At 39.8% G+C, this 144,179-nt stretch overlaps 6 protein-coding genes across 11 annotated transcripts in view; 3 read left to right on the top strand and 3 right to left on the bottom strand.

Moving 5' to 3' along the window:
- LOC143292396 (transmembrane protein 184B-like) overlaps nucleotides 1-25,016 on the top strand; it is a 27,638-nt gene extending 2,622 nt beyond the window's left edge. Inside the window, exons 2-9 of the mRNA XM_076602627.1 lie at nucleotides 1,385-1,636; nucleotides 13,234-13,399; nucleotides 13,999-14,089; nucleotides 14,700-14,775; nucleotides 15,567-15,658; nucleotides 16,279-16,448; nucleotides 19,526-19,872; nucleotides 20,384-25,016. Of these exons, the coding sequence (XP_076458742.1) occupies nucleotides 1,385-1,636; nucleotides 13,234-13,399; nucleotides 13,999-14,089; nucleotides 14,700-14,775; nucleotides 15,567-15,658; nucleotides 16,279-16,448; nucleotides 19,526-19,872; nucleotides 20,384-20,659 (1,470 nt within the window). The 3' untranslated portion in view covers nucleotides 20,660-25,016. The remainder of the gene's footprint in view (nucleotides 1-1,384; nucleotides 1,637-13,233; nucleotides 13,400-13,998; nucleotides 14,090-14,699; nucleotides 14,776-15,566; nucleotides 15,659-16,278; nucleotides 16,449-19,525; nucleotides 19,873-20,383) is intronic.
- A 22,164-nt stretch (nucleotides 25,017-47,180) lies between these two features.
- Nucleotides 47,181-73,604, bottom strand: LOC143292395 (UNC93-like protein MFSD11). Its single transcript, XM_076602626.1, is given in 15 exon segments — nucleotides 47,181-49,177; nucleotides 50,361-50,432; nucleotides 50,932-50,995; nucleotides 52,628-52,796; nucleotides 56,064-56,123; nucleotides 56,126-56,188; nucleotides 58,446-58,511; nucleotides 59,165-59,202; nucleotides 62,016-62,087; nucleotides 63,797-63,985; nucleotides 65,039-65,135; nucleotides 66,103-66,182; nucleotides 67,247-67,354; nucleotides 67,791-67,846; nucleotides 73,472-73,604. Coding segments are annotated over 15 exon segments (1,404 nt in total). The 5' UTR covers nucleotides 73,574-73,604; the 3' UTR covers nucleotides 47,181-49,009.
- Nucleotides 73,605-75,827: 2,223 nt separating this feature from the next.
- Nucleotides 75,828-82,969, top strand: LOC143292394 (serine/arginine-rich splicing factor 2-like). Of its 2 annotated transcripts, XR_013056645.1 has the most exons (3): nucleotides 75,828-76,255; nucleotides 80,415-80,735; nucleotides 82,063-82,969. XR_013056645.1 is itself a non-coding variant. In XM_076602624.1 (2 exons), exons 1-2 carry the CDS (start codon nucleotides 75,915-75,917, stop codon nucleotides 80,644-80,646), a joined length of 573 nt encoding a protein of 190 aa, XP_076458739.1. In that variant the 5' UTR covers nucleotides 75,828-75,914; the 3' UTR covers nucleotides 80,647-82,969. The 2 variants fall into 2 exon arrangements, 1 of the variants encoding a protein (XP_076458739.1); XM_076602624.1 differs by having other exon boundaries at nucleotides 80,415-82,969.
- A 932-nt stretch (nucleotides 82,970-83,901) lies between these two features.
- Nucleotides 83,902-103,044, bottom strand: LOC143293150 (uncharacterized). The gene is made up of 11 exons (XM_076604066.1): nucleotides 102,759-103,044; nucleotides 100,366-100,464; nucleotides 99,045-99,109; nucleotides 98,394-98,494; nucleotides 95,152-96,050; nucleotides 94,580-94,730; nucleotides 90,210-90,318; nucleotides 89,262-89,363; nucleotides 88,764-88,850; nucleotides 84,862-85,036; nucleotides 83,902-84,163 (listed from the first exon to the last, which is right to left on the bottom strand). Exons 1-11 carry the CDS (start codon nucleotides 102,770-102,772, stop codon nucleotides 84,079-84,081), a joined length of 1,887 nt encoding a protein of 628 aa, XP_076460181.1. The 5' UTR covers nucleotides 102,773-103,044; the 3' UTR covers nucleotides 83,902-84,078.
- Nucleotides 103,045-109,964: 6,920 nt separating this feature from the next.
- On the top strand, nucleotides 109,965-140,164 carry LOC143292392 (uncharacterized). 5 transcript variants are annotated; one of them, XM_076602623.1, is made up of 17 exons: nucleotides 109,965-110,111; nucleotides 113,116-113,212; nucleotides 113,704-113,834; nucleotides 114,760-114,826; nucleotides 116,180-117,272; nucleotides 118,679-118,719; nucleotides 122,293-122,384; nucleotides 123,272-123,421; nucleotides 123,911-123,962; nucleotides 126,883-126,999; nucleotides 127,479-127,591; nucleotides 128,090-128,253; nucleotides 128,522-128,632; nucleotides 129,021-129,143; nucleotides 137,242-137,418; nucleotides 137,876-138,057; nucleotides 139,106-140,164. In XM_076602623.1, the coding sequence occupies exons 1-17, from the start codon at nucleotides 109,992-109,994 to the stop codon at nucleotides 139,441-139,443; spliced, it is 3,168 nt and encodes a 1,055-aa protein (XP_076458738.1). In that variant the 5' UTR covers nucleotides 109,965-109,991; the 3' UTR covers nucleotides 139,444-140,164. The 5 variants fall into 5 exon arrangements, with proteins under 5 accessions (XP_076458738.1, XP_076458737.1, XP_076458735.1 ...); XM_076602622.1 differs by having other exon boundaries at nucleotides 123,911-123,998; XM_076602620.1 differs by having other exon boundaries at nucleotides 123,911-124,076; nucleotides 137,879-138,057.
- Nucleotides 140,165-142,616: 2,452 nt separating this feature from the next.
- The window catches only part of LOC143292391 (tektin-4-like), a 9,642-nt gene continuing 8,079 nt past the window's right edge, over nucleotides 142,617-144,179 (bottom strand). Inside the window, exon 7 of the mRNA XM_076602618.1 lies at nucleotides 142,617-143,526. Within this exon, the coding sequence (XP_076458733.1) occupies nucleotides 143,310-143,526 (217 nt within the window). The 3' untranslated portion in view covers nucleotides 142,617-143,309. The remainder of the gene's footprint in view (nucleotides 143,527-144,179) is intronic.

Below are 144,179 nucleotides of genomic sequence, written 5' to 3'. Positions count from 1 at the left end.
ACAGTGATTTTGGTGGCTGGATCTTGTCATGCTGTTTGTCATGAGTTTTGTCTTCTCAGCGCTGTTCCATACTTGATTGATGCTTCGCCCAAGCAATTCACCATTTTCGCTAGTTCTTCCTCTCTGCCTGCCAGCCCATGAATTTTATGAACAAGATTTGTAATGGTACGTCCTCTAATGTTGATAGTGCCAGAATGTCCTTCCAGGCCATCAGTCATCAGTCATCAGCCATTATACATTCCAGGGAAGATGTTGAAGAGTGCTGTATATGTACGAGATAGAAGACAGCTTTAAATTGATAGATCCCAACTGACATGATGAACCAGTCACCAACAGTTCCTGGAATAAGGACTGCAGTGTTGTTCTTTGCATAAAGTTGATTAATGGTGTTTTGTCCCTTGTGGACATTATTAGAGTGTAAATTGTTAAACAAAAAAGTAAACAAATCTTTCTTCTTTGATTTAGTTATGATCCTACCTTGTTTCTGTGTTCACATTTTAAGTGATTTGATTAGAATGTGTATGCATAAGTGTGTGTTTTGTAATAAAAACTTCACTTGGACTCGACATAAACCAATCTGTTTTCCATTGATCTGACTTTTAGATTAATGTAGAGATCTTTTAATAGTTGATTTCCCTTGTTTATTGTTAGAGTGTGTTTGTATATTATACTGCGTTTATCCAGATCTTGACTACTCAGTATTCTTGTGCTTAGGACCATTAGGAGTGTGTGGCAGGTGTGACAGCATTAATCATTCATAATCATTAATGTTTTTGTGTGGTTGCCTGATTTTGTTCTCCTGTGATACAGTTACTGATACAAGTTCATTTTGTTGTGTTTTCTTTGATGTCTTGATTTTGTCTCTCTCTGACTCTGAGTCTTTCATTCTTTTTTCAACATCTTATTCTAAGTATGAGGTTTTGTAAAAGGGAATATGCTGTTTATTCAGTTATTAACATTGTTAAGGGTGTATATGTGTTGCTGTTACTGTTAAGAAGTGTTTCCTGTTGTCAGGTTATAAACTAGTGCTTTTATCTGGTGCATTATTGCTCAGGGAAAGATACATTGTGATATCAGAACTAAAGTTAAAATTTAGTGTAAATTAATGTCCTGTAATTGTTTCTTTATGAAGTTGAGTTTGTTCACATTTTTGAACATGAATAGATACAGCAGGATCTGGAGAAGGTAGCTGCATTTGTCACCAGACGCAGACTGTGTAATACTAATAGTGAATGCAAAGAAGACTGATCTTTTGAAAAGTCCAGACATTTTGAGACTTTTTTTCTCATTTGTAACTTTAACTAGTTTAAGGGTCTGCTGCTTAGTGCTTTAAAAATTCCTCAGCCAGCATGCATTAAAAATTGTTGGCCTTTTTGTGTTTCAGATGAGTTCGCCGAACACAGAAGAGCCTAGTGTAACCCCTACTTTGCTGAATACCACACTGCTAACAAGCATGATGGTCCCCACCCCCACCCCGAGTCCTGCCAATACTTCCCAAACACCATCAGTGCTGTCCAACACCACAAACTTTGCCAACATCAATGTGACGCAGCCTCTCATCTTCCTTCAGACCCCTGCCGCCCAGGGCATTGCTGGCACCTTCGCCTTCGCTGCCATTCTCATTACAGTTCACCAGGTAATTGGCCACAGATTTCAGGAACATGCTTGGTTTCATTACAGGAGATCATGACAGATCTTCAAATTAGTTCGGAAAGCAAGGGGCCACATGACTGATAGTGAGGGGCCAAAAATCACAGATTTTAGGTTAGTCAAACTGCAGCATCCAGCAACAGTAAAGATATCTGCGACTAGCGGGCTAATGCAGAGATTTTTTATCATGCCATCAGAAGGACTAATGGCACTGGAGGGCTGTCAGTTTGAATCCCTGCCAAAATGTTTTTCTTGTTTTAAAAGAAAATTATAATTAGTAGATAAATTAGGTCTAGACTTTGCCTCAAGAATGGCTTTTTATCAATAAGATTAATAAAAAGCTATATGATCACTGGTTTGTGACACAAGGGTTTGATTCCATGATTTGCAGGAAGAGACAAGAAGGCAGACTTCTTTTTTTTTCTTTTTTTTTTTTAATCCAGATGTTTTTTGATGCCATAGAGGAAAAAAAAAGAGAAAAAAAGCAATGCAAAAACATAACCCTTATTTACACTATCATAACTATGAATATACATAATGTATTATTAACACAGCGCTTTTTTTTAAGTTATTCACATTATGAATATGATATATGCACATGCACAAGTGAATGCCTGCACTGATACGCAACATGTACACCATCATGCACAGTGAATGATGAAATGTGTCATAAAGGAAGAAGAATTTGAGCCCAAAGATCTCTTGTAGTCACTATTTAGTCAGCTGATAATGAAAGCTGTCAATATTGTTCATTACCATAATTTACTAGACAGTACGTGTAAAGGTCAGTGAATCAGGGGTTCATGAATTCCATTCATTTCAGTGCAACACTTAACCATACTTGAACCCCATGACAATATGTTAATTACCTGCCAGGTTTAAGAAGGTATACAAAATAGTGTGCACACGGCTTAGTGATTAACAAAGCCGTTATATGCATAAGGATAAGACTTTATTCAGATTCTTCTTGGCCTTTGACAGTCATCAGCAAAAGCATGAAAGAATCATTAGATTCATTTCAAGTTAAGTGCTAGACATTGGTGAAATGACATTTTTACCTTACATTTGAGGATGTGTGTGGTAGCTTAGACTTTTTGTTCTTAAATATTTGCTCTTTTTTCTGTGTGCATACATCTGTGTGTGTGTGGTGTGTGTGTGTGTGTGTGAATAACTTGTGAACTTGACTTTGTAAAGGAAGATCAACCAGTTGGTTATTCATATCAGTCAGTCGGTATATGCAATCGGTCACTCAGACTTTGTTGTTCTTCTCATGGATAATCACTGGAACACAGCTCATTAATTTGATAAAAATGTTATGCATATTTTAAATCATTCTTCCTTTACAACACATTACTCTTATATTTTCACACATGCAAGCATGCACATGGGCATACTCAAGCACATGTGTGTATGCACATACATGGATAGATGTGGACAGATGTTAAACAAAAGAATGCACATGTATACATATGATGGGCATGCACACATTGATACCTATGCGCATGCATTGATACAGGTGAATGCACACGCATGAATGTTTACACACACACTTGTGCTCACAACATGCTGATGCACCCATACTCTCTCACTGATGCTGATGATCACACATACACACACACACACACACACACACACACACACACACACACACACACACACACACATTGACATGTGTCACATATCTGTTCATAATATGAAGAAATCTGCAATGTTTCTGAATGTATGTGTTACATAGAATGTTTAAGAAAAAGGTTCCAGCCTTTAACTTCAGGGATTAAAATGCAAGATTTAGTTTTCTTAATGTAAACTTGCGGCAAGTGCTGCAGTCGTAGAGGTTGGCATAACAGACTGACTGCACATGTTCCAGACCTGGAATCCCTGGTATTTCCTGGCACAGCAAAATAGGGTGGGAGGAAACCGTGGATAGACATGTTGTACTTCCATTTTTAAGCTTTCCATTTTTAAGCCTTTCTTATCCTTTTTTACTTTTTAGTACTATAAGAATTTGTTTCAGATACACTATCATAGTTTTTATTGTTGTTGTAATTAAATGTAAATAATCATAAAAAAACAACAACACACACACACAGGGGAGGGTTTGGCCCCTGGATCAATAGACTATATAAATTTTAGATATGTGTCTGTCTGATATAGTTATGAGTCTTAATGCATCACCAAATGAAATCAGCTTTTACAATGTACTAAAGAGTAAAGAAATACATTTTTCTTTCAAGTGCAGGTAGTTTGATTCTGCCTTTTGTTACCATTATTGTTAGAAAATGGAAATTGATTTGTTGTTGTTTTATTTGTTGAACTCTGTCCACATGGTTGTTGTAGCATTTGAGAGTAGCAGGTACAGGAAAAAGAAAACAGTGAATAAATTTATCTTTGACTTTTAAATCACTGTGCTGCAACTAAAGTTAGCTTCACTTAATTTACATGCTCATTGACTATTAAGTGCTTTCATGTATGTATGAAATAAATCAAGACTGTCAAGAGGAAGAACAGATTCACTGGACATATAAAACAGTTGCTGGTGACATTTTTACAAAAAAATATTCGAACATCATCATAAAATAATATGTCACTTTACATGTACCACTGTTTGTTTCCCCAGTGTGACAACTACCACTGTACCAGTAAAAATAAAAATAAAAATAATTTTAAAAAGCATTAAGCAGATGTATCTTTCAGTCATATTCTGGGGTGTTTTGATTCAGTTGAATAAGTTTTAAACATAGGGAAAAGAACATTGAAATACTTTTCCTGCATAGTCTGTACTATCCACTTTTGAGTCATTCTATATTTCCGGGGGAAAAGAAAATTCAAATACTTTCCCTCCAAGTCTGCACTTTCCACTTTTTATTCTGTATTTCACTTTATGTCCTTTACAAACTTTCAAAATAAAAACATTCCAGCATGTCTGAAACCATATGCTGGTATAGTACAGGTGGAGCATGAAATGGCAGAAAGCAGTTTCAATATGTTGGAGCTGTAGGGAAAAGGTTTATTGAGACAAGGTGTTAATGTGAGTGATCACATTTTTAGCAAGTCTCAAGAGGCCAACTTATACTCATTAACTTAAAGCATTAAGTTTCAAAACGATCTGTAATGCCTGATACACTGATAGGTATTTCACACTTTCAAGAGCAGTCCAAAAGGGCTTTACTAAGCCCTAAGGGCACGCATGCACGCGCGCGAGCGCACACACACACACACACATTGATTTTACTACTCTCAGTAATCTTATAACAAAAATGTCTTTAAAGTTTAATTCATTTGTCAGAGGGCAGCTAAATATTTTTCAATGATGTAATCAGTTTTTGAGTGCAGGTGTTAATACCTACAGACTATGTGTTTATGTGTTCACGTGTGCATTTGTGTAGATCTAAATAAAAATAAAAAAGGGTCTACAAGGGTTGCCAAAAGGATGCTGCTGGCTAAGTGTTACTAGTACTGTAGTAGCTGGTGTGTTGTCAAGGAAACAGAAACCCAATATACCTGTCATGAACTAAGAGTAGTGAGTAGAGCTCTCTGTATAAGCTGATTAATCTCTTGTTTTGTGGTAGCGGTAGAGGTTGGTTGTTTGAAAAGATCTCTCACTGGGCCTCCACAGTTCTGTTATTGGAGGAGGAATGGATCTTTTTAGTGTTTCTGTCTACCTGCTAAGATTACTAAGAAGATACAAGAAGAAGGGAGGGTGGCAAGAGAGGCCCACATGTGCATACAGGCAAAACAAAGATGCGCTCAAGCATGCGCGCGTGCGTGCACACACAAACACACACACAGAGGTCACATCTTGTGTTAAGTATGAAAATTTATTAAAGTATTCAATAGTAACAGCATCACATTTATGATATAAAGTCGTATTTCGTGTCTGTTCAACATCTCTTGCTGCCTTAACTGGTACAGAATAGAAATTGGAGAAAACGCTTAAATACAATCATGAACAAAAGACGGTCTGGTTTAACCATAAGGATAGATCCATTATCAGTGTCTGCTTTTCTCAGATTCAAGGAAAATATTTCCAGATGTGAAGCAGATCATGCCTTTTTACCTCTTCTTTTGTAGGTGTGTGATTCACTGATTGCTTGATGTGAAATATTTTATCATAAGCTTACAGACAAGTGCCCAAATCTGTGTATGAAAATGCCATAATGTAATGCATGGTTGTAAATGTAGAAAGATGGATTGGTTAGTGCTTCATCACTTTTTTTTTTATACATTTGTTTACTAAATCTGTGGAAATGAGAGTTATCTGTGGAAATAAGAGTGGATTTCATATACAGTTGTTTTCAGGGAGAAAAGTACCTGGATGGTTATTTGATATGTACTCATTAAGTTGTTGCTTAATTCAAATGTTTATGCAGTTATGCTAATTTGTAAACTTGAATTTATATAACATATAAACAGTTTGAATTCTTTTCTTTTTTTTTCTTTCTTTTTTTTGATAACCAGACACACAACCTTGTGACAGAGAATAAAGTTTGTCAGCAGCTGCTGGAAGTAGATGAATAGAGACTGCAAGACGTGGAAGGATAAAAAGACAAGGATGAACACAGCAGTGAGAATTTTCTAGATTGGTGCACTGTAACCTGCACTGTTTTGACATACTGATCAAGGCATTTCCCCTGTTTTTGTATAAAATATATGAATCAGGCTGTTGAACTAACCAGAGACATTATTTGGAAGGGCTCTGTTCAGGATTCCATTTCACCCATTGACATTGATGAGCTTAGAGATACTTTTTTCGGTTAGAGCTACTCAGAATGATGGACAGCTGAGATGAGGATGTAGGGAAAAGGGGACTTGTTTCGGTATGTTCATGATTTGCTTGTTTCTTTTCAAGTACAAGGTTGTGTGTGTGAGTGTGTGTGTGTGTGTGTGGGGGGGGGGGCGCACATGAGTGCATGCTTATGTGTGTGTATGTTCAAATCTGATACTGTAAGCACTTGATATTTGCAAAAAGAGAGAACTGATTGTGTAACGTATGTCTGAAAATAAAATCTCAGTCCTTGTGTGATTGAAGAAAATTCTTAGCTCTCTCGGTGTCATTCTCTCTTTTTCACCTCCTTTCCTGTCAAGTGTCACAAATATTGAAGGTTCAACTCTTAAGGTTTTGAAAGTAACTCTGATTTTGCTGCTGTCTTTTTCTGTCTTTGTAGACCTCTCCATCAGTTTCTGAGACTTTCTCTCTCTCTCTCTCTCTCTCTCTCTCTCTCTCTCTCTCTCTCTCTCTCTCTCTCTCTTGTCAATCTGTGTTTGTGTGTGTGTGTGTGTGTGTGTGTGCGTGTGTCTGTTCTTTATCATATTCTTTTGCAGGACTTTTTTTTTTCTTCTTTTTGATTCTCTCTTTCTCTCCTTTTCATTTAATGTATATGTGTGCCGTTGTAACTGATGTAGATTAGCAAGGACAGGTTGGAAGAATGGCACAAAATCTTAATCCTTGAATAAAAAGGTTTGAGTTCTGAGTTCTCTCTCTGTCTGTCTGTCTGTCTGTCTCTCTCTCTCTCTCTCTCACCTCCCTTCCCCTGGCCTTTCTCTCTCCACCCTCCACCTTCTTTCCCCATTCTCTCTCCCTCCCTCCTTTCTTTCTTTCTTTCTCAACCTCTTTCTACATGTGCATGTATTAGTGTAAATATACAGTATCTGCATGTGTGTGTCTGTGTGTCAGTATGCGTGTGTGCATGCACGTGTGGGCATCTGTGGACATTCATGCACATGTACTATGTAGTACATATGCTGACTCATGTGACAGGTTTTAGTATTGCTGGTCCAAGTGGTCATTGTAATAAAGTTAGCGATATCAGTACCAGAACAAGTAGGCCCATGAAAAATAGATGTTTCCCTGCCACCAGGCACACCTTCCTGGTCTCACAGCACTGATTCCCCCCACCCCACCCCCAACCTCTCCCACTTCCCACACCACAGGCCCTAAAATCTAGCTCCTGGCTTCACAGTAATTAACAAGACAGCTAGCCATGGTCCCCTTTCCCCCCCTCTCCTCCCTCTCCCCCACACCCCCAAAGGACAAGGCACCTTTCTCCCGCTTTCTGGTGATGGTGGGGTGTGCCAGTCTCTCAAATCAATACTTGTCTGTCCCTGGAGGTCTGGCAGCAACAGCTTCAGGAGCCATGTTGGTGGTCTTGACAGTGCTGTGTTATATGGGCAGGGTGATAGGGTGTAGTATGGACAGGGCAGGGTGGTGGGGGCGGGATGGGGTGGGGTGAGGGGACTGTGGACAGGGACACATGCCTTTGACAGGTCATCACTGCTGTTCTTACTCCACACTTGGCAGACGGATACTTGCTGCTAGAGCTGTGATGAAGTCCAGGACCCAGACCTGCTTTTACTCTTCTGTTTTCTGTCTCCCTCCTCTCTCTGTCTGTCTTTCTCGTCTTTTTCTGTCATCCCTCTCTCACTCTGTTTCTGTCTTTCTTTTCTGCCATCAGCCCCCCCCCCTCCCTTGCCCCCCCCCCCCCCCCTCCCCCCCCCCCCCCCCCCATCTCTCCTCTCTCTCTCTCTGTCTGTCTCTTTCTCTGTGTTCATTCTATCTTGCCCTCTCCCTCAATCTCTGTTGGTCCTGTCTGCATGTCTGCCCTTTAGTTACAACTTTCTTGGTGTCACATTGATTTTCAACCAATATGTGTGAACCATGATTGAGTATGCATGACTAGTCTGATTGGTGTGTGTGTGTGTGTGTGTGTGTGTGTGTGTGTGTGTGTTTGAATTTAACATACATTTTATCAGTTGTTGCAAGTGGCAGATGAACAATATGTAAACCATTTTGACAGGAACTGATTCGATCTTCTTGGCTTCTTGCACAAAACGTTGTAATTGAAGTTCAGTGATCAAAGATCAGTATCTTCACATGGCTAATTAGTGAAAGCTTGTGTGCATGATAATACACCTGTCAAATTCAAGTGTTTGTCCTGCATGCCATCCCTAGAACAGTGGGTTTTTTTTCTTTTTTGTTATTACTTTTCTTTTATGAAAGTATATCATATCTTGTGGTTGATAGCATGTGCCTGTGTCTACCATTCCCATCTCTGCTCTCTAGTAAATTGCAGGTCAGCTGAAAGGGATACAGAGAAAGATAATAGAGAAAGATAATGGACAAAGATAACGGGCCTGGGCAGAGCACAATAATGAGGGGTCCGTAATCTACACAGTTAAAACACTTGGTGATGCAATACAGACACAGGATTGATCGGTGTGTGGCAGTGAATTGCTTCAGGATTCTTCCCAGAGCTGCCTCAGCTGGTGTTGTTGTTTTATCTCCTTGCAGGCACTGTTTGTATTGCCTGCCCTGCCGTGAACTGGCCATTAGGACCATAGCTGCTTGCTTAGACTAGAATGCTAAATGTTCTGCTGTTGAGAGTGATTGTCATCTTTGTAAAGCCTCTCGTTTGTTTGTACAGTTTGTGTGTTGGGTATATGAATTCAGAGTGGTGTGTGTGTGTGTGTGCCTGTGTGTGTGTGTGTGTGTGTGTGTGTGTGTGTGTTCAGGATAATTATTAATACAATGAAGAAGCTTGTCAATGTGAGTGTATGTGTGTTTTTGTGGGTTAATGTATCAGTAGGTGGAGGGAATCAGAGGTAAAACATGCGCATGAGAGAGAGAGAGAGAGTGTGTGTGTGTGTGTGGCAGGGTGTGCAACATTGATGCATGTGTGTATGTTTGGGTGTGCATGAGATCATGTATGTTTTTGATTAGAGAGCATTGCACTCAAAGGTTACAAAGTGTCACAGTTGTGTTGAAACTGTAAAGTTTAAAATGCAGAAATAAACCATTCTGTTTTATGTGTGGCTGTCAGGAGCTGTCCATTTCATGTGGCAGGTTTACCCACATAAATCATTGCATGCATTACATGCATTTTGATATTATCGTAGACTTGCAGTTTCCCACGGTAAAGAACTTGATGTTAAAAAATTGTTTACTTTTGATTGGTAGAGTAGGGGCTGCAAGCACTGACTCAAAAGATATGTTATAGTGATTTTTTTGTAAACAAACTTTGTTGCTTAGATAAACTGTGTAATAACTGAATTTGAAATAATTAAAAACAAGAAGCAAACCCTTAATATCTCACACGTGACTTCCGCTTAACTGTAAAGAACAACAAAATGAAAAACATCAGAACTCGACATCAGAAACAAGTTTGTCGAAGCGGAAATTGCTTGCTGGGAAGAGAACAGTTTTATGTTGAGCAGCCCTCATCAATCAGCTTTTCATTATTTTACAATCATAGAACTATCAAGTTTGAAACTTCCCTTGTCTTCATAACAACTTTCTTACTTTGCCAGATCATTAAAAAAAAGTAATCACCAATGACATCTTTGATGTGTAATGTACATGATAATCACTCTGGACAAGCCCATTTATTTCTTTTAATTTTAATTTTTTAAACAAATCCTGTTTAGTGGATTTTACATAAATTCCGTCCTCTCTGTGACTGGTCAGAGTGACCTGAGGTATGTACACTGCTGAAGTCATTGACTGAAATATCCAAGCCTATTCGAACCTCACTTAGCTCTATATTTTTAGCATGAACACCAGAAAATAATGTGTCATTGGTGGAACCCTTTAAAACTCACTCTGAATTATCTCTCAAACTGGCTTGGTCATTTTGCATCGAACAAATTTGACATGTGAAAAAAAAACTCTTCAGTGGTGCATGAATAGTTCAAGCAAAGTGTAACAGTCTCCTTCAGACCAAAGTTCTATGCAAAAAGCAAGATCTGCTGATTTTGAAAGTCATTCATGGACATTATGCTGTAAGTAATGAGGCCTGTGCATAAATTATTTTCTGAATAAGGTTTAGCAGACTCCTTCACTTCCTTTCAGTGATATTGTGAACAATTACTTGTGATTACTACTGAATATTTATAAGATAGTCTATGCTCTTGTATTTTCTATATTAAATTTTTTTTTTTTTTAAGAAGATAAATTGACTGCTGTTATGTAGTATTAATTAGTGTGTCAGTATTTCACATAAAAACACTAAGTTTTGCGAATAAGAAATAATAATGTAACAGAAACCTTATGGTGGAAATATTCTGGCTTCTTTATGTTTTGTGCCCTTCCCTGAGGCGCATTGTTACTATAATTAGAATTAAGCCAAATTTGATGTCTACAGACTGAGTATTTCTAGAGAAAATGATTGTTAAAGTTTACCACAGACACATAGAAGAGGAGGAAAAAGGAAGGAGGGTTCTGAAGGGGGGTGGGGGTGGGGAGGAGAATTGTGGCATGACTGGGGGATGTTGAGACCTGCTGAGGTTGCAGTTCCCAGACAGGGCATTAGGAGAGGTGGGGGGTTTTTTCCCCATGGGGAGTGGTTGTTCTCCAGACAGCAGCAGTAAAGCATTTTCATGAGGAATGCTATGCTGAATTACTTGAGTGTGTGTGTGTGTGTGTGTGTGTGTGTGTAGAAACAGAGTATTAAGGCTTTTTTTCTTTAACTGTGATACCTTTTATTTGTCATCTGCTTTCAATTGTTCTGTGTACACATCATACTGATTTTAGTCGAATGAAGCACTCAGTGAACTCCATAACATTCAGGGTGCTAATTGTGTGCTACATTAATTGACTGGTTGCATGAAACTGGAAAGAACACCATTTTAAAGGTTAGGGCTAAAAAAATAAGAAAATAGAGTCTTCACAGACCTGGTTCTGCAAAAAGGACAGTTTAGTTTGTAATTGATCATTCAACATATCATCAAAATATTCCCCATTAAAACTGAAAAAGTGAACATCAGTCCCCGTCCCTTGATTAAATTATTGTTCATCTGTTTATCATCATCTCCAATTTTGTCCATGATAATTAATGCAGCGAGCAGACATCAATGTCTGTCCCATTAAAAAAAAAAGAAGTGTATCCCGTAATCAGATTATTTGTCCATCATTTGTCTTCTCCTATTTCTGCCTAATGCAATTCAGAATAGCAGAAGATGCTGAACAGAGACACTGAATTCTTCACCGTGATCCCTCAGAGTGTGTGTGTGTGTGTGTGTGCATGGGTGTGCGCACATGTGTGTGTGTGTGTTTGAGAGATTCAGAGAGAGGTACATGTGAGACAGAGGGAGAGGGTGCAGAGGGGAGAGGGAGAGAGATAATACTTAGTCATTATTTTATAATGGCAGTTTTAGGATTTTTAAGACTGATTGACTGTTCAGCTACAGTTTCTGATAGTAGCAAAGACTGAAAGAGTTGCTTTTTGATGAAAAATTAGTAATCTTTTTTCATTGTCAAATTTAGTGTGTGTTGTGTGTGTGTGTGTGTTCTTTTGGCAGTCAAGTATGAACAGACCTAAATTAAGCCAGTTCAGGTTGTGCCGCATACTGTTAAAGAATTAGAATAATAGTTACAGCAACATACTTGCAATAAAATGCCTGTCTTCAGTGTTGGTATTACTTTGTTTTATCCATCATAACCTGGGAATCAGTTCTTCACCACTGTATTGTCAACTGTCTGCCTGTCTTATCTTTCTTGTCTTTTTGCTCATCTTTAATATTTGAGTGTTACTGACATCCTGAATGTGACTGAATATTTCCTTTTGCCGGTTAGCATAATCTGTGGAGTACCATGAACCAGTCAGTAGAAAAGGCATCCATCTGAAATTGTTCAGCATTGCCTTGTGGAATAAAGAATTTTTCTTCTCATTCTTCTTGATCTATCTGTTGTTTTTGGGTTGTTGTTTTTTTAAGTTTGATTTCTGGGCAGTGTAGAATGCTGTCTGATGAGATTGGGAGACAACATAGACTGGTGCCTGATAAAGCAGTAGTGAAAGAGGACAAAGTATCAGGCTTGATTTCTGGACAGCTCTGATGCTGGCCTCGCCTCTTAAAGCAGTGAAAGGGGACAGAGGTATCAAATGAACATGAGAGACTGGCATGGCTGTAGTAACGAAGGATTCCTTTGCAATGCATTGCCAATAGCCAGCCTAATGAAGAGGAGGAGAAGTGGCCGTCTGGGAACGGCTGGAGCTGTTTTTCCTGGGGGAGGAGGGGATAGAAAGGGAAGGGCTAATGGTGTGTGGATGGTTGGCCTTCATCAGGGCTGCTGATACCTGGGGCCGTATGGTGATAATGACCTGTCAGTAGCACTCACTGATAAGGGTGGGAGGATGGTGATGCTTCCTTCCTCCTGTTTCTCTCTTTCTCCCTCCCTCTCTCCCTCTCTGCCTGTCTGTTTCTCTGTCAGTCTGTCTATCTGTCTCTGTGACTGTGGGAGGTGTATGTATGTGTCTTTAGTTGGGGGGATGTGTGTGGAGTCATGGTTTTGAAATAAATTTTTTGCTGCTGTACACACACATGCACTCATGCATGCACTCACGTATGCACTCACGCATGCACACGCACACACTCACACACATACACTCACGTGCACATACATGTGTGCACACACATGTGCATGCTCACACGCACACACAGATATACAGAGCTGTCTTATCCGTTCACATTGTTACTTTGTACATTGTGTGTGTGTAATAAAAGCTAGCTTTAAACCTTACAGAACAAAACTTGCTGGTTTATGTGCATTTGTAACTTATGATACCATTGTATGCATATGTGTGTCTCCAGATTTATCTTCATCTACGATATTACACCTGTCCAAATGAGCAGCGATGGATTGTTCGTGTTCTGTTCATCGTCCCCATCTATTCCTTTGACTCCTTCCTGTCTCTTATGTTCTTCAACAATGACAACTACTATGTCTACTTTGACAGCATCAGAGACTGTTACGAGGGTGAGTTTTGATTTTGATGATTCTGACACAATAATCTTATACTAAATGGTGCATTCATGGCATCCAAGAAAACAAATCCAAACAGCTTGTATTATATAGTAATGCCTTATATGTCAGCAAATGATGTGAATGTTTTCAGGAAAATAATATATATCTTTTTAATCATGCTTTTTGATGTTGCAGTAAAAAAAAAAAAAAAATTCTAAAATAGAATGTCATGAAATTCAGAGGATTTGAAAGACGCAAGCTGTTTCCTCACAACAAGGCAGACAACTTGCACACAGTACGACAAACCACAGTCTGGGAAACAAATTTTTCAAGCAAAGCAAACTGCTCTTAGAGATGCCTTTCCAGTTGATAAGTTTAACAAACCTATGGAAAATGGATGTGAGATAATGTATTAGTATGGTGAATAATTCCAGGAAAAGGCATTGCCACTGAAACTAAGTGAAAGTGAAAAGCTACCCTCAAATATATTTTATTTGATAAATGGATATAAACTATATGAGAACATTTCAGGAAAATGATACATTGTGTGTGTATGTGGATGTGTGTTTGCTATGAGACAGCTGATGCAGTGTGTGGCCTGTGTGTTGCAGCCTTTGTCATTTACAGTTTCCTCAGTCTGTGCTATGAGTACCTGGGGGGAGAAGGCTCCATCATGTCTGAGATCCGTGGGAAACCTATCAAGTGAGGATATGGTTTTTTAACCGTTGAGTGTTTTGCTCGGTCTCATCTGATATCTTTGAAATACATGTCAACGATTCACATCAGCATTAGATCACTGTCTTCTTGCAGCTGGAAAATGCAGCTGTACTTGCATGTGGCTTTCATACACATAATATGGGCTCATACATAAATGTTCAAACTAAAAGAAAATGATAAAACTGAAACACAGCAGAGCACAACATTTACAGCATTGCACAGCATAGCATAAAACGGACAGGTTGAATGATGATAATAATGATTATGTACATGTTCAAAACATTATCTAAGGTGATATTTTTCACATAGTGTACTTATATGTACTTCTATTACATGCTGGGACCAGTTTCTAATGCAGTTATCATTATGAATGGTCATACTAAAGGGTTTTTTTGTTGTTGTTGTTGTTTGTTTGTCTATTTGCTTTTTATTCTTTTGTTGTTTTATCTCTCTCTTTTTTTTCCTTGCTGTTGTTAATGTTTGCTTTGTATCATTTGGTAAATGTGCTTTTTGCTCTTAATTCAATGTAATAAATGAATTTTTTTTTTAAATGAAAGGACAGGATACATGAAGTGTGTGGCTATGTCCTCCTCAGGTCCAGCTGGCTGTGGTGCACGTGTTGTTTGTCAGGGCGCCAGTACACCATTGGATTCCTCCGCTTCTGCAAGCAGGTAGGTTATCTGGGACCTCATAGGCTTCTGCTCTAATGTCAGGTGAAAAGCACGCACGAACATGGCTGTGTTAAAGCCAGTCTAAGTCAACTGTTGTTTTATCAGTGTGTGCTTTTGCACACTGGTGTCAGAGGAAGCATGTTTGTGACTGCGTGAGTGGTTTTCATCATAAAAGAATTAAGTTAATGTTTTACACAAACCTAGTAGGCTATCAAAGCCTGAACAATGCACTGGGATTATGCGAAGATGAGTCGTGTATTGGTAATGTAATTTGTGTTGTTGCAGGCCATATTGCAGTCATGTATTGGTAATGTAATGGGTGTTGTTGCAGGCTGTATTGCAGTCATGTATTGGTAATGTAATGGGTGTTGTTGCAGGCTGTATTGCAGTCATGTATTGGTAATGTAATGGGTGTTGTTGCAGGCCATATTGCAGTCATGTATTGGTAATGTAATGGGTGTTGTTGCAGGCTGTATTGCAGTCATGTATTGGTAATGTAATGGGTGTTGTTGCAGGCCATATTACAGTCATGTATTGGTAATGTAATGGGTGTTGTTGCAGGCCATATTGCAGTCATGTATTGGTAATGTAATGGGTGTTGTTGCAGGCCATATTACAGTCATGTATTGGTAATGTAATTTGTGTTGTTGCAGGCCATATTGCAGTCATGTATTGGTAATGTAATGGGTGTTGTTGCAGGCCGTATTGCAGTCATGTATTGGTAATGTAATTTGTGTTGTTGCAGGCCATATTGCAGTCATGTATTGGTAATGTAATGGGTGTTGTTGCAGGCCACACTGCAGTTCTGTATTGTGAAACCAGTGATGGCCATTCTGACCTTGCTGCTGCAGGCGTTTGGTTACTACAAAGATGGCAACTTCTCGTGAGTGCACCTCTGGCAATATCTTAAACTTCAAAGAGTGTATGTTTTCCACAGTTAGAATCCTAATCTGTACATGACCTCTGCATTAGATTAGTAGCAAAACCCCTCAGGTAGATTTGTGCTGGCGTTGAAAATATTCAGAAGATCAGACATTGTAATCTTTTGCTACATCATTCATCTTCATGGTATTGTGGAAAACACAAAATATTGTAAGTCTCTTTGCAAACAAAAGTTGAAAGAAACACAACTTGTTCTTACAGCCTTCTACTGACAAATGTTTGGCTCAGGTTTGCTCAGAATCTGTTGTTTGTGTTTTTAACAGATCAGTGATGGTTTGATGAAAGAATTTATGGATTGAAGCATGTCTTTTATCTTATATAATGGTACTTTCAGATAAACACTTCCATGGCATGTAGAAATGGTAGCCCAGATTTGTCCAGATATCCAGGCATAACGCTGCATCGTTGACAGTCTATTGTTGAGAGAGCAGTGATTTTGAAAGGTTGGCAGAGAGAAGAGAAAAAAATAAAGGAAACATTCATTTTTGTCCATGATTGGAGACCGGGTAAAGTGTCTTGTTGCAAACAGCACTGTGTTGAAGGGTCGATCCGTGTTTGCAGGCCGGCTAGTGGCTACCTGTACATCACCATCATCTACAACATCTCCGTCAGCCTGGCCCTGTATGCCCTCCTGCTCTTCTACTTTGCTACCAAGGAGCTGCTCAGCGCCTATGACCCGGTCCTCAAGTTCTGCATCATCAAGTCCGTCATCTTTCTCTCCTTCTGGCAAGGTAGCTATTATCACTGGGCAGGCAGAGTAGCTGGAAGGTTTGGGAGCCAGAGAGACTGTCAGACATTTGGGGCATTTATCAGGGAGAGAATGGGAAGATAAATACATGTATGTTTTCATCACAAGGGATTTGTTTGTGTGTGTGTATGTTTGTGCGTGATGTTGTTCACATCACGTTGCAGTGTTTTAAAGAGAGAGAGAGAGAGTATGCATGTGGATGAGTGTAAGTATGTGTGATAGGAAGAAAGTTGGAAAATGATTTTAGTAAATGTTACAATCATGAGAGATTAAAAAAATTATTAAAAAAAAAAAAAAAATTGAAGCACACCTATTATAAACTATTCTGAGCTACAGTGTTGTGGGTAACAAACTATCATTAACTAAAAAAGACAGATTACCACATCTAACACCAGTTTCATGAGTGCACGCACGCGTGCGCGCGCACACACACACACACACACACACACACACACACATACACAAAAATACTCCCACATATCTGTCTTCAGCTGCTATTTTACTTCCATATGTGTTCACTGGCTTCAGCTTCATTTATTCCTCCACTGGTTGTTGGTTGGGAAAACATTATCAACTGTCTGGTGTTGGCAGAAAAACAGTACTGGGATTGAATCTTGGGGAGTCAGAATATGAGGTAAAAAAAAAAATTTTTTTCTTTAAGTTCACAAGGTGACCAAAAGGTGATATAACTTTTAACCCAGGAAATGGGGCGACTAAAGGTGATGTAACTTTTAACCCAAGAAACAACTTGACCAAAAGGTGCTGTAACTTTAAATCCAGGAAACAAGGTGAACAAAACTTGGTGTATCTTTTAACCCTTGAAACAAAGTCAACAAAAAACATGGTGTATCTTTTTACCCAGGATACAGGGTAAACAAAAGGTGGTGTAACTTTTAACCCAGGAAATAGGATGATGAACAAAATATGGGTGTAACTCTTAACCCAGGAAAACGGGAGAAACAAAAGGAGGTGTAACTTTTGACCCAGGAAACAGGGTGGTGAACAAAGCATGATGTAACTTTTAACCCAGGTAACAGGGTGGTGAACAAAGCATGATGTAACTTTTAACCCAGGAAACAGGGTGGTGAACAAAGCATGATGTAACTTTTAACCCAGGTAATAGGGTGGTGAACAAAGCATGATGTAACTTTTAACCAGGTAACAGGGTGGTGAACAAAACATGATGTAACTTTTAACCCAGGAAACAGGGTGGTGAACAAAGCATAGCATGATGTAACATTTAACCCAGGTAACGGGGTGGCGAACAAAGCATAGCATGATGTAACAGTTAACCCAGGTAACGGGGTGGTGAACAAAGCATAGCATGATGTAACTTTTAACCCAGGTAACAGGGTGGTGAACAAAACATGATGTATCTTTTAACCCAGGAAACAGGGTGGTGAACAAAGCATGATGTAACTTTTAACCCAGGTAACAGGGTGGTGAACAAAGCATAGCATGATGTAACTTATAACCCAGGTAACAGGGTGGTGAACAAAGCATAGCATGATGTAACTTTTAACCCAGGTAGCAGGGTGGTGAACAAAGCATGATGTAACTTTTAACCCAGGTAACAGGGTGGTGAACAAAGCATGATGTAACTTTTAACCCAGGAAACAGGGTGGTGAACAAAGCATGATGTAACTTTTAACCCAGGTAACAGGGTGGTGAACAAAGCATGATGTAACTTTTAACCCAGGAAACAGGGTGGTGAACAAAGCATGATGTAACTTTTAACCCAGGTAACAGGGTGGTGAACAAAGCATGATGTAACTTTTAACCCAGGTAGCAGGGTGGTGAACAAAGCATGATGTAACTTTTAACCCAGGTAGCAGGGTGGTGAACAAAACATGATGTAACTTTTAACCCAGGTAATAGGGTGGTGAACAAAGCATGATGTAACTTTTAACCAGGTAACAGGGTGGTGAACAAAACATGATGTAACTTTTAACCCAGGAAACAGGGTGGTGAACAAAGCATAGCATGATGTAACATTTAACCCAGGTAACGGGGTGGCGAACAAAGCATAGCATGATGTAACAGTTAACCCAGGTAACGGGGTGGTGAACAAAGCATAGCATGATGTAACTTTTAACCCAGGTAACAGGGTGGTGAACAAAACATGATGTATCTTTTAACCCAGGAAACAGGGTGGTGAACAAAGCATGATGTAACTTTTAACCCAGGTAACGAGGTGGTGAACAAAGCATAGCATGATGTAACATTTAACCCAGGTAACGGCGTGGTGAACAAAGCATAGCATGATGTAACTTTTAACCCAGGTAACAGGGTGGTGAACAAAACATGATGTAACTTTTAACCCAGGAAACAGGGTGGTGAACAAAGCATAGCATGATGTAACATTTAACCCAGGTAACGGGGTGGCGAACAAAGCATAGCATGATGTAACAGTTAACCCAGGTAACGGGGTGGTGAACAAAGCATAGCATGATGTAACTTTTAACCCAGGTAACAGGGTGGTGAACAAAACATGATGTATCTTTTAACCCAGGAAACAGGGTGGTGAACAAAGCATGATGTAACTTTTAACCCAGGTAACGAGGTGGTGAACAAAGCATAGCATGATGTAACATTTAACCCAGGTAACGGGGTGGTGAACAAAGCATAGCATGATGTAACTTTTAACCCAGGTAACAGGGTGGTGAACAAAACATGATGTAACTTTTAACCCAGGTAGCAGGGTGGTGAACAAAGCATGATGTAACTTTTAACCCAGGTAGCAGAGTGGTGAACAAAGCATGATGTAACTTTTAACCCAGGTAGCAGAGTGGTGAACAAAGCATGATGTAACTTTTAACCCAGGTAGCAGAGTGGTGAACAAAGCATGATGTAACTTTTAACCCAGGTAACAGGGTGGTGAACAAAGCATGATGTAACTTTTAACCCAGGAAACAGAATGACCAAAAACATGGTGTAAATTTTATCCCAGGAAACGGGGTGAACAATGCGCTTAGAGCCACAGGGTAGGTATGAATACTTGTCATTATTATTAGTAGTAGTAGTATTAACAAAAGGTGATGTATCCTTTTTTCTCCACAGGCGTGGTGCTGGCGATCCTGGAAAAGTCAGGGGTGATCAGCCCCATCTTCATGCAGGATGGGGAGACCAAGGTAGGGGTGGGCACGGTCTCAGCCGGCTGGCAGAACTTCTTCATCTGCCTGGAGATGTTCCTGGCAGCCGTGGCCCTGCGCTTCGCCTTCCCACACAGCGTCTACAGCTCGGGGCCTGCCACCGCTGGGCATGGGCGCACCGTGTCGCTGCAGAGCATCTCGTCCTCGCTGAAGGAGACCATGAACCCCCGTGACATCATGCAGGACGCCATCCACAACTTCCACCCCCAGTACCAGCAGTACACTCAGCACACACAGCACTCCGGGTCCAAACAGGTTGGTTGGTTGGTTGGAGGGTTCTGAAGAGGTGGGGGGTATTGGTGGGGGTGTGGGGGTGAGTGAAGGGGGTAGGGGGTTAGGTTTGAAGAGTGTGTGTGATTTTTTGTGTGTGGTTGCAGTGTGTGTGTGAGTGTGTGTGTGTGTGTGTGGTTGCAGTGTGTGTTTGGTTGCACAGTGTACGTGTGTGTGTGAGAGAGAGAGTGTGTGCTTGCAGTGTGTGTGGGTGTCATTGGTTGCAGTTTGTGTGTGAGTGTGTGTGCTTACAGTGTGTGTGAGTGTCATTGGTGTACAGTTTGTGTGTGAGTGAGTGTGGCTGCAGTGTGTGTGTGTGTGTGTGTGTGTTACACACCATCCACCAGTGTATACTGGGACTGCAGTCATTCCAGTATGCCCAGTTGTCCTTATTTTACATAAATCCACAAGAAAGTAAAGCCAAAGAAAAGTAAAGAAGAACCAGTATATCAGATCAAAGCAAACGACAGCTTTGTTTTGTTTTCCAACCAAACAGGTGCCCTTCCACCGTGACGACGACATTGCAGACAGCAGCTGGAACCAAGACGGCTACTACCAGCAGGAACGGCCAAACACTCAGCAGCAGAATGGAACTGCCATGGTCAGTGCTGCCACCCCCACAGCCACAACCCCCACACCCCCAGCCCCCGGTCAGCAGTCCCAGCAGCAGCCGCAGCAGCAGCCACCCACCCAGGCCATGGGAATCCCTGGCCGCAAGCAGCGCTTCAATGAGAAAACCACACTGCTCAGCTCTGATGATGAGTTTCAGTAAAACTGCTTGTCAGGGGGGAAAACAACACATCTGCAGGACAAGTCAGATCTGCAGAGTAAGTCAGCAGGGTGAAGTGGATCAAGTCAGTTGACTGTTGAGTTCAGTGTTTGGAAACCATTTTTGAAGTGTGGGTATGGCAAGCTGACTTCACTGTGCAAAGTGTGGGGATCTGCGCGGGCAGAAGACTTGTTGATCGTCAGTGTGCTGGGCCTTGAAGAAGTGGAAAGGAACTTTTGGTGACTCCGTTGAATGTAAGCCCTCTTTTTCTGGTGGGGCTCCGCTTTTTTTACGCAAAATGTTCACTGAAAAATGCCTGACAACACATGATTTGAGTGGTGAAGAGGAATGGTAAGGATGGGTGGGTGGGTACACCCAGACTGGGCTTGGATTTAACTAGTGCTTAGATGTCTGTTGCATTAAAAGTCTTCTGCTGCAGTGCCTGTGCAAACTGAACACAACAGGCCTGCACAAAGAATTGGTGGAGCTTGAAGCATTTTTGGGGATGGAAGGGGGGAAACTATAGGATCTGTGTGTTGTGGAAGCCATTGGATGGATGCCTTTGCAGAGCATGGATCATATGCACAGAATGTGTTATGGTCCATGCAAGCCTGTCACTGGTGGTCGTGTGAGCAGAAGAGGGTGCACAGCTACAAGAGGCTGGAGCATTGCCTTTCACTGTGTGGTAACTTTTGTTTTTTTCTTAACATTTTTGTTTGGACGTTGGTTTGGTCTGTCATCCTGTGAACCTAAACAGAGTCTCTGTATGACAGCCAGGTATCGGGCACCCACACCTGACAGGTGATCTGTGTCCGAAAACACGGGACTGCTACGTCATCATCCTGTGGCTTGTGTCAGTCACTTACCTGACTTACAGTGTCCTGTCAGCCATGACAAAAGAGTATACATAACTGATATATGTATATATCATCAAGCTGGTTTTCTTATTTCAGTTGATAATGAGTTATGTGGCCCTCTATCCTTTTATTCACTATATGCCCACAACCTGTCAAATCAACCACCTCTGAGACAGAGGAAATTGGCGAAGCAGATTATTGAACCAGTAACTTTTATTTTTGGAACATGCTTGTTATGGATTTCGTGGAGCAGTTGTCTTTTATTTGCATTTAATTTTGTGTGCTAAATAGGATGATCATTGTCAATAGAACAATTAAGTTGTGTTTCTTTGGATGGTGGTGGTGGTGGTTTTTGCTTACAGGTGTAGAATTCCTTGTTCATCCAGAATGTGTGCGTGGTGTCTGTGGTCTTCTGGGTGGCAGGTTAGATGTTTGATGTTGTCTTCAGGGGGCAGTCTCTCTTCCTTTGATGTTTACTTGGAAGTCGAAGTGGAGGAGTAGGTGGACAAAAATTACTTATCTTTTACTGTAAATTTGGTAACGGATACATAGAAGGCATTTCTCCTATTTTCAAAAAGTTGTTCTGTAAATGTTGGGGCAGAGAATATGACTGCAAAACTTTCCAGTCAATGGAAAATTTGAGAAGCCAACATTAGATAAAATGACATGTTGCTGTTGCTGTTGTTGTTGATGTAGGTTGTTTTTCCAGGTTTCTTGCCAGAAGTCATTGCTGGATAGTTGTCTCTGATAGCAGAATCTCATGGCAGATATATACCTGTAATTTTTACCCCCAGGCCATGTCTCTATTTCAGTGGATTGCTTCTTCTCTCTGGTGGTACTTTTTTGAGTGCTTTGCTTCTGAAACTTGTATTTTCCGTTGCTCATTTGTGTGTGTGATTCTGGTGTTAATTAATGTGACGTTGTAGCCTTTCACAGCCATGCATGACAGAAGTGGTGCCAGGCACTGACGTGACTGATTCGTTCTTGACCATTTGTCTGGTTCCTGTCGAGAGCATTGTGTCACCTATATTATTTCTTCAGCAGTGTCAAACAGCTGTTTCGCACCAGGTCAGTCATTCCCTTTATCTTTTTTCCACAACCAGCGGAGTAAAAAAAAAAAATCTCACAGTAAAGATTCCCCATGGACTGCTTACAGATCCAGACTTCCCTAGCCGAACATTGCTCCAAGGAAGCGAAGCAAGGATTGCTTTATTGAAATTCCCTGTGTGGATGTCATGATGTCCTCTGTTTGGACTCCCAAAGAAACACTTTATGATGAAGTGATCGGAATATATATATATATATATATTCCAATTTCTACTTCTACAAAGACAGAATTATCTACAGCGTAATAAATCCAGTGCCATCAGTAAAGGAAACAAGAAAGTGAAACTGAAAGAAGTCAGTGGTGTCTTATCAGTGCATGTCATAAGTGATGCTCCCTCTTTCTGACTGCTTTGCTTGCTGGCCAGATGTATGTCAGTGCAGGTGGTCACTCACAATTAGGAAGACTAGACAGTGTCTGAAAGCTTCTTGCTACACACACAAGGGTTTGCTTTTTGATTTTGTTTCTTTGTTTTTGAGTCTCAGTGGACATTTGAGACTATTGTACAGCTTTCACTTAAATCCAAAGTACTTAAAAAAAACAACTAAAAAAAAACCAAATACTTCATATGAAGTCTTACAGTGTGTCATATCTTTTGCCACAAAAATAAACAGCTTTAGCCGAACAATTACATCTGAAGTTTTTGCATTGTACCCTGAGCACCAAACAGCACATGTGAAATCTTTCAGACATTAACCACGACCTAACTTGTCATTCCTTACATTGAATCTGAAAGTGTTTTTTGTTCTGTTCTTGTGCTGCGGTAGTCTCTGGAACCATAGAGAAATGTCCTCTTGTACTGGTGTCTTATTGCAACCTTCAGAGATCATGACACTCTCAGGGGAGAACATGATCATGTTACACCAGGAGTTTGTGGTATGTTGGCTGTCATATCCTTAAATGTTGCGCTTCATTTTTTTAATTTATTTCAATTCTTTTGCTAAATAGTATGCCAAGTGTGTGAATTCATAAAGCTGGCCAGTTTGGAGTTTGTTCACTAATAACTGCCCTCCCCTTGTTGTGTTTTAATTTTAATTTTAATTTCAGAAGCTTTTGATATGATGATTACTGCAATGTTGATGTACTAATAGTTTGAATGTTTCTGTATATTTTACCCTTTTTTTTTTTCAAATTTTCTTGGGATATTAATTGTATCTTGTCCGCTGTTTTGTCAAAAGCTGTTGATGAGTAACGTGACTGTTCTTGACTCCAGCTGTATTGTGAAAGCAGAACAGGGTCATATATCATGACTTCATAGTTCATGCCAAGCTGTCATACAGTGAGACGTTTTGTGAAGGTGTTCACAAATGAGCAAATAACCTTCTCATGCATTTGCTGCTGCTACTTCAGTAATTGTCATATCATTATCATGGAGTTCACCCTTCTTGTGGGTTCATATCAGAATGGCATCAGTGTACACATTCAGAAAAATAGTTCATAATGTGATATTATCACGGATTACAGTATTTAATAAGTGTTTTGTGTATTTGGCTGCCTAAAGATTTATCACTGGTAGCTTTATGAAATATATTTAAATAACATTTCAGTTTATTAGATAATGTTACAAGTGCACTTTTGGAAAGAGAATGACTTTACTGTATAGAAGCAAAATTCAGAGATGTTTGTATTGGAGGATATAAAACAAGTGACCTTGTGCACTTGATTTATGGGAATGGGCACTGTTAAATTAAATGTATCATTGCATATACAATACACACTCTATCTCTCTCACACACACACACACACACACACACATTTGTAAAACGAGCATGCATGCTCACTTACACACACACACACACACACATATTTGTAATATGTAAATAGGAAAGGCTCTTTAATGTTTTTTTTCTCAAAGGAGACATATTTTTAAAAGCTGATGTACATATCACTACATTGTCAAGTCATATCATCACTGTAGATGCTACTGCCAGAAAATGCATCATACAAAACTGAACAATATCCCTTATTTTCACTCAGAAAGCATTATTAAATGTTGTCAGCCTAACATGACTGTTGCATTTTGATGTGTCCTCTTGCATTGCATGAATTCACTTTTTGCACGCTACCTTATTTCTGACAGTAAAGTATTTGTCTGGATTCTGTGAGAACCATTTTTTCGCAGATGTTTGAAAAGTGATTGTCGATTCCTACCCAGCATCTGTGGAGCAACACCAACATGGCATAACGGAAGATGAGTCTTGCCTCTGGTTGAAAGACTTCTGTCGTTTCAGTTGCCAGCAGAAGGTCTTGGCTAGGCGACTGAGAGCTTGCACAGCAAAAAACAACAACAACAACAACAACAAAAAAACCACCAGGATTTGTGTTGGTATTGTTCAATACACTAAACAGTCCTGTCATGTTGTATTATAACCATAAGAGATACCACACATGCATGTGCTGCCGGTGAACATATATTTGTTCTTTCTTTTTAAGGTTAGGGTGGGTTGGGGGGAGGGAGGAGGGATGTGGGGGGTAAGGAGGTGTCCATCCCATGTTCCATATAATCTTTTGAGGTATTATTTTGTGCTGCTGACTTGGTTCCTCATACCCAGCCACATTCAGATTGTTAAATACCTGGAGTTTTCTTCAAGTGGACCCTGGGCGATTTATGCACAGGCCAGTTTTTTTTTTTTTTTTTTTTTTTTTTTTGTTTGTTTGTTTTTTTTACTCACTACTGTCAGATTTTTGTTTCCTATTCATTTTTTTCTAAATGAAGTTTGTTTGTTTAATAATTAGAATACTTTTGTTGTTGTTTGGTTGTTTGAAATGACACAAGTATTGTTGGTGACTGCAGCAAGAGAACATCCCTGAAGCATGCATGGCATTTTGCTCTCACTTCTCTTTTTGTTGTGTCCTGTCATCTTTGTTTTATTTTTTATGATGTGCATCGTGGCTTTGTGCTGTGCTCTGAGTCAACAAAGTCTTGTTGTGTGGTTAACACCAATGTGTGTCCTGCAAAATTGTTAATGACCTCTGACCTCGTCCTAGCTCTTTCCTTCATACAGAATGTGTCTGTCTGTCTCTGTGTGTGTCCGTGTGTGTGTGTGTGCATGCATACACTGATGTACAGTTTGAGAGACAGACTATGTTTGCAGCTGCTTAAAAACCGATTCTGTAACTTGCATGACTGTAAGCAAAATTGGTCATGAATTTTTTTTTAATTGAATGCTTGTGTGTAGATTGATATTGAGCAAGAATACTGTGTATACTAAGGCAATTGGAGTGTGTGTATGTGTGTCTCTGCATGTATGTGTGTTTGTGTGTGTGTTTGTGTGTGTGTGTGTGTGTATGTGTGTGTGTATATGTGTCCCTGCATGTATATATGTGTGTGTGTGTGTGTGTGTTTGTGTCTTGATGGTTGATATTAACACTAATAACAGGCTTAATGGATCTTTCCAAAAGGAGCAAAAATAATGGTTTATGTGTTGTGAAACAGAACAGAGACGGCCTGTGTGGAGGAGACAAGGTGAGAAGAATGTGAAGAGAACAAATGGCAGTGTAGAAAAAACCAGAAAAGGGAGGAATGAGTGATTGTAGACTGGGAAGGAGCTAGTCACTGTCTTCCTGTCGCATCATCATCACTGTGTATCATAACCCGTGTAAAGGATACCAATCAAAACCAGATTATTTTCTTATCCTGTACATAAACTTGGTATTCACACTGATGATACTTGAGTGCGCATGTACTTTTGTACATAAATTGTTAATGTCTGTTATAGAGAGGTTGAACTGTGACATGTAAAATTATATATATATACTGGGATCAAGATGTTGTTATGAGTTTCTGTTTCTTTATCAGGTGTCTTATGTCTGTAAACCTTTAATGGAATTGTTTCTGACTTACAGTGAATTATATATCTATGAATATTACTATATGTCTTTTTTTTTATGGTCATCGTTTCAATAATTTTATTTAGAATTTATTTCGAATATCCTTCATTTCTTTCTTTTCCATTACTTCTGACCCAACATTGTGTTTGCGCTGTCATCATCAGTGCAGGTGTTTTCTGAATCCAACACAGTCCAAATGTTTGTATCTTTCCTTGTCCACAGAATAGAATAGAATGTCTTTATTACCAAGTATACTGGGGTCACAAGGAATATTGGGGGAAGATATTGACCCAGATACACTTGATGGCAGGACTACCAGGGAAGCGGTGACAGTAAGATCAAGTCAAGAAGTGTTGACTTTCGTGAGTCGGGACCAACATGATGACAGTCAGATCAGTTGAGTCATTGTTGTCTGTCATGAGTCAGGACCAGCATTAGTTACCAAGCTGAGTTCCTGGGCTGGGTTGCTTAATTGGTCTTAGCATCGCTGAGTTTGTTTTCCTCAGCCATAGGAAAATAATGAAAGCCGAGCAAGCTTTGCACTGCTGAGATTGCTTGTGCAGCTCAGTCCTGGATTATTGGACGCTGCACTTTCACTCCAAGAGATCATCAGTCTGTGGTTCTTTCTCCTGCCAGTATAAGATCTGCAGCCTTATACGCAAGCGTTTGTATAACATGTTAAGAGCATGCATGTGCTTGTGTGGTTTAATCAGTTGTATAAGTTATATAGTGTATATATATCCAACATTTTGGACAAATATTAAGGCAAGGCAGAAAGTGCCAGATTTAATTTTTACTATCATGAAAAGAGACAGAGAAAAGGCAAGGAAAAAGAGCCAAATTTCTGACCTTTGTTAAAGTGCACTTGATGTCTCATCTGATGTGTTTATCTTTGTTTGTTTGTTTGTGTTTTCTTTTTCTTTTCTTTTTTAATTGTACATATTTGTTATCACCAACAGTTAAATCGATCTTAACTTTTGAAAAAAAAAACTGTTGTGTTTTTGTTCTGTTCTGAAAAGTAAACAATAATGCGAACTATCTTGTTTTTGTTTGTTCTTCATCTGCCTGTTGACAGGTGAGAGTGAAGGGGGTTTCATTAATGTGATAGCATTAGTTATTGACCACAGACTGTGTGATAGAAATACCTTGCCTGTTTGTAACACTGTGAACCAGCATGTAGTTTACATGTCTGTTGTGAACATGATGATTGTACAGTATACTGTGTTGACACACTGTGACAGGGTTCACCAGAATGTCAGTGCCAGCTTCTGTGGGTACCAGTTTGAACTTTTTGGACTCGTGACCTTGCTTCTGGATAGGAATTCTTTGTATTTTTGACTGTCATCCTTGTTATGTGTGTTCTGTGAGCTTATTGGTTTATGTATGATGTTAGATCTGATGTAAGACTTTGTAGAGGAGTGGCATTATTCACAGAATCTCTTGAATGAGTATTAAAACTTCTGGCCACATGTATAAACAGTTGCACAATGAAAAGTGTAAAGGATGTTGGAGGATCCATGTTGAACAGCAAAGTGGACGATAAGTACTGCTTGTCAGCTAAAACAGGTGTTTCTTTTTATCCATATGATGATGCTGACCATCCAAAAGCCCATCTGGTGGAGAGAGTAGGGATGTAACTTGGGTAAGATACTCTCCACTGTAATCAAATTTTAGCCCAGATAGTCAGGACAGCATTTGACTCCACTGCTGTCCTGATGGCCATAGTTGGACATGACTATCATGCACATGTATGATGTAAGACTGAAGCATTTGGAAGAGAGATGGATAAATAAGTGTTATTGCAAAAGATTGAAATGATGGAAGGTGGAGATGTAATGATTAAAAGTAGAGTCTGAAGATTCATAGGTTACTACAAGACCTGCTTTTGGCTGTGTGCACATACTGACAGTGCATTGCTGGATCAGAACTGTGCTGTAGGTGGGAAGTTCATGCAAAGTCTGCAGAGAATGGTACTGCTCTTCAGCCTAAACAACAACAGAGAGCTAGAAATTACACAAAAACTGAAGCATGAAAAGGGTTTTTCTCCACACCCTGTTTATCCCTCTCCCATTCCCTAATCATTAAATGTAGTTTTGAAGAATTTTTTTTTTAGGCTCTGACAGTAGGAGACCCATGTTTGTTTTTTGACTGAAGTTACTCCATACACAGCCTGGTTCAGGGTTTACCACAGATTGTGCTGCAGTGAATGACCCCTGAGGAGGGTGGAACATACTTAAGGCTGCCCACATCCTTCGTTGTTTGGGAGAGGATGGGGAGGGGAATATACTGCAGTGTGTTGGGTGGTGGCTTGATTGTTCTGCTTCCCCTACCCCTTCAAAACATCCCTGTGGAAGAAAGTGGAATATCAGGATAGTGAGACACTATAAGATGGCTATGGTGACAGTGCTTTTACTTAAATATGTGGTGGAGTATTGGTATTATCAAATGTGAGCAGTATTTGTGTGAGATGTTTGGTAAAATTGTGTGACCCTAACCCCTAAGCATGATTAAGATATTAGTCTGAGACCAGTTTTTTATAATACATGTGTATCATCATTATCATGACAATATTTTGTAAACAAGAAACAAGAGTAAACTTTTGTTTAACTCAGTTCTTCTGATCTCAGATGTATATGGGACCAAACCATCTTTACTGCATTCTGAGTTTATCTTTTGCATGAAGCATCAGACTTAGAGAGGCATTCCATGCCGTTTGTTCATTTTAGAGGTATCCCTGAACAACATTGGAAATATGATTATCATAAATTTGGTAACGGCTTTCATTTATGAGATTGTGGTCACAAATTTCTACTCCAGTTGTCCACCCTTTTATATATCTTATATGTTTGACAATTACTTGTACCTGTTCAGTCACAATTATGGATAACAAACAGAAAAAAGTTGGAAGATTTCCTGGTGATTCTGTCAAGTACAAAAAGGATGAACATCCCTTTTTCATCCATATTTTGTCAGAAGGCATTAGGGGTGGGGGAGTGCTGGGGGGTAGGGGGGGGGGAGTGACAAACAACTTGAGCTGTGATTGTGCTGCAAGAAGCATTGTGCTTTGACAAAATGATTGTGCTTTGCTGTGTGTGTTTCTTTTTTTATTTCTTTACATGATCCTGTTTGTAAGGCAGTGCAACAGTTCCTGTCAGTCTCCCCCATCCCCTGTTTTGCTCACATTCTTCAGTGAACCAGAGAACGCTCTTTTCTCCCAGGTGTTGTCACAGCTACAGTATCAGTATTGTGTTGACACGTAAATGGTTCCCACCTTGACACACTTACCTTTGTTATGGTTTTGATATAAGATTGGGTTGGGTTTTTTTTTTTTGTTATTAAGTTATGTAATTTGAATACTTTGCTTTGTTTATATTTTGTTGTCTTCTTTTTTCTTCTGTTTGTGGTGGCTTTTTAGTTGTTTTTGTTTTTGTTGAAATGAAGCAGTTTCTTTCATTCACTGTATATAGATTCTGATTGTCTTCAGGACGTTTGTACATTTGCTTTGCAGATTGAGAACAGTCGCCACGCCATTATGATTCAGAGATTCGCCTCTCTGCAAAAAAATACGTGGCCCATATTCATGACTTGTGTCTTGTTTCTGTAGATTTTTTTTTAATGCTTTTCTTTCATCTGTTATGATGCATGTGGTTGTGTCACAGCCCTTGTGGGCAGATGCGTTCTGACCGACTTTCACCGTTCAGTTGGGGCAGCTTGATTCACCTTGCTAAGTCAAAAGGTCACAGTTCACACTAATTTATTGGGCGCTGAAGGCTAATCTCATTTATCATGATTTTTGATTCTTTGCACATTTATTGACATTTCAGTTGTTGTATATAGAGTTACTGATTTAACACAGGGCGAAAAACTTGTTTGCTTATTTGATAGTTCAGTGATGAAACCAGTCATCACTTTTTTTTCTTTTTTTTTCGTTTCCCTTTTATGATTCATTTTTGGAATGTGTGCCATTAGAATGTGGATCATGTCACTTAATGCATGCTGTATATGTATGTTTAGATAATTTGCTTGTTCCATATATGTGTTAGCTTGATGTTGTCATTGTCGCAACAGCTGCACGTACCTTTTTGAAATTTGATCAGTCTGTTTGGGGGAAGAAGGGGTAAGGGGAGAAGGGGTGGTGAAAGGAGAAAACACTGTGTGCTGGTTACTTGTCCAGTCCCTGGTGGTGGTGGTGTGTGTCCATCGAGATCGATGATGACCATCGTTGTCATCCAGCTGGGGGAGGGTGGTGGTGGTGGGGGGTGGGGATGCTCATGAATCTATCTGTGAGTATGCAGATGGCTGAATAGTCCAATCTGCGCACGAAATGTTCGCTGACAGTTGGGGCAGACAAAGACAGGCATATCATTGCCAGGGAGCTTGTTTGTCCGTGACTTTCTGGCCTGCCTCTTCTGAACAGCTGCAGCAGTCCTGTTGGCCTCGCACAACTTGGCACCTTTGTGCACAGCAGCGCACCTTTTTTCTTTGTGCACAGCAGCGCACCATTTGTCACGGTCCACTGCAGATTCCTCCCAGGAGTCAGGGTTGATATCAAACGCTTTCAGAGAGACTTTCAGAGTCCCTGGTAAAGACACGAAGAGGAACATTGTTATTGCTGTTTGCTGAGCACAAGCATACATCTCAGGAGAGAGAAAATGTTACAAAGTTTGAGGAATATTTTAATCATTTTATCCAGATCCGTTTTCTGTGCAGTGTTCCATAACTGTGAATGTCAGCCCTTGCGGGAAGGTATTCACTTATATTTATTTCTTCTGTTATTGTTGTTGTTTAATCTAAAAAACAGAAGGTATTCACTTATATTTATTTCTTCTGTTATTGTTGTTGTTTAATCTAAAAAACAATGTCTGAAAGCAGATTTGAAGTTGTCTAGTTTTTTATCTGTTGTTTTATTTCTTATCATTACTATTAAAAAGTTGCTGTTGCTGGATTAAAAAAAGTTGCTACTTTTTGCTCTGGCTATTTTGTTTTTCAGGGCACTGAGAAAAATGGGATCAAGCATATTTTTTACTGTCCACTTGAATTTGAAAGTCATAATCATGTAGATTTAAAGATCAACCAGACACACAAGGTTTATGACAGGTTACACGTCTGAACTCACACCTGTATGGATGACCAAGTTACTTATCAGTTTGGAATAGGGTCCTTTGCTTCCAGATCAGTTTGGAATAGGGTCCTTTGCTTCCAGATCAGTTTGGAATAGGGTCCTTTGCTTCCAGATATTTCCCCCGAGGGATGCTCTGGTCACTGTGAGTAGATGGCATGATTCAGTGTATCAGTTTGATGTTGTCTGTGACAAACTATATTGGTATAATACATTTAAATTTAAAAAAAAATAACAGTAAATGTTTATGGTACATGCATGAATGCATGCCGAAAATAACAGTAAATGTTTATGGTACATGCATGAATGCATGCCGCACAGTGCGGGTCATTTCATCGGTCACTCTTGAAGATATTGATGGAACATGTGTTGTGTTTAGTGCCAGGCTGCTACCTTCTCTCATCCCCTTCAGTCAAACAGCAATCAACTCTGTTCCGGAGCACGTGATACTGGTGCTGCTGCTTCCACTAAAACACAATCTTGTTTCTCTTTGAACTGCACGGAAAGATAGTTCAGTGACTCAAAAACAATTTGTTTGGAACACTTTTTTTTTCTTTTTCTTTTTTTTTTAAACAAACAAAAAAAAACCCTACCACAATTCATTGAATTTTGCTTTCTTACATTTTTCTTTCTTCAGTCATAATTTCCAGAATGAGCTGCATCAGACACATTGTTTTGAGGTGATTGTATGTGAGTTGTGTGATACGTCTATTGTCTGTGGTCCTGGGAATGAAGGAAACAGAAATCAGGACATGATGAGAGACAGTTGCACTTGTTTGTATGGGTCTCATGAGAACTGTCTTTGCTTGGTTTTTTTGGTTTTGTTTTTTTTGGGGGGGTTTGTTTTCTTTTTTTTCTGAAGACAAATCAGTGATTTATGATGAACATGTGGTATCTGTCAGGGTGAAAATCATTTCACACAGCCTCATTCTACTGTGAAGGTTTTCCAGTGTTACTCTTTCACACCACCTCTGCACCCCAGTCAAGCATAGTATAATCCCAAATTCTACTCCAAGGATATTATCAGCTCCCCCATCATCATTCCCCCCACCTCCCCCCCCCCCCCCCACCCTGCACCCCTTCCTCTCCCTCCAACACCCCTCTCCCTCAACTAACCACAGTGCGGACTGAATATCTCCTATAAAAAAAAATATTTAAAAAAAAAAGCACTACCCACTGAATCTGCAGCCATGATTGTGTGCTTGTAGAATTAGCTGACTGGGAGGAAGGTGGCAGAATGGTCAAGATGCTTATCTGCCAGTACAGTGTTCATCAGGGTCCAGGTGCGATTCCTGCATTCGCCCTTTCTCCCAAGCTACACTGGAAAATCAAACTCAGTGTCTTATTCAGATAAGATGATAAACGGACGTCCAGTGTGCAGCACGCTCTTCGCGCACTGCGAAAGAACCCATGGCAACAAAAGTGTTGTCCTCTGGCAAAATTCTGTAGATAGTCTGATAGATACACAAAAATATATATGCATGCACTTAAGGCCAGAGCGCATTGGATTATGCTGCTGGTTAGAAATCTGCCAAGCAGATGTAGTGTAGTGTATATGGATTTGTCCAGAGTGACCTTTCTTGAGAAAACGAAACTGAAACTGAAAATTAACTGCGCCCACTAGGATATGTTTGTCTACCCGGGCAAAAATTTTCTCATAAAAAGCCTGATTAAAGAGATTTTTTTTCAATTGCAGAAATATGGTGAAACATGATTTCCTTGTAAAAGAATACTTGGTCGCAAACCCTTATCAAAGAACTGTATTTTAAATAAATGGATGAGTACCCCTTTTTTTCTGGATTTATACAATGATTTTTTTTAGAAACACTGTACATTGGGTCTGTAAATGGCTTTGATTTGAAGCTTCTATTTTTATAATCCAACTTACATTATATATCCAAATGCATGTTGCATTGTGTGTACATTTTTTCTTAGCGCAGAGACTCCCCACTCCCCCAATTTGACAACTATGGTTTAAGACGAACACTGGCATCTGGTCTGCAGCAGTTCAGGAAGGGCTAGACACCACTGGAGGGTTTATACCAACCAACAGTATCCCTGTCTCATGTCATCTTCCTGTTGTGTTTGCTGCCATCTGCATGTTGGTGAATGTTCCATGGTTATTGTGCTAGTAAATATGATGAAAACAAACAAAAAACATTTTTTGGGTGTGTGTGTTTGAAGAGAAAGTAATGATGATTACAACAACTGCTTATTCAAAACTTCTTGTAACTTTGTCAAAAGAAAAAAGAAAAAAAGGATACTGCATGTATATAAATTCTGGCTTTTGGTTTCAGCATGGTTGGAGGAGGGGATGTTTATACTTTGCAGATTAATGTAACACAGATTACACTTGTATTTTTCTGTTGATCGGAGGAAGATGGCAGAATGTGGAGTGTTAGCCTGGAGGTAACGAGTCCGCCTAGGAAGCGAGAGAATCTGAGTGCGCTGGTTTGAATCACGGCTCAGCCGCCGATATTTTCTCCCCCTCCACTAGACCTTGAGTGGTGGTTTGGACGCTAGTCATTTGGATGAGATGATAAACCGAGGTCCCGTGTGCAGCATGCATTAAGCGCACGTAAAAGAATCCAAGGCAACATAAGGGTTGTTCCTGGCAAAATTCTGTAGAAAAATCCACTTCGATAGGAAAAACAATTTTTTTTTTTAAATGCACGCAGGGAAAAAAAATCCAAAAAAAAGGGTGGCGCTGTAGTGTAGCGACGCGCTCTCCCTGGGGAGAGCAGCCTGAATTTCACACAGAGAAATCTGTTGTGATAAAAAGAAATACAAATACAAATAAAAGTTTAGGTGCTTACCTGCCAATACAGTGTCCATGAGGGTCTAGGGTTCAAATCCCGGTCTCACCCTTTCTCCCACATTTGATTGGAAAATCAAACTGGGCATCCAGTCATTGGGATGAGGTGATAAAGTGAGGCCCTGTGTGCAGCATGCACTAGGTGCACTGAATTGGAAACCATGGCAATGAAAGTGTTCTTTTGTAGAAGTAATCCACTCTGACAGTTACACAAATATATATGCATGCACTCAAGGCTTGACTAACACACTGGGTTGTGTTGCTGCCAAGCAGACATGGTGTGTAGCGTGTATGGATTTGTCCAAATGCAGTGATGCATCCTTGAGAAACTGAAACTGAAACTCTTTTGCTGATATGGGCAGTGATCTTCTTGGATAAGCTATTGATGTCGTGTGTTGGTAGAATGGGGGGTGAGAGTGACAAATTGTTGAAGAATTATGTGTATTTTTTGTTAGCTTTTCATTTGTGTATGAAATTTTACACACATCTGCTTGCAGATAACAGAAAATTACTAGCATGGCTTTTCTTTCACCAAAAGTTTTATTGCAGTATCACGCAATATTTGAGGAAGATACCACAATTTGTCATGATCCATTCCAGATTATCACAGACACTACATCAGATCTTATCATCAAATCTGTGCCTTCAGAAATCCAACATCTGATGAATCACAGATGATGGTAGACAGTGTCTTGCACACACACACACACACACACACACACACACACTCTTTATCCTATGTCAAGATCTCACTGATTTTGAAAGAAAACTTTCATATTTCAACACACTGACTGCTTACATCAGAATATTAAAACAATTAAAATTAAGGGGTAAATGTTCTGATGGCAAAAATTAAAAAAATCATTGTCAACGCTATCTTGATAATGTGATCACTTTCCTGTGAAAGACACCATTATTCTGTGATACTTCTGTCTGAATTTTGACAGTGAGATGTACATGTGGAGATGGAAAAACAATCCCACATATCCAAGAACCAGAAGGCCACACAAAATTGCAAACAGCAAGTGATTTCAGCAGTCTGGAACATGCAGGTCATGGAACCCTTGACAAGTCACGGGGGTAAAAAAACAACAACTGTTCTTCTGGACCTGAGAGGTTATGGAATGGTCGTGGAATTGATGGAAAAAGAACCAACTGCAAAAAACTGCTGTCAGCTCTGACTTTGTTAGACGAAATACCACTCAGTGACAAATAATAGTGGAAATATTTTTCTTCAGCACTGCTTCAGTACAAGAATACATTCATGTGGTCCCATGAAGATTAAAAAAAAAAAAAATTTTTAAATAAAATTTTTAAAATCTACAAGTCCTGGAAAATAACCAACAAATGAGATGATTGAACAATGTCATGGAATGTTGAACTGGTTGGCAATCCAGATAAAAATGTACAAGGTTTGGATAAAATCAGAGTCACAGAATTTTTCGTCTGATTCAGTATGGACATTGTGAAAAAAAAAAAAAGTTTTATAATTTGTACTGTCATTCACTATTGACATTGACACAATACATGCACACACCATCACAAATGGAAAAATGACATAATTGTCTTCTGACAACTTCACTGCACCATCAGCATGGACAGTGTGCAGGGAAATGTGAACTAACAACACACTGACATGACAAGGGAGAGACATGAGTGTGGAGTCTTCACTTCATCATGTAATGGTAAACAAGAGAGGCAAGGCCTTCAAGACTCACTTGTGATAAATTAAGTCCCATAGCATTAATTACAGAGTAATTTCCCTTTTTAAGAGTCTGCACCAAAACGTTTGCAAAATAAATAAAAATTCCATGCTCAGCAAAAGAAGTTCCTGTTTGAACAAAAAATGATAATAATGACTCCTCTTGTTGTTGTGTCAGAATAAGAGGTCAAAGTGCCAAGTTTAGAGAATACAAAAAATATAACAGTAAATGCAGTTTGCATATAATTAGGCTTCTTTTTTTTTCTTTTTTTTTGTGCCCATCCCAGAGGTGCAATATTGTTTTAAACAAGATGACTGGAAAGAACTTAATTTTTCCTATTTTTATGCCAAATTTGGTGTCAACTGACAAAGTATTTGCAGAGAAAATGTCAATGTTAAAGTTTACCACGGACACACACACACACAGACACACGGACACACACACACACACACACACAGACAACCGAACACCGGGTTAAAACATAGACTCGCTTTGTTTACACAAGTGAGTCAAAAAACTATATTGTCAGTATGTGCGCTGACCCTTTCCTTCTCAGGGTCTATCCAGCTTCTCTTCTGGGGCCATAATAAAGAAAAGTGTCATGGCCTGGCTTCGCTGACGAAGATCTAGGAAGGGCGTTGTCCACGTCTGATGCAGGCACGTTCATGGCTGACAAGGCCAATGCGGGAAAAGCAGAGTCGGCCGCAGCGGTTGCAAGGGAAAGTCATAATAAAGAAAAGTAGTAAACAGTAAAATGATCATAATAATGAATTATGCCAATATCTTTTTTTCATTAAAAAGAGAAAAGAAAAAAAGGCACATGTCATGGCAGGGGAAAATACCAATAGCGTCTCACCATAAGTTTTTATAGGTTCAACAGACTGTACTGAATGTACATGTATCCACTTTGAGCATGGAAAAAATATAATTTACAAGAAGTGTCTGCATAACAGAATTACATTCCATGTTTATATTGCCTATACATGTACAATCACTGACAATGAATATAAGAAGGCGGAAAAAAAAATCAGATAATGTACGTACAAACCAGTTATGATGCAGGAGCTACTGTCAGCACAAAGTAATATCCAGATGTCACACAAGCATATTATTCATGTACACATACAACTTTCTGTGCTACACACAGTAACCAGCTGACACACCAGCTGGCATTTAGGTGTACACACTAATACAGTGATGCAAGTAGCAATGTGTGAGAAAGAAACAAGTTAAAAATACTGACATACTAGAAGAATACTTGATAATGTTTATGTTCTGTTTAACGGTCAGTACTCAGTTATCATACCTTGTTTTCTGTCATTGTTTCATTCACACACACACAAACACACATACACACACACACTCACTCACACACACAGACTACATACCAAGAAATACACCAACAAAATTACTCTTTTTGTGACTGGACATTGCATAGCCACTTGGTCACAAGATCTCCAGGAAAAACAACAACAAAACCTCCTGGAGTAAAGGTGGAGACGGACTGGAGATCATGCAAAGGCATCCATCTTTAAATGCAGAAGACACTGCAGGTACACTTTCCTACATATCAACCAACTTTTATGACTTTGTACTAATGCGGCTATTATGCTAGAAGTATAAAGAAGGTAATCTTTTCATATGCCTATGTAGTTCCAGAACTACTTGACTGTCAAGTCTACCACATGTGAGCTGACCCTTAATGGATAAAACCCTTCTTTTATTAGTCAGTGCCTTTCAACCACAAAGGAATCTGGGCATCCCCTTCATCAGACTTCAGAGGTAAATCTTGTCTCTGGATTCTATTTCTTGTTCATTTACAAAGCCCTGAGAAATCTTGTACATCATTGGCAAGGTCTTGACATACATGCATAGTTGACTTTTGTATCAAATGAATCATCTGTTGTCACAATTAACAGTACACAAATGCCCATTTGTCTCATCCTAGGCGTAAAATCTATGTCACAATGGGAGAAAGAAAAGCTCCCATAATGTGTTCCCTGTTGACACTGCCTCAGAAGATGGGGAATCAACATGCTGTTTCTGTTGAACTGATGGATTCCTGCTTGATCTGGTGAACCCAGCTTTACCCTCTCTGACAACACTGTGATTCAATTCCTCCACATCCACCTAAAACAGAAAGAAGAGAAAAAAAGATTCTCCACAGATCTGTCAATGATATGCTGTGTTTTACTACAAGATGACTGTCCATTGATCTATTAATGAAACATGTTGCAGCAGAGGTGTACAAAAAATCCTGGGTAAAACAAAAAGAACAAAACACACACACAAAAAATCTACAAACTGGGACAAAAGGTTTGCTGATAATCTTATGAGAAACAAACAATGACTATATTTCTTACAAAATTTATCCAAACTGACAAAACTATAAACAAAAAAATACCCTGCTGTGTGATTCAATAGATGGCAAAATAAATCAAGGAACAATAGCAAAAGCAGAACAAATAAGAACATTTTTATCATGCACAAACTATCTATGAATTACTGTATTCTGCTGCATATTTTAAAAAAGACCATCAGTTACTAATCATATGTGAAAAACAACAACCACCAACTACACCTGAAGAATATGTAGATTTTCCATTCAATAAGCACCAGGCCGTAACAGCATCACTTCATTCAGAAAGTTTTGGTTTCAAGTCATCTTTTACTTACTTTTCTTTTTTTACAGACCACCATTATTATCCGCTGCTGAACTGTGACCACGAAGCAAAGCATGAGCTTCACCATGACCTTCTCTGTCCAAAAGTTCAAAGCCAGGATCCTGCAGCTCTGAAGCAGGTCTTGGAAAGACATAAAAATGCATCATTATCCATCTGGTTTGGAGCAGGAAAGAAATAAAAATCCGTCATTATCTATCTGGGTTGGAGCAGGAAAGAAATAAAAATGCGTCATTATCCATCTGGATTGGAGCAGATCTTGTATTGTGCTATAAAATTCCAGGACTTTTCCATCATGGGACAAACTTTCAATTCTCCACGATTGCATCAAGGCAGTTTGATGGAGGTGGGTGTGTGTGAGAGCATCTTGTTCAGTCCATGTCAAATTTAAATCAAGCCATTGGTCAAAGAGTATCAGTATTAGTATCAGTACCTCAAGGAGGCGTCACTGCGTTCAGACAAATCCATATACGCTACACCACATCTGCCTCTGCCAAGCAGATTCCAGTCTGTCATCGTCAATAATTTCCTGTCTGAACCTGTTAAAATCAACACTGAGTCCCACAGGGATCTGTTTTAGGCTCAGTTCTCTTCACACTATACACTGCTCCTCTCGCTGAAATTATCAACCACCACAATGTTAGTCATCATTCCTATGCTGATGACACTCAACTTCAGAAGAATGATACCCCTGAGAAATTGTCCTCACTCTTGCAAGAAACATCTGAATGCTTCCTGGACATTCAAAACTGGATGACTCTAAGTAAGTTTCAATTGAACGCAGACAAAACCAAAGCAATGATCATAGGAACTAAACAAAAACTCTCTTCCATCACAGCTGACAAAATCAAACTTGGCAGTACATCCATCCCTCTTTCCAGCTCAATCAGGAACCTTGGCATTGTCCTTGACAACACACTGTCCATGCAAAAATTTATCAGTCAGACATGTCAATCCTGCTACTGTCAATTGCGACACATCAGTTCCATTCGGAAATATGTCCACCGACGCAACATCTGGACTTGTCGTTTCTCTCATTCTCTCTCACCTTGACTACTGTAACTCCCTATTATCTGGTTTGCCTGCTTCATCCATTCAGTCCCTTCAGCGCATACAAAACTCTGCTGCCCGACTCGTCCTCAGAAAGAAAAGATCTGAGCACATCACTCCTATCTTGCAACATCTCCATTGGCTCCCTGTCTCACACAGAATAAAGTATAAGATCAGCACTCTATGTTATAAATGCATTCACAAATCTGCCCCTTCCTATCTTTGTGGCTGCCTTCACCTCCATCTCGCTCTCTACGATTGGCTTCGGATCCACTCTGTTTACCAAACCCAGATTCAAACACTCTACTGTTTGACGTCATTCTTTCTGTCTCTGGACGTTGTATTTGGAATGAACTTCCTCTTTCGCTTTGTCAGGTCTCTGCACTCAGCTCTTTCAAGTCTGGCCTAAAAACCCACCTCTTCACAAGATAGCCTCCCTCTCCTACCTCTTCCTTGTCTTCAGTTTTCTTCAGTTTTAGAGTTGTGCATGCGTGTGAATGACTGGTGTGAAAGCGCTTAGATTTGTCTCTGCACAAGATTCAGCGCTATATAAATACTATCATTATTATCATTGTTATTATGCCTGACCAGCAGCGTAACACAACGCGCTTAGTCAGGCCTTGGTCGAAGAACATTGTATCAGTGTGAGGGGGAGAATCCATTGTGTCACAAGCATCCACTGTTTGGGGGCAGGTGTATGAGAGACAGAGACTGGGTATATGTGACAGTGTTCAAGGTCGGACCAGTGCACTGGTGTAGTGTATATGATCAGTCTGCAAGTTTTGACGCCTCCTTCAAACTAAAACTCTGTGTGTGTGTGTGTGTGTGTGTGTGTGATATGCATGCATCTTCTTTTAAGTCAGTGCATGCAGGATAGAAAACAGAGACAAATATGACATATACCAGTCAATGTTTTTATGTATGACAAACATTTTGTCAGTTTCATATGTCAGCGACCATGTCTACTTTTAAACTTCCGATGTAGGCTTGCATCTGCCAGAGGAAGGCAGTTGCGTTAAATGTTTTCCCATACCTTGCTTCAGTCGATAAACAGTTTTCCAGTGATAAGAAACTCTAGGGAGAGCTGGACAGTCCAAACTGTTCTTTGTTACAAAGAGTAATAATTTCTGGTGATGATGCAGTCATTTTGTGAGATACTGTTTGTCACTGCAGTAGAAACCGAAACTTTCCCTGGTCAGTAATGGTAGTACTCAGCCATGATTTGGCCCCTACATTAAAAAGGTCACACAGACACAACAAAAATCAGATGATAAATATTTTCCCATCATCTCTCTCTCTCTCTCTCTCTCTCTCTAACCCACACAAGTCTTCACCATGTAAAGACACACACACACACACACACACACACACACACACACACACACACAACAAATACAGTTTTTCTTCGTCATTTTTCTTTTTTGGTATCATCATCAATTGTTGTTTGTGCCATATCAGTCTCAATGTTTGAAAAAAAACAAAAAAACATATACCTGCAAATCACACATGAAAGGTATCATCATCAATTGTTGTTTGTGCCATATCAGTTTCAATGTTTGAAAAAACAACAACATATGCCTGCAATTCACACATGGAAGATTTGCTGGTCAAATCAAAACAAAGGTATGTTGTTTTTCATATGTCCTCTGTGCAACATCAAAAGTGAAAGTGAAAAGATTAAGAAGTATAAAAGCACAGTTATGCAAAAGCAGCTTTAAAACATCGGCAGCAGCACATAATTTTTATTATTTTTCTGTCATTCCTTGCCTTATTTCTGTAAAAATATACACTTTCCTTTAACATTTAAAACTTTACACACACACACACACACACACACACATGCACACATGCATGCATGATGCATGTACGCATGCACTCATGCATGCAAACACACACACACACACATTCATGCAGGCATCACGAACACTCACACACACACACTCAGACACAACCTAAACATTTGAAAAAATGAATGGTCAAGCAATACACAACCACTTCAAACATTTTCCCCATCACCTGTGTTCTATAAATAGAATTTTCAAAATGTGTGTGCACAACTTAATCCATTTGTGATATTATAACTTTGGCTTTGATTTTGCAAATAAAAAACACAGACGAAGAGCAAGCAGTTAATAACAATGAAAATATAAATCCACAAACGAAGGGAATAAATATGCAAAAGAAATAGTGACAGATTAACAGGTAAATTTATGTAGAACCCTTCGCACATACAAGATATCAGCAACACATCTTTTCCAGTTTGAAAGAAAACTCACAAGCAAATGAAGTAAGTCTGCCGGCAAAAAAGTGAAAGATGAATTGGCAAATCAGTGTGGGCACTTTGACATATACTCAAGAAGTTGGCGATATCATTTTTACAGGTACCAATGAAAACCCACAAGCAAATGAAATAAACATACAAGAAAAATAGTGCAGAAACTGGCAAATTTATGTGAAAGCCTGTATATATGCTCAAGGTGATACTGGCATTTTCAATACACACACACATAAACAGATGAAACTGCAAAACAACAGAACCCTTATCTATTTACACTTGTGCTGGCAGCATCCAGTATACAGCCACAGATTAAAAGCAACCAAAGGGTAAGAGCCAGGTCTGGTCTAGTCTAGTCTGCACACACGCGTGTGCGCACGCACACACACACAAAGAAGTTAGCAATGTAATACAAACATTTTCATTAAAAGCAACCAATTAACAGATAAAAAGGAAAGATCTCAGCACCTATTCTGGCACTCAAGACTCTGGTAATGTCTTGAGAATTTGTGGCAAGCAAGGAGAAATTCTGTGTGAGTTTAGCAAGTATATAGTGTTTTGTGTAAATGAGGACACAGACTTATGAGGGCTCTCAAAGCGAAATGTAATGGCTGGCAAGCCTGGAGCATCAGGACAGGGCTGAGAGACCAGGAGAAATAAATGTATATTGTCAGCATCTGGCCCAATATGTGACTGGCCTCATGTTAAGATGTAACCCATTGCTGATGGCCTAAATTTCCCAACCTTGTATTCCTGTCTGTACAGATCCTTAGTGCTCGCCATTCTCCTGTATGGATGTGAAAGCTGGACACTGTCAGCCGAGCTTGAGAAGAGGATCCAAGCATTTGAGATGAAATGCTACCGAAAGCTGCTCCGCATCTCATGGGTCGAACACAAGATCAATGACTATGTCCGGAGCAAAGTCGAAGCCTTCGCCGGACATCAAGAACCCCTCCTGGCCACCATCAAAAGGAGGAAGCTGGCCTGGTTTGGCCACATGACCCGCCACAACACCCTGTGCAAGACCATCCTGCAGGGCACCATCGAGGGCGGAAGAAAGAGGGGAAGACCAAGGAGAAGCTGGACAGATGACGTCAAGACCTGGACGCATCTGAAGATGCCAGAGCTGGTGTCAGAGGCTGAGTGCAAACCAGGCTGGAGGAGAGTGACGTCCGCTGCATCCCTTGTGTCCCCCCCATGACCGGTGGGTCACGGGACATAAAGGTAAAAAGGTAAAAAAGGTATTCCTGTCTCTTCCACTAAAATTTTCCAGTTTTGATTTCCTTGTTATTATCATCATTATTATCATACGGCACCACATACGACTGCTTGATCGCTTTCACCAGCGCTGCCTTCGCACCATCCTCAGCATCCACTGGAGTGACTACATCACAAATGTCGAGGTCCTGGAGCAGGCAAAGACTATCAGCATCGAGGCAGTGCTGCTAAAGACCCAGCTACGTTGGGCAGGGCACGTGTCCAGGATGGAGGACCACCGCCTGCCCAAGATCGCGCTGTATGGCGAACTGTCCACTGGCCACCATGACAGAGGAGCACCCAAGAAGAGATACAAAGACTCCTTGAAGAAAGCTCTCGGTGCCTGTCACATTGACCATCGCCAGTGGTCCGCAGTAGCTGCTGATCGAGAGACCTGGCGACGCACCATCCACCAAGCTGTCTCCTCCTTCGAAAACAACCGCAGGGCCAGCCTTGAGGACAAACGCAGGAGGAGGAAGAACCACGACGCTGCAGCCGCGAACCCAGACCAGACTTTCCCTTGCAACCGCTGCGGCCGACTCTGCTTTTCCCGCATTGGCCTTGTCAGCCATGAGCGTGCCTGCATCAGACGTGGACAACGCCCTTCCTAGATCTTCGTCAGCGAAGCCAGGCCATGATTATCATTATTGTTTTGCTTTACTGCCGCCTTCCTCCTTATTATTGTTGCTCAAAGAGGAAGGTGGCAGAATGGTTAAGATGCTCATCTGTCAATACACAGAGTCCGTGAGGGTCTGGGTTCGAATCCTGCTCTCACCCTCTCTCCCCAGATTGACTGGAAAATCAAAGAACATCTAGCCATTCAGATGAGACAACAGACCGAGGTCCCGTGTGCAGCATGCACCTGGCACACTGATATAGAACCCATGGCAATGAGAGTGTTGTCATCTGGCAAATTTCTGCCAAAATCCACTCTGATAGGTACACTCAAGTGTGTTGGAATATGCTGCTGGTCAGGCATCTGCTTGGCAGATGTGGTGTTGCGTGTATGGATTTTTCTGAGCACACTGACACCTCCATGAAAAACTGAAACTGAACTATTGTTGCTTATAGTCCAGCCAACTGCACAGGACCATATCAGGACTGCCCAACTAACATGTCCAGCAGCATGAAACACAAGACTGTCACACATAAAAAATTATAAAAAATTTAAATGAATCAAGACAAACCTTCAGAACACAGTTCATGACACATAATCTCAACCATTCAGCTCCTTAGGATTAGACCATGCTGATGACATCAGCCCTTCTGCTTAATTTATCATCCCCAGATTACAAAAAAAAATGTAAAAAAAACAAACAAACAAAAAAACTTCAAAGCCAAACCAAAAATTACATAAAAAGGCCATACAGGCAAACCCAGCAGGATGATCAGCTAGTGCCCATCCCAGTGTTTACAGTCTCACTGCCACATTGACAGAGCAAAATAGCACAGATAGTGCATCACTGACTGTGGAGAAGAGAAAAAAATGTAAAGGCCATTTAAAAAAAAGAAACAGGAATGGACTGGAAAGGCTGAAAAAGGAGACAACAGTGAAGGGAGAAAAAAGGCAGAAATAAAGATAGCAACAGAAAAGAGGAAATTTCTAGCACAGATTTTCCAGCAGGCACGGATCCTATATATACTGAAAGACCCACAGCATCCCACAGAGGATTTGCTTTCCTGTAGCTTCCAGTTAAAGTTACAGACTTTAGTTTCCTTTATCTTCCAGACGGATTTACCGACTTAAATTTCCTATTTCTTCCAGATATATATACAAACTTTGGTTTCCTATGTCTTCCAAATAAATTATATAAACTTTGTTTTCTCATCTCTTTCAGTTAAATCTAAAAACTTTGGTGTCCTATGTCATCCAGTTAAACTTACAGACTCTTGTTTCCTATCTCTTCCAGTTCAGTTTAAAAACTCTGGTTTCATATGTCTTCCACTTAAATTCAAAACTTGGATTCCCTGCTTTTCCAGTTAGATTTAGACATTTTGATTTGCAATCTCTACCACTTAATTCTACAAACTGTGGTTTCCAGGTGAATTTACAAAACATTGCACAGAGATCTATCCTCACCTCACCTCAGGCCCATAACTAAAATAGTCGTTGGGGGAAACCTGAGGACCGCAGACACAACCTCCCTTCTCCATCTGTCTCTCTCAGCAGCCGCCGGCAGCAGTTTCAGTTTCAGTTTCAGTAGCTCAAGGAGGCGTCACTGCGTTCGGACAAATCCGTATACGCTACACCACATCTGCCAAGCAGATGCCTGACCAGCAGCGTAACCCAACATGCTTAGTCAGGCCTTGAGAAAGCTCACGTGTATGGAGTCTGGTCCATTCTTTGATGTTCTCATGCCAGTTCTTCCGCTGTCTTCCTCTTCTTCTCCCACCCTCGATGGTGCCTTGCATGATTGTTTTGGACAGACTGGTGTGTCGAGTGTTGTGTCCAAACCATATCAGCTTGCGTCTCTTCACAGTTGAAAGGAGAGGTTCCTGAGGTCCAGCAAGGTTATCAATTCTGCTCCGTACATGTTCATTGGTCCTGTGCTTGATCCAGGGAATTTGAAGGAGCTTCCTCAGGCATTTGTTCTCGAAGGCCTGGATCTTCCTTTCAGTTTCGGCTGTCAGTGTCCATGCCTCGCAACCATACAGTACAATGGAGACCACCAGGGCTTTGTAGAGTTTGAATTTTGTGGAGAATCGGATGTTACTTTTCCACACTCTGTTCAGTTTGGTCATAGCTGCGGTGGCTGTGCCAGTACGAATTCTTATTTCTGCTTTGCTGCTTCGCTTCCATCCTTTGTCAGGGTTGCTCCTAGATATTTGAAGTTTCCGACATCTTCCAGTTGTTCTCCGTTCATGAAAAATTCTTTCTTCTACTTAACTGAACATACAGACATGACAAAGTAAACTTGTATAATTCAGATTTCAGCAGTGCTAAGCACACCTAAGAAAACTGCTGCCTTACAAGGAACAGACAAAAACCATGACAGCAGGGATGACTTCCGGAAGGGTGTTACAATGTGAAACATCAGTGTATTGAGGCAAGAGCTCAATCAGAATAGCAAGCAATGAGTAGCCTCAGTTAAAAAAAAAAAAAAGCTGGACAAATTCCATGCTGTAACATAGAGTTGCGATATGAAACATGCGTGTATTGAGCTCAGCTGAGAGCTCGATCAGAATATCAAGCAATGTGCAGCCTTTGTCAAAAATCAGTAAAAAAAAAAAGAAAAAAAAAAGCTGTGACATGAAGTTGAAAGCGTGGACTCAAGAATTCTTATGACTAATGTGTGGACACAAACTATCCAGATTACAAACTGGACACAGCACGAACCACCAAAGGGATCAATGCTGCACTCCCACACTTGGGGCATGAAATCTGCTACCCTTTTTGGTGCAGCAGTCAGTTCTATAGTTCCTGGGCCCAGGGGCATCAAGCAGAAGCCTTGATGCCGATCTGAGGGATCAGATATAGATATGAAAAACCTCAAAAAGACAGGGCAGCACTAGTAAGCAAACAAGAAAAAAGGGGTGGGGGTGAGGAGGAATTTTTGTTGGCAAGTGAAGTATCAAGTGATTCTCATGACTGACGTCTTTCAAAGCTTCACTTTTTAATCCATCACATGCAAAAATCAAAAAGATTTAGTAATAAGCAAACACACACACACACACACGCACACACACACGCACACACACACACACACACACACACACACACACACACACACACACACAAATACACACAGATACTGAAGTGAATGAAACAAAGAGAAACAAGCCAAAGATCAGCATACATCAAAGTAAATAAAACACAAGCACCAAGCAATGTACATATGAATATGAATATATTTGATGTACAGAATCCTTCAAAATATCATAAAAAAAACTCTTCAGTCAATATCACATCTGACTGAAGTTGCAGTATCAACATGGCAAATGTACTCAATATTTCTGTACAGCGACTAGACTAGAGCTTCCTAATTTTTTTTTTTTCTCTAACTTTCATTGTCAACTAATGATTAATCTCTGCCCTTTAACCTCTGCTTGCTTTGAAGCAAATAAACCAGGCTCCCCTCTACCCCACTCATGATGAAAACTGCATCTGGCACACTCAAAGCAAGCCTATAATGTTAAGTTTTAAAAAATTCAAAGCAACGAAACTGAAAATGAAAAGCAGCCACACATCTATCCTATACAAGTTACTCTTTTTCATTTCTATTTTCATTCAAACTACAAAAACCCAAACCTTTTTTTATTTCTACTTTCATTAAAACAATGAACATGGAAACCCTTTTCTTTTTTTTAATTTCATTCAAACCTCAAACACGCAAACCCTTTTTACTTCTAAATTCATTCAAACTACATACATGCAAACCCTTTTATTTCTAAATTCATTCAAACTACATACATGCAAACCCTTTTATTTCTAAATTCATTCAAACCACATACACACAAACCCTTTTCACTTCTAAATTCATTCAAACCACATACACGCAAACACTTTTTACTTCTACTTTCATTCAAACCACAAACACGCAAACCCTTTTCCCATTCAGGAGACGGCAGTCACCATCTGACATTGTATCCCACCCCGACACAACATCAGTCAGAGCGTATCATTCCACACTATGATTACACAGTGTGGACAGCACTGATCATGGGATATTTTCTCATTATAATATAGTAATTCAGATGAGATGATAAACTGAGGTGCCATGTGCAGCATGCACTTAGTGCAGGTATGGAAACCCACAGCAATGAAAGGGTTGTCCCTGGCAAAATTCTGTAGCATCCACTTTGATCGGAAATCAAATACATTTGCAGGCAGAAAAAAAAAGAAGAAAAAAAAAGGTTGCTCTGCTTTGCAGGGACACAGTCTCCATGGGAAAAGCAACCTGAATTTCACACACAGAAATTTGTTGTGACAAAGTTTTCTGTACTGTACTGTACTATACTCTACTCTATCACAAATAATTATAAGCCGTTCCAGATGAACATTACGTCATTGGTACTGGATTTGGTACAAAAACACATCTGAATGAAAAGTAATTTGATTGGGAAAAAAAAAAGCAAATGAAATTGCTGCCCAACAAAAAGAATGTAATCAGCAGTGATTGTATATGGAACATTATCAGGAAAGGTGAAAATATCCACATTTAGGAAAAAAACAAAAAAAGGAACTATAAGCCTTGTATATTTTTGTGAGAATTTTTGCTTGTGCTTCATTCAAATATGTATCTGCACTTCTATAATACATATTTTATTTCCTCATTTGACTGAGAAAGAAAGAGTTTTGTGCATCATATCTAGCTCCTCTCTGTGCATGTGTGTGTGTGTGTGTGTGTGTGTGTGTGTGTGTGTGTGTGTGCGCGTGCATGCATGTGTAGGCGAGTGAGTGAGTGACAGAGTATTCAAACTTTGCAAGCATGTTTGACACAGTTCCGTATCTTGTCTACATCACTGGTACAAGTAAAAACAAGTGAACAGTCTCACCAGCATGTCTATTCACAACAGCTCAAAACAGTCATCATCCCCCCCCCCCCCATCCCCCCCACCCCCAATCCCCCACGCCCCTCTCCTCTGCATTAACCAAACAAGAAAGACGCCCAGCAAAGCACGCTAGCAACACCCTGTCCCCACCAGCCAGACAGAGGAACCTAGTCTCCACTTATGGCCTGGTACCCCATGCGAGAATGCCGCGTCGCTGACCACTCCACCGAGCAGAAGCACAGAACGCTGCCCGTTCCCAGGGCAACCAGAATCAGCAGCTGCCACTTCAGCAGAAGATAGCTGCTGTAGTAGAAAGCCGCCGCTGCTGCCACAGACTGCAAAAAAAGAAAAGAAAAAAAAAGGGTGGGTGTGGTGGTGATTATCTTCTCTTTCTTCTTTCTTCGTGGGCTGCAACTCCCACATTCACTCGTATGCACACGAGTGGGCTTTTACGTGTATGACCGTTTTTACCCCGCCATGTAGGCAGCCATACTCCGTTTTCGGGGATGTGCATGCTGGGTATGTTCTTGTTTCCATAACCCACCGAACGCTGACATGGATTACAGGATCTTTAACGTGCGTATTTGATCTTCTGCTTGCATGTACACACGAAGGGGGTTCAGGCACTAGCAGGTCTGCACATATGTTGACCTGGGAGATCATAAAAATCTCCACCCTTTACCCACCAGGCGCCATCACCGTAATTTGAACCCGGGACCCTCAGATTGACAGTCTAACGCTTTAACCACTTGGCTATTGCGCCCGTCAGGGTGGTGATTATGGTATACTTCACAGAATGCTGCTCTCCCTTTTGCCAAGTGAATGCAGTGTTCCATGAATGCAAGCTTCCCCGAGTCTCTGTATCTCATCACATACGCTCAAAGAGATACAAGTGGTTTAATTCAATTTATTCATTTTTTTTCAATTCCAACAAATGTAAAACAGAACTTCGGAACTTCTTTTTATACAGTCTCAATGACATACAACTCTTTTTATTCTTCAAATTCCCATTGGTGTAAAACAGAATTTGAGAACTTCTTTTCACACATGCTCAACAACATATAACTGACTTCTTTTCTTTTTCATATTCCCACAAAATGGAATTTTGGAACATTCCCCCCCATATGTTTGTGTCTTCTTGATTTAGTATCTTTTTTTTTACTGTGCTCATTCTGATTCAACATACACCAGACACCTCCTGCGAAAAAAAAGGCCTGTACAGATGACACTATGTACTTTTCTTTTTTCTTTTTTTCTTTTTTTTGGCAGAAAAAAGTGTGGAAAAAAATCACCAAAAACAAAAGAAACAAAAACAAAGTACAGAAAGACAAGGTAAAAAAACAACAACAACAACAAAACACTGCGATAACAGTAAATGCTAATTGGTTTGATATAAATTTAACAAACATCACCCTAAGGCCTTTAGTGGCAGAGACTATATCCGCTGACACTTTAAGTTGGAAACTGAATGAAGCAAAAATTTAGGAAAAACAACAACAAAAATCCCAGTAAACTGACCTGTACAAACTTGAAGAGAGCAAACGCTGCTGAACTGTCTTGAGGAAACATGAATCCAATGAGAGAAAATATCTGAAACGCCAAAAACAGAGAGTCAGATTTTTATCAAATACTTTTTTTCAATCTAAAAACAACATGCACCATGTTTTCTGATGCTGTCAAACACAAGAAAACGTAAGTTCAGCTAATTTCATGCAGCGAGAGTTCAAGTAATTCTCTTACAGCCATAAGATTCCATCTCAAAGCATCATCAAAACAAGAAAGTGAAAGTGAAAAAGTAGTCAATGAATGAAAATGGCTTGATCTGGCCTTAAAATGAAGTGTCATGTCTAATCCAAAAAACAGGAAATGACTCAGCGACTCAGTCTTTAAATTTATACAACTCCTAAGTCCTCCTAATCTTCAGGCATTATTGCAGCTGTTTGTCCTCTCAGGACTCAACTGACAACTCACTAAAATCACATTTCACAAATGCATAGACTTAAGACCGACACACAAACGCTGAACAATACATGACTCAACATCACCAAAAATAAAAACTCAACATCTGCCAAAATGAACAGTGGCATACCTGAGTGTTCCAGCTGGCATCACCAAGACCCAGCAGAAAACTGGCCGTCAACGCCAAGTACTCACTGAAACAAAACAACAACAAAAAACCATTAAAAAAACCCAGCAAATCAATGCAGATAACAACTTTCTGATTGTATAGAAACATTTCCTGACAGGTATTCTGATTCAACCCAAGTGTCTGAAGTGGAAATATACAGAGTTTACACACACACACACACACACACACACACACACACACACACACACAAACCAACCCAAAAGTACCATAATTTTCAGCCAATAAGGCGCTACTTTTTTTAACTGAAATCTGACCCCTGCGTCTTATCGGCTGTATGCACCCTATCTGTGTCTGAAAACTAAATTCTGACCACCGCATGGGGCCACCTGACACGACAAACTCAGTTAGTCAATATATATCAACTTCGTTGATCACAATGAACGCTCATGATCGCGCTGAACAGCAACACTTCAGTCTTATCAATGTTCGATTCGACATGTTTCATGTTCACCATCAAATCAGACTGAAGCCAAATCACATACTACACCAAATTTCAACTGAACCGTGAAGGTGATCACAGTTCACCCTTAGGCCATGAAAAAAGAGCAGTGTCTGAGTTGGCGATAAATTTTTGGTGTGAAAGTAAAGAAAAGGAAATTTTCTATCTAAAATTACGTTTAATTACACATACTTACCGTGACCCACTAGTGCAGACTCCGGCAGGGGTCTGACATTCCTGTCCTGTGCAAACTACTGTCCGCCTATGCGGAGAAAACGAAAGTAGCTACGGCCGATAACCTCCCGGAAGTAGGTAACCTCCCCTTTGCCCCCCTGACTAGTGCCCTCTTAAAATCAGAAATGAACTGATCGTTATTCAAAAGCAGAATACAAAACAAAGTGGCAGATGGGACTGAAAAGCATGGCTAGCAAACTGGATTCTGACTGAACAAGTTAATGAACTGGAGTTTTAAATTAGTGTACAGTTAACTAAAAGCTGTAAACTTGTAAAAAAGCATTTTTCTTTTTTAGTGTAAAAAACAACAACAACAAAACCAGCAGAACAGAGCTGAGTCAACAAGCAAAAAAAAAAAAAAAAAAAAAAAAAAAAAAAAAAAGAAGAAGAAATAGAGAGAGTGAAATAAACACAGAAAGAAAGAAACACACACACACACACACACACACACACACACAGAGAAACACAGAGAGAGAAAAAGAAACAGTGAGAAAGAAGCACAGAGAGACAGAGAAACAGAGAGAGAGCGAAACAGAGAGAGAGAAAAAAAATATAGAGAGAGAGAGAAACAGAGAGAGAGAGAGAAAAATATATATAGAGAGAGAAACATAGAGAGAGAGAGAAATATATATAGAGAGAGAAACATGGAGAGAGAGAGAAATATATATAGAGAGAGAAACATGGAGAGAGAGAAAGATAGAGAGAGAGAGAGAAATATATAGAGAGAAACATGGAGAGAGAGAGAAATATATATAGAGAGAGAAACATGGAGAGAGAAACACAGAGAGAGAGAAAAATATATATAGAGAGAGAAACATGAAGAGAGAGAAAAATATATAGAGAGAGAGAAACATTTGAGAGAGAGAGAAACATGGAGAGAGAGAAAAATATATATCGAGAGAGAAACATGGAGAGAGAGAGAGAAAGAAACAGTGAGGGGGCTGGGGGGGGGGCTGCACACACCTGGAGGTGAAGTAGGTGGGTGCGTCAGACTCTTTGATGGGGGAGTCCATGGGCAGGATGACGAAGGAGATGTAGAAGGCCACCATCTGCACGATGTAGCCCAGCACCACAACAGGGTCACGGCCATACTTGTTCGTCTTCTTCCCGCACAGCCCAAAGGCTCCACCCCCTGAGTAAAACATGATCAAACCTGCCAGCCCAGCGCCCAGCAAGACTTAGTCGGTAACAGTATTCTTTAGTATTCTTTGTCAACATTCACGTCTTCAGTATAAGAGCCTTCGCTTGCAATATTTTGATGGTGGTAATTGGGGTGAAACGCTGTTAACGTCGTCTCTTTCGCCGTTCGTATGGAGAGAGTTAACTAAAAGCTGTAAACTTGTAAAAAAAAGAATTTTTCTTTTTTAGTGTAAAAAAAAAAAAAAGCAGCAGAACAGAGCCGAGTCAACAAGCAAAAAAAAAAAAAAAAAAGAAATGGAGAGAGTGAAAGAAACACAGAAAGAAAGAAAGAAACACACACACACACACACACACACACACACAGATGTAGAAGGCCACCATCTGCACGATGTAGCCCAGCACCACAACAGGGTCACGGCCATACTTGTTCGTCTTCTTCCCGCACAGCCCAAAGGCCCCACCCCCTGAGTAAAACATGATCAAACCTGCCAGCCCAGCGCCCAGCAAGACTTAGTCAGTAACAGTTAGGACAAAGTGTCACTGGCAAATGCCGTTCCTGCCAACCCCCAGCAAAGACTTGTCAATAACAGTTTGGTCACAGTGTCAGTGACAAATGCCATTCCTGCCAACGCCCAGCAAGACTTGTCAATAACAGTTTGGTCACAGTGTCAGTGACAAATGCCATTCCTGCCAACGCCCAGCAAGACTTGTCAATAACAGTTTGGTCACAGTGTCAGTGACAAATAGCATTCCACAGTTTGGTCAAAGTGTCTGTGACAAATGCCATTCCTGCCAACACCCAGCAAGACTTGTCAATAACAGTTTGGTCACAGTGTCAGTGACAAATAGCATTCCTGCCAACACCCAGCAAGACTTGTCAATAACAGTTTGGTCACAGTGTCAGTGACAAATAGCATTCCTACCAACACCCAGCAAGACTTGTCAATAACAGTTTGGTCACAGTGTCAGTGACAAATAGCATTCCTACCAACACCCAGCAAGACTTGTCAATAACAGTTTGGTCACAGTGTCAGTGACAAATGCCATTCCTGCCAACGCCCAGCAAGACTTAGTCAATAACAGTTTGGTCACAGTGTCAGTGACAAATGCCATTCCTGCCAACGCCCAGCAAGACTTAGTCAGTAACAGTTTGGACAAAGTGTCAGTTGCAAATAGCATTCCAGCCCAATGCCCAGCAAAGATTTGTCAGTAACAGTTTGGTCAAAGTGTCAGTGGCAAATGCCATTTGTCAGTAGCCAACCAATATATTTTCTGCAAAAGAAACAAACATGTATGTATATCGAAACACCCGTTCGCTGCATGTTCTGCTCTGGGTCCAATGAACTCTTGCACCAAACAGTTCACTGTCACTGTTGTCTTGTTCCCCCACAGCTGTCCTGTCTGGTGGTGTTGTTCATGGGAAACATCTGCTCAAACAACTTTCCAAAATGGCCTGCCACTCTGAGTGGTATACTGTGCTCCACCTTGCACAAAGCAAATTATGTTTCAGCATGGACTGTATCACGTTCTTGTGGTGAAATATTTCAGCAACTGATCTCCCGATTCCAAAATGGCGATTTCACTTCCATTAAAAGTGTACTGAACTACTGAAAGGAAATTTTCTATATAAAATTACGTTTAAATAACATACTTACCGTGACCCAACTAGTGCAGACTCCAGCAGGGGTCTGACATTCCTGTCCTGTGCAAACTACTATCTGCCAATGCAGAGAAAACGAAAGCAACTACGGCCGATAACCTCCCAGAAGTAGGTAACCTCCCCTTTGTCCCGCTGGCTAGCGCCCTCTTTTTCCGGCAACCATCATGACTCCTGTTCCTGTGCTCTTCATACCGCTAAGTTTTTTCGTATTTTCTGCCTGTCTGTCGATTCTCTGGCGTTCTTGTTTTTTGTCAAATTATGTCTCCAACCAGGTCACATAATTATGTAGCTCGATTGGGCGATCGCGCTAAAATTAAGGTGCGATCGCAATCGATTAGCTGACACTCTGGGCCCTCTACTCCTGGCCCTCTCAACAATGCCAACCTGCCGCCTCCTCCACTTCCTCCGCTCCCTCCGGTCAACTCCAGACCTCCACCACCTCCTACACCTCCTCTGGTGACTTCTAGAGGTTTGTTGCCACACACTCAGGTCAGTGCTGCCTTTAATGTCATTTTTATCAATCCGCGAACGCACTCGACGCGATCCACGTCTTCTCGGCCCTGCCAGTCGGCAGTGTAAAAGTCGACCTCCTCTATCTCTTTACCCATACCCACAGTTGCACCAATGGAATGTGCCACAATCCCTTTGGGGAAACAGACTACTGAACTAGATTTTAGCTATGACTGGCTGAAATTCAGAAATGTAAACGCTCATTGGCCAAGACAATAATGGGTCAACTGCGCTTTGTTCATCTATTAGTTTCCATCTTCGTACCAATGCAGGGGAAGAGGGGGTGAGGAAAACGTTTTTTTTTCATCTGACTGCAGCATTTTCAATATGAGCGAAACAGCACAGCAAAATGCACTCAACAATAGCAAATTCTGCTCAAAACGTAGTAGTTTGTGGGTGTGCATGGCACAATGGTCAGGATAACAGCATAACCTGTGCTTATCTGAAAAGTGAAGTGCTGAAGAAGGCTCTTCCTCTTAATCTTAAATCATTTTGATATAAAAAAAAAACAACAACAAAAAACGTTCTGTACTAGTTAGTACCAGGGCTTCCACAGTGAGAGACAAAAGCACCTGAAGTGACATGACAACATGCACACCCACACATGCAGGTCTGGGGCATGCTGTGTTGTCCCTCCTCGGAATTCCCACCCCCACAGTTCAACCAGCTTCATCTGTAATTTGTGGTTCTATAATTCCCAGTGCAAAGATGGTTCAACAACAAACTGATCTGATATATTACATATATATTCATATCTAACATTCAATCCTGGGTCTGAATCCCACTGCAGTAGCTGGTAGGCTAGGAGTGAAGATTTTTTCTGATCTCTCAGGTCAACATATGGGCAGACCTGCTAGCGTTTAAACCCCCTTTATGCTTACAAGCATTGAAGTGATTCCCTATTTATCTCTTCTCTCTTGTTTCCAAACATGGCAGAGCAAGCAGTAATTATGAAGTCTGTAATTCCAGCATCTTTGTGTTAATTATGTTGCATGTTGTCCGGAATCAAACCGTCATAAAAAAAACAAACCCACAAATCTCACGTCAACCAGAAAGCATCTTAGTCATAACAGTAAATACAACACTCACCAATAATTTCCCCAGCACCTATCAGCATGCCTGAAATACCCAAAAGACCTTTCCTGCTGTCCCAAAGTGGAAGTTCTGTGCAATGCATGTGCCATACACGCTACTGAAGTATGTCAGCTCCAATCCTGAAAGAAGAAGAAAAATTGCAGTTACAACAGAGCGACATTTTTTCCTTATGGAATATTAAAAAGGGAACCAGGAAATATGATGAAGAACAATAAAAAGAAGGGAAAGCATATACATATATATATAATATACAAGGAAAAGACAGTGATACAGTGTGTGTGTGTTTGTGTGTGTGTGTGTGTGTGTGTGTGTGTGTGTGTGTGTGTGTGGTGTTTGTTTGTCTGTGTTTGTGGGTATGTGCATGTGTGTGCATGCATATATATATACACGTGTGTGTGCGTGTGTGTGTGTGTGTGTGTGTGAGTGTGTGTGTGTGCTTGTGTATGTGTATGTGTGTTTGTGTATGTGGGTGTGTGCATGTGTGTGCATGCATATATATTATGCATGTGTGTGTGTGTGTGTGTGTGTGTGTGTGTGTGTGCGTGTTCATTTGTCTGTCTGTCCATGTGTGTCTGTGTGCCCACCAGCACATGCATGCACGTGTCATGCACAAACAGTTTACTCAACTTCAAACTTCAGCATCAGCAGCATCATCTGTATCATTTTTTTCTCATTAAATCACTGAACTGAAATTTTCTTCCTAAAATTACGTTTAAATAACATACTTACCGTGACCCACTAGTGCAGACTCTGGCAGGGGTCTGATTCCTATCCTGTGCAAACTACTACCCACCTATGCGGAGAAAACGAAAGTAGCTTCGGCCGATAACCTCCCGAGGTAGGTTACCTCCCCTGTGCATCCCTGACTAGCGCCCTCATTTTCCGGCAGCCATCTTGACTCCTGATCCTGTGCTCTTCATACGGCTAAGTTTTTCTGTATTTCTGTATTCTTTTTTTCAGCTTCAATAACACCTTGTGATTCAGAGCATTCAAAGCGTGCTGTTTTGTGTTGTTGGTTTTGTTGGGGTTTTTTTGGGGGGGGTTTAACTCCTTGATTGTTGAACCTTTGTGAAAGGAGGTCAGCATGGCTGGAGTTTGAAACGTGCTCATTACTTTCTGCATACTTATCAACGGTGTCAGTGATTTTTTTTTTTTCATGTGGAGTGATAGCCCAGTGTTAACGCCTCCACCTAGGAAGTGTGAGAATCTGAACACGCTGGTTCGAATCACGGCTCAGCCGCCGATATTTTCTCACCCTCCACTAGACCTTGAGTAGTGGTCTGGACGCTAGTCATTCGGATGAGACGATAAACCGAGGTCTTGTGTGCAGCATGCACTTAGCGCATGTAAAAGAACCCACGGCAACAAAAGGGTTGTCCCTGGCAAAATTCTGTAGAAAAATCCACTTCAATAGGGAAAACAAATAAAACTGCATGCAGGAAGAAATACAAAAAAATGGGTGGCGCTGTAGTGTAGCGACTCGCTATCCCTGGGGAGAGCAGCCTGAATTTCACACAGAGAAATCTGTTGTGATAAAAAGAAATACAAATACAAAAGTAATGTGATCCCTAGACTGATGGGGAAGAAGATGACATAAAGAATGATGACTTGACATCCTGACCTGCAAGCTATGTCTCATTTCAGTGAGATGACGACCTTTCACTGATGAGCCTACTCATCATCAGCAGTAACCCATTCAACCCCAGGGAGTTTGCAGCCTTGGCGGGTTCCCCTGCCACACTGATGTGGAAAACGAAGAAAACACGCAGAAATAGACTGCTTTTTCCTCCAAACTGATACGCTGGGTTGCAGTCAAAAATACTGTAGAAGTAAGTTCCCTTCGTTTGCAGTTTAAGCATATGTAGGAACGTGCTGACCATTCTAATGAAACATATTTTGACGCCAGGGCAATGTTTGGGTGCAGGGCTGAATGAGTCAAGGGGTTAACAACCAGTAAAACAACTGACCGACCCATCTACCTACCAACCTTCAGACAGACAGGCAAAAAAAAAGAAAGAAACAAAAGAAGACTGAAATACCAATTATGAAATAAGTACTGGTTTGTTTGGGGTTTTTTTGGTTTTTGTTTTTTTTAATAAGATAAAGGCATATAACTCAAAAATTGCTGCTTTGAATTATGTGCCTTTGCCTAATATTAAAGAGTAACAATACTCATTACATGTGCTTAATAGTCCTCTCTTCTCTTCTCCTCAATCATTTTCCCTCTGAACAAAAACAAAACTTAAAAAAAAAAAAAATGTTCAAAGGACTAGCGGGCTGGTATTTTGCACAAGACAGGAATCAGATCCCTGTCAGAATCTGCTCTGGTGGGTGAAGGTGAAGTATGTGTATTGAGTAAAAGAAACGTTTCTTCACCTGTGAAAAAAAAGGGCACGCTCAGAATCAGCATCTCCTTGGAGCGGAACAGGTTGAATGCTCCTTCTGCAGACACATCAAACACTGTTATAATAATAACAATAATAATGAACTGATGAATGGCATTTGTATAGCGCATTTCTCAAAGAATTTATGCTCAACGCGCTGGCAATTACCAATCACATGCAGCCTTGCCCGAAAATGACTGACCACGCTCAACCATACATGCAAGCACACGTGAGCAGAAAACTGCTCAAATTAACAGTGGAGAAAAAAAAAATCACAAAAAAGCTTAATAAAACAGTGAACAGTTATATTTCTGTGTGAACCTGCTTTATGACATTTTGTACTGTAAGCATCACAATATAATATTTCTACTATGTCATGTATGTTATGGAATATATATGTCACATTTCTGTGTGAACCTGAAATGTGCTATATTATTTTAACCTAAACAATCACTGGATGTAAGAAGTCTGTGCAAGACGAAATAAGAATTCTACTCTGTCTAACTATCAATCACTAGCTCTTTTGCTTGCTTGCTTGCTTGCCTTCTGTGTTATGAACTGCCACTTTTTAACACACACATACACACAAACACACACACACAAGGACATGCAAACATACACACAAACACACACACACATATGAATATATGTCTTCTCTTTCTGTGTCTACACATACAAACACAGACACACACACAAAATGATATAACTTACTCAGTGCTGCGACAGGTCCCACAGCCACCTGAACGGAACTGAAACACAAGCCATCACAGTGACATCATATCTGTTACAATGCATGTCATACACAAAGGACACACAATTACTAACTGCAAAAATTATGATAAAAACAGAAACACAAATTTCTCTCTCTAGCATGTCCATTTTCTTCAAGAAATTCAATTCATTAGCTTTAACAGTCTTAGCGACATGCGAAAGCAAAATATTTTTTTTCTTTTTTGTTCACAGATTTTTTCATTTCTTTCATCTTTTCCTGCTCTGTTTACCATGAAGGTGGCCAAAAAGTAGTATTCGCCTTGACAAATACTACATTATCATCATAATCACATTAATGTTTTGTTTTAGTACTTTTACTGTCAAATGCTACAGACCTGAATTTCCAATGTGCTGGACAGACCAAAAACAAACCTGCCATGCATATGTGACTGACTGTATTTTGGTGTGCTTAAAAAAATCTACACATAGGTCAACTGCTCCAACGAGTGGGCTTTTACGTGTATGACTGTTTTTACCCAGCCATGTAGGCAGCCATACTGCGTTTTCGGGGGTGTGCATGCTGGGTATGTTCTTGTTTCCATAACCCACCGAACGCTGACATGGATTACGGGATCTTTAACGTGCGTATTTGATCTTCTGCTTGCATATACACGCGAAGGGGGTTCAGGCACTAGCAGGTCTGCACATATGTTGACCTGGGAGATCGCAAAAATCTCCACCCTTTACCCACCAGGCGCCGGCACCGTGATTCGAACCCGGGACCCTCAGATTGACAGTCCAATGCTTTAACCACTCAGCTATTGCGCCCGTCTTTCCAAATTCTGATTGAACAAGTTGATTCATGAAGGAGATGCCTTTGCCTTTGTTTTAAAGAGTAACAGTACTCATTCCTTGTGCCCGACATTCCTTTGTTCTCTTCTCCTCAATCATTGTCCCTCTCTGTTGTCACTGCAGACACCTTCCGGGTAACATGATGCAAAACAGTAACCCCCATTTTAAACAGAAATTACCCTGTCTTCTTTTCTTTTTTTTTCTTTTTTTTTTTTTTGTTGCTCTTACACTTCAAACTGATAAATGATCTGATACCATTACCCAGTAAAACTTCTGCAGACATATATCATGGAAACACAGACTTGTGGCAAGGTGCACAACAGCAACACCAACCATGCAGTCTTACAAACTGATTAAGGATGCAAAGAAATAAACAAAACCTTGTTGTGGACTTTAAAAAAAAATTATCAAAATTGTTTCCAAAACATGATGCATTATTTTCAGAAGCAAAAATGCTCATGTTTTTAGCATGCAAATTAGATACTGAACTGATATAGAAAATCAAACTTGGAAACCAAATAAAAGCAGAGTGACTCAACAGAAGGTAGGACAGACAAGCAAATAAATGAACATGTGTTCCAATGACAGTGTGAGAATGATGATAACAAATTAAACAGCACAGTGTGAGAATGATGATAACAAGTTAAGCACCACAGTGTGAGAATGATGATAACAAGTTAAACACCACAGTGTGAGAATGATGATAACAAGTTAAACAAACTTCTCATTAAGAAAGCAAAATCAAGACATCACGCTGCCGGTATTTTATCTTCCTATCTATATCATCTCTGTATTTTTATACATCTTTTTCTATCTATCTACCTACCTATCTCTGTGTGTGTGTGTGTGTGTGTGTGTGTGTGTGTGCGTTCTATCTTTTGAATTTTAGACTATTGACTCCAAGTCCTCCTGTGCAAAATTTGCTCTTCATGGTGAGCCCAAAAATCCAGGTCCACTTGTAGTAACTATGACAGACTTGAATTCACCTCATACAGGAATATTGCATCTTAAACATGAGACATTACCTACAGACACACAATACTGACAATTAAAGAAGTAACATCAATTTTTTTCTATTTTTCATACAACCAGTCAAGTGTATAATTTCTCAGTGTTTTCTAAAACTCCGAAAGAACTTCACAATAACAAAACATAAATTCACACACACACACACACACACACACAGAGAGAGAGAGAGAGAGAGACACACACAAAGAGAATAAAGACAGGTGCATATTTATAAAATACAGAGGTGTGGAAAGGAGTACATCAGGTAAAAGACTAATTGTAAAATGAAAAAGAAAATAAAGAGAAAATAAAAGAAGAAAAAAAGCAGAAAGGAAACTAAGGCGATACAACAAAATCCACAGTGCTAAGTTTGCACAACACACACACACACACACACACACACACACACACACACACTGAGAATAGGAGAGGTAGCACATCTAAAACATCTCCATTCTTTGCCCCACATACAAATCTTGAAATGCTGCAGACATATAAATGATAAATATTTAAGAAAAAATACAATGCAAAACAAATGGTCATAAAGCATAAAACTAGAAGTCTACAACAAGCAAGCATAACCCTTATCACTGACTTTCAGATTCACTTCCTTTCGTAACTGCATATACAAACAGCAGGGAGGCAGTGAGTTGAAAGAGTGGGTCAGCCAAAGACAAAAATAAACAAAGAAACAAAAAATCACAAGCTCAAGAGCCATTACTGTATCAGCCATACAGATCACCCGTACAAGCACTATATGTTTGGTTAGGAACCAGTAACTGCCTTGCTTCCAAGCACCCCTAGCGTACTCCTTGCACAAAAGAAGAAGAAGGTATGACAAAAGTTGCTAAGGTGCACTGTAAAATATTAAGAAACAAAATACTAAGAACCAATATGCTTTTTTTTTCTGAGTGAGTCATGCAACAGGTACCAGCCCAGAGTCAGAAAACGGCGGTTCCCATGTCCGTGAGGCAGACAACAACCATCTTACCTGGGTTCAGGGGGAACCCTGCCAGTCACTTCTGCACTGTCAGAGTTCCCTCCGCTGCTTTCAATCGGCTCACTGGCAGCCAGCGACAAGAAACGGGAACATTGCGTCAACCCACACCTCAGTTTCCTATCATGACTTGTATTACATGAACCCAATCCAAAAAAAAGAAAAGAAAAGAACTGTCACCCCTCTTCTCTATTTTTAAAAAATTTCTTGTTAAGAACCTTTCATCTACCTTTTGTATTTCTTGACATGCACACTGGTGCACAAACACACACACGCTGCATCTTTGTAAGACTTGGCTCTTCCCCTGACACCTCCCACCCTCCTCCTAAATTCATTCTGCCTCTTTCAGTTCCACTTTGGAAGATGAACAAAATTTTGTTTAAAAACGGTGGCAGTGCAGGGGGTTTGTAGGATCACATGAACAAAACCCTAACATTTGCTTTTCACAATGGACTACAAAGGTTTGTTGTTTTTTTTAAACAATACAGTACCACCTCCAAAAAGTCACCTCATATACTACACCTTCTTTCATGAAAAATAAACTACAAATAACAGGTACAAGAACAGTGAAACTGAAACAATCATTCAACAATGAACTGTAATGCTAAATGCACATCTACCCAATCCTACATGCACAACCCTTTCATTGTCCAAAGATGGGTAACGTCTATGTCTATGGGCTAATAATAATAATATATACTGACCATCGACACTCATGCACCCAAGTCATTTAGGGAGTCGAACTTCTTTACACAAACCAAACACAGACAATGGTCAAAGGATCATTAAAATTTGAATCTAGTCTTCAGCATGCATACAGGTACTACAGGGGCAAGGGCAATATCACATCTGTACATGTTTACACTAACCTAGGATGTCAGAAAAACCCTGTTCCAAACCCAGCTGACATTGCAACACACTCTACTACTGAAACCATTCAATACTGGCTACAACAGATTTCTTTTCAGCCTGCGTTTGTGGGCTGCAACTCCCACATTCACTCAAAACGAGATCTATGAACAGACCTTCTCTGTTTTCACCCCACCATGTTGGCAGTCATACTTCAGTTCGGGGGGTGTGCATGCTAGGTACGTTTGTGTTTCCATAGCCTACTGTACATGGACTGTGGTATCTTTGTACAATACATATTTGATATCATGGATGTGTAGTGATACTGACACAGGGTGAAGGAACTAGCAGGTTAGCATGTCATCTTATGTCAATGTGGGATTAAAAAAGACACCACATTCATGGGTCTATAAAAGCTGATCAGCATGCTCATGTTTATGATTCCATAATTCATATCAGAATTTCACAGGTTGAGGAAAAATAAAAAAACATTTCATCAACCACATTCATACATTGTAAGAAGTTGTCTAGCAACAAGCTAAAAAAACGGAATGAACATACACTCTTGAGAACCAGTTCATCTAACAAATAAGTGCACAAGTATATATATATATATATATATATATATATATATATATATATATATATATATATATATATATATATATGTATGTATGTATCTTGGAGCTGGAAATCGTGATTGGAAAAAAACACAAAAAAATGAAAAAAATTTGCTCTCACCAGAATTCAAAAACATCCTACAAGTCAACATGAAACCAAGCAAGTCATACACAGATCCAGTTCTGGCAGCTCAGAGGATCATAAACCCATTCAAGGTCAGAAAAAAATATTTTAAAAAAACCCAGAAAATTCTCCCCAGTTCAACACCCATGATCGGATTAGCTCTGCATCCCCTATACACCCACCTGTCATTCAAACTGCCCGCTTCAGGCAATTGTTTCTTTGAAGGTGAAGGTTTACGGAGAACCAGCAGCACTATAATGCCCAGAGCTGCCGCCCCACTCAGCCCAATAAACAAATGTGTCCTGGCTGTGTCGGATATTGTAGCCGCCCCACGGAAGACGAAATAACTGTACAAGTTGCCAAACAGCAGACTGAAAAAAAGAGAAAAAAACAAGTGCAAATATATTAGTCATAATTCTACTTTTCCTTCTTCTGCATTCATGGGCTGCAACTCCCATGTTCACATGTATACATGTGCAAAAGAGATATTATGTCTATGACAGTTTTTACCCTGCCATGTACTGATGTAGGCAGCCATATTCCGTTTTTGAGGGTGTACTGGCCATACAATGCATGTACCGTGTATAGAATGAGTGATAATTCATGTTCTGTAACATCTTTTATCAACATACAGAACTTCTCACATCTACATCTTTTATCAACATACAGAACTTCTGACGTTCATGAAAAAAACCCAGCTATATCTAAAAAAATCTAAATACTGTAAAATATACAGAACTATACAGAATCATTCATGGCAGAAATTTTCCTGGGGGTCTAAACTGATGTGGTTGTGGTGTGAACAATCTGAGAGAGAGATGGTGACAGAGGACTGGGCGTGGGGGGTTAAGACAAATTTCAAGTTATATACAGCGCCTTTTCCAATTCAGAGTTTTATTCATGTCAAGCACCCTTTGAAATATAAAAAATGAAATAATAAGAGTCCCATTTGCCTCAGAGGTTCTTCATTCCTTGATGTACATAGATGTTAACTTTATGATTAACATTAAACACAGTCTTGTTACACATAAATGTGCCTCACAAGACAATTTTCTCTTCTTTTTTTCACAACAGCAAAATGATCTCTCTTGTATTTGATCCCGACAAAATAATATCAATCCAAAAAGTAATATACACTGAGGCTATTACTACCATTATCTTTTCTGTGCAAGTTCTTTTATTTTCTTTAATTTTCCATTTTAAAAATCTTGTTGTTGATGCATCTGATGTTTTTGTAATCCATGTTCATGTGGGAAAGTATCACAAGTATTCTGATCATGTTCCTGTGTGATCATCATGTGACATGACATAGCAATATAGAAAACCAACGTTGATCTTATTTTGATAGTCAGGAAACATGATTCTTCTCAGTAAAAATTGAATCGTTGTCACTAGTGTAAGCTGCTAAATATGTATGCACTCACCTGCACTGGAGCAAAGCCCAGAAGATTCCGCTGTTCCTGCCAATAGTGCTGGAGTCTGAGTTGATGGTGAGAAAATTGCCTTGTGCCGTCCACAGTACTGAAATTGAAACACACGTTAACTGAATTATACACATGTACTGTATTGTACTGTATTACACTGCACTGCATTGCACTGTAATTTGTATAGTATGTCACAACATATTTCTCTATGCAAAATTCAGGCTACTTTCCCCAGGCAGAGCATCTTTTTCCATATTTTTCTTTTTAACTATTTTTTTTTTATAATCCTGCATGTGTATTTATTTGTTTGTTTGTTTTTTGTTGTTTCTATTTCAAAGTGGATTTCTCAATAGAACTTTGCCAGGGACAACCCTTTTGTTGTTGTGTGTCCTTGTCACTGAGTGCATCCAAAGTATGGGACCTCAGTTTATCGTGTCATCCATTAAAGGTCTTGTGGACGGGGAGAAAATACTGGTGAGCATGGGGTTTGATCCTGTGCACTCGGATTCTCTTGCTTCCTAGACACTAGGTGTTGATCTAACCATTTGTTTTTACTTGTTTTTGAGAACGTGATGTGTAGCTGCTTCTCACAAATATGAGATATGCATGGGCGTTGAGATATAAGTCCATAAATGCATGTAAATAAGTTCAAATATGTTCATCCAAGCATGCACCTATGTATGCGAGCAAAGGTGTGTATGCTTACTCTTTAGTAGTCTGATGTCATTTTTACTGTTACTGGTATAAACAATAATAAGTGTACCTGCCTAAGCATGGGCCAGTGAATGTGTGTGTGTGTGTGTGTGTGTGTGTGTGTGTGTGTGTGTGTGTGTGTGTGTGTGTGAGTGAGTGTTTTTGCCTGAGTATTTGTATGTGTGAGTGTGTATTTGTTTGTGTGCATTTGCAAAGTGTGCGTGTGTGTGTTGTGTGTGTGTGTGTGTGCGGTCACATGCGTGCATGCTCATGTGTCTCACTGTGCATCTATCACTGTGTGTGCTAGTGAGCTTCAAATGTAAGTGTGTGTGTGTGCATTTCAAATACAAATCAGAAGACTGAAGACTCACTTGCTGCTCCAATGCCAACCAGAACAGATCCAGTGTACAACGCCCACACCATTGGCTTCAGAAACGATAAAATGAAAACACTGAAACACAAAATTTATTTTTTTAAATATATATAATGCACACAAACACACATCAACACACATCTATAGTTTAATTCAATCCCCTAGCATGGCTGACAGCATGGAGAATAACAATCAACGACTATTGCCGCATCATATAAGAAGTGAAGACATGTCACTGGACTTGATATTAGTCAAGTTTATCAAAACAAATCTGTGAAAAAGCAACTGAAAAAACAAGAACTTTTTTAATCAGTAAGTAATTACATTATTATTTCCATACTGGAATTATCTGATTTTGATAAATGTAATGGAGACTGTTTGCAAACAGACAACAAATTACTACAATTAAACACAGATATTGGAGGTATGTGTCTTTATCTAATCAGTGAAGTAATTACATTATTATTTTCATACTGGAATTATTTATTTTCGCTAAATCTGATGGAGACTGTTTGACATTAAATGAATGTTTTTTGGGTTTTTTTTACTAATTCTATATATGAATAAATTGAATTTCTTCATAAGAAGTTGAATATGATAGATTGATACTCTTGTGTAAAAATGAATAAATTGAATTTCTTAATAAGAAGTCAAATATGATACTCTGTTGTGTAAAAATGAAATGAAACTCATCTCCAAACCCATGGTGTCATAGTTTCACGGGGAGTTTGATTTCAATGACCTAATTCAATTTCAAGTACATGAATGAAAGCTGCATCAAGGACAAACATGGAAAAATGAAAATATTGGGTAATTGCATGACACAACACATAGTGATACATACATTACATGTACAGGTGTATACACAATCACTGACACACACACTGTGTGTGCGTGTGCACATGTGTGTGTGAATGTGTGTGTGTGTGTGTGTGTGTGTGTGTGTGTGTGTGTGTGTGTGTGTGTGTGTGCTCATGCCCGTAAGTGTGTGTGTTTGTCTTTGGTGTGCATCTGTGTGTTGTGTTTTCAATCAGATGAAACAGCCAAACTACTGCATGAATCAAATAACCTTTTTTTATCAGTTACATCTCTGGCTCTGATCAGTGCTGACCATGAACTAAATCCAAAACAACACAACTTACAAGTAAAGAACTGATCCGGCTATCATGGAAATCTTGGCTCCTGCAAAACTGATGACTGAAGGCGCTGCCCAGTTGGACACGGAAAATACTGCATAGATGATACCCAGGCTGCACAGAAATGCGGTTTCTTTGGGTGCATCTATTACCAGTGCTAGGGTACTGTGCTACTGTATCAAACATGCAACAACAGCTCAGAATAAGAAACACGCTCACACTCACACATATATACACACACAAAAAGAAAACAACAACAAAACAAGAAGTGGGTAATCAAAAAAAAATACATTTGAACATTAAATACAAGTGAACATGCAGACAACACAAGCAGCAGCAACTCACACACACACACACACACACATGCACGCACGCACGCACGCACACACACACACACACACACACACAACAGCAAATGCTCGCACGCAGAACTAAACAAACTGATTAACTTTACTTAGTATAAACCTGTATTCATACACATGTTCAGGATCTTGTTAATCTAGTACAATTATGAAATATAATACTAATAGTAATGACAGAAAGTATGTACCTGGTATAACCATTTCCTTCAAATGTTCCATTGTATGCACTTTGAAGAACTGCTTTCTGCACACACACAAAAAGGCGCACACACAATTTATTCATCATCCTCATTGTCATATATATATATATATATATGTGTGTGTGTGTGTGTGTGTGCACGTGTCCCTGAACAAGGTCATCACTTCAAAAACTTACTGGCTGTAACTATTAAAGTATGTTCCTAAAAATCAATCCCATATACATAAGATAAGAATAACTTTATTATCTCCAACTGGAGAAATTTGGTCAAGTGCATTATCACAACATAGACAAGTAAACAACATGGGGACCGTAACTGTAAAAGTCAACAACAGCTTTTACGAATATTACGAAGATACAAATGTAAAAAATATCTTATACACCGTTTCATACATACATCCACACACTGCAGGTAATAACTAGTATTCTTGAATATTCTTATATTTGAATATAATTATAAACATAGCCTACTATACTGCACATTGATTATAATAGACAGATAAGATAAGAATAAAGATACGTTACGGAAAATCGCAACCAGATAATCAGCACCCACCTGCACCACCACCACCCACCCCCACCCACCCCACACACGCGGATTACTTGATTAAACAAGAGTAATAAACATATGTTCTCAAATAAAAGCATTTCACATATTCGCTTTTAAAAACACTGCAATTAATTATTACATCGTAATTATTAACAGAAATATATTTTGAATATGGACGTTAGCATTAGACATATTCCATTGTACATTCATCCTACCTATTGCACATTATTCCTCCTACATATTGCACATTCATTATAACCAATTGTCACGTTTTTAAGCTCAGTAAACACACACACACACGCACACACACACACACACACACACACACACAAACACACACACACAAACACACCACAACTAGAACAAGGTACAACCTATCATGCACGGACTTTCACACATCTCACATGAGAGTGCGCGCGCGCACACACACACACACACACGCGCGCACAGTTCTCAAGAATTTAAAAGGTGGATTGAACATGGAATAAAAGTCTTCTGAGCTCTGGATTTCAACTTAAAAGTTCTGTAGCGTCGTCCTGATGGCAATAGCTCATAATACTTTGCTAAAATATGGGTGTCGTCAGTTGCTATCTGCCTGCTTTTTTTAACCACTCGACTTTCATACAGCTCTTGCATACTAGCTTGTTTCACTCCGACAATTTTACTGCATACACTCATGACATCGTTCAAAACACGCTTACTCCTCACTCCCAAACTTCCATACCAGCACATAAATGAAACTGTGAGCACGGACTCAATACAACATCGATAATAACTTTGAAGAATATTTGAATTTATACCAACATTTCTAAGCTTCTGTAAACAAAAAATTCTAGACTGACATTTCTTATGAATGGAATCAACATTTCTGTCAAAAGTGAGCTTATTGTCTAAGATGGTCCCTAAATATCTATATTCATTGACCCTCTCCACTGTTTGACCATCAATAACAAGGTTAGCTATAGGCAAGGGGTCTTTCCGAAAATCTATTAACATTTCTTTTGTTTTCAATACGTTGAGATCCAGATAGTTTTTCTCACACCAAGAACAGAACTTTTTAATTTCACTGAAATAAATAGCATCAGTGTTGGACAGATCTTCAATTGCTGACTCATCAGAATATTTAATGACAGGAGTTTCCTCCGTGCCTCTGCAGTCATTTGTGTACAGTGTAAAAAGAACAGGGGACAGCACTGTACCTTGGGGTGCACCAGTAGAAGTAGATTTTAGAGAAGAGTGGGCAGAATGAAAGCGGACGGACTGAGTTCTATTGAGAAGAAAACTTACTATCCAAAGAGTAAGCTTCGGATCAACATCCAAACCTAGCAGTTTGAGGGCAAGGAGATGAGGTTGTATTGTGTTAAAAGCAGAAGAGAAGTCAACAAAAAGGATACGAACAAAAGATCCTGTGCTATTCAAATGAAGGAAAGCATTATGAAGGAGAGTTAGGATAGCATCGTCAGTACTTCTGTGTGCTACATAAGCAAACTGAAGAGAGTCAAGCTGCTGTTCAGTGAAAGAAAGAAGATGGCGGAGAATAATTTTTTCAAAGCATTTCATCACTATTGAAGTCAGGGCAACAGGACGGTAATCATTTAGTGCGGCTGGGTTATTTTTCTTAGGGATAGAACAGATAGTAGATTTTTTCCAGATGCTGGGGACAGAGCAGTCCTTCAGAGACCAGTTGAAAATTTTACAGAACACGTCACACAACTGGGAAGCACATGTTTTCAGTAATTTTCCGCAGATACTGTTGGGGCCAATTGCCTTCGTGACATTCAGTTTTAAAAATAAAGATTCAATAACTTTTGCATCTATCTCAAAGTCCTCACCTAAGTTCCTATCTTTGATCTTTTCCTGCAACTGTGAGATAACACTATCCAGTTCCCTTCACAGATCATTCCTTTCAAAGCAACAGTAGAAATCATTCAGTTTGTTTGAAAAATCAAGCTGCTCATCCTTTTTCATTTCACAAGCTACTGTTTTCCTTTTCGTTTCTCCAGTGATAATTCTTAACCCATCCCATGCATCTGCCATTTTTCCTGTCTGAAACTGTTGCTCTACTTTTGATTTGAATTCCCTCTGTCCCCTTCGTAATTCACCTCTAAGCTTCTTTTGTATCAGTTTCCTATCCTTCTTGTTCCCTGACTGAAATGCTACCTTTTTCTCGTTTAAAATTGTTTTGAGAGACTTTGAGATCCATGGTTTGTTGCTGGGGAAAAGTTTAATTATTTTTGTCAGAATTATCATGTCTTCACAGAAACTGATATAAGATGTAACAACATCAGCTGCTTCATGCACATTCTCACATGGGTCAGTCAACACACTCCAATCAGAACAATCAAAACATCCTCTCAGTTCATCCACACTCTCTGACGTCCAAACTTTCACACTCTTTTTCACAATCGGCTCTGTCTGTATCTTTGGTCTGTAGGCTGGGATTAAATGAACAACATCATGATCAGATACACCCACTGGTGCAAGGGGAACAGATTTGTAGGCATTAGGAATGTTCCCATAACACAGATCGATTGTCTTATCCAGTCGGGTCTGGCAGGTAACATATTGTTTAAAAGAAGGTAAGGTTTTCTTTAAATCACAGTGATTAAAATCTCCAACAATAAAACATGGGGCGTCGGCAGAGATGAGTTGAAGGTCGCGAACAACACCTGCGATCGTCTGTCCTGCACGTGCAGCAGATGCCTGGTCAAAGACTGGGGCGTACACAACAGTAAAAAAATATGGCCGAACTCAGGTGGCAGATATCGAGGCCTCAGCGACACTGATATGAGTTCAAGTTCCTGTGTACACAGTTGTTTCTTCACACACACATTCGCACTGTCACACCACTTCTCGTTGACATACAGGCACACGCCACCACCCATTTTCTTCCCCACTTTCTTGCAGTCTCTGTCCATTCTGTACGGAGTGTTAAAACCATCGATCGCAACACATTCATTCGACACTTTCTCACTAAACCAGGTTTCGGTAAAACAAAGCACACACGAGTTCCTAAAATCATTTAAAAATCAACAGTTTGCTCGTACTTCATCTAAATTACAGTTTCTGCCGTTTGGGTTAAGAGATCTAACATTGGATAAAATCATAGATGGCAGTGGGGGCTTAGTGTTATTTTTTCTCAGTCTTCTCTTCACGCCTCCTCTCTTTCCTCTCTTTCGTGCTTTCTTATCACGAGGTAAAAGTTGCTCAGTAAAAGCGGATGGGTCACGCACTGACCGTAAACTGAGAAGGAAATTACGGTCGTAATGTGAGGCGCCTGTACCTCCTCGCTGTCCGCCATTTAAACCACCCGGTGACACAAAAACACCACAAACTCTAGTCCGGAATACAGCCAGCACCACCACAAACAGCCTCACAACTGTCACACTCTTCATGTTTAACACCTTGCACACCACTTTGAAACAATATAAAAGCACAAGGACAGGGCGAGGACAGCAAAAACACGAATGAAACACAGAGCACGAACACCTGCGTGTCGCCCCCTCGTGAAGCGCTAGTTCTTATTGACAAGAATGCCTCAACCACGCCACCATTCACAGAGAAAGTCCACAGCCTTGAACAACATGACCTTAAGGGCAGATTGCCAAAAGGTAATTAAAACTCACCACTTAAAAAGAAAAAAAAAAGAAAACAGTTCCTTACAGGAGCCCATTGATTCTAATGCAACAGAGGGCTGATACAAAAATACAAGAGTGGTTAAGAATAGTCCAACTCAAAGGACTAGACAAAACCTACATTTTATTAATATAGCAGACAATCCAGATGCATACCAGACACTCTGTCAGATCAGTTACAATCAGAAGGAAGTAAATATCATCAAAGCGCTCTCTCCTCAAAAGTAGGCTGCTCCTTCATGAAAGAAAGGCTTGATGGCTCTGAGACCATGATTTACTGTTTATCTTGACTGAATCCATGTATGCTGTTGCTGTGACAGTTATTCACGTACATGACTACAAGCCTTTTGATTATCATAAAATATGTCATTTTTCTTTCTTTTTACAGGTATATATATATAAATATATATGAGACAATAAGCATGTTATTTCTAGCTTTATTTTGTTTGTTTTCTTTCTGAGTGTCATTCTATGGAGGTGGAAACTGAAATTCACTTTTCAATGAGCATGTAAATCTAACTCTTACTTGAAATCCTAAGCAATGCCAAAGGTGATTGATATAGGAGAAAGCAGCAAACATGTGTTGTTCTCCATTTCTTCAGTTGATAGCCTCCATTGCTACAGCCAAACACTGTACAATGAAGTACCAATGTATCCACAACAGCAAAAAATATATGAAGCAAAAAGTCAAGACAAGAAGCCTGCTGTTTCACATGTTCTGCCCCTCTTGATTGCCTTTGTTGCTTGCAATTTTTGAGAAACAATAAACTTTGAGAGTGCAGATTATGTGGCTTCCTCTATATGCCATGTAAGCACAGAGTTCTCCAGCGGTCTATTCTCTGGCACTGAACAGGTTAGAGTGGAAATTTTGTGGTCATAGCACTTGATCAGTTTGATCTTCAAGTTCAATGGACAGGAAATCATGAATAATACATATAATGTGCAATACATATATGTGCTGCTTATCAGGCAAATGTCCAGGGCTGACATTGACAGTCGCCAGTGACAAACTGGACTATTTGTTCACTTGTAACTGAGCAAGACAAACAATAAAACACTTTTGCTGGTCACTGGCTGGTCAACTTTCCATCTGTGACATCTATTTTCACATTCCCTGCATTTCAACAATTGAGACTGATAAGTTAACACAGCAACTATACGATTATATGGACGTAAAATGGTGTGTAAAAATGTACAAACACAAAATTAATTAAATAATGTGAAAATCATATTTGTTATACATGTATATTTTCATGATACTGGCTGAAATCTATGTCACAGTCTGAGAATCTACTTCTTCAATTCATTGTCGTTATAAAAAAAAAAAAAAGTGCAAATCGAAACCATCAAAATAAAATTTTGCAATGCTGTCAGTGTCACTGACTCGCAATGTCACAGCAGCATAGCCATTGTTCCGATCACGATCTTGTTCGACAACATTTCTGATTCTTGTCAATAAACAAAGCGTCACATATTATGCCAAACCTGAACCATGGAACATGTTTGAAAAGCCGTAAAAATCAGCATGAATGCAAGCCCCAACACAATGATGTTGACGAGCTTGCGATCACAAGTTGGGTTGGCCATCTTGAACAGTGAATGAAGTCACATGATTTGGTCTTGTGATTTGCTGCTACCTCAGATTGAGGGAAAGTCGGGAAAAAAAAAAAACACACTCGCATCGTTTCCGTCTTAAAATTTTTTTATTTTTTTCTAATAATTCTTTTTCTTTGGTCTTTATATGTGCAGAGGTGCTAATGACATTGGCCGTCACGCTTACAAGGGAGGGTGATAACAAAGCAGTTTGATGCGTACCATGAGATACGGGTCAAACAGTAAAATCTTTGTTGATTTTTAATTATTATTAATTTTCAGTCAAACCTTTTGAGATTAAAAAAAATCAGAACAAACATGCAAGCAAACAATGTTTCAGTTTCAAGTTTGTGTCAGAGAGTGCGGACTGATCCAACGCTACACCACATCTGCTGTTGAAAAAAGGCAGCAGATATGCCCAGAATGACTCATTACACTGACCCAGGCCTTTCAAACAAGTGGCTGGAGTTTGGCATCATATGTGTAGCCTAAAAATAAATAAATAAATAAGAGAGAGAGAGTGTGTGTGTGTGTGTGTGTGTAGTTCCCAGACAAAAACAAACAAACAAACAATAACAAAAAATCAAAACCGACGGGGCTACGATGCTTGGCATCGCCCCTAACCTGAACCTGAACCTGAAGTAGACTGCTGACGCTGGAATTTCTTAGTAGTAGTAGTAGGTTAGGGACAAAAGCAAACTTTGAAGCTTATAAATAGTCCCTTCTATTGATCTCTTGACTTTGGTCAAGGTTCGACCTGTCTGCTGTCGACGCTTCATTTACATTTTATTTATTCATCAAACTCTAAAAATAGTTAGGAATTTTGTAGAATTGTCCAGTTGATTCTTGAATGAGTTAGTTGATGGTGATTGTTTTAAATGCAGTGGCAGTTGATTCCATAATTTGTAACTCGGTTACTGAAGCAAACCTTTCTAGTGTTAGTATTGTACATTTTTTCATCAGTATTTCTTGTCAGTGGCGGCGGGAACGTTAACTGTACTGACGGAGGTGCAGCCGGGGAAGAACTGATCCCAAGATGCACTGATCAACATGACCATTGAAAAGCATATATGTCTCAGTGAAACCACCAGGTATCCATCTACCCGTAAGGGCAAATAATCTTAAATAAGTTAATCGATCATTATAAAACATGAGCCTACATTCATGTACCAGCTTTGTGGCTCTTCTCTGTACCCTCTCAATTACACTGAATCGATTGTCACTTCAAGGTCGATAAGGACACCATATATTATTTCCATATACTCCAAGTGAGGTCGCACCAGAGCATTATATAGTTTTACAAAAAATATCACGGTCAAGATAGTTAAACTGAAGTTCTTTTGATTATTCCAATCATTTGATTTGCTTTATTTATGTAGTTATGAATATGTAGGTCAAATGAAAGATTACTACTATCAAAAGTAACTCCAGAGGTCTTTTTCATTGTCAGCCATGATTTTACTGTTTGTAGTGTTATTCAGTTGCATAGTATATGTTTTATTTGGATTTCTTCTACCAACATGCATCACTTTGCATTTGTCCACATTAAAATACAGATTCCATTTCTCTGTCCAAGCCCGGAGTTTGTCTAGATCTTGCTGCAGGGTGTTACTGTTGCATGTCTTATTATATATTTTGTGTCATCAGCAAAGATTTTACAAGATGATTCTACGCAGACTAGAAGGTCATTAATAAAAAAAAAAATAATTTTAAAGTAAAAAGTACTGGTCCTAGAATATTTCCATGCGGTATTCCACTACGAACGTCAGCCTCAGAGGAGTACCCATCACCAACTCTGACTTTCTGAGTTCTTCCTGTTAAAAAAATCTCTTATCCATTTGTGTAAAAGACTGACTATACCATAAGCATCAAGTTTCTTTAACAGTCTTTCATGTGGTACACTGTCAAAAGCTTTACGAAAATCTAATTAAATTAGGTCAACTGGGTCACTTTTGTTAAGTAACGTAGTAATTTCCTCCGTCACTTCCAAAAGCTGTGTGACACATGACGTTTTACGTCTAATGCCAAAACTGAACTGACTCTTGTCAAACCACATTTACTTTTCAAAAAACTACTCTCTTCAGGGCAAAAAGTGTTAAATGAGTGCATTTGTGATGGGCCTCCAGTTTATGTTTTTTATTTTGTTTGTTGTTGTTTGTTTTGAGGGGTGGGAGTGTTTTTCGTTTTGTAATAGATATACACTAAAAAGACGCAAAAAGTTGGCGCTCAATCATGCGCATGCGCATTTAGCAATAGTACGGCGTCTTCTTCGTCAACGTGTGGGAAACGCAATTGAAAAGCACATCAAGAACGAGCGATTTATTAAAAAGTAGCCATGAGTTATGGACGAAGCCCACCGAATATTGAGGGAATGGTGTCCCTTAAAGTCGACAACCTGACTTACAGAACTACGCCAGAAGATCTTCGCCGTGCTTTTGAAAAGTACGGAGACGTTGGCGATGTCTACATTCCCCGCGATCGTTTCAGCAGGGAAAGTCGTGGATTTGCCTTTGTCCGTTTCTTTGACCGGCGTGATGCCGAAGATGCGATGGACTCGATGGATGGAGCATACCTGGACGGCAGAGAACTGCGGTGTCAGATGGCACGCTATGGAAGACCGGCAGAACCGTATAGACGTGGTGGACCGCCACCTTCTCGACGTGGTGGTCGTTATAGGTAAGAACTAAAGACAAACTGTAAAATGAACAAGTACAGTTGATAGCGGTATATCTTATTCTTTGAAACTAGACGAAGCACATCAAAATGAATACATGTAAAGTGTGAGGCTGGAAGTAATGATACCAACTGCCTAATAATTTTAACCAGTCAGGATAATTGTGAACATTTATAATCTTAACATGTTGCAACATGAAGTACACCATATAAAATATATTCTCAGACCAGGAAGTTCAATCATTTATGTTTATATTGTCAGGAGAAGGCTTTATTAATTTTAGATTTATGCCCACCCCCATGATGCTGATAGATATTTGGAAGTAAACCATGACAAATTTCAAGCTGGTTCAGTATTGTATCTATCAGTTATCATTGTTGGGAGGAGGGGTTTTATTGTGGGGGTGGGGGGGGGGGGGGGGGGCAGAGAGGGTTGAATTAAGAATGATACACATTTCATTTGAATGATTTGCCAAGTTAGAATATTTTACTTTATTCAGAGAGTCGTGGGTTTGATCACACTCACAGTATTAACAAAGTCGGAGGATGGGAATAATTTTGTTTTTGTTGATCTTCCAGTTCAACTTCAAGGTGGAATATGTGCAAACCTGTTAGTGTTTTAACCCCCTTCAGCAGTTCATATCTCTACACAAACCTGTTACTGTTTTAACCCCTTTCATCTGTTCATATCTATATACATGCAGAATATAAGATGTTTACATTTATTTAAATATCCTGGGGAAGGTTGTGACACATAGCGATGCGTAAGCTTGTTGAACATTTTGGGCAGTGTTGAATGTTTGACAACATTAGGTTGGTAATGATGAAGCTGCTGTTTGGTGCCTCTGTACACCATTTCCACCAAATATTAGAGCTTATGAGGGCACCATGCAATGTTTGATCATCTAAAAAAAAAAATGAAGTAGCAGGGTGTTGATAAAAGCTCGGTGTTTGCGGAGATTCTGACAAGAATGTCATTGAGCGACAACAGTAATCATTACATCCGGTAATTCCAGTGGTGTTCTTCGGTAATGCAAAACTTGGTGGAAGTTTGTTTATGATTTTGGTGGGAGATTTGGCAAATATGTAGTTTGGTGTTGAGGGTGACCAATTTGTGGGTCACGAGTTTAATTTCTGGTTGGACTTTGGTCCTATCCACCATTTGTTAAAATTTCATGCCAGACAGCAGCGAAAGCAAACTCAAGAATCACAAAAGGCCCACATTTCCCTGAAACGCCAGAACTGAAGTATGCATAGACTCGAACAAGAATTGAGCATTACACCTGTTCGTTATTTGGGACCGAGGATTGATGCCTAGCGCTGGCCTTTAAAATAGACATTGTTTGCATTCAGTTGAAAGAAAATTGATACATTGCAATCCCATGAACAAGCTTTTACGCATATTTTTGCTTGACCTGCTCTAACTTGTTAAACCTTCCCCATACATCGCCTTAAAATTTTGTGCACCGTACGTCATGGGTGTACAGACACCCATGAATTCTATGAAGGAAAGACTCCCCGCCATACGTCGTGGGTGTACAGACACCCATGCTTTCTTTGCCTGAAAGACTCCTTGCTGTACACCGTGGGAGCACAGCACAGCAACCCATGGTCTCTGTGTAGAAACTGACCCCTTCCCGTACGTCTTGGGTGTACAGCACCCATGGTTTCTGTACAGAACTAATCCATTGCCATACGTCGTGGGTGTACAGTAACCTATGGTTTCTTTGAAGAAGCAAGACCTTGTCGTATATTGTGGGTGTACCGCCGGTAACCCACATCTGTCCATAAAGCAAATTTGACATTTCCTTCAGCAAACTTGCATGTCCAGTTTCCAATAGCATGCATGCATTTATTCATGCGCTTGACTGACCAAGTGCAGGGATATGAGAGCTACACGTAGATACGAGAGCTACATGTAAATGGGCTTTTCCATTTTATTATTTAAAAAAATATATTATAAAATCAACTTTTAGTCGGGCATGACTGCCGCAGAAAACCCCCAGCCAGAGGCCATTCCTGAGATGTGCAAATCCAGAAAGAAATGGGGGAGGGGTAAGGGGCTGAAACTTGTGTATGATGTCGTCCGGACCCCAAGGTGTTGCGACGGTACTGCCAATGTATTTGACGCCAAAACCGAAGAAAGCAAAAAGGCCACATTCTTTTCGTCTGCCCCAGCGACTGAAAATAATGAAAGGTCCGAGTTCATTTCAGTCTTATCAGTTATCTGCTCTGTACGTGTTCATGGCAGCTAGCTCTCTTGTGCCATACATTATGTATTACTGAGTCGTTTTGATGAAATTTTGCACACTTTGAATTAAAAACAACAAAGCAAACGCCTTACACTAACAACGAACAAACAAAGAATGATTCACTCCTGCCCTTTGGAGGGTACTGATGTTCTAATGGCCCGGCAAGACACGCATACACCCACACACACCGCCCATGTACATATACACGCACTCACATACACACAAATGCACATGTGGTCTCTGTCCTTGGCCAGCCACACTTTGAGGAATGAAACTTCAACATTTGACTAATGCATTGTGTGTGTTTGTGATGAAATTACGTCAGCTGATGATGCAGTGATACATTTGGTGGCTGCAGCTTGTGGATGTTATTTAGATCAGGGATCTATAGAAGAAATACTAAAGATGCATCTCCATTATGAGCAGGAATGTTTTTTTGGTTTTGTATCAGATTTTAGGCTTACGGGAAACACTGTTTTTCTTTTGTGTGTTTATGTGCTTACACACACACCTCATCCTCTACACATACACACACCCAAACGCATGCGCGTCCATTCCATATGCCATCAGAAAGGATTGTAAAAGTGCTGACAGAAGTGTAAGTGATTCTTTCTAGCCCTTCCCCATCTTTCCCCCCTCCCCTCCTCCCTTATCGCATGATGCGATGACAGACATGAGCACGGTGTGTTTACTGTATGGAGTTCAACTGATGCCGGGGGCACTGGTTCCATACCAGTCCCCTTTCCCTTGACCAAGATGTCAGTGTTCGTGGCTGTTTCTTTTTTTTTCCCCATAGATCGGTTTCCTTTGTTTCAATCTGATTGGAATAAGAATAAAATTTCTATATCAGCTATAGATTTTGATCAATGGATTTTAGACATACAATATAAATTATAAATAATATCTAGTTCTGAGTCTCAAAAAAGGCTTTTCCAGCCACATGAAAATAGCTGATACCGATCAGTCCTGGTGATTTTTTTTATTTTTTTTCCCCCACAAGAAAAACAGTTCATTCAAAATTGTATTTAAATCAGTTCTTTTATCTAGAACAATAATTATCCATTTTGTAAATGAGCTCAACTTCAGACTGGCTGAATAAAACCGCAGACTTGAACCAGGAATATGATGCACAACAGACAAAAAGGCCTCATCTCAGTGGCTCCAAATCGGAACAATGGGCAAGCCACATTTTCATACCAACGCCTCTCTCTCTCTCTCTCTCTATAGCAAGCATGAGTAAGAGTGATGTCACATAAACAACATGTGGCACACAAGGCTTGTTTTTGTAAGTTCACACCCACGAAGTACAGCGCACAAAATTTATTCTTTGAGAGTATGGGTGTGCATACACCCACGACAGTCTGGGACATTTGTTTTATATGTATTTCTTTTTTTATGGATAAAACAAACTAAATTTCAGTTGATATCTAGTATGATACATTATAAACAAAGTCATGAAATTTAATGGAGGTGGCTTCAAAATTACTTGAGTTACAGAGCAAAAACCATGTGTGTCGGAGTGAGCACACCCAGTCGTATGGGAAAGGTTAACACAGCAAACTGTTGGGGTTTTTTTTGTGCTTAGTCATTGTAATGATTAAAGGTTATTAATATTATTTTCATTCATCCATGTTTGGTTTTTTTGCCAGGTCTTATTTTGACTGTGCCTGTAATAGTGTTTACACTTGTGCATCTTACTCTGGTATTTTCTTTTCCTTTTTCACTTTTTGTAATTCAGAGGATGGACCTAAGATACAAGCATGCCTTCTGCAGTATAACAGTATATTCTTTTCTCTCCTGTAATCATCATCATCATCATTGAACAGTATACACTTTAATTTGATTTTATATTTGGTCTTAGTTTTTCAGATGTTCATTTCAATATTTGATGTAAGACGTGCGGTTTCCAGGTCCAGATCACGCTCAAGGTCTCGAGGACGTCGGCATGGCAAGAGCCGAAGGTCCAGGAGTCGTTCACGGAGCCGATCCTACAGCCGCAGCCGAAGCAGGAGTGCAAGTCGCAGCAGAAGCCACAGCCGGGGCAAGAAGGAGCGCAGCCACTCTGGGTCCAAGTCCCGCTCCAGAAGCAGGGCTCGATCAGATGGGTCAGGCAAAGACAACATGGAGGAGAAGGGAGACTGAGCCGTGGTGTGGGTGGAAGATGTGAGCTTGACAGTCCTGTGTCTTCACACAGCAGCCAGCCTGACTTGACTGCAGATGGTCTTGAGCAGGTCATTATTGGTCTGTTGTTGACAGTCGTCTGCTGTGTTTGGTTGTAAATAGGATTAAATTTAGGGGTGTGCTTTTTCTCTTTTTTTTTTTTTTTCTTTTTTTTTTTTCTTCTTTTCCTTTATCACTGCTGTTCATTTGAGTATTTTTTATGAAGTTCTGTTGTTATCTGCTCAATATTCGTTGTTTTTTAAGTGGAGAAAAAATGTCTGTTACAGCCATTTTTAGATGATTCACTGCATAATTTGAAGGGTTTGGTTTATTTTGCCAGGTGCTATGTTTAAGCTCACTATGTAGAAAATGCTTATGAACCCTTGGGGTTCATTACTGGGCTCTAGCCAGCCATCTCTTGGTCACTGAAACGGCCAGTGAAAACTTTGAGTAAAGGTTTTGGAAATCCATTATTGTTCCAAATTATTATGAGAATATTGTATACAGTAGGTTTTAGTCTAAATACCTTACTGAGAAGATAACACTGATAAAAGTGAGGAGTGTTCTGACAGCAGTGTGCTTTAGTTGGATGAATGATGTTTCTCCACCAGTAGGATTTACTGAGTGGCTGACTAGACATGAAAAATACATTCTTTCTGGCTTTGGTACATATGAGTTGTACCTGTTCTTTTCACAGCAAATGATTTTGTATCAAGACCTTTACAACTAAATAAGTATGAAGTTTTTAATTTACTAATGCTGAAGATTTTTTTTTTTTTAAACTCTGTTGGTCGATTTTGTGTTTATGTGTGTGTTTGTGCTGTTTATATTTGTGCTGTTTATGTTTGTTTATAAAACACATCTGTATATAATAAATGTGAGGATTTTTTTAATTTTCTTTTTTTTTGTTGTTTCTTGTTTGCAAATCCACATGCAGGCTCTTCTTATACCTTAGCCTTTAACCATTCTTTAAATTGTACATTTTATCAGTGTAAGATAAGATACCATACAGGATAACCAAAATTGACCGAAAGTGTTATGTGACAATGGTCTAATGTTTTTATACACCAGATATAAAGCATCAGGCATGAGAAATAGCACATCAGCCCAGTCAGACCACTGCATCGCACAGAAACTTGTGTCAGTGTAATATTCCTTTTTTGGTTTTTTTTCTCAAGCACACATTTTCGGTTCATTGGTTTTTCTTTGTCTGTTTTGTTTATTCTATCAGACATTATAGAAAAAGCTAATTACTTTACAAGGTGTTTTTTTCTTCTACTTTAAATAAGATTGAAGTTGTAAAGGAAAACAAAACAGGTATGTGTAAGTTTGTGTTTAAGATAGAATTACTTCATGTGCTTATACTAATGTGTTTGTTTTTATTTGCCCATACTGTAGGAGGGGTAATAAAGAAAGCTGTACGGAGCTGTGTGCTGTGGGGTAGAGATGCGGTGGGGTGTGGAGAGAGAGCGGAGGTGTGGCAGGTGCCTGCGCGGTAACCGTCGGCAGAGCTGTGCACGCGGTTGGCAGTCATTTGCTGGACACTGCACGTGTTGGGGGAAAGTCAGCCGCCTGCAAGGGTGATGCAATTTGTAATGCTGTAGGAAACCTCACCCACTTTTATCTTTTCTGCTATGTTCATTAATTTAAAGAAGAAAAAAAATCTTTGTTCTTTTGCTATAACACTTAAAAAAATTTTTTTTTTTTTTTTCACCAACACCACTTTATTTAAAGGTTTGATTGGATAACATTATGATGGTTGTCATGTACTGTTCCATTATGTGTTTTTCTACAAATTGCAGACTCAACCAGGTTGTAACAATGTAAGTAAGAGGTAATGTGTTGTGCAAGTATCAAAGCCCCATATTGGTGATCTCAGAGAAAGCTGTATCCTGAACCATTGACATGTTAGCAGCTATCTGATTCATCTTGTTAGTGACAGTTTGACACAATGCATGCACAGCTGGCAGCTGTGAAATGAATGAAAGTTATCTTGGAAATCATTTTTCCAAAGTCTTTACTGTGCCACCTCATGTCAGAAGATTCAAAAAGTACTGATAGGTGTGCTATCAAGCTGTAATTCTGTATGAATCTGAGACATCTTAAACAGTTTTAAGTGCCTTGTAGTCAGTAAACTGTAAATCTAGTTGGGCTTAAAAGTTTTGAAAATAAATCCCAACTTGTGGTAGATGTAAAGATAAAAGCTAACATTCAGTGAGTTTTCCTGTTACATTCTATTGCTAGTGTTCAAAGTTCATGGTATTTGGAAGATGGGAAATGCTGGGGTTTTTTGTGTTTTTTTTTTTTAAAGAAAATTATGTTAATAATATATTAATGCAAGCATGTTGGCAAGGTTTATGACAGTCATTTCAGTTGACAGTTTTATATATTCAAAATTCCTGGCCAGAAAGAGGTGGTGATTATTTTCATAAAAGCAGCTTATTTCTTATGGTTTTAACAGTAATGCCATATCACCATGAAGATAAGCTTAAACAGTTATTTTGTCATCATCCCCATTGCTCTGCTATTGTCATCCATTCATATGTAGAAAGAACATAGCAAATAATTACCATTTTATGCTGAAAGGTTTTTTTATTTAATATTTAACACCAGATGGTTGATATTTCAGAAAGGGGAGCTGAAGAGATGTACTGCATCCATGTCACTGTGTCAGTCTCATTGCAGCAGTGGTCAGAATTGCCAGTCCTAGCTGCCTTCCTTGGATGCGGACACCTTCAATTAAAAGTGCTTTGCTCTAAAGTGTTTGGGCTTCTGGGTTTACTTGATGATGTGGCAGTGACAGTGTGTATTGGTGATGACAGAAATTGCCTGTGAATCATGGACAGCGATCCCCCCCCCCCCCCCCTCAGACTTTTTTAATTTTTTGTGCTGACATTGTTCATATGAATATTGGAAATACATACAAGAAAAAGTAAATATTCATCATGAATATATCAATTGTGCATTCAACATTTTATATGAGTGTAGTCATTGCTAATCATATGTCCTTTTCAGACTAATACGCTAAAGGCTTATGTGAAAAATTTGTTTCTTAAATTCCCAAATGTAGCTTGGCTGTCACAACCCCTCTAATGCTTACCTATATTCCTAAAGTATCCGGGAATGGCGGTAACCATTAAAAAAAAATATATATATATACTATACTGTACATACATATATGGGTTGGTTGTTTTGTTGTGGTTTTTTTTTTTTTTTTTAGTTAAAAAAAAATAATGTGTATTTAAAAAAATCTTTCATGCTGAATTGTATCTCAGAAAACTAAAGAACATGAATACAGCAGCCTTCAAGGTAAGAAAAAAAATCTTTTATAAATCAATTTATTCATGTTCAAATATACCCAAGGCATAGAAAAATTAGAGTACAAATACTACAATGAAAATAAAAGCTGTGCCACTACATATCACATATCAACACTGGCATCTGACTTCCATCTGATGCCAATAAGGCATACACTCCACTGAAGATGGCACCAAAGTCCCTGTAACAAAGGATAAGGCATGTCTCATTTCTGCTTAGTACAGACGTGTTGATGCTGTTATTGCTATGAACACTATGGGTCACTTGATAAATGGCTGTTTCATAAACCAATTCATCTACAACTTACAAAACTACATATAAAGTTAAGTAGCTAAAGATTCATTTTCAGTGTGTGCTGCTTGATCCATGTATGCTACACTCTTTTTTTTTTTTTTTCTTTTTTTAATTGAAAGAGGGAGGAGGAATGCCTGACTTGTGCCTAGACTCGTATGTGCTGGTCAGGCATTGTTAGCTGACCCCCCACCCACACCAAAAAGTATAGACTGCTAAATGTTCAGTAAATCTGGCATGAAGTAAGGTGTTTACTATGTCCTCAGTTAATTTGACTCTTCACAAGACCAAAGATAGCCAAACATTTCATTTTTTTAAGTCTATTTTCATTGTACTTCTTTGTCAACCACACAGAAAAGAAAAAAAAAAAAAAAGCATCAAATGGCAGAACTGATGTTTCTTGTGTTGACTGAGGATGTTTTTCAGTCGTGTTCTTCCTGAAACGCCCAATCCCATGGTCATACATATGCATTACCTAATACCACCCTTTCCAATAAAAAAAAAATTTTTAAATATCAAGTCTCAATTTCTGTAAAACGGTTAAAACATAACCCATTTAACCCATCCAAAGCATTCAAGTCAACTTACTCCTGGCAACAGTCCTGCTGTTGCTGGTAAAGCCATGGTAACACATCACTGATCAGGATGTCAAGCATCTGACGCCGACACTGAAGGGTCTGCAGTCGCAGCAACATGGTCATGTACTGATTCAACTCGGCCTTGGATGTGTAAACTAGTCTGTCTGCAGAACATGGGTTTTCTCCTGCGCACACACACATTCATTTATGGTTATCTTACATGCCTCTGATCGGTTTTCCAGAAAGCAGATGTATCATGCACAGTGAAATAAAAATAAGGGCCAACACTTGCTCTCAGCACTAATCAACAAGCTAATTTAAAAATGAAAGAACATTTCAATAACAGGGTTATGATTTCATGTCCGTCATCAACCATGACGCATACAATTTTGGAATGACCCATCAATGTTGCAGCTAGTTGGCCACATGACTTACTAATATTTCATAAAATCAGTATAATTTTTTATGCCAAAAGGGCTTTTGCAGATTTCTGTCATTCACCTGCCAAATATTCAGGCTATAAAATACATAAATATTTACTGTTGCAGTTCAGTATCGAGTTGACAGGTACTGTTGGGAAAAAATCAAAACTTGCACCAAACCGAGAAAAGAATTGAGGCACGCTGAAAACAAACATCATATTTGCATATTCTGAACTGCGGAGAAATGGAGTGCCAATTTAGCTTTTTGCATTCCTGCCAGTTTCCTCAATTCAAACTGAGAATGGTTTTGATATATGTTTAACATTTCTCCATAAGAAATCATCCACATCGTGGAGCATGCCACCAAAAGGAGCTGTTTAATGTGGAGTTGAATGAGTGTTCGTGACAACTGCAGTCTCTTCCATTCTGCACACGTCCAGAAAGTCTGGTTCCGAGAGATTTCTTCCATGATCATGGGCAACTACCCATTTACTTCACTGATGTTATGGAAGAGGGTGGCCCTTCTGAGGAGATCGAGATCTGACCAAGATGCACACAAGCACAATTTAACCTTCATTTCATCTGAGCAACCATACTTCGTTTTTATGCAATGTTTGTTTCCATAACCCAACTTACACACACTGACATTGGAAACGATATAGTGCATCTGATTTTTTTCCCTGTGAAAACAACAGAATTAAACAGGTCTGCATATTATGCTGGAATAGTACTTAAAGTTTTGCTAACATTTTGTAACAAGATTTGGATTTCCACAAAGCAGAGGAAAGTGCTTTCTTAAAACGATGGTATTAAACCAATAAAAGTAACAGTGACACTTTAGATGTGAAATCTTTTAGCTGTACTGTTTAGATTTTCTACTTTTCTTTTGTATTAACTGGACTAATGTAAACATGTACTTTCCAGAGCAGTCAGTTGGTGTTTAAGCATTGCAGTATAAAGCTTAATATTATAGCAATGACGTAAGTTGTGTTTTCCGTGTTCATAATGACAGCAATCTCTACATATTATCACTCACATGCACTTTGCACTTATCACACACATACTGATGAACCATTTCACATACCAATAAGTGTGATGGACAAGGTATAGTTTCAGTTACAAATATCAGGGGGGGGGGGGGGGGGCAGGAATAAGGGGTTGTTAGTATTAAAAATGACCAGATTTCATGACAAACTGGTCAGATGGCTAATGGTGTCAAGAACCATACTAAAACTGCAAAAATGGCATTTTAAATTAATCAACCAGATAAAGCAATGAAATATGCATAATGCCAAAGGTAAAGTTAATAAGACATTTCTCTGAAAAAATTCCTCCATGGCAATATTACAAAATGGTCAAGTCAATTCTATTGAGATGATGGCACTTTGGGATATCCACAACCAATCTGCGATTTTTCATTTATCATTTATCTGCTGATTTATTTCCCACAACACTGCATCAGACACCCCATTGTATCAACTAGTAATGAAATGGTTTGAAAGATTAATGGACCTCGTTCAGTGAACTTGCATACACACACATCCCAAGACAAAGTATAATAATAATGAATATTTGGACAGCCAATCTCTGGAGAGCCCAGATCATTTACAAATACAACTACACAGACACAAATAAATTTTTTCAACGTACTTCTGGGGGAGACCTGCCAGCAGAGAATTGCAGTAATCTAACCGTGAGAGAACAAGGGTCTTTGTTGCGTCAACAGTCGAAAATGGTCTGATAAATGGTAGGCAACCTGGCAAATTTTTGAAACGTGATCTTTCATTGAAAGCTTACTGTCAACAACAACGCCAACATACGAGCTTTGCTGGAAAAGGGGATATTTCTCTGTCTTTCAAGAAGAGTCAAGAATTACTTCAGTTTTATCCTCATTCAACAGTAACTTGTTTACGAGGGTGCAAGCCTTCACATCATTAATACAGGATCGTATGGTACAAAACAAAATGTCAGACTGAGATTGACCACCAGAGTTGGACATTTCAGTGTCATCGGCAAACATATGTTGCTGAATGTTGTAACTGGAAATCACCTTGGACAAAGGTTGGGTGTACAGAGCGTACGAAAGAGGAGATGGATAAGACTCATATAAAATATATGCACAAATTCAAAGTCTCGCACACCAAGGCCCCTATCCACAAACACATACGAACATGGGCCCCACCCTACATCTACATGTATGTCCCTCCCACAAACACGGAAAACTTGAACATGTGCGCACAGCATGCAAATCCAACAAATTAATAAAGTACCTGCATGCACTTGCACAATTACCATCCACAAACAGTTTTGTCACTGTATTTCTAAACTTACACCAGTTGCTTCTTGGTCATGATGAGTGCTGCCAGCATGTTTCTTAAGCGTACTGTTAACAGAATGGCCTAGGAAGAGCTCCATATTAATAACAATACTTAGATGCAATGACAGAATATGTTTAAACATACTGAATTTACACAAACTAGAAAGTGGTATTGAATGTTCTATAATGAATTTTTAACGGCCATCTTATTTTAAACACATCTCTGATTTTCAGACAAAACACATGCACATAACGTGCATTAATGTAAAGTAATTTTAGTACAAAAAAAAAAGTTCCAAGCTGCAGTAGTACATGTTCCCATGTAAGATACTGAAGAATGTATCCAACATACATGTTCCCATGTAAGATACTGAAGAATGTATCCAACATAATATTAAAACTGCAGAGCTTTCTCAAACAGACAATTTTACATGTGAACAATAAGATCAGGAGAACTGAATTTCAGACAAAATACATGCACATAACATGCATTAATGTAAAGTAATTTTAGTGAAAAAATGCTGCAGTACATGTTCCCATGTAAAACACTGAAGAATGTATCCAACATACTATTTAAAATACAGAGCTTTCTCCAACGAACAATTTATCATGTGAACAACAAGATAGGGAGAACTGAATTTCAGACAAAATACACGCATTACTGTAAAGTAATTTTAGTGAAAAAAATGCTCCAAGCTGCAGTACATGTTCCCATGTAAGATACTGAAGAATGTATCCAGCATAATATTAAAAATAAGGAGCTTTCTCCAATGAACAATTTATCATGTGAAACAATATGATAAGGAGAACTGAATGTCTGACAAAATACATGTATTAATGTCAAGTAATTTTAGTGAAAAAATGCTCTAAGGTGCAGTGGTACATGTTCCCATGTAAGACTGTGAAGAATGTATCCAACATATCAAAAATGCAGAGCTTTCTTCAACAATTTATCATGTGAACAATAAGATAAGGAGAACTGAATTTCTGACAAAATACATGCATTAATGTCAAGTAATTTTAGTGAAAAAATGCTCCAAGCTGCAGTAGTACATGTTCCCATGTAAGATAGTGAAGAATGTATCAAACATAATATTAAACATGAAGAGCCTTCTCCAACAAACAATTCTACATGTGAACAATAAGATAAGGAGAACAGTGTAATCAGCTTACCTTGTAATGAGGCAGGCAACCATGAGTACAGATTCCCAGCATCTTTGTGAGGAGGCTCAACAACAGCTGGAATGTCTGGAAACTGAACTGAAAATAAAAAAGGAACAGATTCTATGACCAGATATGATATGGAGCTATACCTGATCCAAACATGAATATTTGAGAGAACCAAGACTGGTGCGGGAGGGATTTGTGGTGTTTGTTGTCATTTGATGATTTTAAACTTTGTGTTTTGTTACCATGCGTCAAATACTACATTTTTCTAGAACACCACCACCATAAGGGTTCCGTAAACCATCACAGCAGATTTTGTTTCGGGAGTTGCTCACTTAGAACACCTGGCCTCCACCAAAATAAAAATTAATCTGATTTCTTTCAGAACAGAATACTAAAGTTAGCTGCCTGCACTTTTTCCCATTGAAAAGTTGAATTGTCCTAAAATGCAGGGAAATGCATTGAAAAAATGATTTATTTTTAAAACTCAACCACCCAGTTTACCTTTGCTAAGCATGTTGACTTCTTCGGAATATGCAGAAAAGTTTGACAGAACAAACTCTGCAAGCATCTTGGCCCGCAGTATATCTTCTGCCCTTGATGTTTCTGAAACACAGAAAACAGATTTACTGGAAATAAGATATACATCAACAACTGTAACATAATTCAACAAATGAGCAGATAACCTGCACATATCAGATATGCCTTCTACATCAGTGGAAGATTTCTGCTTTGGTGTGATAAAACACCAGTTTTCTGTGTCAGACTTTTGTTCTAGTCTGACATAACATTTGCGAAAGGACGTTTAACCAAAGCTCCACCACCATCAGCAAAGATTATTGACTGGTCATGAAAAACAGTGAAAGGTTGGAGTACTGGACTTCAGTCCCATCTGTAGGTTCCACAGTTCAAATCCTGGCCACAACTGGTGGGCTACGGCATAAATCTTTCCAGTTTCCAAAGTCAATATATCTCCAGACCTGCTTGTGCCAAAAGCTCTACAAGACCAATATATGTTTCTTAAACTTCTTGTATATTTTGTCAGTGTTTTATGGACAACGGAAGCATAAAACCAGCATGCACCCACCCTGAAAACTGCATGGCAGTGTGATGGAACAAAAGTGGTCTAAATGTTCAATTGTAGAATTCCAAGAAACTTGTAAGAGTTACAGCCCATGAATGTAGGAGGAGGGGAAGTATAGGTCTCAGTCATAATCTTCTGAGGATAAAACAAGGACACAAGTGTCAGACGTTCGTACACATGTAAATAAGGTGGGTTGTTTTTTGGTGGGGTTGGTTGGTTTTTTTGGTTTTTTTAAAGAAAATTTCTTAACTGGTAAATGAAATAACTGTCAACAGGTCTTCATCTCCAACAGAATACACTTCAAAGCACTGATATTAACAAATTCATTTGTGGCACAATCAAAACGATTTTGTCAAAAGTGATGATACCTGTCAGATGTTCTAAGTCCAACTGTGCTAAAAGCTCCAACAGCTGCTGGTGTGTGCGCAGACACTCCAAGGCCTTTTGCCGATACACCAATTCTTCCTCAGGATCAAACTGTTCAGCATAAACATAATAACAGGCATTTATCCTTGTCACATCATTGTCATCATATGTTTCACCAGATACACAAATTAGGTGTTAACCATTGTCCATACAATAGTAGTGAACAGAATGCCCATGCATGGCAACAAAACATAAGTAAAGTTAGCAGTAAAAGAGAAAGTGAGGCCTATAACTGCCTGAGCGGTCACAAGCCAGTACAAAGTGCCCCACACTAAATAAGTTTGTTGGTGACACCCAGAACAAGTCATGAAACACTGTTCTTGATTTTATACATTATCATGCAGAGAAAGAGGGAAACAAACTGATGTCATATACTGTACCATGTCAAACTGATGCAAACTAGGTCTATCACTTTGCCCTACTTGGCCAAATTTCATGCAGCTGACAGTGAAAGGACATCTGGCCATGTCCGGATTGCTCTAGCTAATCAACTGCCATTAACCCCTAGGCTGCCTATATGACGAGATAACTCGTCATGGCAAGCATGTATGCTTTGCTGCCACAATGACGAGATAACTCGTCATCGAAATATTCTGACTTTCCTGGTTTGCATTCACTTCGTTGACGAAAATAGTGGTAGCTTTAGCCTGGGGAATCTTTCTAGATTCTATTCATAGCTAGAAACCCCATCTACGTCATGAAGCAGTCCTTTATTTGAACGTTTTGGTTGGGTCACTGTCGAAGTGTTTGCCTGACTTCTCTACTTGCTCGCTCAACAAAATGTCGGACTGACGCCGTGCTCAAGACATGCAATCGTGATGAACTAAATCAACCAAGATTTCTTTCTTTAGCTGATGCTCAGAAAGAATTGCAGTGTAAATTCAAAGGAGAAGACAGTGATGAACATTTATAGGACGATTTGATTGAAAATAAAGGGAGCAATCAAGAGAGCGGCCAAGATGCGACTATCAGCGAGTGATGCTGGCTGTGCAGATGTTAGCAGACGACAGAACATGACCGAATTATTAGCAGGACACAGTGTGAGCGATATTCTTGGCACTCAGCCAATGCGGTCTGATGAGAACTGGATCAAGTGACCGTGTGAGAGGGGTGAAGAGGAGAGGGGTGGAGACTGAGGGGGCGTGGCCTCACATCCATATTATCACTTGGAGAAGTCACAATGCATTGTGTATCTATCTCTTAAAAATATATGTATATTGTGGTTGTTCTTGTATGATTTTGTGTTTGCAGATATCCATTTGTCCAGAAAATATGATATTTTTGTGCAAATTACCTGACTAATGTTTGTAATGAACAAGTTGAAAATGTGACAAAAAACAAAACACTGATTTCAAAACAGCAGCATGTCACTAAAAATATATAAAATGGGAAAACAGCATGTGTTTTGTATTCTTTATCCATTTACCTTTCAGAAAATATATACTTTTATGGGTCTTTCTCCAATAACAAAGAGCACAGAATTTTTAGAAAATTTATACCTGTTTTTTGTGAAAAAACCCTGGCAAATAGATTTCACTTAAATTTCATTTTCCTGGCAGCGAAAGGGTTAAAGGCTACAAGCGATGACCTATTCCTCTGGTCATGGATGTCAACGTCAACTCGTCAGGTTTTATGGTCTGCCTTGGTGGTCATGGCTGTCAACGCCAACTCGTCAGGTTTTATGGTCTGCCTTGTCTTGCGCTTTTATTGTTATTTAAGCATGTTCCTTTGGCCTGTTTCACTGCATGCGGCTTATTTTTATAACCCGTGTGCTGTATCTCACACAGATTAAACTCTGCCCCCTCAAATCAATATCTATATCTTATTCTCAGTCCATCTTGTCTTTCCCTTCTCTGTGCTGGCCTTGGTTATTTTGGGGGATTCAAAGTGTGGTCCATTATGTCTCACAAGTCATCCTACAATGGAAAAAACCATGAGGCTGAATTAGAGCTCTGTCAGGAGCCTTTCTCAGATTTGTCTGGGAGAGTGTCTCCTCAAGGCAACATCAGAATGTCTCCTCTCTCTTCTGGCACAAGGGGTTCCCACAACCCCACCCACGTCTCAAGTGGCGGTCTCCACAGACGCCTCCTTGCGGGGATGGGGGGCTTACATGGACTCACTCCATGCAGTGGTGACTTTATCCCAAGAGGAGTGCCTGTGCCACATAAATGTTCTGGAACTCAAGGCAGTTCACAGGGCTCCCCTGCATTTCTTGGGAGAGGCTGCCAGCAAGACCATCCAGTTGTTCAAGGCGCACTCAGTGGACCTTTTCCTGCAGACCGAGGCTCTCTCCCATTGGTGACACAACAAGGGCAATGCACTCTCTGTGACACATAGCAGGCAAAGCCAACATTTTGGCCAATGCTCTCAGCAGGTCCAAGAATGTTATCCACTCAGAGTGGACCCTAAACAAATAAACCCTTCAGGGGGTGTGGAAGTGATGGTTTCTGCCAACAGCAGACCTCTCTGCCACAAAGTTCAACAAAAGACTCCTGATCTATGTCTCAACGGTCACAGACCCAGAAGCTTGGGCAATGGATGCTCAGTCTCTTGACTGGAGCAACCTGACTGCTTTCATGTTTCCTCCCTTTCCATTTCTGTCCAAGGTGGTTCAGAAAGCCAGATTGGAACACTCACAGTTTATTCTCATTGTGCCCAAATGGCTGGCTCAAATGTGGTACCCAGACCTCCAGGCTCTGACACATGTTCCTCCTATGGAACCCAGAGGCAAACCACATCTGCTGAGACAGCCCCGCTCAGGAATCCCTCATTCAAACCCTCAGTTGCTTCACCGATACATGTGACTAATGTGCGGTCCGAATTGCCTTCACAGAAACTGAAGCCATCAGCTCCTCAGTCTGCCTCTGTGTCCAAGGCTCCTTCTGCAACTTGTCTTGGAGACAGCCTTCTGGTAGTCTGAGATTCCCTCCATCAACTTCTACCATGGGGATTCCCGTATGACCAGGGCTGATGGTTCCAAGGGGATTTCCTTTGTCACAGTTAACACAGCTATCATGGTTACAACGGCTCCAATGAGAACCAGTAGGTATTGCCCTCCTCCGTTTGCTTTGAATTCTGCATCAGTTTGACATGGTACAGTATATGACACCAAAAAGAGGAGTCTGAATCCCTGTTTGGTGATATATACTTACCATGTTGAACTCAAATGCCTGCCCATCTGTCCCTGTGGTCACTGCCGTGGTTCACATGGGGTATTTCTTGCTGGCCATAGAATGAGTCATTGCTTGTCACCTTTAAAGGCGTTTGATTGGCTCGAGTGGACCGGGCATGGCCAGACATCTTTTCACTGTCAGCCGCGCAAAATTTGGCCATGAAGGGCAAACCAATGAGTCTGGTTTGCATCAGTTTGACGTGGTAAGTACATAATAGATAATTATGACCAAACAGGGAGTATGATTCAAACTCCTCTTTTTGTTGTATACAAAGACAGGCAATGTAAATACAAACATTCCTAACTTGGAAGTGTTTGGCTTGCAAATGCTATAGGCTAATCCTTTCATGCCTGTGCATCCAACGCTGACAGCCATGCTTGCTGGAATGCAGTGAGAAGCATGTCGTTTATAGGGTAATTATTCTCTCCTTATTACATGCCATGAGTCTTCATCTGTCTTTCCAGTTTCAATATCCATTTCAGTTAAATCATTTGTAAAAAAATCAGCTTTGAGTTGTAAAATGACATTTATCATTTCCTCAGAAAAATGTTTTGTCTGCTGCGATCAATAAATAAGTTATATAATCACGCTTACTATATCCTCAGAAAAATCTGTTTTGTCTGCCGTGACATGGTTGCCATTTTTCACTCAACACACAAATGAAAACGGCTTTACCATCTTCTCAGACAATTTTCCCTAATTACCTACAAGGTCAGTATGCAAAAACACACACCAAAAAACATTAAAAAAACAAAAACAAAAACATTTATACAGCTGGCTAGCACTGTCAGCTGTAGTCGCTGTGAAAACTGAAGGCGGTTAGATGTGGGCGTACGGAAGCATAAAGCATTAAAGTAAAATGAGGTGTTGATGATCAAGCTAGAACCAATTACACAGAATATAATTTGATCAAAGTCTAAATACACACAGCCAGGCAAATATGTATACATTACATTCCTGTGTGGCAATCTTGTTGTATGGCTATGAGTTGTGTTTTGTCAAAATCCAAGAGATGAGAATATGGGCTGATCTACTGCCTCCATATCAGAAGACAGGCAAACACGCTGGCATGTCTCACTCTTGTACACAAGCACAAATGTGAACACACACACACACACAATCAATATACAATGACTCACCAACTGCTCGAGCTTATCAGCAAACTTCTGGCCCAAGTCATCTGACTCCGATTCAGATTTCCTCCCTGTGTTTCTCTGGGACATTTTCTTCCTTAGTTGTTGGTTCTTTGCAAAGGCACGTCTCGCCTTGGGTGGAATGTTTATCTTTGAGCTGTCAACAGAATGTTCATCATAAATGACAACCAAATCATCCAAGAATGCTGTGCAATGCGAACACCTGGTACATGCGCAGCTCTTATCCATCATGATAAAGAGGAAGAAGTGAAGTTGAGAAATACAAGGTCTTCTGCGATCAGTACATTATGTTAAACATCAGCTATATGAAACAATAATGAAGCCGATTATTGAAAATAAACAATCACATCAATAAAAAATATGCACACACACATACACACAAGAGCTGACATCTCTCAAGAATTCAGATTGTCGCTAACTATAGCATGTTTGTCTTTTTGTGCCAAATAAATTTTGATAATTTATGACAAAGTTTGTTTTTGTTCTGTTTACACACTGCATATGACTCTCCCACAGACAAATGCACACACTCACAGCCTGAGAGGGTACATACTTACCCATCTGACAACAAAGAAAATTGTTTGATTTCCTTTTCTCCTGATTTTGAACTTGAATCTTCAGAAGGAAGGGCCTTGACACCAGCATCAAGTGACCGGCTGGACACATCCCGGGCTGAATCGGACTCCAGAGTCACACTTGTCAGTTTGCTGTTCAACTTTTCTTCATGACTTGACCCTGTCTGATGTTCAGCCCCTGGTTGTGGTTCTTCACTGGACTGAAGGGAATGTGTATCACAGAAATCTTGTAAAACATTCTCTTGTAAAACATTGCATTCCTCAACACTAGGAACTAAAGATGGTGAGGGATCACTGTCTGAGCCAACAGGAGGAAGGACTCTGGTCATGTAATTTTTGTCCCCTACATAGTTCTGTCGTTTGCTGGCAGGGTGCTGTTTAACTGGACGGATGCTGTTCTTGGCAGAGCATTTTGGAACATGCAAGTTGGGATCTGTTTTGAAGGGAGCGGTTGTATGTGCAGGCTTAAAGCTCGCACGTCCACTTCTTGGTCGGGAGGGTGCCCGGGAGCTTTCTACCTTTTCAAAGCTTTTTGAGCGTTTCTGGTCCAGTGTGGGGGGTGGTTTTGATAAAGTGGGAACAGCTGAGTGATTCTTTCTGAGTGGGCGAGAACTTTGATCTCCCCTTTCTCTCACAGGCTGGGTTCTTTGTTGCTGCTTTTTGGCGACGTTATTTGCTGGCCTTTCTGTGTGAGTGCTGCTGGTGTTCTTTTTTAAGTCATCATCACTTTTTACCACAAGTATTGGCTTCGAACAGAAAGATGGTGCGCCTTCTTTTTGAGATGATTCCTGGATGGTTTGGGACTTGGAGTCACATGATTCCCACAACTCCTTTCCACTTCTGGATGACTGCAGGTCATCCTCATTTTGTTCCTGAACTTTCTGAGTTGAAAGAAAAACAAATCTGGTGTAAGCACAATGTAGAAATACATACAAATATATACATGCACATGAACAGACTGGATGATGTAACTTTCCTCACTCACATTGTCACGAAATGGAAAAAAAACATTTCTTGCAATTTATATAAATACATATTCTATCAACAAAGGACCATGTATGTGTGCATACATGTGTAAATTCACATGTGTGTGTGGTGTAAATTTATGAGTATGTGTATGACCACTCTTGTAGTATATTTCTTCGGCCCAAATCCCCTTCTTCTGCAGTTAGAATCTGTGTTGTGCCAATACTGAGCTAAACTTGCAACATTTATATGGTCTGCAGAAGATTCTGTTCCAGTGTAAATATATATAGCTTAATCATGTGAAAAAAAATCAGACGTGAAATATACACACACATTTACATGCACCCACACTCACATCTGAGCATGAAACCACCACACACATACAAACATACACACACTTATGAAGAAGAAGCCAGAATAGAAAACAGCAATGTCTAATTTTGAAAAAAAAAAAAAAAAAAATCCTCAGAAATGGCATTCAGTTCATGTGAATATCATCTACTGCTATATATATCAATGTTATTCACATTCATGATATTATTTCTATAGTACACAAAATCAATCAAGTTACAATGCAATACTTTAATGGGACATGAAGTGAAAAAGCATCATGCTTTAAAAACCTGGCAAATAGGTAAATAATTACAGAACCATGCATTAAACTGAACATATCTGCACACTAAAGCAATGATATTGATTTAAACTATCAGCTTGGTACAACACAGGGTGCCGCCATATTGGGCTTGGCTGTCTAGAAAGGGAACAGAAGGAGGTCAATTGTGATGTCACAAAGACTGTTCAAAGCCAACTTTCGGGATTGCTTTGATCAGAACAACTCTGGGAAATGATGGATGTTCTGTGATTCAAACTGCAGGTCCATCACATTCATTGTTTCCAAAAGCTGCAACAGTCAAATTATTGTCTCTGCAATATGTGCTTTCTTTGGGCATGACAGAGTTGGCAAATATGCAGTATTCCACATCCTCAAAACTTTCATCTGTGTTTTTGACGTTTCAGCAGCTTGTTTTAACCCTTCCCAAAACTTGCCTTCAAAATTATATGGAACTTCATCAAACTCCATTCCAACAGTCTTTACACAGTATTTTTTTCTTTTCTTTTGGAAAGTCCTCGTACAGAAATTTTTGACCAGTCCGTTTCAATCCGCTTCTGACGTCAGCCAAAGCGAAAATGAGTCTACATACTTGTGACATCACAACATTATGAAAAATGACGGCCTCCACAACTGCTTGAAGCATCAAATTTTCTTCTTTTTCTTCATTCTTGGGCTGTGACTCCCACGTTCACTTGTATACACAGCTTGTCCACTACTACTGTGACACCAAACTGAAACTAGTTCAAGTACTATTACTGCCTAGGCAGATTCTGAGTAGCTGATGGGAATAGTACCAGCTTCTTTTCGCTCCAAACTGAGACTGTGACCGTATTACCTATATATTTCTGTGATGATGTACCCACTATGGTTTATAGTACCAGGCCCCCAAGAAAGAACTGTTGGCTACCAGAGAGTACTGTACTGGCCATACCCGCCACATTTCTACTCATGAACATTGTACTGTTCCTACCTTATGCTTATAGCATCCAGTCTCTTACTCCATAGCTAAATTCTAAACCCATAGTACATTCTACTGATTTTGCTTCCCAAATATTGCGTGAAACATTACCCTCCCAGTCAACTGACTCTCAGCATCATGAAGAAGAAGAAGATAAAAGCCAGTCTATGTCAAGGTACGTATGTGGCACATGTGACCGCCCAGTCACCTGGGACCAGCAAGGCGTAGCTTGTGAGGGTTGTGGACAGTGGTTTCACACATCATGTCAAAGCCTAAACTCAACCTCCTTTATCTTTATTGTGCTTATTCTATCTTCTGCATGCATATACACATGAAGGAGTTTCAGGCACAAGCACGTCTGCACATCTGTTGACCTGGGAGATCGGAAAAATCTCCACCCTTTACCCACCAGGTACTGTAACCAGGATTCAAACTCAGGACCCTCAGAATGAAAGTTGAATGTTTTAACCACTCAGCTGTTGTGCCTGTCAAGCAGCACATTTAAATAAAGTTGTTGTTTTTTTTCAAATACACATTTATTTGCTATAAAAAGTACTGGATGAGCAGTCACTATAAAAGCCATCAAGCCAAACACCACTTCATGTCCCCTTTTAGCAAATTATCAAACCTAACCACTTTGGCTAATAGTAATACACTGCATTTGACTAACAGTAATACACTGCATACCTTAGAAGTGGTCTTGACCCTCGCTTTCTGAGCTCTTTTCAGTAAATCATTTACCACTTTCAGCTCTGCTTCTTCACGAGGACTGATTTGTACGTCTGCAGCTGAAAGAACCAAATGGCAAACAGTGGATTATTCACATATACAAAATCATAAGTTCAATTAAAATCTGAAGAAAAAAAAATATAAAAAAACAACCCAGAAGGTTACTCACTTACTGACTATGATTTTAAAGAAAACAAAAAAGTATTTACTAAATATATCACAAAACTTATTACATAAACAAAATGTTCTTGGTTGAAAGTCACTTTGGAGTACCAACATTTATTTGTTACAAAGTCCTAGAGTACCTGAACAATCATAACAAAATGTGAAAGTGATGAAAGTGTCAGTTTTCCATCCTACTTTTAGTGCAGTAAACATTATAAGAAAGCGGTCTGGGTGAGTGTATGTGTGTTTGTGTTTGTGTTTCACCATGTTTGTGTCCCTCTCTGTGTTTGAACTGTGTTGACAGCTAAACAGCATCACTCAAACAAACACTAATTCTAAATACATTTCAACTGATCTCTTAATGTTAGGCAGAGTCAGAAAACACATATCCTGTTGCTCTGAACATTTCTTATGTTTGATCCAGTATGAAACATATTCTGTTACCATTGCCATTTCTGTCAGGAACTTCCTTTTTTGCAGCAGATTCACTCTCCTGTGTCTTCCTTGGCCTGGGAAGAAGACAGAGAAAAACTGTCATGTGTACTGCAGTGCTACAGTATTACAAGTAACAATCAGGTTTGGATTCCATCCCACTTCCCCCATCTATTTCACATTAAGCTCACAATGAGTAATAATCATAATAATTGGGCATTTATATTGTATAGTGCTTTTCCTACCCTTCAAAGCATATATTTGAAACTAAACAGAATGGAAATTCACTGAAATGTATACAATCTATACACACACAAACACACCACAATACACATCCTCACACCGAAACAAGTGTGCATAAGCAGCATGAATCAAGGTCACAGAGAAATGGAAAGACAGAGAGTGTTATCTGCAGAACTGACTGAACAGATGTGTTCTAAGATTCTTCTTAAAGGATTCAAAAGAATGGTCTCTGATACTGTGTTAGATACTTTTCCACCATTCAGGGACATAAGAGAAGCACTGATAACCCTCGGACTTGCGTTTATAACAATGGAGTTGCAGCGCAGGTGTCAGCTATAAGAAGAGCGGAGAGAGCAATAGTTTTAATAACTTTTCACCCCAGATCACTGAAGCACAACATGCTCATAAAATTTATATTAAATAATTTTGCATCACATTGGATCACTCTTTCTGAACATAAGCAAAACGTACAGTGTATCATTTCAGAAGAATGATACACTTAAAAATAGTAAAAGACAGGAAAAAAAAACCAAAAAAAAACCCAGCCTTTGACATTCTTGTCTGAAAATCCTTGCAGTCTGTATATTTCATCCACTATTTGAATCAAGAAGTGTGTACTTGCTGCTTAAAAAAAAAAAAAAAAAAAAAAAAAAAAAAAAAAAGAACATACATACACTTTATCTCTAAGTTTTTACTTTTTCTCTTCATTTGTTTTCAAGAATAACGACGACTTTTGCACAGTAGGAATTTGGGGGACCTCAATAAAGCTAATCGTACTAAGGATACTTGTAGACTTTGCAAGAAAATTATGAATTGGGTTATCTAAATTTGGAGGTCTGTTGAATTTGATTCCCCTTTCAATCTCTCTGATTATATTTTAGTTTGATAATTGAACAGCTGATAATGTGTATGTGAGTGTGAGTGTGAGTGTGTGTGTGTGTGTGTGTGTGTGTGTGTGTGTATGAGTGCATGTATCATTGTATGTGTGTTGGTGCCTACTTGTGTTGGTGTGAGTGCATTGGCAAAAAATATAATGACAACAGCTTTGAACAGATTAATAATACTTGACATTCACTGGCAGTGACAGTACCATGGTTTCAGCAAAACCTGGCAGGCACTGACAGCTTGGTCATATTGTTGCTGCTTGATGTGGACTGCTGCCAGTAGATCACACAGCTGCTGCTGCCATCTGCACCCAAAACATTCACATTAAAAGTCTCTGTGTATATTATACTATATATGTATATGTATTTGCTTATGTGCATGTTTGTGAGTGTGTGCATGAATGAGTGTATATGCTGCTGCATTGATTTTGTAAATCATACATGTGCACGATACTATTTAAAGGAAAAAAGGTTATGACAATTTCTTGGTTTACAAATGAATACAAACTAAATAATAATAATAATGGTATTTATATAGCACTGAATCTTGTGCAGAGACAAATCAAAGCACTTTCGCACCAGTCATTCACACGCATGCATAACTCTAAAACTGTAGAAACTAAAGACAAGGAAGGGCAGGCAAGGGAAGAGGTGGGTTTTAAGGCCAGACTTGAAAGAGCTGAGTGTGGAGACTTGACGAAGCGAAAGAGGAAGTTCATTCCAATCGCAAGGTCCAGAGACAGTGAAAGAATGGCGGCCAACAGTCGAGTGTTGGAATCTGGGTATGCGTAAACAGAGTGGATCACACATGATATGGATCCATATTTTACAGATCAATGAGAAACAGATCACTTCCACACAGATAGTTTACCACATGATATGGTCAGGAGGCTAGTGTGTCTCAATCACCCTGAGACTGACAACTAAGCAGAAGCTTCAGTTCTTGGTAGAGCCACCCACATCAGACAGGCCAAAGGACAGACACAAAACAAAGAGTGATCCCTGGTCCTCCAGGCTGGGAACCGGGCTCTGGGTTACAAAATTATGTTCCAGAAATTACAATAACCAGATCAAATAACTACTTGGTCCAGAGGGATTCCCCTTCAAAGGGGCCTGGAAAGCGAACAGTTGAAAGCCTTTGGGAAGACAGTTGGCTGACATATCCTCCAGTAACAACATGGAGAAAATGCATGGAGGATGAGATTAAGGTAGCCAGATGGACATGGACCAAAATGATGAGTATAGCTCTGAAACAATTTCACTAAACAAGGGCTGTTGTGGCCCCATGCTTCTCAATGTAGAGTCCAAATGGTTAAGTAAGTTAATGGATCATTTACTTTAAGAAGACAAGCTAACAAACACATACTACACTAATATTACAAAATCACTCTCTTGTCGCTATGCTATGCACTCACTAAGTAAATTTTATCAGTTCTAAATAATAATAAAAATCTAACTTATCAAACTTGTTTGTAAACAAGACACTGAAGTCTCAGACTTTCCTTGAGCATAAAGTACATGTACAATATGATTTTCATATGACTTGGTCCTTTTCCCTTCTTTGTTGTTCAATACTTCACACAGCTATCAGCTTCACACACACATACTCACACACACACATTGTTTACACACACACACACACACGTGTGCACACACACACAAACATGTCTACACACACACACACACACACACACACACACACACATTTAAACCTCTTAATGTATTCAGATCTCTTGTTCAGTTGTCATGGATTTTATCCCCAGGGTAAATACTTCAGAAATCTGAATACAAATGTATTATCACAACCATAAATGATTGACCATTAACAATAACAGACAGTACATATATGGCACTAACTCCCCTTAAAATGGTCTCTAAGTGTCTGACATCAAACAATACATATCATAAAGCTGAGCAACAGACTAGATGTGGCGTCTACCATGTTGCTCAGTTTTATGTATTTAGGGAAGCCCAGAGAAACTCTGTTCCATCATGAAGAAAATTGCAGTGTTGGTTTGGTAATGATGCCAATAATTGTTCGATTTGCAATGGATCGTGCTCTGCCTTTCATGCTTGTCTTTTGGCCACTCCTTCTCTCTATTTTTCTTTCTGTGAAGTGATCAATGTGATGGCCTTGTCTCTGCTGTTAATTTTCTAATGATTTCTGATTTTCCCAGATGCAGACCACTTGTTGTTGCATTGCCAGCAAGCAACACCTTCATGTCTGTGGCACTGTGACCATTAAGTTTTGTTTTTTTTGTTGTTGTTTTTATCTGAAAGTTGTTCATTGCTTCCTGCCAAACTGGGCTCCCCATTCCACTTTCAATTTTTGTCAGCATCCACTCCTTCAAAGCAACAATGCACATTTCTATGTTTTGATGGAGGAAGCTTTAGTGAGTTGGGTGTCATTTGCTAACTTGTGAAAATCATCATTACTTTGGCTCAAGTTCATAATGTTTTTCGTTACTGTTGTAAGACTTGGAATGATCCTGTATGTATCAATGTATGCATATATTCATTGTCCAAGTTAGGATTTATAGGACTTAATGAATAAACGAAGAATGGTGGAAGAGGTAGAGAGATTGAATGTAACACATACCGGTCCAAGGCCATGAGATTTCATTTATCTTTCCTCTGCTTCTAATGCTTTTATCACCGTTTCACTGTTCATTCACAGGACACTTGTCAATGGTGCCTGTTGCCGTTGCCAGAGCATTTTATTTTTGGTCCTCTGAGACACCTTGTTGCAAAAACACTGTATGAATAATTCGATATTCAGTTGTTTGTTTTAACTGTAGGCGTCTAGTGAAATAACTTTGCGTATTTGCTTGGTAATTTATTCTGTTTGAGTTGCTACCACCGTTTTCGCTTTGCCGAAACTATGTGAGCCCCACTGCGCACGCGCAGTTGCACAATCGCTAGAACTGGACCGAACCACCATGGCGACCGTGTCCCGCGCGCGGCAGCCATATTATTACTTCTAAGCAGTGAGCGAGAAAGCGAAAGAGAAAATATGCCATGTTGTGTTGCCATTAATTGCTCCAGTAAACCTTCGAAGGCAGAAAGAGACAAAGGAACCACATTTCATCGCTATTCCGTTGGATTGTTTGTTTTTTACAATGACATATATCATATCAATATCAAGGCGTGAATGCCTGATAAGGCCTTTTGCTCGCTTGAAGTGGGGAAGAAAAGGAGAATCCCCACATATAATCATTTTCAAACATTAAGTGCGTTTGTATTTAATATTCTGCAAGTGACTATCAAGATAATTTTTCAGTAAAAGTATTCAATGTTCCTGCGGAAACAACATCTTGTGGCAAATTGTTCCAAACATTTGTTTTTCTGTTGTTGTTTTTTGTTGTTGTTGTTTTTTTTTAAAGGGTTCAAACCTTAAAGTTTTAACGTAAACTTTTAACAGTTTGTAGGAACGGCCTCTTGTAACAGTGTTCTCATTCAATGTAATCAAAGAATGTATCGTTCTACAGTCCTATAATCCATGAGTCATTTTATACATATCTATTAGATCAGTCACCACCCATATAGCATGCGAACGTTTTTAAAACGTTTATATTTTTGTCACATGGTTGTACTGGTTCTAGGTAAATGTTTTTAAAACGTTTTTAAAAAGTTAGATTGAGTGACTGCCCTTGACAAGATGGCGGACGTGTACTAAATTACCGCTTCAGTTTTCACCCTATTTCTCTCTATTTTCTCTAAATTTTTGGTCATCCAATTATTTAAATAGTATTTTTGTGGTGTAAAAAATTGGGTCTTAGCACAAAGGGTGAAAAAAAGCCCATTGAGTGTCTCTTACAGCTAGTTTATGCAGTGGCTGTGATGGTGGCATGACTTGAGTGAACTCGATCACGTTGTGTCAGCCAAGCTTTACACAAGTGAAAGTTGACATACACTTAACAGAGACACGACTACTCTCATCATTCTCTTTAAATAACCACTTTTTGTTATTGCACTGCTTTTCATTTTTCTTTATTTTGACTATCTTTTCTTCCTGGCAAAAACTTTCTTCAAATGTTGGAAACTAAATAAAGGTGAGTGGTCTACTTGTTCATCTTATCTGAGTTTAACTTGTTTATCCCAAGGGACTGAGTGTGTGATAATCAAAATTTCAAGATGGTTAACACCAGAAACAAGGGAGTACGTAACAGAAGTCATGATGGTAGCCCTTTAGCCAGTGCCAAGGCACCTTCGGCCAGTCAAGCACACTGGACCAAAGTTAGAGACAAGACTCTCTCAAAGAGTGGGAGCTCTGCAGCTGAGTGCCATTCATCTGGTACCACTTCCCCTGTAGTATTCCTGGACGATGATGATGTACCCACCCCTTGCCGCATCTGCACGAAAATAATTGGCAAAAACGCCAGATCTATTAAATGTGACAGGTGTAGTGGATGGGTCCATCTTTGATGCACTGAGGTATCTCCCTCAGAGTACGACTTCCTGGAAACTGCCAAACCGACGAGTTTCAAATGGTTCTGCAGCCTCTGTGAGGTTGAGTGCAAAAACGTCACTCCTGGAGACAGAATAGCAGAGCAGGGGGCAAAGCTGGAGGCACTTTTCGAAATTGTCAAAACCCTCCAACAGCAGAACCAGGCAATCCTGAAGCTGCTGCAAAATGAGGACAGAGTATAGAATCAGATCCGGGTGCAGGTCAAAGAGTACCTCGATGAGCAGCACGAAAAGGAGGAGAGGAAGAACAACGTTGTGTTGTTCAATGTAAAAGAGTGTGTGCAAGGCTCAGGGAGACACTGCTGTGCATGATGCAAAGCAGATCACAGAAATCCTCACACATGTAAGTCCAGAGTTTAACAGCAGCAAAGTGGCTACGAATGGCATCATCCGACTCGGCAGAAAGAGGGAACAAACTCAAAGTGATCCCAACCCCAGACCCAGACCCATCAAGGTCATTCTGAGTGATATCGCGTGCAAAACACACATCCTGAGAAATGCCAGGAAACTGAGAGAGCACGACTCCTACAAGTCTGTTGGCATAGCTGCTGACAAGACACAGAAAGAAAGACAAGAAGATAAAGTCAAGAGAGATGAGTTCAAACAGCGGAAAGACAACGGAGAGGATGTGGTCTGGCACAAAGGTGATGTGATGTCTCGTGCTGAAAGAGATGCTATAATCAAGAGTGGAAGGGATGGGAACTTAGCGGGGAGGAAAGAAGCGGGAAGAGCAGTGGCAAGTAGCCCTGCCCAAATTTGACTTCCCAGTGCCGAGGGAACAAAGAACAGTGTGAATACGTGTTTTGTACATAGACCAGCAAACAATTCTTCTTTTTCTCATAAGTTTTCTTCTCTGAAATACTATTATGCAAACGCTGACATACTGACAAACTAAATGAGCTGGGACTACTGTGTAATATACACAATTTTGATATTATTGCTTTAACTGAAGTGTTACCAAAAAACTCCAAGGTTAAAATTGAAAATTTTGTACTTCCTGGTTATACAGGTTTTACAAACAACAAGTGAAGAGGTGTCAGTCTGTTCGTGCGGGAAGGGTGGGAGGTGTCCAGGATTGCAGAAATTGAAAGGATCTTTTCTCCTTCGATTTTTTTTGTAAAATATCATTACCTGGTAGTAACGAGCACATCATTTTTGGAGTAGTGTACAGATCTCCCAACTCGGATTATGAGGATCATGCTATTGTAATTAAACTAATAAATTATGTATTTAACAGTTTTAAAAACAAGGTTATTGTCTCTGGAGATTTTAATTATCCAGAAATTGACTGGCAAAATGTGGTAAGTTGTAAAAATGAGGACCATCCAGCTACGAAATTTTTGGATTGTGTACAACAAAATTACATTGTACAAATGGCTTCCGAGCCCACTCATTTTAGAGGTTTACAAAAACCCAATGTGCTAGATCTATTGTTTACTAACTCATATGAAAATGTCTACACTTTGGATTACTGGCCCCTTCTTGGGAAGAGCCACCACTGCCCTCTACTTTGATGTTCAGATCAGGTGGGAACACCCATCTGGTCACTCCGTGAAATATCAACTAGATAAAGGAGATTACGGAGGCATGAAGCATTACGTAGGTGAGATTAACTGGGACCTTTTGACAAATGAGACATCTGTGGATGAAACCTGGGAACTTATTCATCATGTAATAATAAAGTCCATGAACAAATTTATTCCAAAAAAATCATTCAAACAAGGACCCTCCAATAAACAAAGACGAGACCCCATTCCCCAGTCACTTTTAGATAAATTCATCAAAAGCGCAGAGTCTTCAAAAAATATCTTATCTAAGTCTTTGATCATGGTGGCGTCGATGCCACTGCTCTGTATGTGTGCGTGTGTGTGTGTTTCTCCTGCGGTGTGTGTGTGTGTGTGTGTGTGTGTGTGTGTGTGACGTGTTTATAAGAAGATGAGGAAAACACACATTTTCTTTCACTACACAATGTAAAATTTTCGAAAATTTCATATGTGACACTTTGAATAATTATTTGGTTAATAACGATTTATTATCTAATTATCAGTTTGGCTTTACCAGTGATAGATCCTGTGTGACTCAGTTACTGAATGTTTTATATGACTGGATGCAATCACTTAAAACAATAAACCAATGGATGCAATTTATTTAGACCTACAGAAAGCCTTCAATTAAGTTCCTCATAATAGGTTCACTGTTAAATTGTGAGGGTATGGTATTTGTTGTAATTTGTTGGAATGGATAAAAGACTTCTTGTATGAAAGAACACAGTATGTGACAGTAGGGACTGAGTCATCGTGTTCTGTTAAGGTGAGTAGTGGTGTTCCGCAGGGTAGTGTCTTGGGGCCCACACTCTTTGTGTATTATATAAATGACATGCCTGATATACTAGACTGTTTTGTGAAATTCTTTGCAGGTGATACAAAGATCTATGAGGAAGTAAATTCCAATGTTGGTAGATGGAAGTTACAAGTTAGAATTGATAAGTTAATACACTGGACTGATAAATGGCAAATTAAATCTAATAGCATTAAATGTAAAGGTTAACATGTAGGAAAGAATATTCCACATTAAAAATATTATATGGATGGTAATGAGCTGCAGGAGACTTCATCAGAGAGAGATTTTGGCCGGGTCGTTTATATTGACTCTGATCTCTCTTTTGATATTCATATTAATGAAACCATAAAAAAGGCCAATAGACTGACTGGAATGTTGGTTGGGAATATACAGTGTAAAAGTAAGAACATTATGGTGCCATTATTTAAGTCATTAGTCAGGCCAGTCTTGGAATATGGGAATGCTGTTTGGAATGTGGGCTTAGTGAAACATATAGACAGTACTGAAAATATTCAATGAAGACTTACTAACAGAATTACTGGCTTTGCTGATATGGACTATGAAAATAGACAGCAAACACAAGTTTAGAGTATGGAAGACTGCATGCAGGGAGTGAACAGACTGATCTCGGCAATAGTTGAATTTTGAACTGTTGCACTTCTCAAGATATATTTTGCTGATGCAAGTTCTGTTCTTCAAAGGGTAATACTTTAATTTCTGTGTATCTTTTTAAAGTTGAAGCATGAACTGGAACACCAATAGCAAACTTATATGCTTTACTATCAACACTTTGTAATTTCTTTAACATTTAATTTGGTGCAGAAAAAAACCCTCTACTAATCGAGGTCAAGATGTTCATGTGATCCTCGTCATTGTATGAAAATCTGTCATACTTAAACGAAAACCTTCACATCATTTTCCTTTTTTTGTGTGTCCATATCCTACTCAATCTCTAGCTACATTAATTTCATCGATAAATCATATATTTTCTGTTAAATAATTGCTATTAGCTAGCATCAGACTCTTACTTTCTTTGGTTGTTACTACAGGTATCATATTTCACGGGCAGCTTTACATGATCAAGCACAATGTATTCGTTGTTTGCAATGCTGTGTTTGTTTATTTTGCACTGTTTTAGTTTTGTTGCTGTTGTAAGGTCAATAAACAAAAATTAAAATGGAGGGGAGGGTGGGGGGGATGCGACGCAAAGATTCATAAAAAAAAAAAAAAATAAAAAACACTTTAGAATTGGCGAGAACGTTTTAAAAACGTTTTTAAAACGCATCCAGTCATGTAAAACATTCAGTAACTGAGTCACACAGGATCTATCACTGGTAAAGCCAAACTGATAATTAGATAATAAATCGTTATTAACCAAATAATTATTCAAAGTGTCACATATGAAATTTTCGAAAATTTTACATTGTGTAGTGAAAGAAAATGTGTGTTTTCCTCATCTTCTTATAAACACGTCACACACACACACACACACACACACACACACACACACACACCGCAGGAGAAACACACACACACGCACACATACAGAGCAGTGGCATCGACGCCACCATGATCAAAGACTTAGATAAGGGACACAGTCACACACACACACACACACACACACACACACACACACACACACACACACACACAGAGAGAGAGAGCAGGGGCATCGATCGATGCCACCATGATCAAAGACTAAGATAAGGGAAGTAATAAACAAGCCTGTTGTGTGGTGGGCAGTGCTTTGATAACTTCCTCCATGGACTCCTTCTTCTACTACTTCCACTTAATGACCAACATCAGTATGCTGATGAAAATTGTCGTGTTGTGGGAGGTTGCTGTTGGATGCAATTTAGCTGGGCTACCGAAGGATGTTCTGTTAACTGACAGGGGATATGGGGCACAGTCCACTGGTGTGTTCGCATCTCCAGTTAGGCCAGTCCGGCTACCGTAGCAGTCCCCGGGAATACACCTGACTGGCACAGCCTTATAGCCTTCTATGACACTACTTACCAGTGGAAAAAAAAAGAAGGAAAAAAGTGGGGGTGGGTGGACTTGCTGGTTGGTGGGGGCTAGGCAGGGGAGGGGGGGGCCTAAACAGAGGTGTTGGAGGGTAATGGGGGATGCAGGGGGTTGGGGGGTGGGGGTCTACTCTGTTGTGTCACAGGCAGGAGGCGAGTCTAGACTTGAATCAGTCCAGTGACTCGGCTGTGACAACCTCCTGGGGCAGTGTATTCCATTCTGGGATGGTATGGGGGATGGGAGAAAGACATCTGTCTGTACTGCGTCCTGCAGGCAGGTATGTCGTAGCTGCAGGTGTTGTTTTTCCTGGAGCTCAGCCTGCTGTCCGCTGATGGTATTGGTAAGTTGACTGAGTTGATGGGGATGAGACCGTGGTGGATCTTGTAAAACATTTCCAGGTGATTTTTTTTTTCCGTCTGACTTGTAGAGGGTACCAGTTGAGGGAGCTAAGGATCATTGGAGCTGACACAAGACGTCTGTCGATGTTAGTTTGTGACCCATCTTACTGCTCGGCGCTGGACCTCAGTTTTCGATGGCCTGGATGTCACTGGCTGTATAGGGATCCCACACAGATGCAGCATACTCAAGGATAGGTCGAACAAGGGCTTTGTACAGTTTTCTTTCAGTTCTTGTTTCCTATCTTCAAGTCAGTTGCGCGGGAGAAAGCCTAAGGTCTTGATGGCTTTGTTGGTTGTAGAATTGATGTGGGATCCCCAGCGTAGGTCGTCTTGGATGTCCACACCAAGATATTTTGTGGTGTTCCGCAGAACACACACACACACACACACACACACACACACACCACACGTTTACTGCACTGTCACCGGGAGCACTGACATGGCGGCTGCGTGGCCGTTGGTTCGGTCCACAGGAGACTGTGAGACCGGGCCCATTATTCTGAATGTACTATTTTTAGATTAGTGGACCGCGCCATGGAACCTTCCCGTCGTCACATGTTCATACGGGCATTTCATCGTCCTGAGGCACGAGCTACTGCGAAATGGCGACTGAGAAAAAGAAGATTTCGGAACTGCGTGTCGTGGATTTGAAAGCAGAATTAGAAAAACGAAATTTGGACAAAGCCGGTGTGAAGGCTGTTCTGCTTGAAAGGCTCCAAGAGGTCAGTAAACGTGCTGTTTTAGTGTTGGTTATTTGGTGTGTGAACTTGCCATATGATAACGTGAAGCGGCCATGACAGTTCGTTTCGCCCATTGACACTTGTCTGAGAGGCTTGGTTGGCAAAGACCGAACATTTTCGAGATGAATAACAAACACATCAACTGTTAGTAATGTCCTATATGACGTCCTAAATTATTGCACCTATTGTTTACATTGTTATGGTTTGTGGGACCAAACGGAAAAAGCAAGACGATGGCACGATACTACCGTCGTTTGTGACTGAATCCGCATCAAAATTAGAAAATTAACGTACGAAACGAGAGTCTAAATCCACTGAAAATAAGCTACAACATCATCTGTTTGTAATATCATCTCATACATACACAAAAACTACCGGTAAAATAGATTATTGAATGCACATAGGGAGAAAAATCCTTATAAATGATATAAGTGAAAGACAATTACCATATGAACAAGAGGCAAGGCCTTCAAGACTCACTTGTGATACACGTAAAGAAAAAAAATCTAATCGTTAAAATGTGTTCTGTATTTGTTGTTATAAAGCTTCGCGTTTAAAAAAAAAAAGAAAAGAAAAAAAAGTCATAACCAGTGTTCGGGTGAGAAGAAACTGCCTTATCCATTACACTATCGTTGCTCTTTAACTGACGTTCTAAAATTTAACATTTGAACATACTTTTTTAAAAGGGCGATAAATCAATTGCGGTATTCGCTGTTTTAATCATATTATTCTGGTGTATCTTGGACATTCAAAAAAATCTTTAAGGGCAATAAATTCTTTTTAATGGCTATCGCTGCAATCACACTGCAACATTTAGCCGTTTTAACTAGATCTAGATAGATGTACAAGTTTACACCCGACGGGAATGTAGTAGGACACAGTTGATTCAATTTCTCTTTTCTGTTCATTCTAGTTTTACAGTTTTAAAGTTGATATGAAAATTTAGTATTTTGTTAAACTAATAACATGTAGAGCCAAGTACAAGTACTTCTGAACGTCGTAAGAAGTGAAAAGGACTTCATTTTGAGACTGGGTTTCATCGTGATCAGTTCAAGGGTATTAGCTCGCATAGTTTACAATTTTTAACTGTGAATTCCGACTGATTCTGTGGATATTTTTATGGCAGTTTGGGGCATAATCCAGTAAGTGATGAGGCGTTCACAAATCTTTCTTTGAATAAATATTTAACGGTCTCCTTCTCCAACTATCACATGTTATCGTGTATTGTCCATTGAATATAGGATTGAACGGGCAGGTCAACAACTTGAAACAAAATGGTGTCGTTCGCGTTCGTGAAGAATATGAGCACGCGCTTTGAATGTGTATAAATATGTACATGTATGCAATTGATTTTTGCCCATGACCTTCAGGGTTCTCAGCCAACAGATCTGTAAAGTCCACTCGTCATATTGATTTTAGTATTTTCCGAAAAAGACCAATTGGGCGAATGAACATAGTGAAAGCCCTGTACACTGAGAGTAAAACACACAAGCTTTTATGTATTGAGTATAATTTCAAAATGTAATGTTTAAGATGAGAAAGATCAGTTTAAAGCAAATTAAGTCCCCTAGCATTAATTGCAGAGTAATTTCTCTTTTTTACTATCTGCACCAAAACGTTTGCAAAATAAATAAAACTTCCATGCTTAGCAAAAGAAGTTCCTGTTTGAACTAAAAATAATAATAATGACTGCTCTTGTTGTGTCAGAATATCAGATCATAGTGCCAAGTTTAGAGAATACAAAAAATATAAATATAACTAAATGCAGTTTGCATATAATTAGGCTTCATTGTTTATTTTTTTGTGCCCATCCCAGAGGTGCAATATTGTTTTAAAGATGATGACTGTAAAGAACTGAATTTTTCCTATTATTAATACTAATTTGGTGTCAGCTGACAAAGTATTTGCAGAGAAAATGTCAATGTTAAAGTTTACCATGGACACACAGACGCACACACGCACGCACGCATGCACACACACGCACACACACACACAGAGACAACCGAACATCGGGTTAAGACTCACTTTGTTTACACAAGTGAGTCAATGATAGAGAAAATCGTGGCAGATGAAAAACATTGCAAGTTTATTATATTATTCAGTGGACAGTCTGTGTGTTTGTGTGTTTACTTATTTTCTCTGTTTTATTTAATTTTATTTTAATGTTTAAGCAGACCTAATTTTGGCTGTCAAGGCCTGCCTGGTGTGTTGGGTTTAACTGTTGGGTTAATATGCTGTCTAACATCTGCTTTTTTTTTCTTTTCTTTTTTCCTTTGATTTTGCTTTTCTTAAACAGCAGATGTGATATTTTGAATGGATAAGTCCGTACACTTTGACACCATCTTGAAACCGAAACTGGTGGCAGTTGAAAAGCTTACATTGTTAGGATGGTGGATTTGTTGCACTTGAATTTTGTCATTGAATCCAATTGATTTTAGTTTAATAGGACCCTTAAAGTTAAACAGAAGGTGAATAATCATAATTATTGTAAATTGGGGAAAAAATTCTTTAAAGGCAGATGGTTCTTTGGTTGAAGAGTCGATATGTTTTGATACTCTTCAGTGTGGTATGACAGGCTTAGCCATATACTCTGGCCAAATAATTTTGATTTTAAGCTTTTTTCAAAAACTACCTGTAATTTATAGTCTATAGATTAACTTGCTTATGCACATTCTCAGGCATGTATGTACAACTACAAGTTCACTGGACTTGAACTTTATTCCTGATGAACTGTAATTTTGCTTGCTTTAGAAAGTGATCAGTGGATGCATGTCTCCCTGTGTTCAAGTTCTTCAATTGTGCAGAAATATTATATTTATAATCGTAACATTTGATTTTTATATTTTGTGTATCTGTAACTTACTAGTATAAAATTAATACATCGGTTGTCTGATTTTATGAGATAGATGCATGGCATTACCATAATATCAATCATTGCTCTTTTTTTTCTTTTCCTTTACGGTTTACCCCCTTTCATTTGAATCAGGCATTGAAATCGGAGGGTCACGATCCAGAGACCCACCTGGTGGAGGCGTCAGACAGTGGGCTTGTAAAGAAAGTTCCAGGAGCAAAAAAGTCATTGCGTAAGTTTTGTAGATGAATGAGTAGTAACTTCTGCTATTTTTACTTATCATTCAGTTATTGAACATACCTTTTTACTTTTTACTGGGATGTTTGCATTATTGAGCTAGTGCTGAAATGCAATAAATTCTTGTAAATCCTGTTATTACTTACAGAACACACACAAATACATAGTAAAGTCTGCTGCATTGTCCACATCCACTTCTTTTCCTGCCTCTGTTGTGGTTGGTGATGTCACAGTTCAGTTTTCTGAATCAGCAAGGAACCTTGGAGTCATTCTTGACTCAAACCTCAGCATGCACGCTCAGGTAGAAAATCTGATACGGCTCCGTTTTAGGGGAGGGGGGCGGGGGGGGATAATGTTTTTGTTGTGTATGTTGTGGTGCTTTATTTTTTTAGGGGGCAGTGGGTAGAAAATTTGATTAAGTTTCAGTGTTTATTGAAACATTCTACATATGAGTTCCATTTTTTAAATGTTGTTAAACTGTTCCAGGAGGTGCTGATAATTCTCAAGACGAAGAAGACATGGAGGAGGAAGATGATGTTGAGATGGAAAATGGGGAGGAGGAAGAGAATAGAATTGATGAAAATGGTGATGAATCTGCATTGAACGAAAACGAAGAGGTATCACTTGCAATGTACAGGCCTTGTCAATAAGTATTGTTATATTTACATTGTTTGTATTGTTAGTCATTTACTGGTGTGTTCTTCCATTTTGAATGTGATTTGAGAATGTGTTGTGTTAATTCATTCCCATGTGGAAAGGAACCTTAATCTCTCTCACATTAGATAGGATTTGTACAGAAATTTGGTGAAGTTTTACACATGATCAAGAGTTTTAAGCGAGTCAGTGCATTTGCAGTGCACCTTACAAAGTACCTTTCTCTGATATTGCTTGTTAATGAAGTAAGATGCTTCATGTGAAGTGTGGTTGGTAGATTATTTTTAATCTGATGTATACAGATAGAACATACCAACAAGGTGTGTCTAAGAATCAAATGAACGCAAAACTTAAGCCTGTATTATTTCTTGTGTGTAAGATTTGTTTTATCAATACTGTTGGATTTGTTGACATGTTATCAGAGTAACATTGATAATTGTTATTTATTATACAAAGCTCCTTAAGCAGAAGTGAGGGGAAAAAATCACATGATGCAAAACTAGTATGTTTGAGAAAAGAGGGATAGAATTAGGTGTGAATCATTAGTTTGGTGTCATATACAGTACCATGTCAAATTGATGCAATCTAGGCCTATTGGTTTGCTCTGTTTGGCTGAAATTTCCGGCCAACTCTGTAAAGAGACACCTCACAACAAATTATATTCCAAAGCGGTATTATGATACTAATTCCCAATATTAAATCAGTGCCCAAGATAGTCCTCTTATGTCCTGACACTGGACTTAGAATAATTTAAGCAGGGATATCAGGTTTCACCACCAAAAGTTGAACATGTTGTCTAATGATAGTTGGGATCATCATCACCTAAATCAGGTCTGTCCTTTTATCTTGCTATCTCAAAGTGATGATCATGTGCTGTTTGATCTGCAGGAACAACAGCAGGAAGAGGGGGAGGAAGAAGAGCAAGGGAATGGAGATAATGAAATGCTGCTTGAAGGTAACCTGGATGTATAGTCATGGGACTGGGTTTGCTGGATTGAACTGTGAAAGGGCAGGGGGGAGCACTGGAGTTTCCAGTTCCTTTTTTTTCTCTTTCTCTCTTTCTCTCTCTCTCTAACACACAGGAGAAATCAGTAAGAAAGATATTAAAGGATAAATTAGTAATGTTCAGTAAATTAATTCAGATAAGATATATAAAAATAGTATTGATTGACATGTTTCAGTGACACGTCAAGTTGGTGACTTGTTCAAATTCATTGTCAAAGTGTGCGTCGTGAATGTTTGAGCTTCATTGTTGAAAGTTGGATCCTGAATGTTATGCCAAGAAAGGAGTTGCAGATTCCAGCACATGGTGGACACGCTTGATCTTCGATGGAACCGGTCTTGCCCCACACCATCACAAATCAAACACTGGACTGGTGCAGATCACATACTGCAGTGTATACGAAAGCTGTTAAACGGTTTGGTTTGATCATCATCATGTTGTGAGAAGAAAAATCTGACTTGCGGTGATGGACACTTGCAATAACTGACAAGACATTTCTTCTACATATTTCACATGGTCACCTGAGGATTCAAGATAGGAGAAAGAATTGTTTTTAAAAATGCTTCAGAACATTACAACAATCTTCACAACAAAGACTTTGTCTTTTGATTGTCAGCAGAAAGGAGCAGCATAGTCAGATCCACTGTGAAATGTATTCAGCACATGCAGTACTTCGATTTGACTGTGTGAACTCGAACTTTTATAAAGAAGACGGACATATACCATTCAAGAGGACTGAATACAGTTTGTCAACTTTATTCTGTGTCTTCTCCAGCGCCGTGTAAGATTAAATCATCTGAATGAAGTTGTGTGCGTTTCATTTCAGCAAGGATCAAAACTGCAGTTGAGAGAATACTTAACATCGATCAGTTTTGTTGGACTGTTTATAGTTCACTTGACGTCTTGGTCGCCCGTCGCTTTCTTTGTTTATGGATCTTCTGTATATTCACCAGTGAGAGTATTTCAGACTTACACCTTTCAGATTTCAGTTCTTCTAGTTCGATCCTGTCCTCTTACTTTGGTGGGGGAGGGGATGTAAAACCTTTCCTTTACATCACTGAGCTTTGGTCATCTTTCCATTCACTTTACCGCAACTTTCACATGCTACCACTTTTTTTCACCATTCAAGTTTTTTCCCTCTGTTCTTAGTTTCCTTATACTCTTCTGTATATATTTTTTAAAAGATTTTGCTAGGATTAATTTGTTGGAAGAGGTAAAAGGTAAGTATGGCTTGGGAAGCCTGAACCTTGGCTTTGTGTTATGGAAACATCTGAGGTCTTAAATTTTTCACCTCCTGTCCTGTAGCCCCAGGCGACAATGTGGAAGACAAGGCTGTGGATGAGGAGAACCTGTTGTCTATGGAGGAAGAGGGTTTGGAGACAGAAGACAGTGTTGTGCATCATGAAGCAGAAGAGGAAGCTGGTGAAGAGGAGGATCAGCTCAACTTGGAGGAATTCACTGAAGTGGACCAGGTTGAGGAAGAAGCAGAAAGTGAAGAGCCAGAGTCTGCTGAAGTGCAGGATGATGAAACTGGTGCTGCAGAGATTTCACTTGAAGAACATGCAGAGGTTTCAACAGCAGACAGTGCTGGTGAGCACCAGCAGTTGGAGGACTCTGGTGTTGAGGCTTCACAGAATGAACCCTCTGCTGCATCTGAGGCTCCAGCATCCAAACCAGAGTCTGCAGCTGCCCCATCACCAATCGTCCCAGTGTCCAGGCCAGATTCAGCAGTAACTGCCAAGCCCTCTGCAGCCAAAACTACATCACCAGCTGTGAAAAAACCAGCAGCCGCAGCTGCTAAACCTCCAGCACCCACTAAGTCAGTCTCAAAACCAGCTCCAAAGACGGTTATGCAGAAACCTGGAGGGGCTGCAACTGCCACAAAGCAGTCTTCAGTTGCTGCCAAGTCATCACCTGGACAGAAAGTGGTGACATCCACGCCTAAACCTGCCCAGTCCAGCAAGGCTGCTGGAGCACTGAAAGTGGGCAATGTTTCTGCTATCCCACCTGCGGGTGGCTCAACCCCCAAACCTGACAAGACCACCTCTGTTTTGGAGGCGGCAGAAGACTCTTTTGATGTTCAAGTGGACGACACCATGCTGAACGAAATTGATGCTGACCTGTTAGAGGGAGAGAAGTCTGCTGTTCCGGAGGGTCAGGCTGAGGCTGCCAATGATGAGCAGGCTGCTGAGAAGACGGATGACATCAGCACAGCACAGCCTGAGGAATCCATGGCAGACACCACGAGCGGCACCGACAACAAAGACCCGGAACAGGTGACGGAAGCACCTACAGAGGACCAGGCTGCAGAAGCTGTAAAGACCGAGGATTCAGCACCAAAAGACAACAGGAAGGCAGAAGAGAAAAAGGATGAGAAAGATGGAAAGCCAGTCAAGAGGTTTGTTTGTTTTGTCTACTGCCCTCGTATGTAGTTTGCTGGGTGTGTGAGTGAAGGTGTGTATGCTGGTTCAAAGTGCAGATCGCACTACCCTTGTGACCTGTTTAGTCTTTTTTTTTCATTCAAGCCCTCATAGAATAAACAGCTTGCTTTGCAGTTGTCCTTAAAAATATGAATGTCTGGAATTTGCAAGAGTATATATAAAGTTTCCGTGACTATGTTTTTGAAGTTTTCTAAAAATCAAAAATGTAAATTTTGCCTTTTTGATGGAACTTTTCATTTCCACCCTCCTTCCGTTTTTCTGAAACAATGAAGAATCTAGTCATTGTCAAATGCTTCATCATGCGCAGTGAATATGGGACAAAAAGACAATAAAATAGCTGTGTTTTCTCTAAAAAAAATTATTTATTATTAGTGACAATCACTTCTTACATGCTTATTGTATTGGTCCTCAGATCTGGTCAGCAAGTCTGCTGGAATGTGAACTAATTCCTCTTAAAATATGCATTTTAAAAAAGATGCTCTGTCAATAACACATCAGTGTTTCCAACAACACATCAACAACATTTGATGTTTTTGTGGATATCCAGTGTTGGTGAGCATCTGCAGTGTTCATTTTCCGATTGCAGTCTTCTCTAATTAATTTGCTCCATTGCATGTGAGTAAACGATCAGTTTCATTAATCCCCTGGACAAGAGCTACAGACCTGAAGTGGACAAAAGCGATTACTCCATTGAACAACTTGGTGGGGCATGAAACGTCAAGTCTGGATTTAAATTCAACTAAGATTGGGAAGATGAATGAAGAAATGCCAATACCGAAATTCCTGCTTGTCCTCGCTGCTGGCATGCTGTGGCAGATTGCAGCTGCTGTGTGTGCACATCATATTGTACTGGTCTCTTTATTTGTAGCTGTTAATTTTTACTTGTGTTACCCTAAGTTCTTGTAATATTTGTAGATATCATTCTTTTGCTATAGTTTGTGATGCAGTTCCAAAATGAGCACCAGTAGGACCTGATTGTGTCGGAATGAATCAATGTATTTTTGAAATTTAATAACCTTTGTGTTTGTGTGTCTGAGGCAAAGCCCCTCTCATGTTCTCTTTGTGTTTGTGTGTCTTTGGCAAAACCCCTCTCATGTTTCTCTCTCTCTCTCTCTCTCTCTCTCTCTCTCTCTCTCGCAAAATGAATGTTTGATGAAAATGAAAGAACTCACAAAATCTGTTTCATCAGATATGTTTTGTCTCTGTATCAGTGTTTTTTTGTTTTGATTGTGATTAAATTAAGAAGGTAAATTCCATGGAATGGAATTCTTGTTTGTCTGCAGATGCTTACAGAAGTGTTCCAGATTAAATATTAGTGTACAAATAAAACAAATGATGATGTTTGATTATTGGCTTCTTACAGTGGAGTGGCCGCCAAACCTGCAAAAGGCAAAGACGACAAAGGTAAGCCCATATATTTGAAAGGGACATCAAGTGGTTTGCTTTCATTGCTTACATAATTAGACAGTATACTGGTAGTTTGGTGTCATATACTGTACCATGTCAAACTGATGCAAACTAGGCCTATGGTTTGCTCTGTTTGGCCAAATTTCGTGCGGCTAACAGTGAAAAGACGCCCCTCTTAGTCTGGCCCGCTCTTAGCCAATCAAACGCCTCTAACAGCTATAAGCGCTTTATGGGTGATGCAATACCTGAATGTTTTAAAGCGAATAAATGTATATCTTGACTCCCCCCAAAAAAACAACAAAAATTTTTTTTTATGCGATGCTTCAAGTAGTCATGAAGGCTATCATTTTGAAAACTGTACAGTTGACCTCTTTCTTCCTTTCTAGAGAACCACCCTGGCAGCACCCTGTGTTGTTCCAAGCTGATTGTTTAAGGCAGTATAATTATTTTAAATTATTGCACATATATTTGATAAGCTTCTACAAAATGATAGATAAGTCGACTTTTGAGGATACAAAGAGATATATGTACTATTGGAAAGAAGAGGAAAAGACCTTTCCAGTGATGTATAAAACATGTTCCTAGGTTAACAAATGTAGAAGTTACGGTAGTTCAAAGTGTGTAGTGCGGCAGTCATTTTGAGGAAAACAGCTTTTAAGTTTTGTAACTGACTCTTGAGATTTTTCCATAGTAACAGGGGTTGGTTTAGCTGCATGCCTGTGAAAGTTAGGCAGGTTATCAAACTAGGGTCTGTACATTCTTGGGGCAATGATATTAACACTTGATGATACTAATGTAATTTTGAATGGTGGTTTTGGGGTGGAAAAGTTTTTTTCCTCTTGATCTCTCAACAAACAAAGCTGCTTTTATTCTCATTTCTTATACATCAAAATCAGAATGATGCACATCTAAATTTTGATTTTATTTAGAATTGAAATAAACTTGTGAATTTTTTTTTTTTTTTTTTTCATTTTTCATCTTTTGTACTTGAAACATACCAGTGTGTGCCAGTGTGAGTGGGTGCTCAGGGGTTTGGGGAGTGTGACCCATTTATGTTCATTCTTTATTTCAGTGATTTGCCCTCTAAGTATCTTCCATTTCCACTTTTATTATGTTTTTATGCATTCACCTACATGTTTATTTTTTAGTATTTTTCTTTGATGTGAATGTATTCTATTAAGATACTGAATAGATATTAACCCTTTCGCTGCCAGGAAAATAAGATTTAAGTGAAATCTATTTGCCAGGGTTTTTTCACAAAAAACGGGTATAAATTTTCCAAAAATTCTGTGCTCTTTGTTATTGGAGAAAGACCCATAAAAGTATATATTTTCTGAAAGGTAAATGAATAAAGAATACAAAACACATGCTGTTTTCCCATTTTATATATTTTTAGTGACATGCTGTTGTTTTGAAATCAGTGTTTTGTTTTTTGTCACATTTTCAACTTGTTCATTACAAACATTAGTCAGGTAATTTGCACAAAAACATATTTTCTGGACAAATGGATATCTGCAAACACAAAATCATACTAGAACAACCACAATATATATATATATTTTAAGAGATAGATACACAATACATTGTGACTTCTCCAAGTGATAAGATGGATGTGAGGCCACGCCCCCTCAGTCTCCACCCCCCCCTCCTCCTCACCCCTCTCACACGGTCACTTGATTCAGTTCTCATCAGACCGCGTTGGCTGCGTGCCAAGAATATCGCTCTGCTGCTAATTCGGTCATCTGTCGTCTGCTAACATGTGTACAGCCGGCATCACTCACTGACAGTCGCATCTTGGCCACTCTCTTCATTATTCATTTATTTTCTATCAGATCGTCCTATAAATGTTCATCTCTATCTTCTCCTTCGAATTTACGCTTCAATTCTTTCTGAGCATCAGCTAAAGAAAGAAATCATGGTTGATTTAGTTCGTCACGATCGCATGTCCTGAGCACGGCGTCAGTCCGACATTTTGTTGAGCGAGCGAGGAGAGAAGTCAGGCAAACACTTGGACAGTGACCCAACCAAAACGTTCAAATAAAGGACTGCTTCATGACGTAAATGGGGTTTCTAGCTATGAATAGAATCTAGAGAGATTCCCCAGGCTAAAGCTACCACTATTTTTGCCAAGGAAGTGAATGCAAACCAGGGAAAAGTCAGAATATTTCGATGACGAGTTATCTCGTCATGCAGGCAGCGAAGCATACATGCTTGCCATGACGAGTTATCTCGTCATGCAGGCAGCCTAGGGGTTAATGTAAATAACGCTGCTTTTGGGGATAATTGCTCCACAATATGGGCACGTAGGTGCGGAAATTAACTAAATTGTCAAAATTATAGTTTGAATTCGGCAAAAACAGGGGATATATTGTAATTTAGAGGTTGAACTGTGCACTGGTGCAAAAAACAGATGGACCCTCAGCACTGTTGCCTGTAGCGCAGTTGAATGCAGCACGAATTATCAATCATTTCGTGGGAGACGGTCACATATGTTCATTGTAGTGCATGGTTCTGTAATATTTACCCATTTACCGGGTTTTTAGAGTGTGATGCGGTTTCACTTCTTGTCTCCTTTCAATTTTGTTCAGTGAACTATGCTGTTTGTCTTCCCTCTTTGGTCTGTGATGCACAAAAGATCATGTTTATACTATTGTGATCTTAATTTCAAGATGGACTATGAATGTAATGGTGGGGTTTAATTTTAAGGGGTGGGCAAAAAAATATGAATAGCTTGTGACTTGGTGAAACACTAGGGGTGTTAAGACTCCTGCAGAGCGCATGGACAGTAAGACCAATGCTGATTTGTTTATAGTTGTTTGGGTTTTTTTTTGTTTATTTGTTTTTGTGGCATTTCAAGTCCACATATATGATAAGTATCTTTATTTCCTCTGTGAAATATAGAAAATTGGGTTGTCTTGATAAAATTTTAAAAGCAACTTTGATGTTTTATACGTAGCATTTGTTCTTAATAGCAGCTTTGCACAAAGTTTGCCACTGAGAAAAAATAGCCTTTAGTTCAGTCATGTGTCATGTTTTTAGTTGTTGAATGTCAGTTTTAGGGGATGATTTATTATATAAAATATTTTTAAAATGTAAATGGGAAAAGGAAAAATAAAACTAGCAGAAACAAATAAACGAAAAAACTCAGGTCCATACAAAATGCTGTGCATAGATTTTTCCCTGCGTGTTGATTCGGGTTGACAAAAATAAATTGTGATATTCTACCAAAGAAAATGCAATAATTGATGAAATCTGCTTGTCTTTGTTTTAATTAAAAACAAATACAGAAGTGGGAAAGAAAGCCTAATCAGAAGAGGATTGTCTGGGGGGGGGGGGGGGGGGGGGATGAAAGAAAATATCTGCTAATGATGGTAGTGAAAGACCAGGCTGAAAGTGGAAGAGAGTTTGATAATACTAAGATAATTTGATAGATTTCTGTGTGTACAAAAGTAGTCTGATGAAAAAAAAAAAAAAAGGCTTTATAGTATAATTTAAAATCTAAGCAACTGACAAAGATGTGTTATATTTACTAAAAAAAAACAACAACAAAAAAACCCCATCTTATTGCAGCTGCTGCTAGCCGTCGCAACTTGTGGGTTAGTGGCCTTTCATCATCAACAAGGGCTGCGGATCTCAAGTCTCTGTTCGGAAAGTATGGCAAGGTGAGTTCCTGTAGAATGACATAAGTTACATTGTATGTTGTGGCTGTTTCTACTCAAAACTTAAAAGAAAAAGAAGGGAAAAAAAGTATATATATATATATATTTTTATATGTATGTGTGTGCATGGATATATATATATATATATATATATATATATATATATATATATATATATATATATATATATATATATAAACAGTAGACTCTTCATGTCGTAAAACTTATATTCTTAAAAAGCAGCAAATTTTCTGCAAGGTCTTGAAAATTTGCTGCTTTTTAAGAATACAAGTTTTAAGACATGAAGAGTCTACTGTTGTTTATATTTTTTTAATTTTACTTGTCTTGGTATTTACCTCAGTGCTTTCTGCAAGGAGCGGTGCCCAGGACATGAAGAGAGTGTGAACTATATATACATATATATGTGTGTGTGTGTGTATATTTATGTGTGCACACACACACACACACACACACTGTGGATTTCAAGATTGACAAATCAACAGGTCCTTTTTCCTTTCTCATTTGCAAGAGTAGTAAGTTCTTGCTGCCAACTGGCTGATACTGTTCCGTTGTTACTACTGTTGTCTGTATATTCTTCAGACTTGTATTGATGCCCAGAGCTTAGAAAGAGGAACAGGCATCACTCTTTAATGAATTAAATAAACATCAATATTTTTTATCTTGGTAAATTTCAGCATCCATGTTCAGCAGCCACCGTATGTCAGTGTAAAACCACATGTATCTAAACTTAGATTATTTCTTCCTGAAGTCATAGCTGTTTCTTCCACATATCATCACTAAAAGCAGTGGTGGAAACATAAGAAGATATCAACATTATAAGAGAAGCGGATTCTTTTCATTATTCATTCAGCAATGCCATTCTATTACAGGTGATTGGTGCCAAAGTAGTGACCCATGCTCGAAGCCCAGGCTGTCGCTGCTATGGATTTGTCACCATGGCATCTGCTGATGAAACAACCAAATGTATTCAGCATCTCCATCGCACAGAACTACATGGCAAAATGATATCTGTGGAACGGGTATGTCTTGGGTTTTGTCAGCTTCCTGCATAGTGTGTGTGTGTGTGTCTGCCTGGCTGCTAGTTCGTTTGTTCCCATCTTTGTGTTTGAATAATTGTAATGGCTTATCTGCTTTTAGTAACCCACTGGCCAGCTGTTGCATGTTCACATTGGTATGAAATCAGTCCCTTGGCCTATGAAAAATGGACTGGTGTCAAGTTTTCAAGGTCACAAGATGATGCTGAAGAAAGCTTGGAAGCATGATAGAAGTGGGGATTTGCATCTGGTATTTAACTTGGTACAACTGTTGCTTTGGTTCAGATAAAGAGCCATGGTGGAGGTCAAAGGTTAAGTTCAGTATGGTGATTTCCCTACCAGACATAGTATACTCCACTGTATGGTATCCTTTTTTTTCTGTTCCCTGAGAGTTCTTTCGGATTTTGTTTTTTTTCAAAGGTTTAAACAGCTCACCTCTCTTACCTATAAAATAAAATGTTTTTCTTTGTGCAGTTCTTGTCTTTTAAGGCCAGAACAACTGGACCAGCCAAGGCAACCCCTGCAGGCAAGTCACCAGTGGCAAATCGTTCCTCCACTACTGGTAAATCACCTAGCACTGCAGGCGGTAAAAGTGCTACAGCTAAAAAAGATGAAAAGAAACCAACTCCTCGTAAAGAAGGTTGGATATCTAGCTTTAAGTAAACGTTTCTGTAACATTTGATACATGCTTTTCATATGTGTCTGTTTTGTTATTGTTTTTTGGTTTTGTTTTTGGACTGATTTCTTTTTATTTTCTATCAGTTGTATTTCTTAATCTCTTATTTGTCTAGAATACATGATGGAAGATATCTTTTTGTCTTTATTTATTAATATTAAAAAAAAAAAAATTAATATATGTTACCGATTTTAACAATAACCCCTTCTCAAAGGGATTGCAGTGCAATAATTGAAAAGAATGTGCCAAGGAACGTACTGTCACAAACAACAGACTGACGGAATTGAGCATTATTTTGTGCAGGAGAGTGAATGTTGAGATGGGTTATTTTTCTTTTCTCTTCTTTTCTTTTCTAATCTTTAATTCTAATCCACTCCCTACTCAGGATGTTAATATAGATATCTGTGCTAAGTTTGAAGATTATAAGTCAAACAGATATGAAGATATGATAATTTTATTATAAAAATACATACCGTTATTTGGCCCCTTTGCAGCACTGAACACATGCATTACATAATGATTCTCATCATTTCCACGGTTTGTTTTGACATCATTTAGTGCAATGATCACAAAAGCAGATGCCCACTGTCCACAAGCATTGTTCTCTGTCTTGTCAAAAACGCATAAAATTATGCATTCACGTTATGCTTTAGTCACTTGCTATGAAAAAAACTACTAGAGGTAGAGAGTTCTAACTATGTTCATTGCACTCAGCACACATTTTTACATCAGTATGCCTAATTTTATGATAATATTTTCACTGTATCAATTGTTACACGTGGGCCACTGACGCACCTGCAGCAGAAATTCAACTTTTGAGAAAAACGCCTTCAAAGATTGTGTTGAGAACTCACAAACTACAACCCATAGTTACACACTAAAAAAAATAATACACAGGAAAACAGCACTTGGCCAATATCACTAAGTGGTGAGAGAGAGTTTTTTCAGTTATTTGATTGTTCAAAATGCTCCTGGGGCATATACTTCTCCCTCATCTGCCCGTCGATGTTCACGTTCCTGACGTCTCACAGTTTCAATTTTTTTCCTCTTTTGTTTTGCTCTGTCAGAGGATTTTCTGGTTGCTGTTTTGACCCTGAGCATATCTGATTTCTCTGCAAGCATCTCTGCCCAGCCACAAGTTCCAGTTCAGAGACCTGAAAAAAAAAATCAAATGTGTGAGAATAGAAGGTACAAGAGAGAGAATGAGAGAGAGCTGACCCCATCCTCTTTGTCTCATCTTCAAATACAGAGACCTGAAAAGAAATCAAATGTGTGAGAATAGAAGGTACAAGAGAGAGAATGAGAGAGAGAGAGAGAGAGAAGAGACTCAGACTGACAGTTTTTTACACACACACACACACACACACACACACACACACACACAGAATAAAGAAACTCAGACTGACAGTTTTTTACACACATACACACACAAACAGCATGTCACTCAGTAAAAATCCACAGAAATATTACTGGGAAAAGTATTTCAATACTTGAGAAAAATAAAAATTGCCTCTGAAAACAAAAATCAAAGAATTTGGGGGGGAAAAAAAGAAGTAAATCAATGGGCTCACAAAAAAGAAGGTATTCGGATGGCTTCTTTTTTTTTCTTTTTTTTTTTTTGCTATGAAACGTAACAAAAACTCAAAATGAAATAAAATAGAATACTATATTATATATATTAAATATTATATATCTGTAGACTATTATATCAATTTCCACAAACCTTTGCTTCGCATTTTTCACAATGAACTGACGACACCAAGCAGTCCAACGTTGACACATCAACGATAATGTTCTGTGAGAATTGTGGCTGTCCTGAGCGAAGTTGTACTTCAGGAACTGATGAACTTTTTTTTTTACGGTGGTTCTTCGTCTGAACTGGGGTCACTGTCACCCATTCACGCATGTTTTCTGGTGAAAATGTCCAATTTTCTCTTCGAACTGAGAAGCGGAGTGCTTTCACTGATGCCCGTAGATGTCGAAGGCACTGCTAAGTCGGTCGCTGTTCGGCAGGCTTTTTTTCAGCTTGTGTTGTAATCTTACGCTTTTTCTTCCTTTTGCCGAATGCAGAGACAGTCCTAAACTTCTTTCCAACGTGTTTTGGCATTGTCCGTGACTTGTAATAGAAAATTTCGATCAAAATCTTAGGCAACTGGTGTGTCGATTGAAATCGTGAAAATAAACAGACGCCATCTTGGAAAAAGTCACATGACCGATTGGGCCAATGGGCTATTTTTTTTACTCTGACAAGCCAATCAGAAACCTCGACTCAGCCACAACCCCTCAAAAATGCCTCTCGGGTTCCTTCGGATTTGCTCTTCGTGTGTTTCCGTGAGTGGAATTTTCCACAGGAAATAGGAATGAGAGGACAGACCGGTGAATGACCTTCACACTGATACCAAATAAGTGGGGGTTTCCAAACCAGATCGCGAGCACCAGGCCGTCCAAATCGATGCAAACTTCGATTTTTTTGTCACATTCACTCAAACTTCACACACACCCATGTCAGAAAATGATTTTATTTGCAATGAAATCGGTCAAATTGAGCAAAATGGTTGACAGAAATGCAAAGAAGAGACATTATTTGACCAAATACAAGTATAATCCCAAAACACGTTTTTTAATGATTTTTGGTGAAAAACCTATGCCGTGGTCCACCTTAAGAAAGTGGACTGTTTCTGATATGTGTCTGCTGCCTTTAGGTGAGCAATTGAAGTAGAGTTGTGTCTGTAAGTGGTTTGTGACATTTCATGTGATTTGGTGTTTACAGGTGAAAAGAAAGAGGGAGAGAATGGAGCGAAGAAGGTGGTGAAGAAAGATGATCAGAAAGACGACAAATCCAAAACTGACAAGAAGACTGAGAAATCACCCAGAAAGGATGAGAGAGGTCGGTTTGAATTTTTGTTATGAGGTGTGGATTGGTCGAACTTTTGAACTTTTTTTTTTTTTAATTTTAATTTTATTTTATTTTATTTTTTTTAGTCACTTGTTTGGTTTGCAGTCTTTTTCCTTGAGAGGCCTTCTTTTTCCATCTTTGTTGTATTTGCAAAGAAACTGACTTCTGTATGTTCAAGAATTTACAAAGTGTGTATCCCATAACTTTTTTTTTTTTTTTTTTTTTAACAAGCAAAACCAGAAGAATTTCAGCTTTTATAGTTAATAGAATCTTTGACCACAGCATCTTTTGACTACTTGCAAAATCTGGATAGTAATAAAAGATTTGGAAATGATCATATCTTTTTAATTTTCACTTAAATTGCATAACAATTGGCAAAAAATATGTGGCCAGTGTGCATAATCTGCAGAAGAGTCCTAATATATTCCAAGGAGTATGCCTAAAAATTGGTAAATATTGCCTGTCTGCAGATTCCAGGAGCATCCGTTCTGGTGGGAGCAGTCGTGCCATAAGTCGCCACAGTGACTCAGGAAAAACGCGTGAACAGCGGGAAAGGGATATGCTTTCCTTTGAGAAAATCAGGGTATGATGGTCATGTTTATGTTTAAGAAGTTACTCTTTTTTTTTCTCTTTTTTTTTTCAAATGCAAACTGTCACTTAAGTGAATGGATTAAATTGATGAGACTTTATAGCAGGTACATATTTGAACATTCATGCCACATGATTAAGATTACCTGTTCTGACCGAAATGAAAATTGGAATAACGCCATTAACATTATTGGCAGATGGTTGATCTCATGATTTTGTTTAAACACACAGGAAAAAATTATTTCACAGGGCAGCTTTCGTAGTTTTTCTTTGTTTTCTAAACTTGGCGTTAAATGAACTGGATACGAACAACTCTTATCACTTTCTTCCAGCAGTGCTTACAGATGATTCCTTGTTTGAACCATGGTTAAAAGGGCAACTACACAGAAAAAAAATTAACATTATGACCCCACATTTGCGTGATGATGAAAACCCTTGCTTGTGATTTTGTTTTGCTAATGTTTTGATAAATTAACTGTTTGGCGGCCAACAGGCAGAGCGAGAGCGAGAACGACTGCGGCAGAAGGAAATGCAGCTTCGCAGTGAGGAACGCTTCCGCATGCAAGAGCTGGAACGAGAGCGAATGAGGCAGAAGGCTATCCACAGAAAACAGCGAGAAGAAGCGATGCAGCTGGAGAGAGAAAAGGAAAAACTACAGTAAGGATTTTTTATTCTGATCTTGATATAGATTATAAGGAAGAACATGGTTTTGTAAAGACCACTTTGCTGTTTCTGTTATAAACGAAAAGTAAAATTGAGATGTAGGCATTCACACACACTTTCATTCATGTATATGCTGGCACACACAAGCTCGGAGTCAAGAGAAAAACTCATGGTTTGACCTGGAAGACTTAATTTTACTTTGGTGGAAGCAGCAGATTTCTTTTAATTTGCCAAGTCTTATTGCATGTGTGTGTGTGTGTAGAATGGAAAAAGAAAAGCTGGAATTTGAGCGACGGGAGGCTGAGCGGTTGCGCAGGGAGAGTGCGCGCATGAAAAGACTGGCGGAGGAGAAACTACGTCGTGACCAAGAAAGGTAAGAGTGGGAGGGTCCAGTATTTGTCTCGAAAATCAACCAGTAGAATGAAAAGTAAACCTAATACATTCTCATGATTCATGGGGCATTATAACTGTTGCTCTTCAACACAAATTTGTCAAATTTGAACCCTTCATTTTAGTAAAGTGGAACGGCAGTTGAGCATTGTAATTTATGCTTATCCATGTCAGGAGGCTTTCTTTCATAGAAGTTTGCTAATTGGGGTGCAGGGGTTGAGGTTAGGGTGGTTTTGAAGCAGTCAAGATTTCTCTAAAGATATTGGAGGTCAGAGTGGCAGTGTGGAGGCGGAGGTATAAGTGGTTTTGAATATTGCAGTACAGATACCAAAGTACTGATGGCAGGCAGTAAGTGTTGATTTTAATTTCAGACTGGCTGCTGAACGTAGAGCTGTCAAACGTCCACCGACTGTGCCTAAAAGTCGAATGGAAATGGATGACATCTGGGGTGAGGCAGCCAAACAGCCTCGTAAAGATACAGGATTCAAATCTGCGTAAGTGTATACTTGGATGTTGATGAAAAAGAAAAACAAAAAATGCTTAACCATTATACACTGTACTTGCAGTGTAACACCCGAACCTGCCCGGTATCACCAGCTAAACACGTGCTTACTATGGGCACAGCCATTGTTGTTCACATAAACGAGACTCTCGCAAGATTCACAGCCTTGTTTACGGCACTTCCTGCCATGCATTTTGTGCTTTTCAGAGTCCGGTTTGCTTGAATTTTGACAAAGTTGTGAATTTTTTAAGTTGCAAAACTAGGTTGATGATTGCTGAGAGCTTTAGCATAATCTGAATGGCGATTCTGAAGTTGGTTTTGAACCGTTTTAATGATTTTTGTGAGAATCTTGTAAAAATCAATCGAACTGAGTGACCTGAATGTCAACTGACCGAGTTTTGCCGACAATGAGAGTGAAGTTGGTCACTTGATTGTGAATCAATCGCCAGACCTCCGAAATTATGAATCAAACGCCGGACCTCCGAAATCGATACTGTCAGTGAGTTCGTCTTGATTTCACTGATACTTATTGGCGTTCTGCACGATCTTCCTGATTGTGCTAGTTCAATGGAACATATTACTGATTTGGTTAAGTTTAGCCAAAGTTTTGAAGTTTAAAAGTTGCAAGATGAGTTTGATGACTGTCGAGAGTAGTAGCACAATCCAAATGACTATTCTGAAGATGATTTCTGCGTGAGAATTTGGTAATAGTCGATCGTACCGAGTGACCAAGACATCCACTGACTGAGTTTTACCAATATTGAGAGTGTAGTCGGTACTTGAGTGTGAATTGATCCCCAGACTTACGAAATCATGAATCGATCACCGGACCTCCAAAATCGGGAATCAATCGCCAGACCGTCCGAATAAATACTGTTAGTCGTTGATTGCAGTGATACTTATTGGCATTCTGCTCGATCTTTCTGATGTTGCTAATTCAATGGATTATATTTTTCTTTTCATTATGGAGAAATTACATGTGAGGTAGGTTTGTTGTTTGTTTTTGTTTGTTTGCTGTTGTTTTTCTCCATCATCATAGGAAAACGCATCATCCCTCAAAATGAAAAGAACATAAAATCAGCATGTTCATTGTTGCAATTCAACTTGAGTAAGAAAGAATAAAAAGATGTGTTGGAAGACACTGCAGACCACATGAACTTATTTCAAAGAAAACCGTACTGTAATTAACTCACTCTACCCTCAGTCAAAATGGCCGGGTTTCCCTCTCAAATCGCACTATTTTAAGCAGTTTTTAAAAAATCACAAAAAATCAACCACTCACCCTACAAACATAAAACGCATACCAGTGGACAGATATAACAATGAATTTACTAAAAATGCTTACCTTAAGTGAAGGAACCACATGGTTTTGATGATATAGGTAATCCAATATGATACACATTGGCAGGAAAACAAAAAAATTTTTTGAACACAGGTAATCCACTTCTTCATGCTCTGAATCCTCCTACACTGGTTCAGTCACACTCCTGTACTCTTGGTTTGATGTGCTTATGATACTATTTATGCATGCTGCATAAAAAAAGAGATTTGATGAGAATATATTGGAAAAAAAACACAAAAAACTGATTGCTGCTTGCAGTCTTGAAAAAAACACTGGAAAACATTTGCAGGACTGTACACTCATTGGAAAAAAACATCACACAAACACTCTTTTTTACACAATGCACACACTGTACTGACTGTAGACACTTCAGTGACACTGTTACTTGCTGAAGTCTTGTTTGGTGTGGTAGATTTCAAAACAGGGCACAGCACATAGGGCTTTCTGGCACTGTCGACATTGAAACTTGGTGCGCTGCACCCTGTTCTTCAGGTGCTCTCTGGTGGCTCCTCTTGCCTTCTCCTTGGCATAGCACACAACACAGTGCCTGTAGCCTGTGTTCTCCATGAAGTGTTGGCGCTTGCAGTCGAGGCGGTTGACTTCCTCGTTGACCGGGGCAGCAGCACGATTCCGCTCCTCATCATCCCCAACTGGAAGACTGGCGAGGTCATAGCATACCGATATGGCAAACTGTTCCAGTGTCAGCGGTTTTTTCCCCAGACTCCTCTGCAGCTTGTTGTAGAGGCAGTGAGACTGGATCATTGTGAGGGTCAAAAGGTGGAAGGCCAGCTTCTTCCACCATTTGATGGTCTTCCGGTGCATTGGCATGTATGAGATCATCTGGTCACTGCGGTCAACACCAGCCATATTGCCAATGTAGTCAACAACAGCCGTGGGTTTTCTTTTGTGTTCTGACCGTGATCTGACTGCAATCATTTCAGGGATGTGCTGAGTTGTTATCATATGCACATCCCTCTTGTCCTTCCACCTAATGACCATCACCTGATTCAGTCTCCTGTAGTCCATCTGGCTGCGGGCGAAGGCTCCAGTCACCAAATCCTTTGGCATGCCCACCCGGTTAGCCCGCACAGTGCCTACACATCCAGTGTTGACAGCAGTGAGACTGTGGGCCAAGGTGGGTGAGCAGTAGTAGTTGTCCACATAAAGGACATAGCCGCAGTCTTGCAGTTGGTCGAGGAGCCTGAAGACAACATCGTGGGGGCGGTTGCTGAGACCCGGCTTGTGGCAGTACACCTCAAGGTTCCACACATACCCCGAGGAGCTCTCACACAGCTCATACAGCTTGATGCCCCACTTGACCGGCTTGTCCTTCATGTAGACCCGGAAAGATGACCGGCCTCTCCAGGGGCAAAGGGCCTCGTCGATGCAGATATTCTGCTCCAGGATGTACACAGTCTTGAAGAGCTGAAACATGCAAACAGTTTTTACTATTGTGGACAATCACAATATGTATGATACAGCAAACCATCACCACTACTTCAGCTAATACTACCACTATCTACTAACATTTGCTATCATTTGAACTGATAATATTTAACAAGTGGGGAAGAATAAATAATAACACACACACACACACACACACACACACACAACACACACATTCACACACATTCACACACACAAGCATGCACACACACACACACATTCAAAACAAACACACAAAAAAGAAAACTTACATGCACAAGGTGGTCAATCAATGGTCTCAGCTTGTGGAGTGGATCATGGTCAGGATGGTTTCGCTCCAGGAATGTCGAGTTGTCGTTCAGGTGGAAGAACGACAGGATGGCTCTGAACCTGTTGCGTTTCAACAGCTTGGAGGCAAACCAGTCTTCACAACTGGATTAGTACACCAGTAGTCCACTATTCTTGGTTTCTTTACTATCCCCATGTGGATGAGGATAGCCAGAAATTTTCTAATTTCATCCAGTGTCACAGGCTTCCAGGTGTTGAACTGTGACCGTGGGGAAAGTTCTTCTCTTTGCTGTACCTGCTGGATATTTATTGCAGCATAACGGTTTGTCTCTGTTTTCATGTGTTTTAGCATACTTTTATCAATGAAGAGACTGTAAAAATCAATTGGTTTGCAGTCCTCCCAAGGCGGCAATTTGAGGGGGCCCTGAAATCCTGGTGTCAAACCGAAGGGTGGGTTGAGTGGAAAATTGGCCAAATTTCTACTCCAGTCATACATATAACCTGGATCTATATGATCATCAAACAGATTGTCCTGATCTGTTTCCATCTCCTCGGGTTCTTCTCCATTAGTTGGAGAATCAGCCGCTGCAGCAGCTGCACGTGTTGGTGTCGAGTTTCGCTGACCAGTCATTCTGCCTTCGTCATCGTCAGTGTCCGCCACTTCATCATCGTTTTCGTCAGGAATATAGTCAGAATCAGAGTCCGAAATTTCGTCACCTGCATCGTCGAACATTCCAACAACAGCATCTTCGTCATCAGACCCGCTTTCATGAATCAATTCGAGTGCTTGAGCCATTCTTATGTTCCGCACGAACCGGTTTCGACGTGGAGTCGCCATGTTGAAAACCAACTGGTGGTGAGCGTGAGGGTGGTTCACTTTACAAACAAAGAAAACTGCTATAGAATGAACGAACAATGGTCTAAGGGAAGGAATTTGCAAGAAAAGTGTCTGAGCTATCTGAAAACTGTGTTATCGCCCTTAAAGTAAGATCGGTAACGTTAAAAAAGGATCAAAACCTGTCGTAACAATGCGTCCGACAGGCTTTCAAGTGAGCGGAATAGTGTCGGAAACCGGCGGCCGACCAGATGCTGTTGAGTCAACCCTCGTGTATTCAAATTCTCTGAGGCCAAACTCCTCTAGTTTTCGGATTCTTTTGGTGAGTTTAGCTTTAAAATGGGTATGTATGGTTCACGTTTCACCACAACCAAGAATAAACCTCTTGAGTCATGAAATTCGGCAGCTATGGTCACAAGGCATTGTTCTGTCTTGTGAGCAAGATTTCGTTTGTCTAGATGTGAAAGGTCGTGTCTCTGTCAAAAATGTCACGAATTGTCACATTCGATGATGACATTTCTAATACAGCACACTAACATGCAGTTATCCCATGCACATGAACGTTAGTGTTGTGAAATGAAAGCTGCGGCCTACCTGAGATGATCTGTCTCCTGTCTGCCAGTATAGTTCCCACAGGTAATCCAAAGAATGTCACACAACCAGTGTCAGCTGTCACAACTGAAGAGTTACTGGAGATAATTTCAAGCACAGTTCCATGTTGCTCTTGTGTCATTGTTCAAAGCACTTTGTACAGATCCGTTTATATATGCACACAATGTATAGCTGTACAGTAAGGATGGTGAGTAGAGTATCATTGCTATGCCATTGTCACAAAAACTCCAGGTAAGCACACACACACACACACATAAACTAAAACAAACTGTCCTACTGTTGAACCACATTCTGCTCATGGTAATCATGGAAACAGGCATTCCTGTGGAAGCAGAGAGGTACCTGGCAGAAAGAACATATCTGATGTTTCTAACCCTTGTCCCTTTGCTGTCCTGTGACTGTCTTCAGTGCACTGCCAACAGACCCTACATCTACCTTTGATCTTTTCTTACTTGTGATGGTCGATGCTGGCCAAGGCAATGGGAGCTTCTGGCACTGCTTTGCGCTGCCTGGAGGTGAATCCTGCGTGAAGTTGTTCTGCGATGTCAGTGCGAAACATCAAGTGGTCATAGGTCTTGGGCACTGGGTCATGAGGTGACACTTCCCAGGTGAGGTAGGCCTGGACAATGCACAAGTTGACCAGAGAATGGAAAATGTGACTTACTGACTTGACTTATGCCTATAGCTTCGCTCGGGAACAAAGGGCCGCAACAGCACTCCTCCAACGGACACGGTTTGGGGCGATCCTCTTTATCTGGGCCCACGTCATTCCGGCTGCCTTCACTTCAGTGTCCGTACTTTTTCTCCAAGTCTGCCTGGGTCTGCCAACTTTGTGTTTGCCTTGGGGGGGGTTCCAGTCAAGTGCCTGGCGAGTGATGTTGAGTGGTGACTTGCGCAACGTGTGGCCTATCCACCCCCACTTTCTCTTTTTGATTTCTTCTTCTGTGGGTGCTTGTTTGGTTCTGTCCCATAGGTCTCCATTTGAGATGATTTCAGGCCACCTGATGTTCAGAATGTTGCGCAGGCATCTGTTGACAAATGTCTGGAGTTTGTTCCTGTTGGTCTTGGTAGTGCGCCATGTCTCTGAGCCGTACAGCATGACTGACTTGACGTTGGTGTTAAATATTCTGATCTTGTTGTGAAGTGAGAGGGCTGAAGATTGCCAGATGGGTCGGAGAGTTCTGAAGGTGTGTCTCGCTTTATTGATGCGGCTCTTGATGTCATCGTCTGCTCCACCATCCTTGCTCAGTACGCTGCCCAGATATGTGAACTTTTCCACTTCTTTGATCTCTTCCTGCTGTAATCGGACTGGGTCTTGCTGCTTGTTGTTGATGCGTAGAATCTCTGTCTTTCCGATGTTGATCCTGAGGCCGGTCTTCTCTGCCTCTATTGCGACACGGTCTAACTTTTCCTGTGCGTGTTGTTTCGTGTGGGAGAGGAGACTGATGTCGTCCGCGAAGTCGAGGTCTTCCAACTGTTTGGTGAAGGTCCACTGGATGCCGGTCTTCTGGCCTGCTGTGGATTGCCGCATGATCCAGTCCACCACCATCAGAAAAATTGTCGGAGACAATAGGTAGCCCTGATGTACACCGGTTCGTACCTGGAAGGGGTCAGTCAGCTTTTCCTCGTGTATGACTTGGCAGGTGGCGTCCTTATACAGTTGCTGGATGATGGCAATATATTTTAGAGGAAAGCCGTAGTGCTGCATTAGTTTCCATATCACCTCCCTGTCCACGCTGTCGAACGCCTTCTGGAAGTCCACAAAGACGCTGTACAGGGAGGTCTGCCACTCCAAGGACTGTTCAATAATAATTCTCATGGTGGCAATGTGGTCCGTGCAGGATCTGTAATGGAAAATGTAGCACCACCATTTCTTGTTCTGATGACCAACAGGGTCGTAGGCGCGGTACTGGTCCGACTTGTCAACGTCACCCTTGTATTTGTTGTAGCTGGCGATGACTGTCGGCACCACTTTGTCCTCCGCTGTCGTCATACCTGGTGGCTGAGAAGGTAGATCTGACAGTTGTCTTTGTAGACTGTGGCCATCAGCGAGCCTTTCTGCATCTGCAGCAATTTTCCCTTCACTTTCAATTTGGCAGTCTTGACCTCCTCTGGTAACCCCTTGCAGTTGACAGTGGCACAGGCATATGTCTCATTTCAGGACAGGTGTGTCATCAAGAGGACATTAGTGAAAAACCGATCAAAATGCAGGTGCCTGTTATGATGCCAGAAAGGTGATGCCAACATGTGAACGACTTAATGCCCAAGACTGATGGTGGTGTCTCTGCGACTTGCACGGCTGGTGTAAATATCAAATCAAACGCAGTACCCTGTCCTGGCGTCACAGATCTCCCACACCTTGATGCCACATTTGGTTGGTTGTATTGCTTGAAAAATATCCGACCCTTGGTTCATGACGTGGATGGTAGTTTGTCCGGAACAAAGGGAGAATAATGTTGATGAAATTTCTCACCTTGTACAAGGGTCATAGTTGGGGTGATCATGTGCAGGTGTGTTAGATGTGACGCGCAGATGAAAGTACTGGTTGATTTTGAAAAAACATATTTTGGGCATGACACTGCTGATCCAGTTATTCTTAAAGCGATGGTCGGTTGACCACTAGCACCACAGACGTGGTAGACGATTGATCCTCATCAGTATCAATGCAGAGAGATAGGCCCTCATTTCATGAGGTGTTGTGTTGAACCATAGGGGATCAGGTGTGCCCCGGGCTGCTTGTTTTTGTTGTGCATATCTGTTGGTCTCTTCTGCTGCAACTTGAAAAAATGTGACGGGTATAAACAAAAAGAAATAATCCAGAGGGGTGGCTGGCAGTGTTTGGCAGCAAATGCGCAGGGCCTGTTGGCTACTGGAATGCAGCCACATAGGTAGGCTGAGTAGCCGGTCGCATGTGGCTTTTAGTGCCTGTTGAGCATCATCACGGCATCAGTATGTGATGGAAAAGTACCACAGACATGCCACCAGCACCGGCCACTGCGAAGCACAGTGCGCGCGCAAGCAGTGCCTGCTGCTGCTGTTCGGAGAACAAGAGGGTTAAAAGATTTTTTTTCAAAGTGGACCATAAAATTTGACACTTTTTGTGTGTGTGTGTGTAAATACAAAGCAACATGAGCCTGGAAGCAAAAATTCTTTTGCAACTTTATTATTTGTAGAATGCAGGAAAAATAAATATGCGCAACAAAAGAAGGTAATTTTTAATCAATGTGTATAATTACCCACTATCGAAAATCTTGGGAGTTATTTCCCTTGGCATGGGATTTCATGGGTGATTAGTGCTGAGCAATCTGGGGTAAGAGGGTTAATATTTTGGGATTGTAATGGAACAAAACATGCATTGAAACCCATACCTTTAATCTTTTTTGTTTTTCCCCTATAACTTTGAAATATGTGTGTTCACACACACACACACACACACACACGCACACACACAATCTGCTTTATGAGTGAGGAATGCATTATAGTGTTGACTGTTCATTATCAAAAATGTAAGAAGGTGTGTTTAGATTTTGGAGTGCTGATCAGGAGAGATAGCATCTTTTACTTTTATAAATGTGATCTACTTTTCAGATATCCTGATCGAAGCAGTGAATCTGGTCGTTACGCTGAGAGAGGTGGAGGTTATGAGCGTAAAGTGGAGAAGTATGATCGCCGTGAAGATGCAGGTCGTTACGAATCACGACGGGAAGAATTCCATCGCCCTGAAAGGGAAGAGCGCAGGTTCACTGACAGAGCATTCGACAACAGGTAGTGTGTGTGTGCAAACATTAGGTTGCAAATTTACTCTGTGTCCCAAGTCCCCAGTCACATCATTGTTTCTTGTCAGGTTGTGTGTGTGCAAACATCAGGTTGTAAAATTACTCTCATTGTCCATGCCCCCAGTCACATCATTGGTTCTTGTCAGGTTGTGTGTGTGCAAACATCAGGTTGTAAAATTAGGTTGTAAAATTACTCTGTGTCCCCAGTCACATGGTTGTTTCTTGTCAGGAAGTGTGTGCGCCAATGTTAAGTTGTAAAATTACTCTGTCCCCTGTCACATTGTTGTTTCTTATGTACACAAACTTCTAAAGAAATGAACATGAATTCAGTAAAATCAGAACACTATTTTTACTTACTGTTGACTGAATGAAAAATCATTTATTTAAGTCAAGATCATGTGAAAAATGGGAAAACGCTCAACATTAGTTGAATCTTCTGTTCTCAGCAGCCGTGATTTCCGACGTGACGACCGTCGTGAGGAGCGAGGTCACCGGGACATGAGAGAGGACTTCCGTGGGGATGGCCGGGGTCTGTCTAGTTCTGGTGGTCGGCAAGGACATGGTGGCAGTCGCGACAGCCGAAGTGAGTGGAAATCAGAACATAATCTGCCAGCAGTGATGGGACGTGGTAAGCTTGTCACACTTGTTGCAGGGTTTGAGTGTGCCACTCATTTCTAGACTAACATGCCCACAAAGTTGTCAGAGTAACATCTCATTTTGAGCGTGCCACTCATTTCTGGACTAACACACCCACAAAGTTATCAGATTAATATCTGCATTTGAGACTGTTTAAGAATGTGTCCTATTTCTTTTTAGGCAGGCTTATGATGTAGCAAACAGTTGATTCTTTCATTGGGTTGTTGCAGAGCAGAAGCTGAGATTCGAAAGCTGCTCTGTCCTGTGACCCATTTATCCCTCCTTGTCCTCTGTTCCTACTTACATGTCACTGCTTTTTCTATTCTGATTATTTGCTGTCTTTATTGCACATTGTCAGTTCAAGCACATGGTTTATTACACATCCATTCTTAGAGACTTGTTCATTTGTTAACAGTGCAGGTTGGTTGTGTGTGTTTATAATAAAGAATTCCATTGTCCACTTCTGACAGTGTAGAGGTGTCAATTTCACAGAACGTTGCATAAATTTAGCCCAGAGGTGATAACGATGGAACAAATTGTAACGCGCACACACACACACACACACACACACACCACATGTGTACAAAAAGTTGTTCACTTCATTTGCATTCAGTGTGTCTGCACACACACCACAGTACACCACACAGGTATAGAGTTCCTTGCTCAGTCAAATTCATTTTCTCTTTAGCTTGCATCTAGTATTTGCATGCAGCACAGGTACTTGCATACAAAACACCATGTGTACATATATTTAAACATTCATAAGTATGTTCATAGAGCTGTTATAAAGAATGAAGCAGATGGTATATGACGAATATTGTATGGTAGTGATTTGTGCATTCATAAGTTTATAGAACTGTTTTAAAGAATGAAACAGATCTTATGTGGTGAATTTTGTATGGTATTTTAATTCCAGGCTGTTGGATCTGCAAAAGAAAAAGAATGTTATCCATGAATTACTGTTTTGAAATAGATAATGTACAGCATATCAGAGAGGAATTTACCAGAAACCTGTGCACAGTATAATGTGTGTTGTGCAGAAATGGTGGGTGGTCGTCAGTCGTGGGGCGGTCCTGCTGATGGAGGCCACAGCAAGGCAGACTCCAGCTGGGGGCGAGGAGGCATGGAGGGGAATACAGGCTCTGGGGACCGATGGATGGGAAGCAGCGGTATGGGAGGTTCCCAGCATCAGCGAGGAAGTGGTTCTTCAAGCTACGGAAGTCATGGTTCCGGTGTGGGAGCTTCCAGTGTAGGGGGTGGCATGTACATGTCCTCTGGGGCAAACCAGAGCAGCAGCATGATGATGGGTGGGGGCACTATTTCACGGCAGCAAGACACAAGGTTTAACATTGCTGCCATTACTGCCAGAAGATTCTGATGGAGCTGTGGAATTGTGAAACGGTGCAACTAAGAACCATTTTAATGGACTGACAGGCTGTGAATATGTGTTCTGATGATATGACACACATCCAAATAGGAATACATGGGAGACGATTTTTAACTGTAACTGAACTTCCACATTCAACTTGATGTTGGCCATAGGCTGTTTTTCTGATCTGATGGTGGTGATGGCTGAATTGCCTTGTGCTTATAGTCTTGTAATTGGAAGCAACAGGCCAACAAGTGTCAGAACCTTGACTTCTCTGAAAAGCCATTATTTGTGTTCAGCATCTTATGACTAAAGTATGGTGTGTTTGAAAGAAAAGCTGCTGTCCAGTATTGGTTTACTGATTGAGCAGTCATGCATTGGCTTTGATTCTTTCTGTGACTTGTTTCTGTGCTTGGCAATGCAGTATGTTTGTTCTTTTGTGAAAATGAGTTGTGGGAGAATATGATATGGACACAGTTATTTCGACCAAAATGTTAGTGTGTTTGTAAACCCCTATGTACCTTCACGGTCCTCATTTTTATGTCCTGGGAGGAGGATGCTTGCAGAGATTAAATCATTTAATCAACTGCATGAAGTAAGAATGATTTTATAAAAGTAAATTTTGTGTGTGTGTGTGCATATGGTACATTCTAGATTACACTTGTAATGTGTTTTATGTTTATTCATATCTGTTGTTTCTGAATATTGAATAAAACTAAGCTGCTCATCATGATGTGTCAATGTATTGCAAAAATGAGCAAGATAGGTTGTGTGCAGAGTTGTATGTATTCCATTTGATAGCAGATCATTGATTGCTGTGTGTGCAGAACTGCATCTTTTAGCATTGATTACTTCTTCTTGTTCATGTCAGTTTCTTGCCTTAAAGATCCAGGAAAAAAAAAACTATGTAAAAGAGGTGTGTCTTCAGCTTTTAATTTTGGATTCTAATGGGAAAATGACAGCTCCACTTTATCACAGAAATAAATGTACCAGCAGGCCACAAACACAGCTATAAGTTTGCATATGCAAACGTTTTGTGTTGTCCAACATCTGAATAAAAATATTTGAAAAATTCAAAATTTCTCAACAAGTTTCAGAATGTAATTCTGTGTTCTCCTACTTCGAATTTGAAATTTGTACTGTCAGTCAAAGGGAAGGAAGCAGACTAATCCATTCTATATGCGCTTTAAGCAGGTGGTTAAGTTTAGCAGCATTCGCCAGTCTGAAGTAAACACACTGATGACGAAAGTCACCCTTCCGGTCAGGTCATGGGGCATCTGGCCGCTGATGTCTGAAATTTCAGTTTCATCTGTGTGAGAAAGGGAGTGAGCAAGCGAGTTTGTGTGTGTGTGTGTGATAGGGACATACAGACAAAGAATATGTATTTAAGTTATTAAGTAACAAAATGCAGCATTCATCATTTGAAATGGAGAAATCTGCTCACAATCTATCAGAAAAAAAAAAGACACATGGGGTTCTAGAAGGAATAGTAAGTAAAGTTCAGATGAGTAAAGTATAGGGCTCTGGCTCGCTCACTCTCTCTCACAAACTGGCATTCAGCTTTTCATTTGATTCAATCCACTGACAATATATGATCGGACAGTTAAAAAAAAAAATGGAGGCTCAGGTTATGAATGTTGTTTGTGAGCGTGTGTGTGGATCAAAGTAAATGGTGATACTGGCACCCTGCTGTTAGTGTAAACAGTATCAACAGACCAGACTCCTTTCCAATGTCTTGCAGCCAGAAATAGGGTCCCTGACTCATGACAGCCTGTCGGTGAAGCCAGAGGAGTGGTCAGGCGAAAAACTGACCAACCACGACCCTGCATTGTGTGTTAATTCGAATCCCACAGATTTTTTAGTGGCACTTCGCAGGCCTTTAAAACATTTTAAAGGCAGGGATACTGCACACAAGTAAAGACATTAAAGAAAAAGCACAAACCTGCTGTGTGACAGGGCACTACATCTATGAGGGAAGTTCATTAAAGATTTCCCCTGACCCACTTCACATGGACTGAGGAACAAAACTACGAACAGTGAGAAGACCTCATCTGTAGAAGTCTGGGCATATGTGATGCGAACTGGGATGTTTGTCTTGCAGAAGGAGGGCACCTTTGTTAAGCATGCCACACCTCTCAGTTCTGATAGCCTCTCGCAATTTGTGCAGCAATGAAGTGTAGTATGTCCTGGTAATTGTAGCACCCTTTGCCAGGAAATCCATCATCACTACGCACTGGTCCCAAATTACCATTTGCATTACCTTGCCCACCACTGGTTGGACATGTGCCTTCTACGGAGGTCTGGTGAGTCAAAGTGCTTCCATTGCTTCGGCTGGGCTTTAGTCTGGATCTTAGTGATAGACTTTTATTTCATCCTGTGTGATTAGTCTGTCGAAGAAGTCATGGTTTTCTTAGCACATGTCCAGAAGAGCCTGGGAGCACATGACTTGTTCCTGCTACTGGAAAGGTGTGAGCAACCAGACCTCACTCTTGACATCTTGGACTGCTTGGCAGACAGTTGTGCGGCAATCCTCCAAAATCGCGGTTAAAGCATTGAACTTTCAATCTAAGGGTCCTGGGTTCAAATCTTGGTAACGGCACCTGGTGGGTAAAGGGTGGAGATTTTTTCAATCTCCAAGGTCAGCATATGTACAGACAAGCTATGTATATACATGTATATACGCAGACTGAAGATCAAATACGCACGTCAAAGATCTGGTAATCAATGTCTGTGTTCGGTTGGTTATGGAAACGATAACATACCCAGCATGCACACCTCTGAAATGGAGTATGGCTGCCTACATAGCAGGGGTAAATAAACAAAACGGTCATACATGTAAAATGATACATGTCTGAATGTGTATATGTGTGTGCCTGAAAATTGACTGAATGACCGGAAACGAATGATGAGTGCCAATGGCAGCCATCAGTCAGCTCTACCCAGCTAGGCAACCTGATTTGCAAATGAACCCGAAATTGTAAAGCGCTTAGAGCTTGGTCTCAGACAGAGGATAGTTGCTATATAAGTATCCATATCATTCACAGATTCATACTTCTGAAGATACATTTTCTCTTTCTGTGGAGATGTATGATTAATGGTTCTAGTATATGCTGGCATGTCTGAGTTAAGAGTATATATTGCACACACACACACACGCACACATTAGGACACATTACAAGGGGTTGGTTTGTTTTTTCAGTGTATTGGTCACAGTATCTAATATGATCTCTTTGTTTAAATTCAGCAGATATAAAGGCTTCTTTATCACTGACAATCTAACTGCTGTGGACATGGCAATTGTAATACTGAAAAAAGCAACATACACCGCACAGCAACATTCTTCACAAGACTTCGGGAAAGACGGCCAGACAGAAAGTACAGCCAGAAAACCACATCTCCAAACACAGAAGCTGAAACTGTAGTTTTCAGATATGTACATAAAGAAATTTTAAAAAAGGCAGCAATGTCAGTTTAAAGGCAAAGTCAGCATGGTTTTACGAGTTGATTCAGCACTCATTCTACAACAAATATATACATGATACTTCCATAAAAATAAATGGGATCAAAAACTGGAGGTCAAAATTTTGCACATGATAACAGCAGTGGGATCAGGACGTGAAATGCATGTATGCAAACCAGACTGTGGGGAACAGGAAAGATTAGTTGTGAATCAGTAGTAACAGCTTTGAAAGATGTGTTTACCAATGGACCATAAATTTCGTTCTTAATTCTCAAAGAAAAATAAATGCTCCTAGCTGGACCAGCTGAACAGAGCAAATGCCAAGCTGGATTGGCAGAACAGAGCAAAAAACAGGTCCAAAAAGGAGACAAGTGTTTGAAAATGAATGAAGACATAATCAGTTCAGATTTCACAATTACTGGTAGCCCTGGAGTTTGATGGTGGAGGGGTATCGTGTGCGCACGGTCATGCACTTGTCCCTGTCGATGAAGATGCTGTTTTTCTTCACAGAGATCTCTTTCTCTAGTGACATGCGGTTGTCCTGCAGGTCCTTGAGGGAGTTCTCAGCCTGGTTCAGCTGGTTCTTTAGGGCATCGATGGACTGGCAGATCTCGTTCACCTCGCTCACCAGCCTGCACACAGTGATGGAGGGGTGTGATTGGAAATGCTGGGAGAAGCGATACACAAGCCAAATTTCATCAGGAATCACACGGTCTTCACAACCAAGACACAAACCAAATTCTATCAGGAATTGAACTGTCTTCAAAACCATTCAATAATTTCTTTCAAATTTAAGAAATATTTTTGTAAGTATAATGCTGAAATAAAAGGCCAGTTAAATGAGTTGTAGTAAGAAAATTTTAAGTCTGGAAAACTGATGCCTGAAGAGGACTTTTTTTTTCAAATGTAATTTAATGATGGGGACAAGTCTTGCTGAACCCTGCATTCAATCAAAGTGAAACTTTAACTCACTGCGGGCGAATAGTTCTCTCCCTTGCTTTTCCCAACAGATAACCCATTTGTTAGGGTTAGGAAAAAAATCACAAAAAATACAAATCATAAAGTAACTGAATGAAACTTACTGTACTTGACCCACTGACCACTCTCCTCACATCATGTGAATGCCCACCCCCCTATCTCTTCACTGCTCTCAGAAGCTGAATCACTATCAATACTTGCCAGTAGCTTTCTTCACTACAGATACTTTATTCAACGTCTTCATCATCCTCGTCGATGTTGAAACCTTCAGTTCGAAGCATTTCAATCACTTCAGCAGTGGTAAAAG

Source organism: Babylonia areolata, chromosome 18, assembly GCF_041734735.1.
Source record: "Babylonia areolata isolate BAREFJ2019XMU chromosome 18, ASM4173473v1, whole genome shotgun sequence".
Classification (NCBI taxonomy): domain Eukaryota; kingdom Metazoa; phylum Mollusca; class Gastropoda; order Neogastropoda; family Buccinidae; genus Babylonia; species Babylonia areolata.
This window is presented reverse-complemented; position numbering and strand designations above follow the sequence as displayed.

Coding starts and splice junctions, on each gene's coding strand:
- LOC143292394 (XM_076602624.1), top strand. CDS start 75,915: ATGAGTTATGGACGAAGCCCACCGAATATTGAGGGAATGGTGTCCCTT. Junction 76,256..80,414: donor CGACGTGGTGGTCGTTATAG/GTAAGAACTAAA, acceptor TGCGGTTTCCAG/GTCCAGATCACGCTCAAGGT.
- LOC143292392 (XM_076602619.1), top strand. CDS start 109,992: ATGGCGACTGAGAAAAAGAAGATTTCGGAACTGCGTGTCGTGGATTTG. Junction 127,000..127,478: donor ACCCAGAAAGGATGAGAGAG/GTCGGTTTGAAT, acceptor GCCTGTCTGCAG/ATTCCAGGAGCATCCGTTCT. Junction 129,144..137,241: donor GATACAGGATTCAAATCTGC/GTAAGTGTATAC, acceptor TCTACTTTTCAG/ATATCCTGATCGAAGCAGTG.
- LOC143293150 (XM_076604066.1), bottom strand. Junction 94,731..95,151: donor TTTTCTTTGTTGTCAGATGG/GTAAGTATGTAC, acceptor TTCTGTTGACAG/CTCAAAGATAAACATTCCAC. Junction 84,164..84,861: donor CAGCAGGACTGTTGCCAGGA/GTAAGTTGACTT, acceptor CCTTTGTTACAG/GGACTTTGGTGCCATCTTCA.